Genomic DNA, 144,179 nt, shown 5'->3' on the forward strand with positions numbered 1-144,179 from the left:
TGGGAGTGCCATTGGCAGAAGAGCAGAGGCTGCATCATGTCAGGATGACTAGCATGGCGTCCGTGCTCGCAACTGTCCACGTGCATAGACATAACTTAAAGGGGTTGTGAAGCCAATGCATATTGATGACCTATCCCCAAGATAGGAAATCATTCTTTGATCAGTGGGGTTTCGACCCCTGTCTAGAGATGTCCCGAACTATTCGCCGGCGAATAGTTCCCGGCGAACATAGCTGGTTCGCGTTCGCCGCGGCGGGCGAACATATGCGATGTTCGGTCCGCCCCCTATTCATCATCATTGTGTAAACTTTGACCATGTACCTCACAGTCCAGCCAATCAGCATCATACCCTCCCTCCCAGACCCTCCCACCTCCTGGACAGCATCCATTTTAGATTCATTCGGAAGCTGCAGTGTCACAAATTTGACTAAGTTGTAATCGCAATGCGATTAATACAGGTTATATTAATCGCATTGCGACTTCAGCTTAGAGCTGGATTCCTAATGGTTGTTGTATTGCTAGAATATAAAGAAGATTGAGAATATGGTGCTATATTCGTTATATTCATCAATTCTAGCAATACAACCATTAGGAACTCAGATCTAAGTTGTAATCGCAATGCGATTAATACAGGTTATATTAATCGCATTGCGAATTCAACTTAGAGCTGGATTCCTAATGACCCTGTACCTCACAGTCAGCAGACACATTCCAGCCAATCAGCAGCAGACCCTCCCTCCCAGACCCTCCCACCTCCTGGACAGCATCCATTTTAGATTCATTCGGAAGCTGCATTCTTAGTGAGAGGAGGGACAGTGTAGCTGCTGCTGATTTAATAATTAAATCGATAGCTAGGCTAGTGTATTCAGTATCCACTACAGTCCTGAAGGACTCATCTGATCTCTGCTGTAAGAACAGCACCCCAGAAATCCCTTTTTAGGGCTAGAACATCAGTCTGCTTTTTTTTTTTTTCCTGTGTAATCTAATTGAAGTTGCCTGCCTGCCAGCGTGTGTGTCAGGCTCACAGCGTATACTGTGCCCACTGGCCCAGTGCCACCACTCATATCTGGTGTCACAATAGATTGCATTTAAAAAAAAAAAAAACTTTTTTGATTGTAATATAATAGCAGTCAGTTGCCTGCACGCGTGTGCATTTCAGGGCCTGCCAGGGCACAGTGTCACACCGGTGCAACTCATATCTGGTGTAACTGTGGTGTACATTAAAAAAAAAAAATAGAAATTTGACTGTGAAAGACTAGCAGTCAGTTGCCTTCACGCGTGTGCGTTTAAAGGCCTGCCAGGGCACAGTGTCACACCAGTGCAACTCATATCTGGTGTAACAGTAGTGTACATAAAAAAAATAACTAGAAATTTGACTGTGAAATAATAGCAGTCAGTTTCCTTCATGCCTGTGCGTTTCAGGCCCTGCCAGGGCACAGTGTCACACCAGTACAACTCATATCTGGTGTAACAGTAGTGTACATTAAAACAAAAAACTACAATTTTGACTGTGAAATAATAGCAGTCAGTTGCCTTCACGCGTGTGCGTTTCAGACCCATCCAGGGCACAGTGTCACACCAGTGCAACTCATATCTGGTGTAACAGCAGTGTACATAAAAAAAAAAAAATAGAAATTTGACTGTGAAAAAATAGCAATCAGTTGCCTTCACGCGTGTGTGTTTCAGGCCCTGCCAGGGCACAGTGTCACACCAGAGCAACTCATATCTGGTGTAACAGCAGTGTACATAAAAAAAAAAAACTAGAAATTTTACTGTGAAATAATAGCAGTCAGTTTCCTTCATGCGTGTGCATTTCAGGCCCTGCCAGGGCACAGTGTCACACCAGTGCAACTCATATCTGGTGTAACAGTAGTGTACATTTTTTTAAAAACTACAATTTTGACTGTAATAGATTGAATAGCAGTTAGTTGTCTGCAAGCGTGTGTGTCAGGCCTACAGCGTCTACTCTGCCAACTTCTGCCAGTGCACAGTACCACTCATATCTGGTGTCACAGTAGCTTGCACGCATAGTACCACTAATCAAAAAAAAAAATGACAGGCAGAGGCAGGCCACCCCGCAGGGGCCGTCGTGGTCGTGGTGCTGTGATTCCCTTTGGCCCTAGAATAATGCCCAGTGTTCAGAGGCCACGTACCCTGAACTCGAAAAGTTCTGAGGACATAGTTGACTGGCTAACACAGGACACCCAATCTTCTACAGCTTCCGCTCGGAACCTTGACGCACCATCCTCCTCCAGCTTAGCTTCGGGCACCTCTCAAGTTACCACTCGCCCGCCTGCCGCCACCACCAACACTAGCACCACAGCCGCTTCACTTGATCTGTCAGAGGAGTTATTTACACATCAGTTGGAAGAAATGAGTGATGCACAACCATTATTGCCAGAGGATGTAGATAACAGGGATATGTCTCAGTCAGACAGCATTACACACATGGACGTACGGTGTGATGATGATGATGTTGTACCCGCTGCTGCTTCCTTTGCTGAGTTGTCAGATACAAGTGAAGCGGTTGATGATGGCGATGTGTCCGTGGATGTCACGTGGGTGCCCGCTAGAAAAGAAGAACAGTGGGAAAGTTCAGATGATGAGACAGAGAGGAGGAGGAGACAAGTTGGAAGCAGGGGGAGGTCGTCGCAAGGAGCTAGTGGCACAGTCAGACAGCATGTATCGGCACCCGGGGTCAGCCAGACAGCACGCCAATCAACGCATGCTGTTGCCACCACCAGAATGCCGTCATTGCAGAGCTCAGCAGTGTGGCATTTTTTTTGTGTGTCTGCCCCAGACAACAGCAATGCCATTTGCAACCTGTGACTAAAGAAAGTGAGTCGTGGAAAGTCCAACACCCACCTAGGTACAACTGCTTTGCGAAGGCACATGATCGCACATCACAAACGCCTATGGGATCAACACATGAGTACAAGCAGCACACAAACTCAAAGCCGCCATCCTCCTCCTGGTCCAGCATCTTCAGCCACGTCAACCACTGCTGTCCTCCTTGCCCCCTATCAAACATCCGCCACTCCGTCTCTCGCCTTGAGCAGTTCCTGCTCATCTGCCCACAGTCAGGTGTCTGTCAAGGACATGTTTGAGCGTAAGAAGCCAATGTCACAAAGTCACCCCCTTGCCCAGTGTCTGACAGCTGGCTTGTCTGAACTCTTAGCCCGCCAGCTTTTACCATACAAGCTGGTGGAGTCTGAGGCGTTCCAAAAATTTGTAGCTATTGGGACACCGCAGTTGAAGGTACCCGGCCGGAATTTCTTTGCACAAAAGGCAATCCCCAACCTGTACTCGATTGTGCAAAAGAAGTAATGGCATGTTTGGCACACAGTGTTGGGTCAAGGGTCCATCTGACCACTGATACCTGGTCAGCAAAGCACGGTCAGGGCAGGTATATCACCTACACTGCGCAATGGTAAAACCTGCTGACGGCTGCCAAGCATGGAATGCGTGGCTCTGCAGAGGAGTTGGTGACACCGCCACGACTTGCAGGCAGGCCTGCTGCCACCTCCTCTACTCCTCCTACTCCATCCTCCTCCATAACCTCCTCGGCTGAGTCCTGTTCTGCTGCTGCGTCTTGCTCCACATCAATGGCAAACCCCAGCTCCTTAGGGGCTATTCCACATCCCGGATACGGCAGTGTCACGCCGTCTTGGGGTTGACTTGCCTAAAAAGAAGATAGTCACACCGGACCAGCACTCCTGTCCGCCCTGAATGCACAGGTGGATCAGTGGCTGACTCTGCACCAATTGGAGATCGGCAAAGTGGTGTGTGACAACGGAAGCAATTTGTTGGCGGCATTGAATTTGGGCAAGTTGACACATGTGCCGTGCATGGCACATGTGTGCAATCTGATCGTACAATGCTTTGTGCATAAGTACCCAGGCTTACAGGACGTCCTGAAGCAGACCAGGAAGGTGTGTGGCATTTCAGGCGTTAGATTTGCGACAGCCCGACACGTTGGGATTCAACACTCCTAATGTTCGACCACCTGCTCCAACAAGAAAAAGCCATCAACGAGTATTTGTATGACCGGGGTGCTAGGACAGCCTCTGTGGAGCTGTGAATTTTTTTGCCACGTTACTGGAAGCTCATGCGCAATGCCTGTAGGCTCATGCGTCCTTTTGAGGAGGTGACAAACCTAGTCAGTCGCACCGAAGGCACCATCAGCGACATCATACCATTTGTTTTCTTCCTGGAGCGTGCCCTGCGAATAGTGCTGGATCAGGCCGTACATGAGCGTGAAAAGAGTTGTGGTCACCATCACCACCAGAGGCTGGGGGGAAGAACATACCTTCAGTGAGATCACTGAGGACGAGGAACGGGACATGAGTAGCTCGGCATCCAACCTTGTGCAAATGGGTCTTTCATGCTGTTGTGCCTGTTGAGGGACCCTCGTATAAAAAGGCTGAACGAGAACGACCTGTACTGGGTGTCCTCGCTACTAGACCCCCGGTATAAGCAGAAAGTGCCTGAAATGTTACGGAATTACCGCAAGTCGGAAAGGATGCAGCAGTTCCAAAATAAATTAAAAAGTATGCTTTACACAGTGTATAAGGGTGATGTCACAGCACAACGGGAATCTAACAGGGGAAGAGGTGAAAGTAATCCTCCTCCTCCCACGACCACGCCGGCAAGGACAGGACGCTTTACAGACTTGTTGTTGATGGAGGACATGCAGAGCTTTTTAAGTCCTATGCATCTCCACAGCCCTTCGGGGTCCACCCTCAGAGAACGACTCGACCGACAGGTAGCAGACTACCTCGCCTTAACTGCAGATATCGACACTCTGAGGAGCGATGAACCCCTTGACTACTGGGTGTTCAGGCTTGACCTGTGGCATGAGCTATCCCAATTTGCGATAGAACTTCTGGCCTGCCCCGCTTCAAGTGTCCTGTCAGAAAGGATCTTCAGTGCAGCAGGAGGTATTGTCACTGAGAAGAGAAGTCGCCTAGGTCAAAAAAGTCTAGATTATATCACCTTTATTAAGATTAATGAGGGATGGATCCCGAAGGGACTGACAGTGGGCGATACATTCTACTAAAAAAGGCCTGAGGAGATGAGCTGCCTTGGGCTAAAAATGGTCCACACGCTGCTGTATTTTATCTCTGAATGCCGGATGACTTGCGTGACTTATCCGCCACCAACTAGGGTTCAAGCCGCAATGTTTTAGGGCACTTTCTGCCTGGGAAACAAACATCAATTTTTCTGTCCGCTGCTACAGTAGCGGCTGCAAGAATACCTAATTTTTCAGGCATGTGTACATGCCTAATTTTTTAGTACTACTTAACACACCACTCATATCTGGTGGCACATTAGATTGCACGCACAGTGCCCCATATTTGAAGTAGGAGGACCGACCAAGCATCTTTTTCCATCTCCCGATTCCTAAAATCGATTCCATATACACGTCCCCTGATAGGGGACGTAACAGGGATTAAACTGATAGGAATAGTACTTCTTAACACACCTTATAATAATAATAATACTAGTGAACGTAACAGGGATTAAACTGATAGGAATAGTACTACTTAACACACAGTACTGTGTTACTTTATGTTGTATTGCTAGAATTGCTAGAATTGATGAATATAGCACTATATTCTCAATCTTCGTTATATTCTAGCAATACAACCATTAGGAACTCAGATCTTAGTTGTAATCGCAATGCGATTAATACAGGTTATATTAATCGCATTGCGAATTTAACTTACCACACTCTGCGTCAACTACGTAATTTTCCATGGGAGTTTTGCCATGGATCCCCCTCCAGCATGCCACAGTCCAGGTGTTAGTCCCCTTGAAACAACTTTTCCATCACTATTGTGGCCAGAAAGAGTCCATGTGGATTTAAAAATTCGCCTGTCTATTAAAGTCTATGGCGGTTCGCCCGTTCGCGAACATTTGCGGAAATTCGCATTCGCCATTCGCGAACGGAAAATTTTATGTTCGCGACATCTCTACCCCTGTCTCCCCCTCCTAAGCTGAAGAGAAAGCAGCTGTCTGTGAGCGCTACTTCCTCTTCAAGATTACACTGCGCGTCATCTTGCTTGCAGGGGCAGCGCAGTGTAATTAAAAGTGCTCTTTTAATTCAAGTGAATGAAACAATCACTTGTAATTATACTGCACCAAAACTTCTAAGATGATGCACAAAGTGGAATTAGCGCTTGCACGAACAGCGCCTCCTCTTCAAACAGCTGATCATCAGGGGTGCCAGGTGTTGGACCCCAGATCAGATATTGATTACCTATCCTTAGCATAGATCGTCAATATGTACTGGCTGCCTAACTCATTTAACCCCCTTCTCCCCCGGGCAAGTTTTCGCCCTCCTACCCAGGAGGTTTTTTGAAAATTTGACATGTGTCCCTTTATATAGTAATAACTTTGGAACACTTTTACTTATCCAAGCCATTCTGAGATTGTTTTTGCATGACACATTGTACTTCAAGTCATAAATTTGAGTCAATATATTTCACCTTTATTTATGAAAAATCCTACATTTAACAAAAATCTGGAAAAATTTGCAATTTTAAAAATTTCTATTTCTCTGCTTTTAAAACAGAAAGTGATACCTCATAAAATAGTTATTACTTAACATTTCCCACATATAAATACTTTATGTTGGCATCATTTTGTAAATTAAATTTTATTTCTTTAGGACGTTAGAAGGCTTAGAATTTTTACGAAAATTTTCCAAAACTCACTTTTTAAGGACCAGTTCAGTTCTGAAGTCACTTTGTGGGGCTTGCATAGTAGAAGCCACCTATATATCATCCCATTTTAAAAACTACACCCCTCAAGTTATTCAAAACTGATTTTACAAAGTTTGTTAACCCATTAGGTTTTCCACAAGAAACAAAACTCAATATCTATTACCCTGATTTTTCAGTTTATAGAAACACCCCACATGTGGTGGTAAGCTGCTGTAAGGGCGCATGGCAGGGTGCAGAAGGAAAGAAGCGCTGTATGGTTTTTGGAAGTCAGATTTTGTTGGACTGGTTTTTAGACACTCTTGTCCCATTTGAAGCCCCCTGATGCACCCCTACAGTAGAAACTCCCAAAAAGTGACCCCATTTTGGAAACAATGGGATAGTTTGATTGGTATTATTTTGTGGTACATATGATTTTTGATCGCTCTATATTACAATTTTTGTGAGGGAAGGTAACAAAAAAATGGCAGTTCTGGCAGAGTTTACATTTTTTGTTTTTTACAATGTTCATCTGACAGGTTAAATCATGTGCTATTGTTTTAGAGCAGGTTGTTACAGAAGCGATGATATCAAATATGTCTACTTTCTTTGTTTGTTTTAGTTTTACATAATAAAGCATTGTCTATTAAAAATTTTGTTTTTGACTCTATATTTTGAACACCATATTTCTATATTTTTCTCCTGAGCGTCTTGTACAGGATATCAATTTTTGCAGAAAGAGTTGATATTTTTATTGGTACCATTTTTGGGTACATATGATTTTTTTTTATCATTCATTATTACATATTTGGCAAGTTGGTTGTTTTGGCACAGTTATTTATTTATTTTTACAGCGTTCTCCTGTTGGGGTGGGCCATGTGATATTTTTATAATGAAGGTCATTATGGATGTGGTAATACCTAATATGTCTACTTTTTCTTATTTATTTAAGTTTTACACATTAAAAGCATTTTTGAAACAAAAAAAGTCAGAGACACATTTTTTTTATTTTTTGGCCGATTGTCTTAGGTAGGGACTCATTTTTTGTGAGATGAGGTGACGGTTTCATTGGTAATATTTTGGGGGGCATATGCCTTTTTGATCGCTTGGTGTTGCACTTTATGTGATGTTAGGTGATAAAAAAAATAGCTTTTTTGGCAGTTTTTAAGAATTTTTTTTTTTATAGTGTTCACCTGAGGGGCTAGGTCATGTGATACTTTTATAGAGCAGGACAGGGCGACCTAATATGTCTACTTTTTTCATTTATTACATTTTTAGACAATAATAGTATTTTTGAAATGCTCCATAGTCTGAGAGTCATCGTTTTTCAAAAAAAATGTGGGCGATTGTCTTAGGTAGAGTCTTATTTTTGCAGGATGAGGTGATTGTTTGATTCAGACTATTTTGGAGGGCATATGGCTTTTTGATTACTTGGTGTTGCACTTTTTGTGATGTTAGGTGACAAAAATTGCTTTTTTTGGCACAGTTTTTATTTATTTATTTTTTACAGTGTTTATCTGACGGGGTATGTTATGTGATATATTTATAGAGCCGGTCATTATAGATATGGCCATACCTAATATGTGTGTTTTTCTTTTTTTTCTATTTTTTTATTCTAAAATCTGGGGAAAGTGGCATTTCTATACTTGAAACGTTCTTTTTTTATTATTAAAAACACTCTGAGACTTAAATTTTTGGGGGTCTGATCCCCTCTGCAATGCTTTTCAATGCATCTGCATTGTAATGCATTGCATGTTAGTGTATTACACTGAGTAATATATTAACAGGTTGCCTAGGAGACGCAGCTTGAGGCTGATCACCTCGGCTTCTGTAGACCCGATGGGATCCTTCATTGACCGCAAACACCTTTGGGATTAATCCACTGGCATCATATTTTACAGCGATGCCGGAGGATACAGCAGGAGCCCGGCTATCAGAGACTGCCGGGCCCCTGCAGTGATCAGGCGCACACCATTCTGGTGCCTACCCGATCACCGTAAATGTCACGGCGTGGTATGGGAACTAACTCCACACCGAACACAGAGGAAGAGGGGAAAGGTATTAGGCCGGGAAACTAGTGATAGGGCGATGGTCACACCTAGTGAGTCCCTAATCTGAGCCCTGACTACTGACAGTATGAACAGACCTTGATGGTAGGAAAGTTCATGCACAGGAACCTACGCCCTATCTCTTCCTAACAGGGCCCTGGAGATAGTGTCAGGACAGTGGATGACCTGTTCCTACCCAGCTGAAGGAACAGGAGACCCCTTAGGACCTAATACCAAAAGGTAGGGGAAATACAACAAACAAGAAATAAAGGAAAGAATCTTAACTCTGAAGTATTCGGATGAGCAGAATATCAGAGTAGAACCAAACCAGCACTTCCAACATCCAAAAGGAGCTATCAACTGCATAGCATGATGGGTGAGGCCGGACTAAATAGAGGAGAAAGAATGACCACTTAAGCTACACCTGAGACAAGACATGTGGTCATCCCCAGCAACAACACAGAAAGTTGAAACCAAATAGGCTGTCAATCACGTGCAGCCAGTCTCCTCGATCTTCTAGTCCCTGTCACAGACGGGACCTTGACAGTAATAGCAAGTCACCTGCCGCTATGACGTACTATTAAGTCATGTGCCAGGAAGGGGTTAAATATTTTTTATTAGAATTGCCTAAATGGGACCAAATCTTTAAAATGCACTAGTGTGGTAATGAATTTCAGTTCCACCTTTTATTCTAATTAAAGTAATAGATGTTTCCCCTAGATGTTTTATTTTTTATATTGCATTTTCCCATTCTTTTAGGAAGGACCTGGAGATTTGTAATATTTATGTAACCATGCTCTATAAAAATATATTATTGCCGTAATTCCTCATGACTTATGGGACTCAGTATTGGCAAAATTATGTATGTTTTAAATGTAGTTTTGTGCAGTATATATAAAATAAAGGGAAAAAGGGGAAAAAAAATCACGTTTTATTAAATGATTCCTATGCTAATTTTGCAAGAACATATAAAGAGAAGTTTAAACTGATAGAAATATTGTCACAAAAGTCACCCCAAAAAGTTGGAGTAACACCTCCAAAAAAAATTGCTATTTTTATCAAATATGCCAAACTTAGCAAATATGTAACATTTAATAAATTTGATGCATATTTGACTATAAGCAAAAGTGAAATTTAAACAAAATTGACTTGATAAATTTGCTCATTGACCACAGAAGAACAAGAGCTATAGTTCTGGTAAATTCTACAAAAGGAATTTATTGTAGACTAGAATTTTACGCCAGTCTATGATACCTTAGTGAATTGCCGGTGGCTATGTTTAATTTATTACAAGTTACATGTCTTATCATAAATCAGGTGGAGCTCCAGAAGTCTGCGAGTCTGAACGGAAATCTATACCAACCCCTAGCTGGCATAGAGTTCAGTCTTTTTTTATGCCAGAAAACTGGTGTAAAATACGATAAATATGCTGGGACCACTGGCCCTGCTCTCATCTTCACCACGCCCCTTTTCCAGAAAGTGGCGGGGGTGACAGAGAAACACCACTTGCGACAATATTAATAGCTTTTTGGGGAAAGATTCAGTATATGGCCTCATACATACATTTGAAACCAGAAGTTTACATACACTATATAAAAAGACACATATGCATGTTTTTCTCAATATCTGACATGAAATCAGAAAAAAAACTTTCCTGTTTTTAGTCAATTAAGATTACAATTAGAGATGAGGGAATCGAAGTTGATGAAGTGGAATTCGATCTGAATTTCAGGAAAAATTTGATTCGCACTGAAACCGAATCTCCTCGCAATTCGTGGTAACGAATTGAATTTTTTCCTAAAATGGCTGCTGCACGTGTCAAGACATGGAGCAAGGGACTCTGTGAAGGAGGGTTCACCCATATTGCCATGCATGCAGCCAATAAGCAGCCAGCCAGCCCTGTGATGTCACAGCTCTATAAATAGCCTCAGCCATCTTGGAGTCTGCAATTTTCCAGTGTACTTAGTGCAGGGAGAGACATCAGCGGGCGATAGGGACAGTGCTAGAAAAAACTACATTGTGCTAAAAAAACGATTTTCAAGTGCAGAGAATCGTTAATTTCTAAGGATAATTTGTTTTCCTATAGTCCTAACAGCTGCACAAATGGGGTTAACCACCCCATGGACTGGTAGCATCGGCAGAATGTTTAATGAGCCCAAGCATAATAACTCAATTTAACAATTAAGTATCCCCTTAAAATGAGGGAGTCAACCCCCAGCCCACTGTGTTTATAGCAAGAAAAACTAGACTTACTAGGGTGCTGTGTGCTGCTGTTAGGACTATATTTGTGTGCTGCTGTTAGGACTAAGGGAAAACTAATTATCGTTAGAAATTAATGATTCCCTTATGTCCTACCAGCAGCACCGATGGGGAGATAGCAAGAAGAAACCCCTAGGAAGGGCCTTCCTGCCTGGCAGAACTAAGAATAGTCTGCCCAAAGGCCGAAAACTCAGCTAGTCTGGCATCTAGTCTATAATGGGAGATGAATGTCGATTCAGAGCTCCAGGAGGCAGCTTTACAAATCATGTTGAGAGGCAGAAGACTCGTCTCGGCAAAAGAAGTAGCCACGGCTCTAGTAGAGTGGGCCTTCACAAACTCCAGAGGCTCCAGAAATTGGGAAACAAAGGCTTCCCTAATAGCCTCCTTAATCCACCAACTGATGGAAGGTTTGGATGCCTTACAGCCTTTAAACTTACCGGCAAACAGGATTAGAAGATTTCCATCTTTCCTGAACTCCTTTGATCTATCCATATAGATCCGGATACATCTTGAGACGTCCAGCAGATGTCTAGCAGGTTCCTCTGAGGAGGTGGAAAATGTTGACAGAACCGGGAGGGATATCACCTGGTTGATGTTCTGGAAGGAAGGAACTTTAGGCCTAAAATACATGAGGAATCTAAGAAGGACCCGGTCATGTAAAAAGATCGTATAGGGCTCATGTGCTGAGAGAGCTTGAAGCTCAGAGACCCTCTTAGCCGAAGTCACTGCAAGGAGAAACACAAGCTTCCAAGTGACAAACTTGAAATCCACCTCCTCTAATGGTTCAAAGGGGGGAGATGCTAACCCTCTGAGAACTACTGATAAATCCCATTGAGGAATGGGTCTCAGTACTGTAGGCTTTAATCTTTCAGCTCCTTTAAGGAACCGTTTGATGAGCGGGTCCTGAGAAAAAGGCCTGTTGAGGCAAGCTGAGATGGCTGAGGCTTGAACCCTCAGAGTAGAAGGGGCAAGGCCCCTATCAAGGCCGGATCTGAGGGGCGAAGTGAAGGAGGGATAGCCGGATTGCTCTAATCTCGCAGAGATTGGATGAGAGGAGCCGCTCCTGAGGAGACCAGGTTCCGTGAACTGGAGTGTCGTCTAGGTGAGCGCCCCAGCCTGCTTGGGACGCATCCGTAGTCAATATGATCCAGGTTGGCTGGGTAATAGACTTCCTGTCCAAAAGATGGCACCACCATCTGAGGGAATACCGAGTTCGCCAAGACAGGGAGCATAGGGAGTTTAGCCCGGCAGGGCTGCCATCCCATCTGGAGAGGACCTCCGACTGTAGAGGACGGATGTGCCATAGAGCCCAAGGGACTGCTTCCGTAGACACTGACATGAGCCCCAACATCTTCATGAGAGTCCGGATTTGGACTCGCCAGGGAACAGTAAGGAATTCTGCCGTGTTCTGAATCCGGGATCTTCTTTCTGGGGTCAACTGGAGAGACATCCCAGCGGAGTCGATTATGAAGCCTAGATATCTTACTGAAGTCGATGGGCTCCAGTTGACGATCCAACCTAGGCGGAACAGAAAGAAGATTGCTACTTGAAGATGTTAAGTTAGGACCATGCGAGAAGAGGCTTTCAAAAGCCAGACGTCCAGATAAGGAATGATGGTCAGTCCTTGAAGTCTCATAGCCGCCACCACAGAAACCACCACCTTGGTCAAATTGTGAGGGGCAGAAGAAATGCCAAAGGGAAGTGCAACAAACTGAAGATGCCTGACGACCCCGGAAACTTGGACCGCGATCCTGAAATACTTCCTGGAAGCAGGATGGATCGGGAAGTGCAGATATGCATCCTTGAGGTCCAGGGTTGCCATCACGTCCCCAGGATTGAGGACGTGAACTACTGACCTGACAGTTTCCATATGAAACTTCACCTTCCTTATGAACCGATTGAAATACCTCAGATCGATAATCATCCGGAGATCTCCTGAAGCTTTGGGAACCAGAAAAACTGGTGAATATATCCCTAGGCCCCGTTCTCCTCCAGAACCCCCGTGCAGATGTAGTCCTGAATGTAGGACTCCAGGATCGCCTGCCTGGTAGCTTGTAGAAGGTTGGTCTTGACAAACCTGTCCCGAGGAATAGAGGTGAGGTTGATTAAATATCCCTTGGAAATGATGTTCAGAACCCAGGGATCCGAGATCTGTCAGATCCACTCTTCCCTGAAGTGGGAGAGGTGACCCCCGACAGGTAGATGAGGCAGAGGAATGGGGAAGGTTTCTGGGAGGACGGCAGGAGTAAAGGGACTTATCCAAGAGCCTCGAAGATGCCCGTAGTCAGGAGGTGGATTTTCCATCTTTGGCTCCTCCACGAGAGCACCTCAAACCCCTTTGCTGCGCTCTCCAGTCCCTTCGAGACCTTGCTTGCAGGCCAGACCTACCCGGTCCTGTCTGCCCTGCCCTCGAAAGGACTGCTGGGGAAGGCTCTTCCCCTTCTTGTCTGAAGGCCCTCCATGATTTTATCCAGCTCTTAACCGAACAGACGGTTGGGCTCAAATGGGAGGCCACATAAACTATATTTTGAGGAATTGTCCCAATAGACCCAAGGCTTAAGCTGCAAAGGTATACGGGCTGCAGACACCAGGGCCATGGATTTGGCCGCTAGCTTCAACTGGAGTCTGAAGCCAGGTTGATGGTCTTGAAGGCAGCCAGTATGTCATCCCGGGAAACCCTCTGCTCCACATCGACTTGAATTTGATTCAGGCGAGACCGGAGGAAAGTAGAAACCTTTAGAAGCCGCTATGGCTGTGGAAGCGGAATCCGCAGCTGCCGTTTAACCCCTTCTTAGGGTGCACTCTGCTCTCCTGTCAAGAGGATCCTGCAGACTAGACCCATCATCTGCAGGGACCAGAGTGTGCTTGGACAACTTGGCAATAGCCATGTCCACCTTGGGAATGGACCCCCATGTATCCACCAAGGGTTTAGCCATCGGGAAAATGGATTTAAACTTTTTTGTTAAAACCGGACCTTTCTCCGGCTTTTTCCACTCTGTACGCATGACAGAGAGGAGGGTCCCATCCGTTTTGAAGACACAAGGTGCCCAACTAGCGGGATCGGAAGGCTCCCCAGGGTCAACATAATGGTCCCTCGACCTGATGGACTTGAGCAATTTCTGTATCTTTTCAGGGGGAAAAAAACACGAAGTCAGCTCCTCCTCATTCAAGGAGGAAGAACCTAAGGAAACCACAGAAGGTCTGTACACCGGGACAGAGGTCTCCATAGGGGCCTGGGCAGGCATACAAAGCCTCTCCTCCAGCAGGCCTATGACTCCCTTAATAGAGCCATCCACATAAGTCTTCACCCACTGATACATCTCCTGCATCGTAGGTTCACTAGAGGGCTGAACCCTCGAACGACAGCTGGAGTAGGGACAGCTGTCCTCCAGCAGGGCGCTACAATCGTAGCAGGCTAGATGTTTCCTCTTGGAACTCACTTTCCTGCCTTCCGAATCCCACGGAGACGACATTACTGAGGGGAAAAAAAGGACAAATAAGACATTTGTAAATTGCCTATCTCAAAGAGAAAGGTAGAAAAAAAACAGACTGGAGGCAGCTACGAAAAAAGACCAGAGGAAAAAAACACCACAAGTGGAGCAACACCAAGCTCCTGGTAGCTAGCTTGAAAAGCATGTGCAACCAGAGACTGAACTGGTGCACAATGATTCCTTAAATAGGGGAAGGGGAGGGCTCATCCAACCCCCTCCCCTGCCCCCAGAGGAAAAATCTATAGATTTAACTAAAAATCCCTCTAGAAGCAGAGGTTACTGAAAATCCTCCAACAGGAGGAAACATGCGAATAAAATTATTACGATTTTCATGAGAAAAACGCCCAAAAAATCGCATTAAACGAAATACCCGGAAGTGACGCGACGGAGAATCTCTGTGTCACTTCCAGAAGATGGCGGCGCCCAGGGACTGAAAATCTGGAACGAGGACGCCGCCAACCTACCTCAGCCAGGCGCAACAGTGCGGGGCCTGGCAGCAGATAAGCTGCCGGCCACTAATGAGGTACATAATAAAAAAGGGGGGCAACAGAATTACCCAATGGAAATAAGGATCCCCGCACTTTCAAGAGAAAGTGGGGGGATCAACCGCCTAGTCCACCTGTCCGGGAGGACAGAAAAAAACACAGTGGGCTGGGGGTTCACTCCTTCCTTTTAAGGGGATACTTAATTGTTAAATTGAGTTATTATGCTTGGGCTCATTAAACATTCCGCCGGTCCTACCAGTCCACGGGGGTGGTTAACCCCATCTGTGCTGCTGGTAAGACTTAAGGGAAAGATTATTTAAGGTGTAGGGAAAGGATAGGAAGGAATCATTCCACAGCATTTATGTTGAACAGGGTTCGGTAGGGGAGGTTACAGCCTGGGTAATAGGAACAATCCTATTACACCTTGCTGCACCGACTGGGCGGTACAGTTATATGTTCTAAAGCTTTTTGTGGCGCGTATAAGTAGAAAAATAAAAACTATATTTGCCGTTCAGTGGTGCAGTTATTTGTTCTAAGGCCTTTTGTGGTGCGTATTAGTGCAAAAAGAAAAAATATATTTGCCGTTCAGCGGTGCAGTTATATGTTCTAAAGCCTTTTATGGCATGTATTAGTGCAAAAAGAAAAAATACATTTGCCGTTCGGCAGTGCAGTTATATGTTCTAAAGCCTTTTGTGGCGTGTATTAGTGCAAAAAGAAAAAATATATTTGCTGTTCAGAGGTGCAGCTATATGTTCTAAAGCCTTTTTTGGAGTGTATTAGTGCAAAAAGAAAAAAATATTTTTGCCGTTCAGCAGTGCAGTTATATGTAGAAATGGCCTTGCAGTTCGCTCAGCGGTCATTTCGCAGCGAACTTTGCTCGTTTGCGGTTCGCTGAACGGGCGAACATATGGCGATGTACACCGGTGCCATATTCTTTTACATTATGAAGAACTTTGACCCAAGACACATCAGGTGGTACAGAGCAGCCAATTGAGACGTTTTAGCACATGGACATTCCCCCTACCTTATAAATAAACCCGATATGGCCGCCATTTTACATTCAGTCTTTTGCCAGTGTAGGGAGAGGTTGCTTTGTGGAACAGGGACAAACTGTTAGAGACACCAAACGCTAGCTAATAGGGCCACAAAATTACTATAGGTGTGCTATCGATAGGTGTGACTTACTGAGGGGTGTAATATACTTATAATATACTTTCTAACATAGAAAGTATATTATAGTGCATTTGTATTGTGCAGCAGTTGTGTGCGGTTCTGCTGCAATACTGCAGCTACACAGAGAGCCAAACGCTATTGGAACAAATAATTTCTACTGGTGTGATATACCAGTTGCCCCCCCAAAAAACTGATTGAAGCAGGGGTGTTATATACCAATAATATAATTTCTATATAATGCATTTGGGTAGTGCAGCATTTTTTTGCGGTTTTGCTGCGTTACCGCAGCTACACAGAGTGACAAACGCTAATGGAACAAATCATTTCTACTGGTGTGATACACCAGTTACCCCCCAAAATAAGTGATTGAAGCAGGGGTGTGAAATACCAATAATATACTTTCTATATAGTGCATTTGGGTAGTGCAGCATTTTTTTGTGGTTTTGCTGCGTTACCTCAGCTACACAGATTGACAAGCGCTATTCGAACAAATAATTTCAACTGGTGTGATATACCAGTTGCCCCCCAATTTTTTTTTTATTGAAGCAGGGGTGTTATATACCAATAATATACTTTCTATATAGTGCATTTAGGTAGTGCAGCATTTGTTTACGGTTTTGCTGTGTTTCCGCAGCTACACAGAGTGCCAAACGCTATTGGAACAAATAATTTTTACTGGTGTGATATACCAGATGCCCCCCAAAAAACTGATTGAAGCAGGGGTGTGATATATCAATAATATACTTTCTATATAGTGCAGTGATGCCCAACCTGCGGCCCTCCAGCTGTTGTAAAACTATTCCCACCATTCCCTGTTGTAGGCTGATAGCTGTAGGCTGTCAGAGCATGCTGGGAGTTGTAGTTTTGCAACAGCTGGAGGGCCACAGGTTGGGCACTAATGATATAGCGCATTTGGGTAGTGCAGCATTTGTTTCCAGTTTTGCTGCGTTACCGCAGCTACATAGAGTGACAAACCCTATTGAAACAAATAATTTCTACTTTTGTGATATACCAGTTGCCCCCCAAAAAAACTGATTCAGGCAGGGGTGTGATATACCTTCTTCCACAAATACTGCTCTTCTATAGGGACTTTTGTCACAGGGTAATTTTGAAAAATGACAGGCAGAGGAAGAGGCAGGCCATTCCGCAGGGGTGGTAGGGGTCAGGCAGGTGCACCAGGCCGGAGCCTAAGTGGGAAGTTGCAGAAGGTGCATGCAATTGGCTCACTCAGCCTTCCACTTCTGCACCCTCCTCATCCTCTCTATCTGCAACCTCTTCACTCTCTGCTGTGTGCACCCCCAAAGACACCACCACCATATCCCCGCCGCTCGAGTCAGAGGAATTATTTTCCAATCAATTCCAAGACCTTACCGATGCGCAGCCATTCTTGGCATCGGATCAGGAAGAGGAGGTTTCAACGGTCGCCAACCCAGCAGTCTGACGACAGTACCCAGGAGGGTGGTCCTCACTGTTGCTGCCTACTCTGAGATCTCTAATGTCAGTGGTGGTGAAGGTGACGATGATGACGTGTCAATGGATGTCACGTCGGTGCCCAAAAGAGAGGAAGAGGAGGGGGGTTCAGAGGGAGAGATGGAGCAGCAGATAGGGAGGAGAAGGAGGAGAAGCAGGCACAACTTACAGTGCACAGGAGGCAAAAAGCAGACTGCTAATGTATCTAGAATGAGCCATCCACCCTGCACGGTCACATCTGGCGCTCCCAGGACGCTGGCACATGGCTCCGCAGTGTGGGCTTTGTTTAACGTGTCCGCTGCTGACAATAGTGTTGCCATCTGCAGCCTGTGCTGTCAGCGCATAATTTGCGGTAAGCCCAACACTCACCTAAGGGCGAGAAGAAGGCACCTGTCCTCCCATCACCGAGCCCAGTGGGAGCAATACCGTCAGAACCCCCAAAGCCACACTCCCGGCGCTCCACGTCCTACCTCTACTCCTTCTCCTTTCTTCTCCCATTTTTCCTCCACTCCACCTTAAACCGTGCCGTTGTCGCGTTCATCTGGCAAAAGGCAGGCTTCCATGGCCCTAATGTTCGAGCGTAAAAAGATGATGCCGCCGGATAACCCTTTTGCCCAACGGCTGACTGCCGGCTTGTCGGAACTGCTAGCCTGCCAACTACTGCCATATAAACTGGTGGACTCAGAGGTCTTTAGAAAATTTGTGGCCATTGGCACAGCGCAATGGAAGGTCCCCGGAAGGAACTATTTGTCCCAGAAGGGCATCCCGAAGCTATATGGCCACATTCAGTGGCAAGTAAATTTATCTCTGGCACACAGTGTCGGTGCCAAGATACATCTGACCACAGACACGTGGTCTAGAAAACATGGGCAGGGAAGGTACATAACTTTTACTGCCCACTGGGTGAGCCTTCTGATGGCCGTTAAGCATGCAACCCGTGGTGTTATCGCCACAGACTGCATGCAGGCCTGCCTCTTCTCCTCCTCCTACTCCATCCTCCGTCTCCTCCTCTGCTGACTCCTCCATTTCCACTGCTACCGCCTCTTCCGCTGTGCCCCCTAAGATCCCCAGAAACTATTCGACGTGCCAGGTGAGACGTTGCCATGATGTGCTGCGGCTGTTGTGCCTGAAAGCCAAGAGCCACACCAGTCCTGCACTGCTTTCAGCTTTGCAGTCACTGGCCGATCAGTGGCTAATCCCTCTCAATTTGACAGTTGGTAAAGTGGTGTGCGACAACGGTGCCAATCTGCTGAGCTCACTGAAACAGGGCAAAATGACACATGTGCCATGCATGGCACATGTCCTGAACTTAGTCGTGCAGCGATTCGTTGCCAAATACCCCGGGGTGCAGGACGTCTTGTGGCAGGCCAGGAAAATCTCTGGCCATTTTAGAAGATCTTACACAGCCATGGCTCGCTTTGCTGACATCACTAGCCGCAAATAAATTCAGATTGAAGCAAATTTTTCCAAAAATTCGGCAAACCGGTCGAATCGAACCAAATCTCTAATTAACATAATTATTATTATTTGCCAAATGCCAGAATGATGAGTGAGAAAGAATGTTTTAAAGCATTTTTATTGCTTTCTGGAAAGTCAAAAGTTGACATACATTTCATTAATATTTGGCACCATTGATTGCCCTTAAACTGTATAGAAACATAGAATGTGTCGGCAGATAAGAACCATTCGGCCCATCTAGTCTGCCCAATATACTGAATACTATGAATAGCCACTGGCCCTATCTTATATGAAGGATGGCCTTATGCCTATCCCATGCATGCTTAAACTCCTTCACTGTATTTGCAGCTACCACTTCTGCAGGAAGGCTATTCCATGCATCCACTACTCTCTCAGTAAAGTAATACTTCCTTATATTACTTTTAAACCTTTGCCCCTCTAATTTAAAACTATTTCCTCTTATACCAGTTTTTTGGGGTCTTTTAAATATTCTCTCCTCTTTTACCATGTTGATTCCCTTTATGTATTTAAAAGTTTCTATCATATTCCCTTCAAAGCTATACATGTTAAGGTCCTTTAATCTTTCCTGGTAAGTTTTATCCTGCAATCCATGTACTAGTTTAGTAGCTCTTCTCTGAACTCTCTCCAAAGTATCAATATCCTTCTGGAGATATGGTCTCCAGTACTGTGCACAATACTCCAAATTAGGTCTCACTAGTGCTCTGTAGAGCGGCATGAGCACCTCCCTCTGTCTACTGGTAATTCCTCTCCCTATACACCCAAGCATTCTGCTAGCATTTCCTGCTGCTCTATGACATTGTCTGCCTACCTTTAAGTCTTCTGAAATAATGACCCTTAAATCCCTTTCCTCAGATGCTGAGGTTAGGACTCTATCACTGATTTTATATTGTGCTCTTGGGTTTTTACCCCCAGGTGCATTATCTTGCACTTATCAACATAAAATTTTAGTTGCCAGATTTTTGACTATTCCTCTAATTTTCCTTAATCCTTTTCCATTTGGTGTATCCCTCCAGGAACATCAACCCTGTTACCAATCTTTGTGTCATCAGCAAAAAGACACACCTTACCATCGAGGCCTGAAGATAAAGATATTAAACAATATGGGTCCCAGAACAGATCCCTAAGGTACCCCACTGGTAACAAGACCATGGTCTGAATATACTATATTGACTACAACCCTCTGTTGTCTGTCCCTCAGCTACTGCCTAATCCATTCAACAATATGGGAGTCCAAGCACAAAGACTGCAATTTATTGATAAGCCTTCTCACAATAGTTTGTTGAAATTTGGGTCCATTCCTCCGGACAAAACTGGTGTAGCTGAGCAATGTTGGTCGCCTTTCTCGCACATGCCTTTTCAGCTTTGTCCATAAATTTTCAATAGTACTAAGATCAGGGCTTTGTAATGGCCACTCCAAAACATTGACTTTGTTATCCTTAAAGGAAACCTGTCACCTGGATTTAGTGCATAGAGCTGGGGACATGGGCTGCTAGATGGCCGCTAGCACATCTGCAATACCCAGTCCCCACAGCTCTCTGCGCTTTTATTGTGTTAAAAAACCTTTTTGATCAATATGCAAATGACCTGATATGAGTCCTATGTCCGGAGATGAGTCAAGCGGAAAGGAGCCCAGCACAGCCCCGCGTCCTCCGAGTCTCCTCCTTGCTGGCTGACGTGACAGAGCTGGAGCGTCGAAATCTCGCGATGCGCAAGCTAGCGCATGCACAGTGTCGGCATCATGTTCATTCCCTGTGCTGGCATCAGCACAGGGAACGAACTACGCATCCGCTAGTTCGCGCATCGCAAGATTTCGGCGCTCCAGCTCTGTGACGTCAGCCAGCCAGCAAGGAGGAGATTCGGAGGACGCAGGGCGGTGCTGGGCTCCTTTCCGCTTGACTCATCTCCGGACACAGGACTCATATCAGGTCATTTGCATATTGATCAAAAAGGTTTTTTAACACAATAAAAGCTCACAGAGCTGTGGGGACTGGGTATTGCAGATGTGCTAGCGGCCATCTAGCAGCCCATGTCCCCAGCTCTATGCACAAAATCCTGGTGACAGGTTCCCTCTAAGCCACTTTGTAACCAGTTTGACAGTATGCTTCGGGTCATTGTCCATTTCCACCCAAGCTTTAACTTCCTGGCTGATGTCTTGAGATGTTGCTTCAGTATTTCCACATAATCTTCTTTCCTCATGATGACATCTATTTTGTGAAGTGCACCAGTCCCTCATGCAGAAAAAAACAACCCCACAACATGATGCTGCAACCCCCGTTTCACAGTTGGGATGGTGTTCTTATACTTCCAAGCTTCTCCCTTTTTCCTCCAAAAGTATCAATGGTCATTATGGCCTAAAAGTTCAATTTTAGTTTCGTCACACCACAGGACATGTCTTCAAAAATGTAGGTCTGTGTTCCTGTGTGCATTTGCAAACATTAATCTGGCTTTTTATGTTTCTTTTGGAGCAATGGCTTCTTCCTTTCAGCCCATGTTGATACAGTACTCGTTTTACTGTGGATATTGACACAATCTTACCAGCTTCCACATCATCTTCACAAGTTCTTTTGCTTTTGTACTTGGGTTGATATGCACATGTCGGACCAAAGCACATTAATCTCTGGGACACAGAACCCGTCTCCTTCCTGAGTGGTATGATGGCTGGACATTCCCATATTGTTTGTACAGATGAATGATGCACTTTTAGGTATCTTGAAATCTCGCCCAAGGTTGAGCCAGACTTTTGCAAGTAAATCACAGAAACAAGATAATAATGCACTTAGTAAAGTAGATGCAAGCATTATATATGGACAAAGTCCTCACTCTGATATGATAAAATCTGAGACACAGCCAATATATTTTGATCAAAACACATCTGAGCCCACCTACCAAGCGCCAAGGTGGTCTCAGGTCAGACGGGTCCTACGCTAAACCTACCTAAGCCATTGGGCTTCTATGTTCAGGAGTGCAGACGCCGCACAAATGGTGGCAACTAGGAGCAGAACACCACATGGTAGGTATATCATACCATGCAGGATGTTTTTATCTTAGTTTTATCTGTGTTTTTTGTTTTTTTTTAGACTTGTGCAAGTCCATAATTCTCTTCCTGATATCTTTGCTGATTTCTTTAGACTTTCCCATGATGCTACACAAAGAAGCAGTGTGATTCATGTGTGCATTTAAATACATCCGCAGGTGTGTCTCTAATTAACTCAGATGTTGCCAACAAACCTAACAGAAGCTTCCAAACACATGACATCATCATATGGGCAGTCCAGAATTGTTTAAAGGAATAGTTATCTTAGTGTATGTATAATTTTGACATTGAAGAAAATAATAAAAATCCCTTAAAACATTCTCTCTCTCTCATTATTCTAGCATTTGGCAAATAATAATAATTATGGTAATCCTAAATGACCCAAAACAGGAAAGGTTTATTCTGATTTCATGTCAGATATTGAGAAAAACATGCATATGTGTCTATTTATATAGAGTGTGTAAACCTTCAACTGTATGACCATTTGTATTTTGCAGTTTGCAAAATGTGGGTCTACAAAATATGTATAGTGTCCATATAACTTGAGTGTAGATAAAAAAAAAAGAAGGCGACACTCACCACTAGGATAGTAAATCTTCCATATTTTTCCATGCGAATACAGATAAAATCAGGCTGGGGCAGACTTGCTATCTCACAGAACGCCAAGTAGCAACGGCCGTTTTGCACTTCCGCGCTTCCTCGGGCCACTGACATCATCGCGCAAGTCTGTGCCTAATTTAAAGTGTCATTACATGCGGTTGTCGTAGACACCTATGACACAAAACTTTCTTTAAAGCCAAAGTACCAAATACACCATCATGTTAGGACTTTTAGTGCCTGCTATTATTGTATAAATTAAACACACTCAGGTCATTCCTCTCATTTAAACCCAGGGGGCCTGTAGCATCGGTACGGATGATCCATCTTGACTCTTTTTGAAGCAATAGGTGATGTTGTTCAAATACTTTTATTAGCAAGAACCAAAAAAGTCACGTTACATTAAGATCATCATACATGTATATGGACACAGTAAAGATATGAATATACCATGTAATCATGAATATGAGCAAAGAAATCACATATGATCCCAGCATGAAAATTAAAGCAACACAAAGACCCAGTTGCGGGAAAGAGGTATCAAGAGCTCCTGCATAGGACACATCACAAACTTATACAAACAAGACAGGACACAGGAGGGAAAACAGGGGGGGGGGGGAGATCCCTGAACTGTCAAGTCGAGGCAGAAAGGACTGCGTAAAATATAACTTGTTAAGGCGTGCCAAATATTTGTGGGCTAAGATCCAATGGGATGTGCAATCTCCCCAGGGACTGGCGACCCCCTATTCAGCCACGTGAGGTGATGCCTATCACCTCCCTGCGTCATTATGGGAATTAACTCGATGCCTGCGAAACTAAGGTAGCTGGAGTTACCCCTATGGACTTTATTCTGATTTCATATCAGATATTGAGAAAAACATGCATATGTGTCTTTTTATAGATTGTATGTAAACTTCTGGTTTCCACTGTATGACCATTTGTATTTCGCAGTTTGGAAAATGTGGTTCTACAAAATATGTATAGTGTCCATGTTGTATGCACATTTTTTGTAGACCCACTGGTGGATGTTTATCAATAATGGCCTAATTTGCACCAAAAAATACTAAGATTACAAATCAAAAGTGGTGATTAATTTTGTGTCACATATCAAAAGGCGCACACCACTTTTAAAATGTGATTTTTTTCAATATAAACCTGATTATCCGCCTATTTCTCTCTATTTGTGACATTTTAACACCAGTGGCACTAAAATGCAACTTTTTTGAACTAAAATGCACTATTTCAGCAACCCCCCTGCCAGACCACACTTGAGACATTTGAAACATATTTGCGACTTTTGAAACATATTTGTGACATTTACAGTGGTAAATTGTCACTATTGTCTCAGACTTGTGAAGTTTTCGTTACGCTTTCCTTAACTTTGAATCTATGAAAATGCTTGTACATGCTCTCATCATCTCCCGCCTAGACTACTGCAACACTCTCCTCTGTGGCCTTCCATCTAGCACTCTCGCAGCCCTTCAATCTTTCCTCAAATCTGCTTCCCGACTAATCCACCTCTAGTACTCCTCTGCCTCTCCCCTCTGCCAATCCCTTCACTGGCTCCCCATTGCCCAGCGAATTCACTTCAAAGTACTAACAAATACATACAAGGCCGTCCATAACCTGTCCCCTCCCTACATCTCTGAGCTACTTTCCCAATACACCCCCACACGCACTCTCCGATCCTCACAAGACCTCCTTCTCTCCTCTCCTCTTATCACCTCTTCCCACAATTAGAATATTAAAAGTAATATCAGGAAATATTACTTTACTGAGAGAGTAGTGGATGCATGGAATAGCCTTCCTGCAGAAGTGGTAGCTGCAAATACAGTGAAGGAGTACAAGCATGCATGGGATAGGCATAAGGCCATCCTTCATATAAGATAGGGCCAGGGGCTATTCATAGTATTCAGTATATTGGGCAGACTAGATGGGCCAAATGGTTCTTATCTGCCAACACATTCTATGTTTCTAATAATAATAATATTGTTTTTGTTGGATGTCAATTTACACTGCTGTTTAGCTCATTTCTATTAAATAAAAATAAATAAATCCTGTTTTAATATTTACCTATCATTTGGTCCCCTGACGAGTTTGTTTTCTTTTCATAAATGGGACTTTTTGACAAAAAGTTGCATCTTTATGCCATAAATGTGACCTTTTTACACAAAACACCACTACATAAGCTGGCTTAATTGTCAGCAACAATTTGAGCCATTTCTGCAGATAAGATGTTGATAAATGAGGTGTAATAAGTGCCAATTTGATAGTCTTTATGGTGAAAATTCTGGAGAAAACTGTTGGTATATTTGGCGCAAATCAAAATCTTTTTGGCGCATTTAACGCCATAATTCTGGTGCAACATGGGTCTTCAATTGACTTCAGTGGGTTTGTGGTCTTCAGTTGACTTCAGTGGGTCCGTGGTCTTCATTTTGCTTTCAAGTATAGGACATGTTTTAATATTTTGTTGAACAGTCATACAGATGCATAAAGTTTACAGATCATCTTCAGTAAATGGGTCCGCAAAAAAGAAAAAGAAAAAAAAAGCAGACAGCACACAGAACACATAGACAGCATCCAAATTTTGCTGATTCACTGTTTGCAGACTGCAAAACAGACATGGTTGTGTGCCTGAGGCCTAACTGTCAGGGTCCCTCCTGTGACAGGGGTCAGAACATCTAAGAGATTGGCTGAACATGATGTGATCTGACAGCCTTTCTGGTTTCACTCTTCTGTGTTGTTGCTGGGTATGACCACACCTCTTGTCTCCGATGTAGCTTAAGTGGTCATTCCTACTCCTCTTTTTAGTCTGGCCTCACCCATCATGCTATGCGGTTGATAGCTCCTTTTTGGTTGTGAAGAGATGGTGTCTGGTTTTCCTCTGAATTCCTGCTCGTCTGCATACCTTGGAGTTGTGTCTTTTCCCTATTTCTTGTTTGTGGTTTTCCCCTACCTTTTTGTATTAGGCCTGAGAGAGTCTCCTGTTTCTTCAGCTGAAAAGGAACAGGTTATCTCTTGTCCTGACAGTACACTGCGTGCAGAATTATTAGGCAAATGAATATTTTGACCACATCATCCTCTTTATGCATGTTGTCTTACTCCAAGCTGTATAGTCTCGAAAGCCTACTACCAATTAAGCATATTAGGTGATGTGCATCTCTGTAATGAAAAGGGATGTGGTTTAATGACATCAACACCCTATTTTAGGTGTGCATAATTATTAGGCAACTTCCTTTCCTTTGGCAAAATGGGTCAAAAGAAGGACTTGACATGCTCAGAAAAGTCAAAAATAGTGAGATATCTTGCAGAGGGATGCAGCACTCTTAAAATTGCAAAGCTTCTGAAGCGTGATCATCGAACAATCAAGCGTTTCATTCAAAATAGTCAACAGGGTCGCAAGAAGCGTGTGGAAAAACCAAGGCGCAAAATAACTGCCCATGAACTGAGAAAAGTCAAGCGTGCAGCTGCCAAGATGCCACTTGCCACCAGTTTGGCCATATTTCAGAGCTGCAACATCACTGGAGTGCCCAAAAGCACAAGGTGTGCAATACTCAGAGACATGGCCAAGGTAAGAATGTCACGGATGGTGTACAGGAAACAAGACAATACCATATAAACAATGTCTCTCTGGATCCACAACTAAGGAACAAAGGGAGACCCCTGCAATAGAGCTGCCGCTCTCCCTCACTGCTCAGCCTATGCGAACACCCCAAAGGTGGATGGCCTCATATCCACGTTCCTCGGCTATCTATTACCTGAAGACCCTACAATAGTGAAGGGACACGACCACCGGCTCCCTACACTGACACGGAGGGAGTCAGGGTCACCTGGATCCAGAAAAGACAAAAACATAAATACATAAACAGCACTTATCTGCAGACGACTGACGACTGGGAACTGGGAACTGGGAACTGGGAACAGCATGCACACACACTCCAGGAAGTTGTATCAGCCGCACACTACTGCATTATGGGGAGGAACTTAAAGGGTAGCGATCAGTCTGACTGCATGACAGCTGAGATAGACTAACGAGATGAGAAACTAAACCAAAACAAAGAAATTCAAGGAGGAGGATCTGAGAAGCTCCTGTGAGCGCTTCTCAGCTGTCTGGCTGTGACAGTACCCCTCCATCTAGGAGTGGACTCCGGACACTCAGGGCCCACCTTCTCAGGATGGGACCTATGGAAAGCCCTGATGAGACGAGAGGCTTTAATGTCCGTCACTGGGACCCACATCCTCTCCCCAGGACCATAACCCTCCCAATGAACGAGGTACTGGAGGGAACCGCGGACAAGACGAGAATCCACAATCCTAGAGACCTGAAATTCAAGATTTCCATCAACCATAATCGGAGGAGGAGGCAAAGGCGAGGGTACAATAGGTTGAACATAAGGTTTCAATAAGGACTTATGAAAAACATTATGGATCTTCCAAGTCTGAGGAGGATCAAGACGGTAGGCAACAGGATTGATGACAGACAGGATCTTGTAAGGCCCAATAAACCTAGGACCCAACTTCCAGGAGGGAACCTTCAATTTGATATTCTTGGTAGACAACCACACCAGATCACCAACATTCAGGTCCGGACCAGGCACACGTCTCTTATCCGCCACACGCTTATATCTCTCACTCATGCTCTTTAGATTATCCTGAATCTTTTGCCAAATAGATGACAAAGACGAGGAGAATCTGTCCTTATCAGGCAAACCAGAAGAGCCCTCTCCCGAGAAAGTCCCAAACTGCGGATGGAACCCATATGCACCAAAAAATGGTGACTTATCAGAGGACTCCTGACGACGGTTATTTAAAGCAAACTCAGCAAGGGACAAAAAAGAACACCAATCCTCCTGATTCTCCGCCACAAAACAGCGCAGATATGTCTCCAGATTCTGATTGACGCGCTCTGTCTGGCCATTCGACTGCGGATGGAAAGCAGAAGAGAATGACAACCGAACCCCCAAGCGAGAACAGAAAGCCTTCCAGAATCTGGAAACAAACTGCGTGCCCCTATCAGAGACTATGTCTGAAGGAATCCCATGCAATTTGACAATGTGGTCAATAAATGCCTGCGCCAGCGTCTTAGCATTGGGCAAACCAGGGAAAGGGATAAAATGCACCATTTTGCTAAAACGGTCCACCACCACCAGAATCACAGACTTCCCCGAGGAACGAGGCAAGTCCGTTATGAAGTCCATGGACAGATGTGTCCAAGGACGGGAAGGAATGGGCAAAGGAAGGAGAGGACCTGATGGCCGTGAATGAGGGACCTTGGCACGAGCGCAAGTCTCGCAAGCTGCCACAAAACCCTCAACCGACTTACGAAGCGCAGGCCACCAGAATCTCCGAGCGATGAGATCCAGTGTGGCTCTTGCCCCCGGGTGCCCAGCAAGGACCGTGTCGTGGTGTTCTTTAAAAATCTTGTGTCTCAAAGCGAGAGGCACAAACAACCTCCCAGGAGGACAAAGATCAGGAGCTTCTGACTGGGCTGCCTGCACCTCTGCCTCCAATTCAGGAAAAAGAGCAGAGACCACCACACCTTCAGCCAAAATGGGACCCGGGTCTTCAAAATTCCCACCTCCTGGAAAACAACGTGACAGGGCATCTGCCTTCACATTCTTAACCCCAGGGCGGAACGTAACAACAAAATTAAACCTTGAAAAGAACAAAGACCATCTGGTCAAAAGCCAACTTGATGGCCAACAATTCCCTATCTCCCACATCATAATTTCTCTCTGCGGAGGAGAGTTTCTTTGAGAAAAAGGCACACGGTTGCCATTTGGCAGGAGAGGAACCCTGAGACAAGACCGCACCCACCCCTACCTCAGAAGCATCAACCTCAACTATGAAGGGTAACGAAATATCAGGTTGTACTAGGATGGGAGCGGAAGCAAAACTCTCCTTGATATTAGAAAAGGCCTTACGCGCCTCTACCGACCAGGAAGAAAAATCTACCCCCTTTCTGGTCATATCAGTGAGTGGTTTAACAACAGAGGAATAATTCAAAATAAATTTCCTGTAATAATTGGCAAAGCCCAAAAAACGCATCAGCGCCTTCTGGTTCTCAGGAAGCTCCCACTCAAGCACAGCGCGGACCTTCTCGGGGTCCATGCGAAAACCAGAAGCGGAGACAAGAAACCCCAGAAATTGGATTTCTGGAACCGCAAACACACATTTTTCCAGTTTCGCATATAATTTATTCTCCCGCAGAATGAGCAAGACCTGACGTAAGTGTTCCTTATGAGTCTTGAAATCAGGAGAAAAAATCAAAATGTCATCCAAATACACTAATACAAATTTTCCCATTAAATGATAAAAAATGCTGTTGACGAAATGCTGAAAAACGGCTGGGGCATTCATCAAACCAAAAGGCATAACCAAATTCTCAAAATGGCCCTCAGGGGTATTGAAAGCCGTCTTCCATTCGTCTCCTTCTCTGACCCTAACCAGGTTGTATGCCCCTCTTAGGTCTAATTTGGAAAAGACTTTAGCGCCAACAACCTGGGTAAACAGGTCCGGGATCAGAGGAAGCGGATAAGGATCACGAATAGTGATACTGTTCAGCTCCCTGAAATCCAGACAAGGTCTTAAAGAACCATCTTTTTTCTTAACAAAGAAAAAAACAGCGGCAACAGGTGACTTCGAGGGTCGTATGTGTCCTTTTCTCAGACTCTCAGAGATATAAGCACGCATAGCGACCCTCTCAGGTTGGGAGAGATTGTATAAACGAGATTTAGGCAGCTTGGCGCCTGGGATGAGATTAATAGGGCAATCATACTCCCTGTGCGGAGGCAAACCCTGAACTCCACTCTCAGAGAAGACATCCAAAAATTCAGAGAGGAAAGGTGGTACAGTCTTAGTAGAAACCTCAGAAACAGATGTTATGAGGCAATTCTCTCTGCAAAAGTTACTCCAACCATTTATTTGCCTCGCTTGCCAATCAATGGTGGGGTTATGTTTAGTGAGCCAGGGTAGCCCCAACACTAAAAGAGTAGGCAAACCGCTAAGGACGAAACATGACACATCCTCAACATGAGCATCACTCACAATTAAACGGATATTGTGAACTATGCCCTTTAATGATTTATGAGAAAGTGGAGCTGAATCAATAGCAAAAACAGGAATATCCCTTCCCAAAGTGCATACCTGGAAACCATGAGTTATTGCAAATTGATTATCAATGAGGTTGACAGCTGCTCCACTATCCACAAAAATCTCACAAAAAATGCTCTTGCTCTCTAGCGCCACCCTAGCAGGCAGGACAAAACGGGAACTACAAGCAAACGGAAAACCTTCAATTTCCGCCTCAACACTGCCAATAGTAACAGACGGAACATTTTTAAAAGATTTTTTCCTTTTTGTCTCTTTATTACTCCCAGAAAACTGCCTGAATCTCCTAGAGGGACAAACATTTGCCAAATGATTTATACCTCCACAACAAAAACAAACCCTCCCATGCGGGCTGAATCTTCTATTGTCAGAGGCAATCAACCCCAGCTGCATGGGCTCCTGCTCAGAAGGGGCTGACAGCGACTGAGACTCCTGCGCACAGAATGAGACCGCTGCACTGTTCCGAGACTGAGTAGGACAGGAAGGAGAGATCTCTCGTCTCTCTCTAAGACGCCTGTCAATACGAACGGCCTGAGACATAGCAGAGTCCAAGGAGATAGGCCTCTCATGAAAGGAAAATGCATCTTTCAATCCCTCTGAAAGACCATGGCAAAATTGACTTCGGAGTGCAGCATCATTCCAACCAGTATCAGCTGCCCATCTCCGAAATTCGGAGCAGTATATCTCTGCGGATTGTTTACCCTGGCATAACAGACGTAGTCTAGACTCAGCCAGAGCAATACGATCCGGATCATCATATATCTGACCCAGGGCTAAAAATAATTCATCCACTGAGCGGAGGGGCCGTGCCCCCTCCGGTAGCGAAAAGGCCCAAGACTGAGCGTTACCCCATAGCAGCGATACAATGATCCCCACCCTCCGTTCTTCATCACCAGAAGAATGGGGAAGAAGGCGAAAATGGAGTTTGCAAGCCTCTTTAAAACGCACAAAATTCTCACTACCCCCAGAGAACGTATCCGGGAGTGAGACCATGGGCTCAGCACAAACTCCATGAACGCAAGCTGAACCGGTCACTTGAAACTGAGAAAAAATCCTACGGAGATCAGCTACCTCCAATGAAAGACCCTGGAGGCGTTCAGCCAAAAGTGAAACCGGATCCATGCTTGAGACGGTTTTGGCGGCTGATAATGTCACGGATGGTGTACAGGAAACAAGACAATACCATATAAACAATGTCTCTCTGGATCCACAACTAAGGAACAAAGGGAGACCCCTGCAATAGAGCTGCCGCTCTCCCTCACTGCTCAGCCTATGCGAACACCCCAAAGGTGGATGGCCGCATATCCACGTTCCTCGGCTATCTATTACCTGAAGACCCTACAATAGTGAAGGGACACGACCACCGGCTCCCTACACTGACACGGAGGGAGTCAGGGTCACCTGGATCCAGAAAAGACAAAAACATAAATACATAAACAGCACTTATCTGCAGACGACTGACGACTGGGAACTGGGAACTGGGAACAGCATGCACACACACTCCAGGAAGTTGTATCAGCCGCACACTACTGCATTATGGGGAGGAACTTAAAGGGTAGCGATCAGTCTGACTGCATGACAGCTGAGATAGACTAACGAGATGAGAAACTAAACCAAAACAAAGAAAATCAAGGAGGAGGATCTGAGAAGCTCCTGTGAGCGCTTCTCAGCTGTCTGGCTGTGACAAAGAAAGGCTGAAAGACGACCACCACTGAACAAGACACACAAGCTGAAACGTCAAGACTGGGCCAAGAAATATCTCAAGACTGATTTTTCTAAGGTTTTATGGACTGATGAAATGAGAGTGAGTCTTGATGGGCCAGATGGATGGGCCCGTGGCTGGTCTGGTAAAGGGCAGAGAGCTCCAGTCCGACTCAGACGCCAGCAAGGTGGAGGTGGAGTACTGGTTTGGGCTGGTATCATCAAAGATGAGCTTGTGGGGCCTTTTCGGGTTGAGGATGGAGTCAAGCTCAACTCCCAGTCCTACTGCCAGTTTCTGGAAGACACCTTCTTCAAGCAGTGGTACAGGAAGAAGTCTGCATCCTTCAAGAAAAACATCATTTTCATGCAGGACAATGCTCCATCACACGCGTCCAAGTACTCCACAGCGTGGCTGGCAAGAAAGGGTATAAAAGAAGAAAATCTAATGACATGGCCTCCTTGTTCACCTGATCTGAACCCCATTGAGAACCTGTGGTCCATCATCAAATGTGATATTTACAAGGAGGGAAAACAGTACACCTCTCTGAACAGTGTCTGGGAGGCTGTGGTTGCTGCTGCACGCAATGTTGATGGTGAACAGATCAAAACACTGACAGAATCCATGGATGGCAGGCTTTTGAGTGTCCTTGCAAAGAAAGGTGGCTATATTGGTCACTGATTTGTTTTTGTTTTGTTTTTGAATGTCAGAAATGTATATTTGTGAATGTTGAGATGTTATATTGGTTTCACTGGTAAAAATAAATAATTGAAATGGGTATATATTTGTTTTTTGTTAAGTTGCCTAATAATTATGCACAGTAATAGTCACCTGCACACACAGATATCCCCCTAAAATAGCTAAAACTAAAAACAAACTAAAAACTACTTCCAAAAATATTCAGCTTTGATATTAATGAGTTTTTGGGGTTCATTGAGAACATGGTTGTTGTTCAATAATAAAATTAATCCTCAAAAATACAACTTGCCTAATAATTCTGCACTCCCTGTATTTCCAGGGGCTTTTAGGGTCAGATAGGTCCCTAGATTCCAGCGTATGAACATTCCTACCATCAAGGTCTGTTCTTACTGTGACACAGTGAGGGGTTGTGTCTGGCAAGGCAGGCATTTTCCTCCCAGAATGTGTGGCTGGGCTGGTTTCCAGCCAGGTGAGGTCAAATACCAGACCGGAGTTAAAGTGCCGGTCCGAGTTTTGACAGCACCTGGCTGTCCTTAAATAGGCAGCTAGGCTCAGCACAGATTTCTCTGTTTTTAGGATCTGAGGCTTTGTGCTGTGCTGGAGGGCTGGGAGACGCATGCTGGGGAAACAGGCCCCTAAAGCCTGCTGTGGACTACTGTGTTATATGAACTTTCCATTGTATGTGAATTAACAACAAGACTGCAAAGTTACGTGCTGTTTTGTGCAATTGCCTCAAGTGTGAATAAACACTGAAGTTTTGAGTTCAGAACTTGTATTTTGCCTCTGTACTGTGCCCGCTTACCCTATCTACCACAGCGAAACCCCACAATTGGTGGAGGATGCGGGCAAGAGCAGTGAGGCTGGCGTGAATGCTAATATTTTTGGTTTCTGCATTTTTTTAGGCACAGTTGTATTTCGTACATTAAACCAGCTGTATAACAAGTGCCCCAGGACAAAATGTAGGCTGCTGTGAAGGCCCTCATGGAGGCTAATCTGCATCAGCAAGAGACAAACCTGCAGCAACGCGAGGCTAATAACCAGCATCAGGAGACTAATCAGTTGCTGCTACAACAAGTGATGGCTTTGCAGACAGCAGGAGCAACCCCGAGTGTCCACAATGCTCGGAAAGCAGTCCGTGCCGTGATTCCTAAGATGACCCCTGCAGACGACATGGAAACCTAACTGGCGATGTACGAGAAAGTAGCCATCAGGGAATAGCTACCTCGTGACCAGTGGGCTGAGGTCATCGCTCTATTGCTGGAATCCAATTCCCAGCGGATGTATTTTGACTTGCCGGACGATCAAGCGGCCGACTACCAAAAAGTAAAGGGTGATATTTTGGCAAGACTGGGGGTGAATGTGTTGGTCCAGGCCCAATGGTACATCAGTGGGTGTTTAAGCTGGCTGAGCCTGCGAGGACCCTGTATTATGAATTACTCCACCTCTTGCAAAAGTGGCTACACCCTGATGTATGAGTCCCATGGCTATGCTGAATAGACTATTGGCTGATATGTTCTGAAGGGCTCTGCCACCCCCTCTCCAGCACTGGATCGGCCAGGTGTCGCCTGGCAACGCCCTAGAAATGGTGTACATGGTTGAGCACTACGAGGCTACTAAGACTGTTACAGGGGGTTCTTTTGGGAGGGGGGCAGTTAAACCCCATAAATCTCCATCCCAGACCCATTGACTTGTACCAACCAAACCCACCTGGGGTGTACCCTCTACGGACCTGGCTCCGATAGTCTGATGGCGGTGTCAGGAGCCGGGCCATGTAAAAGCTGACTGTCCCCATCAGTCTGGTGTCCCTAGTAAGGGCTCCCCTGGTAGGGTCAGTATACTGTCCGGAAAGTCGGGGTCATGTGCATCCATGGAGACTTAAAAGACTATCCCACTGCCCTGGTGTCTCTAACCACAGGGGCTGGCAGATGGACTCACGAAGTGGTAGTTGCCCCAAATTTACACTACAAATATACACTACAGACTCAGCAGAATTGTCTTTGTTTTTGGGAGGCTTTGTGTCGTACTGGAGGGCTGGGAGCCGCACGCTGAGGAAACAGGGCCCCTAAAGCCTGCTTTGGACTACTGGAGGCAGAAATGCCAGCAAGGTGACTTGTGTTAAATGAACTTTCCATTGTATGTGAATTAACAACAAGACTGCAAAGTTATGTGCTGTTTTGTGAAATTGCCTCAAGTGTGAATAAACACTGACGTTTTGAGTTAAGAACTTGAATTTTACCTCTGTACTGCGCCCGCTTACCCTAACTACCAGAGCGAAACCCCACAATACTTATAGTAGTCAGGGCTTGGGTTATGGATTTACTAGGTGGTGACCTTTCCCTAGTTTCCAGGCCTAGTGCCTTTTCCCTTCCCTCTTGTGGTCGGTGTGAAGTTATTTACCCAAACAGCGCCGTGACACTAACATAAATTATTGGTTGAAATTCCTGCTTGATTGACAGTCATCTCTTTATTGATACTCCTAAGCACAAAACGAGAATGGATTTTAGTTAATTAGTTACCAGCTACTGTATTCTGAATCTTTTACCATAACACTATACAATCTGCTTAGCTCCTCGTATTCTGTAACACTATTGTATGCCAGTAGATGAAGCAGCATTTTCATGTTGACAGATTCCCTTTGAATAGGACGGAAAAGGCCCTTAACCCCTCATGATACAGCTTTAATTTTTGTGTTTTAATTTTTCACTTATTGCCTTCTCAGTGCCTAAACTTTTTTATTTTTTCATTCACATAGCTACCGTATATGGGGCTTGCTTTTCGTGAGATCTCTAGTTGTAATTTCTAATGGCATTATTTAAAATTGCAATCAATATTGTGGGAGGCTGGAAACTCCAAATAGGGCAAAATAAAATAAAAATTATGCAATCTCAATCTCTTAAAATTCAGAGGAATCTCTCAAAAACGACACCAACATTTTTTAAATATTTTTTAATAATTTGTGGACTGTGGCTTAATTGAAAACAAAAATTAGTGCAGTGTGCTACTAAACAGTTACTAGTAGCTACCGGAGGGGCATTTATCAAGCCGGCGTCTTCTAGTCTTGATTCTCCCTGATTAGTGCAGAGAATGCCGCAAATTTATGGATTCACCTGGCGTAACTAATGATAAATGAATCAGGCCTGCTGCACCACCTATCCCCGTCATAGTCACTAGTAATGAGCGGGAGGTGCCATATTCGATTTTGCGATATTTTGCGAATATTCGATTGAATATTCAGCTTATATTCGTCGAAATCGAATACTTGTCATTATTCTATTTATCGCAAATAATATACAATTTAATTATTCGTGTATTGCGAGTTTAACTGTATAAGGCAACTTTCCTATTGGTTGGCTATCTAGAATTAACGAAGATAACAAATATAGCGCTATATTCTCTATATTCGTTAATTCTAGCAAGCAAATAGGAAAGTTGCCTGTGGACAGCTCTAAGTTGGATTTGCATTTCGAGAATATTACTTTGCCTATTTTTTTCAATAAATAGAATACAGAGTCATTATTCTATTTATTGCAAAAAATAGGCAAAGTAATATTCTCGCATTGCGAATCCAACTTAGAGCAGGGTATAGCCAACTTTCCTATTGGTTGGCTTGCTAGAATTAACAAATATAGAGAATATAGCGCTATATTCGTTATCTTCGTTAATTCTAGCAAGCCAACCCATAGGAAAGTTGGCTATACCCTGCTCTAAGTTGGATTCGCAATGCGAGAATATTACTTTGCCTATTTTTTGCAATAAATAGAAAACCTAGTCATTTTATTTATTGCAAAAAATAGGCAAAGTAATATTCTCGCATTGCGAATCCAACTTAGAGCGGTCAACAGGCAACTTTCCTATTGGCTTCTTGCTTGATTTAACGAATATAGAGAATATAGCGCTATATTCGTATTTGTCATATTCGTTAATTCTAGATAGCCAAACAATAGAGAAGTAAGTTGCATATACCCCACTCTAAGATGGATGCGCAATGCGAGTAAAATTACTCCATCTTCTCGCATTGCGCATTCAACTTAGAGCGGAGTATAGACAACTTTCCTAATGGTTGGCTTGCTGGAATTAACAAAGATAACGAATATAGCGCTATATTCTCTATATTCGTTAATTCTAGCAAGCCAAAAGGAAAGTTGCCTATGGACAGCTCTAAGTTGGATTCACAATGCGAGAATATTACTTTGCCTATTTTTTGCAATAAATAGATTCATGACTCAGTATTCTATTTATTGCAAAAAATAGGCAAAGTAATATTCTCACATTGCGAATCCAACCCAAGCTCGGGTTCGGTGTTTGGCGAGTTAATGGCGCTTTTGAAAGGCTGCAGAGCAGCCAATCAACAAGCATTTAAATCTGTGCCCTTAGAAGCCATCACAGCCATGCCTACTAATGGCATGGCTGTGATTGGCCAGTGCAGCATGTGACTCAGCCTCTATATAAGGCTTTGTCACGTAGCGCTGCACGCCACATCAGCTCTTATTAGCGCAGGGAAAGGATGCTGCTGGTGCTGTTAGGGACAGAGTAGGAAAGATTCTCTATTCTGAATTCAGAACAGTGCTTGTTGAACTCAGCGATCTCCAGCGATTTTCTTTTGTGGGTGCAGTGCACCATTTTTTTTTTACCCTGCCCTGAGCCCAGTGACAAATAAAAATCCATTCACTGGCGTCGGCGGCCATTTTATTTTTGCCAATCCACTAAATATTGTCCTTTCTCAGCATATTACATATGTGACGTAGATACTATAGTTATATTGTCTGAGTAACATTACAGCTTTTTTTTTTTCAAAACACTAAATTTTGGCATTTTTCAGCATATTACAGTGTGACAGAAAGGCCGCAGATACTCCAGTTACATTGTCTGAGTAAAATTACATCTTTTTTTGCCCAAACACACAATTTTGGCATTTATCAGCATATTACAGTGTGACAGAAAGGCGTTAGATGCCGTACTCCAGTTACATTGTCTGAGTTAAATTAAAGCATTATTTGCTAAAACACTAAAATGTAGCATTCTTCAGCATATTACAGTGTGACAGAAAGGCTGTAGATACTCCAGTTACATTGTCTAAGTAAAATTACAGCATTATTTGCTAAAAAAAACTCAAATTTGGCATTTTTCAGCATATTACAGTGTTACAGAAAGGCGGTAGATACTTCAGTTCTATTTTCTTAGTAAAATTACAGCTTTTATTTGTCAAAGCACTCAATTTTGGCATTTATCAGCATATTACAATGTGACAGAAAGGCGTTAGGTACTCATAACATAGTAACATAGTACATAAGGCCGAAAAAAGATATTTGTCCATCCAGTTCGGCCTGTCATCCTGCAAGTTGATCCAGAGGAAGGCAAAAAAAAAAACTGTGAGGTAGAAGCCAATTTTTCCCACTTTAGGGGAATAAAAAATTCCTTCCCGACTCCAATCAGGCAATCAGAATAACTCCCTGGATCAACGACTCCTCTCTTGTAGCTATAGCCTGTAATATTATTACACTCCAGAAATACATCCAGGCCCCTCTTGAATTCCTTTATTGTACTCACCATCACCACCTCCTCAGGCAGAGAGTTCCATAGTCTCATGCTCTTACCGTAAAGAATCCTCTATTATGTTTGTGTACAAACCTTCTTTCCTCCAGACTCAGAGGATGTCCCCTCGTCACAATCACAGTCCTGGGGATAAATATATGATGGGATAGATCTCTATACTGACCCCTGATATATTTATACATAGTAATTAGATCTCCCCTCAGTCGTCTTTTTTCTAAAGTGAATAATGCTAAGTTTGATAATCTTTCAGGGTACTGTAGTTGCCCCTGGTTATTACTTTAGTTGCCCTCCTCTGGACCCTCTCCAGCTCTGCTATGTCTGCCTTGTTCACAGGAGCCCAGAACTTTTTTCAGCATATTACAGTGTGACAGAAAGGCCGTAGATACTCAAGTTCTATTCTCTTATTAAAATTACAGCTTTTTTTGCCCAATTTTTTTTTTCTGCCTTTGTTAGGGTAAAATAGAAGCTTTACGTACTACTCTTATATTCTGTTACCAACAAAAACGATCCTAAATTTGGGGAGAATGAGGAGAGCGTCAAATAAGGGACGTGGCACCGGTCGTGGTGCTGCTGGCTCCTGTTACAGGGAGAGGACATGATCGATCTGTGCCAGCTACACGTACAAGTGAAACACCTTCCTCAGGTAGGAGTAGGCAACAGAACCTTCAGCGGTATTTGTTGAGGCCAAATGCTGCTCTACGAATGGTGAGGCCAGAACAAGTAGGCGATAGTAGATTGGGTTGCTGACAGTGCCTCCAGTTCCTTTATATTGTCTCCAACCCAGTCTCCTGCTGAAAGATCAGAGTTGGCACTTGCAGCCGATGTCCATCAGTCTTTCACCTCACCCCCTTGCAAATCAGCCAAGCAGTCTGAGCCCCAAGTCATGCAGCAGTCTCTTCTGCTTTTTGATGACTCTGCTAGCAAGGTTTCCCAGGGCCATCCACCTAGCCCTGCCCCAGAAGTGGAAGAGATTGAGTGCATCGATGCCCAACCACTAATGTATTAAGATGAGTACATGGGAGGACCACCGCAGCACATCTCGGATGATGACGAAACACAGGTGCCAACTGCTGTGGCTTTCGAAAGTGTGCAGACCGACAAGGAGGGCAGGGGTGAAGACTGGGTGGAAGATGATGTAGAGGACGATGAGGTCCTCGACCCCACATGGAATCAAGGTCATGCGAGTGACCTTTGTAATTTGGAGGAAGAGGCGGTGGTCGCACAGAGCCACCAGCACAGCAGAAGAGAAAGCAGGGTGCAAAAGCGGAGCCGCTGTCCCCTAGACAGTAAGCCTGCTACTGCCCACTGCAGCAAGGGACCGAGCACAACAAAGTCAGCTCCAAAGAGTTCCCTGGTGTGGCAGTTCTTCAGACAAAGTGCTGACGACAAGACATGAGTGGTTTGCATGCTCTGCAATCAGAGCCTGAAGCGAGGCATAAACGTTCTCAACCTGAGCACAACCTGCATGACCAGGCATCTAAATGCAAAGAGCGAGCTGCAGTGGAGTAGACACCTCAAAAACCAAGAAAGGTCTCTGACTCCTCCTGCTTCCTCTTCTGCTGGAGTCTCGGCCTCTTCATCAACCTCTGGAGTGACAGTGGCACATACCACCCCGCAAACAGAGGATCTGCCAGCAACACCACCACCTGGGTCACTAAGCATTTCCACAATGTCCCACGGAAGCGTTCAGCTCTCCATCTCCCAAACACTGGAGCGGAAGAGGAAATACCCCGCTACCCACCCACGAACCCTGTCCCTGAATGCCAGCATTTCAAAATTACTGTCCTTTGAAATGCTGTCATTCTGTCTGGTGGAGACAAAGAGTTTTAAATGCCTTATGGTGGTGGCTGTCCCACAGTACATCGTGCCCAGCCGCCACTACTTTTCGAGGCGTGCCATCCCTTCCCTGCACAACCAAGTGGGGGACAAAATCAGGTGTGCACTACGCAACCCCATATGTGGCAAAGTCCACCTAACTACGGATACGTGGACCAGTAAGCACAGTCAGGGAAGTTATATCTTCATAACAGCACACTGGGTAAATGCAGTGGCGGCTGGGTCTGAGGCGGATAGCAGTTTGGCGCTTGTCCTTCCACCACCGATGATTGCAGGGCGCTTCATTTTGCCTCCTGTTGCTTCCTCCTCCTACTCCGTTTCCTCATCCTCTACCGGCTCCTCATCCGGTCAGCGTAACACCTTCACCACCAACTTCAGCACAGCCAGGGGTAAACGACAGCATGTGTTTTAAAACTTATCTGTTTGGGGACAAACCCCACACTGCACAGGAGTGGACGGGCCTTGAACAACAGACTGATGAGTGGTTGGTGCCAGTGAGCCTCAAGCCCGGCCTGGTGGTGTGTGATAATGGGCGAAATCTCGTAGCAGCTCTGGGACTAGCCGGTTTGACGTACATCTTTTGCCTGGCACATGTGCTGAATTTGGTGGTGCAAAAATTACCCCGATATGACAGAGCTGCTGCATAAATTGCAGGCCGTCTGTGCGCGCTTTCTGCATTCTCACCCTGCTGCTGCTCGCCTGTCAGCGCTGCAGCGTAACTTCGACCTTCCCGCTCACCGCCTCATATGCAACGTACCCACAAGGTGGAACTTCACCTTGCACATACTGGCCAGAATGTGCGAGCAGCAGCAGGCGATAGTGAAGTTTCAGCTGCAGCACGCACGGGTGAGTCGCTCTGCGAAACAGCACCACTTCACTACCAATGACTGGGCTTCCATGCGAGACCTGTGTTGTGTTCCTTGTTGCGCTGTTTCTAGTACTCCACCAATATGGCAAGTGCCGATAACGCCGTTCTTAGCATTCCGATCCCACTCTATGCCTCTTTGAAAAAACGCTGCTGGCGATGATGGAAGAGGATGTGGCACAGGAGGAGGAGGAGGCAGTGGGATTATTTTATAGGGTTTCCGGCCAGTCATTCACAAGTGGATCCGAGGGTGGGTTCCTGCACCCACAAATGCCAGGTACACAATTGTCCAGCCAGGGCACAGTTCTGAAGGATGACGAGGTGGAGGAGGAGGAACCGTGTTCACAGCAGGGTGGCACCCAAACCAGCACATGGCCACCACTGGTGCGTGGCTGGGGGGATGCATGGGATATTGAGGACACAGACGATACACCTCCCACAGAGGACAGATTTTCGTTGCCTCTGGGCAGCCTGGCACATATGAGCGATTACATGCTGCAGTGTCTCCGCAATGAGTTGCACACATTCTAACTTGTGCTGATTACTGGGTGGCCATGCTGCTGGATCCCCGTTGCAAGGACAACGTACCGTCCTTAATTTCATTACTGGAGCGTGATCGTAAGATGTGCAAGTACAAGCGCACGCTGGTAGATGCTCTGCTGGTGGCATTACCACCTGACAGTGGGGGCACAGTGGAAGCACAAGGCGAAGGAGGAAGAGGTCGCCAACGCAGCTGGGGAACCACCAGCACCTCAGAAGGCAGGGTTAGCCTGGCTGACATGTGGAAAAGCTTTGTCAGCATGCCACAACAACCAGCACCACCAGCTGATATGGAACGTCTTAGCAGGAGGCAGCATTTCAGCAACATGGTGGAGCAGTATGTGTACACACGCCTACACGTACTGAATGACGGGTCTGCCCCCTTCAACTTATGGGTCTCCAAATTGGGCACATGGCCTGAGCTTGCCCCTTACGCCTTGAAGGTGCTTGCCTGCCCCGCAGCCAGTGTATTATCTTAACGTGTCCACAGCCAATGTGGACAAGCTCACATTTATTAAAATGAACCAGGCATGGATCCCACAGGACTTGTCTGTACCTTGTGCAGAATAGACATGCATACCGCCCTTAACCAGACATTGTTATACTAGAGCGTAATTGTTCATGGGTGTATCTTGGATATTTTACATTCTTTTGGAGTGTACCCTAATAAAAAAAAAAAAAAAAAATGTAACCACTGTAACCAGCTACCCCGTCCTCCTCCACTGCCGCTTCCACCTACACCGCTAGTCCACCGCCTCCTCAACCTCCGGGACGTGCGATCAGGCAGGAGTTATCTACAGTCAACAAAGCGGCAGCAGGGCCTCTCCTGTCTAACGTTTCCAGATCCCAAATGCCCCAGTGACATTCCCAATAATTTTTTATTAATTATTCCAATAACAGGGCATCTTAAGAGTCCTGTATTGTTATTTATAGTCACTACCTCTCCGAGTCGGGAGTGGGTAATTGCCGCACGCCCCCTCCTTCCATTTTAATAGCTTCTCCCTCATTTCCGCTCGATGTGCTATCCCTTTCTCATGCTCCCTCTCCGGCATGGAACCCTGATTCGCCGCTAACCGTGATCAACATGGTAGGCGCAGAAAAGAACATCGAAAGTTGATAGAGAAGATATCCAATTGGATCGTGAACATCACGGGGATGTGCGACATGGTGGGGCAGTATGTTTTCACACGCCTACACGAACTGACTGATGGGTCAGCCCCTGCAACATCTGGGTCTCCAAATTGGGCACATGGCCTGAGCTTGCCCTTTATGCCTTGGAGGTGCTGGCCTGTCCTGCAGCCAGTGTGTTGTCTGAACGTCTGTTTAGCACTACTAAAGGGGGTTATCACAGGTTATATTTCCCAATGTTTTGGGGTGTACCCTAATTTAAAAAAATAAAAATACATTTAAAACCAAAAAGCAGTGTAGGCTACCTCCTCCTCCTCCACCGCCGCTTCTACCTACACCACCACATCTACTGCCTCCTCAACCTCCTACTCCATATGGATCTCGTCCTCCTAGATCAAGATTATTATTTTTTAATTCTTACATATTTTATGTTATTTAAAGTCATTTCCCTATCCACATTTGTTTGCAGAGCACTTGCCATGCTCTTAACCACATTTTGCTGGCATTTGCAGCCCTCTAGCCCTTTCCATGGCATTTTTAGAGTCATTTTAGTGCTCAAAAGTTCAGGTCCCCATTGACTTCAATGGGGTTCAGGTTCGGGGTCAAGTTCGGGGTCAAGTTTGAGTCCCGAACTCAAACTTTTTTGTGAAGTTCGGCAGAACCCGTCGAACCCGAACATCCAGGTGTCTGCTCAACTCTACTCACATTGCGTATCCAACTTAGAGCGTGGCATATGCAACTTACTTCTGTATTGTTTGGCTATCTAGAATTGACAAATACGAATATAGCGCTAGATTCTCTATATTCATTAAATCAAGCAAGAAGCCAATAGGATAGTTGCCTGTAGACAGCTCTAAGTTGGATTCGCAATGCGAGAATATTACTTTGTCTATTTTTTGCAATAAATAGAATACTGAGTCATTTTTCTATTTATTGCAAACAATAGGCAAAGTACTATTCTCGCATTGCGAATCCAACTTAGTTCTGTGTATAGGCAACGTTCCTACAGGTTGGCTTGCTAGAATTAACGAATATAACGAATACAAATATAGTGCTATATTCTCTATATTCGCTAATTCTGGCAAGCCAACCATTATGAACGTTGCCTATACACAAAATTAAGTCGGATGCTCAATGCGTAATTTTACTCGCTTTGCGCATCCAACTTTGAGCGTGTTCTGGATGACAGGTGTTCTCATGGTGATGGGGACGCTCCATGCGCACGGGAAGTCGGCCCTCGGCAGAATCGCCAACAGGCACTGACTGGAGCGGGCAAGGAGCACGGAGTCCCCCGGACATGTAAGAAGAACTGCTTTTAGGAAGTGGGAACAACTTTAAAAAAACACAAAAAAAAATATATGAATATTCGAATTAGTGAATATATAGTACTATATTCAAAATATTCGCAAATTAGCAAAGTGATGATATTCGAGATTAAAATTTGCTAATCGAATATTAGCGCTCAACACTAATAGTCACACCATTTTTTCACCACTTCAGAAAAGTGTTGAGAACAGGAAAAAGTTACAGATTTTGCCCCCAAAAAGCATGTGACTTTTTGATTCCACAATTTTGGCATATACACTTTGCTAAATGTCCCCCATTGCTTTTACCCATAGGCATAATGTCACTGTTACTTTGACTTTACTAATGTCATCTTGGCATTAAAGAGCTTCAAAGGAGTTGCATACAGTTCTAGGAGACCTCAGAGTGTCATACATGACTTTTATGGCAATCTGAGCACTTTCGATTCAGGTTGAATGGATTTGTACCTGATTCAAATCTTGAGACCAATTCATTAGAATTAATTGAAATGGATTTCAAGAACTTCACACATCAATGTTTCTTATCATCTTCAAGATTTTATTCTGGTAAAGGAGGAAGATATTGCTTACAGTACACCCAGAAGCTGAAAACACAGATACCTAACACTTTTCACAGCTAATTAGGGAAATCCTTGTATCCAATCTAGGCAATGCTAGTAGCCACACCATTACTATGGATCTTTTTAAGTAGTGTTACACTTTCATACAAGGTATTGGACCTTAGGCCTCTTTTACACAAGTGAGTTTTCCATCCAAATGCGATTCGTGTTGTGAACAGATAGCATCCAGACTAAACCTGACCCATCCTGAAATTCAGTGTACATGAGCGTCATTCTTCACACATCATCTTTTCATGAAAAATTACTGTATATTTTATGCTGTGCGCTTCTCAAGCAGCCCTGTCCCAACAGAAATTATTGGGGCTTGCAAGGAAATTTTCACTGAAGGTTGCTAGGAGATGTTGAGAGTTATTCTTTATAGAATATGGGTAATATGCAAGGTCAAACACAGGGATCAACAGCATAGTAAGCCTTAAGAAAAAAAGGTCCCAAGAGGTCTTTTTGTTCAGGCACTGCCACAATGCACTGAGATTCTCAATAATTGAAAGTCTCAAGGAGGCTTAGGTGTGTGATTAGATGACAATGCATTGAAGAAGTTGATCTACCTGAAGGCCAGTATACACCTGCCATTACCATCTGGAGCATGCAATTAATATTAACCTTATGAGACTTTGAGAGATGTTTCACAAGGTTCCTTGGATTTCTGAACCTTTATAATTAGAAGTCACAAAGCCTGTTGGATATGAGATTTAATTTTAGATACATATATTGCTCCTTTATACAGTCATGCGTTTTTATTTTTATTTTCTCGTTGCTGCTTTCTCTATATATCATTTGTTTCTATGTAGTGCCCTAAAGTGTATAACCGATTGAGCTTTTTAAGTGATGACGGTGCAAATTGCTTGGTTAGGATTCATAAGGTGGGATCTTTACATTTTGAGAGTGGAACCAGTTTCTACAGAAAGTCAGATATTCACTCCAAGGCAAACAAATATGGGAGAATTACCTTCAGTTACATTATTTTTTAATGAATAAAAAGGAACCATGCTTTTAGTGTGCAGACTGTGTGTAACGGTCACGTCCACACACACACAGGGGGAAGGATAGTGACCACTGCGCTCCACCCTCACCCCTGGCCCTGCCTACTTGCCTCACAAGTCCTGATGACAGGGGACAACTGGACGACAGTCCCTAACTTAGGATGCGTGCAGGGAAGACAGACAAGACAAAATACGGAACATGAACGGACCGGGTCAGAACCAAGAGAGCTACGCAGTACAAAGGGTTAAGCAAAGAATGGTCAGGAGAAGCCGGAGTCAAATACCAGGAGAGTAGAGAAGTACAAGAGGAGTCCTAAGAGAGTAGTCAGGTGGGAGCCGAGGTCACAATACCAGGACGGATGCGCGGTACAGGAGGAGCAGGCAAAAGGATCGTCAGGGAACGGAATCAGGTGAGTATTCAGTAGTCCAACAAATAGCCAGGAACCTAGAAATTAACAGGCAACCTGTGGCTAGCAGGCTGCCTGTATTTATAGTGGGGATCCGTGGCCAGCGTCACATGACCGACAGACCAACCAGTTGAGCACCGAGTGATCAGCTCGGCGCTCAAGGCAGACTTAGGAGCAGGGAGCCACCCAGCAGTAAAGCCGCCCTGGGAATGAGGTCAAACACAGATCCTCTTTCCCAAAGCTAAGCAACAGTTCTGCGGGCAATGGGGGACTGAGTGCACCTTCGGAACCCCGTTACACTGTGCACTTGATCAGGTTTGCCTGACAAAGTATGTGGTCCACACACAAAGAGTTACCTCTTTGTATTTTTTAATTTATTTTTTGACAAGGAGCAACACTTGATTATGAAGATCATACTTTCTGTATAAACTGTTTGCATCTATCCCTACTTGGACCCATTGTGAAACCTGTTTGTTTAAGACAGGTATGTCAGTGTGTCTACTCTTCTTCGCATTATATTTTACATATTCACATTAATGCTGTTCACATCCAAAGCTCCTAGTAATTTTATGCACAGCTGATTTATGGGTCTTTTGGGGATCTGCTTTTGTAATATTAGGAGTTTTATTCTCAGTGATGGATGTCCAGGAAAACTGCCTACTCCTTAATTAAGTCAATGCCAATGCAATTTTGTAATTTTTCCTACATAAGACATTCTACACCAGATGTGGAGTGAAATTTTCCTGTGCTGATGCCAGAACTTTTTTTTACCTGTTTGAAATGTATGAGTTACAGGGACATTTATGAATTTCTTTCAGCCTGTTTTAGGCATTAGCTTCAGGGTTGGTAGCAGCAAAAATTAGCTAACAACATATTCTTTCCTTTGTAATCTTAACATTTGGATTTACATTTGGTAGGATTACAATGAAAACAAATAAACTTAAACACGATTCTAATTAGGGACTGGAGAAAGTTTGTAGGTTTAGCAAGCTGAGATTTTTCTAAGAGTCTTATAAAATGTTCTACAAAGGAATTAATTCCTTTAACTTCAGTAGATTTTTTTTAAAAGTGGAGTTTGGATCTTACAGAGTTGAATATTTCCTGTATAAAATTAAACAAGAATGATCTGAAATACATTTCAGCTAACAAGATAAATGAACTTTTGTTTTAATGGATATGAACTATGCAATTAAGGTATTGACAATTCTAAACCACTTTGAATGAGTGCTGGTAGTCTGTAGACCAGTGTCCCCAACCAGTGGATCTGGAGAAAAACATGACTCTATGGTCCCCTGCATGTCTGGATCCCCAGCTTTAGACAACTGCAGAACCTACTGTGTATTAGTGGCATCAAATATAAAATTACTAGAACTTTGTAATAGGTGAAGAGTCATATTACTGACAGCGAATACCATGGTAAGCTCACCACTGGTGACCAACAAAGTGTTGAGGACTTCTGCCATAGAATGCTGTAGCGTATCATCTAATATATAAAGCTGAGTGTATGTGTGTGTATGTCTGCTAAAAGAATCCGCACCGTAGCATTTACAATCTCAAAATTTGACACACAGGTACATCAGGTGTCCAGGAAGGTTTTAGACCAGGTCTTGGCTCTCTAGGACGTACCGTTCCTGAGATTTTCCAAAAACATGCATTAGCCAATAGAAGCTTGGTCACATGACCCTTATCAGCCAATAGAAGCTCGTAGGTCCTCCAGTCTCCACATACACAGTCTTACTCTAGGTTTCCAGAACAAGCCAGCCATTTATCTTCACTGCTGTAGGAGAGCTTTAAAGGAAATCTGTCACAAGGATAATTGCTATTGAAGTAAAGCCATGGCCTAATAGCACTTAGCACCTTATTTCAAGATATATCTTTGTTCCAGCAATAGATGTTTTTATCCACTGAAAATCCAGTTTATTTGGCATGCAAATGAGCCAGTAAGGTGCCCAGAGGTGCGTCACTCTTGCAGGAAGGAGCCCAGACACGCCCCCTGCCACAATGTATCCACCCTCAAAAGACTTAAAACTCTGCCCCCAGGACCCGCTAAGCCATGCCCCTGATATGGTTAGGCCACGCCCCCTCCCACTCCTGAGCCAATGGGGATTAAAAAAATGAAGGTAAAAATCAACTTCTGTCAGCTGCAGGGGTGGGAGGGAGGCTGAATTTCTCCCTGCAGCTTACACTCAGACAGCACAGTGCTGCTGTCTTAGAGTGAGCTGTTCAAAAGGACATGCCCCGATCTGGTTAGGCCACCCCTTCTCCCACTCCTCAGCCAACTGAGATTGAAAAAATGAAGTTGAAAATCAACTTCTAGGTACTGATAAGCTATGCACAGATCTGGTTAGACCACTCCCCCTCCCACTCCTGAGCCGACGGGGATTGAAAAAATGAAGGTAAAAATCAACTTCTGCCAGCTGCAGAGGTGGGAGGGAGGCTGACTTTCTCCCTGCAGCTCACACTCAGACAGCACAGTGCTGCTGTCTTAAAATGAGCTGTTCAAAAGGACACGCCCCCGATCTGGTTAGGTCACTGTTAAGGGAGCGGGCCTCTGTGGAGGTCACTGTCAAGGGGGTGGTATGCTGTGAAAGTCACTGTTAAAGGGGAAGGCTGCTGTAAAGGTCAAAGTTAAGGGGGTGGGCTGCTGTAGAGGTCCAATTTTAAGGGACAGGGCAATGTGGGGGGTCAGTGTTAAGGGGTGGGGGGTGTGGAGGTCACTGTTTTGGGGGCAGGGTGCTGCAGATGTCACTGTTATAGTGAATAGTGTTGATATTTTTTAACGACACACACAAACATTAAATGAAATAGATTAAATATACCCGAGCAAAGCCGGGTCCTTCAGCTAGTTTATAAATATAAAAAAGGTAATACCGTAGTTGGCTGCCACCATTTTAATCTTCCCATATCTCTATATACAATCTCACAAGGTCACTTTGGATGAAATTTCCCTGTAACATGCACAATGTACCCCTGTAAGACTGCCTTTCCAAGGAAAGTATTCTAAATAGCTTGCAATAAAGAACAAACCTTTGTTATTCCTTTTCATATAAAATATACAGTATTCCATCATTAGAAATTAGAACCAGGCATCCTGTAGGCAGTAAAAGACCATCTTAGAAGCACAGTAAGCTTCATGTCACGTTCAATATCCTTTGAATAGTAGAGAAAGTCAAATATGTCAGTGTGCATGATATTGTCCTATAAAACGTGGCCTGGAGTATTAAGAATAAAACAGTTTAATTTAGCTTCACTGTTAGGATGATATTTCTATTTGCATTGTATTATGGCAATGACAATGAAACAAGGGCAGATGCCACTGCACCCAGGTAGCTCAAACAGTCATTGATTGAAACAAGAATACATTAAAAGTTATAACTTGTTTTGTACATAGAAACCTATGCTGAAGAAACAAACATATATCTATCTATCAGTGAAGCTTATTACCTTGAGGGGCAGAAGTTACAAAATGAAGTAGACACATCTACAACAGTAATCACATTGTCACAAGGGAAAATATAATGTTCTATAACACCTCAAGGATTAATAAATACATTTACAGATTACTGCCTGGTTCATTTTACCACAATATAATGACATTGCTATCATTATACCAACACCAACTGTTTTTCAGCAGCCAGGTTTCATGGATCCAGTGACCTTTACATTTCTTAATACCTTTGCATATTCCATGTGAAAGGGGTTTTCTGATTTCATCAAGTACAACTTACATATTTGCATATTGTTCTATAATACTTTCTGTATCAAATCCTGCTTTCATTGTTTTGAGCTTAGTTTATGAACTTACTACACTTGGAAGGCAAGAATGTAGGCTTATATTAATCAATTTACATGAGTTTTGGGTGGAAACTGAGGGGGTAATTTATTAAAACTGGTGTTTTAAATGCCAGTCTTAATAGCCCCTATAGCTGGAGGAGGATCTGCCGAAGTTATGAAGAGGTGCCGGCCTCTAGATAATTTCGGCAGATCCACCGCCACTTCAACTGTAAGACAGCTTCCTAGCTGTCTTACATTTGAACATTTTCTACGCCATAGAATATGGTAAATGAGGCGGGACCGTCCCCTTCCGCCCCCATGCCACACCAAGTGTTTTATTTTGCTTTACAAAGACATCAAAAAGTTTTTGATCCAGACATGTGTCTAATTAATATTCCACAATATAAATCATTGAACGTTTCGGTCGGAGTGGACCTTCCTCAGCGGTGTAACCTATGATGTCATTATTGCTTCTGGGGAAGCTGGATCACCCAGAATCCATACAGATACCACAGGTCATACCGCTGAGGAAGGTCCACCTGGACAGAAACGTTCAGTGATTTATATTGTGGAATATTAATTACACACATGTCTGGATCAGAAACTTTTTGATGTAGAATAAATTATACCCTTACTTGCAACATATCAGTAGAGTGCAGCAATTTTCTTTTACTTGATGAACTGATTACCGGGTCATTTCGCTAGCACCAATGCAATTCTTTTTTTTTTTATTTATATTTTTATTGGTTTTTCCAACAATAAACAAGGGGTAACAAGGTACCAAGATAGAGACACGCAGGTCCATCTAGATACTAAAGTTAGTACAATACTTTTTGACAAGAGATACTGCATTTGGTCGAGTTACATATTCTATACACCCTGAACATTACATAGTCAGATATAGTGGAGTTGTGAGGGGGAGAAGAGCATGCTATTAGGTTAGAACAATACATCAAAGAGCGAAGTAGGACAATCATGTAGGCATAGGACGGTTACTATCCCCAATCAGGGCAATATCTTCAGGAGGTGGGAGGGTATATTATTTGTGTATGTACGACAGACCCACTGGGTATGTATCTGAACCAGTGACTGCAGAAATAGAAGGCTGTCTAGGGGGTGGACAGTTAAGGCAGAGGTTGAACCCCTGTGTCGACAATCAGGAGTCCTTGGATAGGAGACCAGTTTACTTATGGGGGTTTCTGAAAACCGACCAAGGGAGCCACTTTTTGAGAAAGATTCCATGGGATTGCATCTCCCATGAAGAAAGCTCCTCGAACCTATGTATTTGATCCATTTTTTGGATCCAGTCTTCCATGGTTGGAACGTGGGGTTGTAGCCAGTATTTGGGAAGCAAAAGGCGCGCAGCCATTAGCATTTGAGCAAATAGGTATGGCGGTTTTACCGCATGTTCAGTAAGAGGGATGGATAGGAGTGCTAGTTGCGGGGAGGTTGGAAAAGAGGTCCCACAGATCTCGTTAGCAAGAGCAAAAATCTCTGTCCACCATCTATGAATGGGAGGACAGGTCCACCATATATGGAAAAAAGTTCCCTTCTCCCCAAGGCACCTCCAGCAGACGTCTGAAGCTGATTCAGAGTACAATGATGTTTTATCCGGAGTATTATACCATCTAGTGAGAATCTTGTAGCTATTTTCCTGTATTCGTACGCAGCGGGAGGCGCCATGGGGAGAACCCAGGAGACTAGGTAGATTATTAAAAGGGATCACAATATTAAGGTCTCTTTCCCAACTACCAACAAATGATGGTTTAGCAAGCATAGGGGGTGAGCGAAGTTTGCTATAAATCAGCGATATGAGTTTCCTAGGAGCGGAGTGGAGACAGATAATCGACTCGTACCACACCATGGGGCGATACAAATCTCCTATATTTATATGTTGTTTCAAATAGGTTCTAAGGTATATGATAGTGAAAATATCACACGGATGGGGGTTTAAAAGAGCGTTTGTTGTTTGATGGTCCATCCACTCTCCAGAGGGGAGTGCCAAAGTGTTGATGTGTAGTGAGGAAGACCTAAGCCCCTGGGAGGTCGCAGATCTTATGGGGGAAGGAGCTGTATCAACAATGTCCTTAACTGTCAGGAGGGGAGAGGGAAATGGGACGGAGCAGTGCGAGGACGAGAACCATTTCCAGGCCCCTAATGTGGCTTTTATTATTGGATAATGGGAATATTGTCCTGGAAAAACCACTTGAGAACCAAGGAGCAGGGCCCTAGGTGGTTTCTTTAAGATATCTATTTCAATTTCCGCTGTAAGAGAATGTGGGGAGGGCCTCAACCAGGCCACCACTCGAGTAAGGAGGATAGCCCTACCATAAGTTTCGGGATTTGGCATTCCAATCCCTCCTTCATGTCTAGGCCTAGTGAGTAGGGAATACGACAGTCTCGCCTTTTTGCTGTTCCAAATAAAGGTTCTAAACTTTTTGGTAATTTGCTCGTAGTATTGTTTGGGGACTGGGATAGGTAATACCTGTTGTAGGTAAGTTAGTCGAGGGAGGATTAGTGATGCAAGGAGGTTCTTGCGGCCGAACCAAGAGAGAGTTGGATTGGATTGCGCTAATTTATCAATGGCTTCGAAAATGGAATTTCTAAGGGGGATATAGTTATGGGAGAAAAGGTCGTGAATAGAGTTGAGCGAACACCTGGATGTTCGGGTTCGACGAGTTCGGCCGAACTTTCGAAAAATGTTCGGGTTCGGGATCCGAACTCGACCCGAACTTCATCCCGAACCCGAACCCCATAGAAGTCAATGGGGACCCAAACTTTTGGGCACTAAAAAGGCTGTAAAACACACCCGGAAAGGGCTAGAGGGCTGCAAAAGGCAGCAAAATGTAGTTAAATCCCCTGCAAACAAATGTAGATAGGGAAATGATGAGTTAACATAAAATAAATAAAAATTAAACAATATTAATTGGAGTGAGGTCCCATAGCACAGAATCAGGCTTCAAGTCACCCACCAATGGAGAAGGTCACTTACTATTATTTTGACCACAGCACCCAGACAAAGGAGAGAGGTCCCACAGCAGAGAACCAGGCATCATATCACCCACCACAGGAGTAGGCCACCATTTAGTTACTTTGACCCCTACACCCAGACGGAGGAGAGAGGTTACACAGCAGAGAATCAGGCATTTAGATCACCCACCACAGGAGTAGGCCACCATTGAATCAGACCCCGGCAACCATGTCAGATGGCACAAGCATAAGCTTTATATCAATCAGCACAGGAGAAGGCGACTTTGACAGACTTTGACCCCTACACCCGGACGGAGGAGAGAGGTTTCAAAGCAGAGAATCAGGCATTTAGATCACCCACCACAGGAGTAGGCCCCAATTTAATGGGACCCCGGCAACCATGTCAGATGGCACAACCATCAGCTTCATATCAATCAGCACAGGAGAAGGCGACTTTGAAAGACTTTGACCCCTACACCCAGACGGAGGAGAAAGGTTTCACAGCAGAGAATCAGGCATTTAGATCACCCACCACAGGAGTAGGCCCCCATTGAATCAGACCCTGGCAACCATGTCAGATGGCACAACCATCAGCTTTATATCAATCAGCACAGGAGAAGGCGACTTTGAAAGACTTTGACCCCTACACCCAGATGGAGGAGAGAGGTTTCACAGCAGAGAATCAGGCATCATATCAACCACCACAGGAGAAGCCACCATTTAGTTACTTTGACCCCTGCACCCAGGAAGAGGAGAGAGGCACCACAGCACATATTCTGGCATCATATCAGCCACCACAGGAGAAGCCACCATTGAGTTACTTTGACCCCCGCACCCAGGAAGAGGAGAGAGGCACCACAGCACATATTCTGGCATCATATCAGCCACCACAGGAGAAGCCACCATTGAGTTACTTTGACCCCCGCACCCAGGAAGAGGAGAGAGGCACCACAGCACATATTCTGGCATCATATCAGCCACCACAGGAGAAGCCACCATTGAGTTACTTTGACCCCTGCACCCAGGAAGAGGAGAGAGGCCCCACAGCACATATTCTGGCATCATATCAGCCACCACAGGAGAAGCCACCATTTAGTTACTTTGACCCCTTCACCCAAACAGAGGAGAGAGGTTCCACATCAGAGAATCAGGCATCATATCAACCACCACAGGAGTAGGCCACAATTTAATGGGACCCCGGCAACCATGTCAGATGGCACAACCATCAGCTTCATATCAATCAGCACAGGAGAAGGCGACTTTGAAAGACTTTGACCCCTACACCCAGACGGAGGAGAGAGGTTTCACAGCAGAGAATCAGGCATTTAGATCACCCACCACAGGAGTAGGCCCCCATTGAATCAGACCCTGGCAACCATGTCAGATGGCACAACCATCAGCTTTATATCAATCAGCACAGGAGAAGGCGACTTTGAAAGACTTTGACCCCTACACCCAGATGGAGGAGAGAGGTTTCACAGCAGAGAATCAGGCATCATATCAACCACCACAGGAGAAGCCACCATTTAGTTACTTTGACCCCTGCACCCAGGAAGAGGAGAGAGGCACCACAGCACATATTCTGGCATCATATCAGCCACCACAGGAGAAGCCACCATTGAGTTACTTTGACCCCCGCACCCAGGAAGAGGAGAGAGGCACCACAGCACATATTCTGGCATCATATCAGCCACCACAGGAGAAGCCACCATTGAGTTACTTTGACACCCGCACCCAGGAAGAGGAGAGAGGCACCACAGCACATATTCTGGCATCATATCAGCCACCACAGGAGAAGCCACCATTGAGTTACTTTGACCCCTGCACCCAGGAAGAGGAGAGAGGCCCCACAGCACATATTCTGGCATCATATCAGCCACCACAGGAGAAGCCACCATTTAGTTACTTTGACCCCTTCACCCAAACAGAGGAGAGAGGTTCCACATCAGAGAATCAGGCATCATATCAACCACCACAGGAGTAGGCCACAATTTAATGGGACCCCGGCAACCATGTCAGATGGCACAACCATCAGCTTCATATCAATCAGCACAGGAGAAGGCGACTTTGAAAGACTTTGACCCCTACACCCAGACGGAGGAGAGAGGTTTCACAGCAGAGAATCAGGCATTTAGATCACCCACCACAGGAGTAGGCCCCCATTGAATCAGACCCTGGCAACCATGTCAGATGGCACAACCATCAGCTTTATATCAATCAGCACAGGAGAAGGCGACTTTGAAAGACTTTGACCCCTACACCCAGATGGAGGAGAGAGGTTTCACAGCAGAGAATCAGGCATCATATCAACCACCACAGGAGAAGCCACCATTTAGTTACTTTGACCCCTGCACCCAGGAAGAGGAGAGAGGCACCACAGCACATATTCTGGCATCATATCAGCCACCACAGGAGAAGCCACCATTGAGTTACTTTGACCCCCGCACCCAGGAAGAGGAGAGAGGCACCACAGCACATATTCTGGCATCATATCAGCCACCACAGGAGAAGCCACCATTGAGTTACTTTGACCCCCGCACCCAGGAAGAGGAGAGAGGCACCACAGCACATATTCTGGCATCATATCAGCCACCACAGGAGAAGCCACCATTGAGTTACTTTGACCCCTGCACCCAGGAAGAGGAGAGAGGCCCCACAGCACATATTCTGGCATCATATCAGCCACCACAGGAGAAGCCACCATTTAGTTACTTTGACCCCTGCACCCAGGAAGAGGAGAGAGGCACCACAGCACATATTCTGGCATCATATCAGCCACCACAGGAGAAGCCACCATTGAGTTACTTTGACCCCTGCACCCAGGAAGAGGAGAGAGGCCCCACAGCACATATTCTGGCATCATATCAGCCACCACAGGAGAAGCCACCATTGAGTTACTTTGACCCCTGCACCCAGGAAGAGGAGAGAGGCACCACAGCACATATTCTGGCATCATGTCAGCCACCACAGGAGAAGCCACCATTTAGTTACTTTGACCCCTTCACCCAAACAGAGGAGAGAGGTTCCACATCAGAGAATCAGGCATCATATCAACCACCACAGGAGTAGGCCACAATTTAGTTTATTTGACCCCTGCACCCAGGAAGAGGAGAGAGGCCCCACAGCACATATTCTGGCATCATATCACACACCACAGGAGAAGGCCTCTTTCAGTGATTTAGGCCTTTGGACCCAGACAGAGGAGAGAGGTCAGAGATTAGCTTCATATCCCCCAGCACAGCAGAAGACCGCTTTATTTGACTTAGGCCTCAGCACCAAGACAGAAGACAGAGGTAGCATGGCAGAGGTTATGGCTTCATGTCACCCGTTAGTTTAACCGGCCACTTTCATCTGGTTAGGCCCCGGCGCCCAGACAGAGAAGAGTTTCATTCAACTGTGGGTTTCATAAAATTTGTATCAAATAAAGAAGTGGCCCGTAGCACAACAAGACATGTTTTAGGCAGTTAATAAGGACTACTCTGCACAAGGGAGGGACAGGTCCTGTGGGATCCATGCCTGGTTCATCTTTATGAAGGTCAGCTTGTCCACGTTGGCTGTGGACAGGCGGCTGCGCTTGTCAGTAATGACGCCCCCTGCCGTGCTGAATACGCGTTCAGATAAAACGCTGGCCGCCGGGCAGGAACGCACCTCCAAGGCATAACATGCTAACTCTGGCCACGTGGACAATTTCGAAACCCAGTAGTTGAATGGGGCCGAACCATCCGTCAGGATGTGGAGGGGTGTGCAGACATACTGTTCAACCATGTTAGTGAAATGCTGCCTCCTGCTAACACGTTCCGTATCAGGTGTCGGTGCAGATAGCTGTGGCGTGGAGACAAAATTTTTCCACATTTCTGCCATGCTAACCCTGCCCTCAGATGAGCTGGCCGTGACACAGCTGCGTTGGCGACCTCTTGCCACTCCTCTGCCTTCACCTTCCACCTGTTCCCCTGTGACATGTGGGAATGCTCTCAAGAGCGCCTCTATCAGCGTGCGCTTGTACTCGCGCATCTTACGGTCGCGCTCCAGTTCAGGAATTAAAGTGGGCACATTGTCTTTATACCGGGGATCCAGCAGGGTGGCCACCCAGTAGTCTGCACACGTTAAAACGTGGGCAACTCTGCTGTCGTTGCGCAGGCATTGGAGCATATATTCGCTCATGTGGGCCAGGCTACCCATGGGTAAGGACAAGCTGTCCTCTGTGGGAGGCGTATCGTCATCGTCCACCGTATCCCCCCAGCCACGCACCAGTGATGGGCCTGGGCTGCCACCCCGCTGTGAACTTGCGTCATCCTCGTCCCCCTCCACCTCCTCCTCCTCATCCTCCTCGTCCTCCAGTACAGTGCCTTGGCTGGCGACTTGTGAACCTGTCCTCTGCTGCTTAAACAAACCTCCCTCTGAGCCACTTCGAACAGACTGGCCCGAAAGTGTTAGAAACGAGCCCTCATCCTCCTCCACCTGGGCCACCTCCTCTAACATCATTGCCCTAAGTGTTTTCTCAAGGAGACATAGAAGTGGTATTGTAACGCTGATAACAGTGTCATCGCCACTGGCCATGTTGGTGGAGTACTCGAAACAGCGCAGCAGGGCACACAGGTCTCGCATGGAGGCCCAATCATTGGTGGTGAAGTGGTGCTGTTCGGCAGTACGACTGACGCGAGCGTGCTGCAGCTGAAACTCCACTATGGCCTGCTGCTGCTCGCACAGTCTCTCCAGCATGTGCAAGGTGGAGTTCCACCGGGTGGGCACGTCGCATATGAGGCGGTGAGCGGGAAGGCCGAAGTTCCGCTGTAGCGCAGACAGGCGAGCAGCGGCAGGATGTGAACGGCGGAAGCGCGCACAGACGGCCCGCACTTTATGCAGCAGCTCTGACATGTTGGGGTAGTGGTGAATGAACCTCTGCACCACCAAGTTCAGCACATGCGCCAGGCAAGGGATGTGCGTCAAACCGGCTAGTCCCAGAGCTGCCACGAGATTTCGCCCATTATCGCATACCACCAGGCCTGGCTTGAGGCCCACCGGCAGAAACCACTCGTCGGTCTGTTGTTCAATACCCCGCCACAACTCCTGTGCGGTGTGGGGCCTGTCCCCCAAACATATGAGTTTCAGAATGGCCTGCTGACGTTTACCCCGGGATGTGCTGAAGTTGGTGGTGAAGGTGTGTGGCTGACCGGATGAGCTGGTGGAAGCAGTGGAGGAGGAAGCCGAGTAGGAGGAGGAGGCTACAGGAGGCAGAGAATGATGCCCTGCGATCCTAGGGGGCGGAAGGACGTGCGCCAAGGAACTGTCCGCCGGGGGCCCAGCCGCCACTACATTCATCCAGTGTGCAGTTAGTGAGATATAGCGTCCCTGGCCGTGCTTACTGGTCCACGTATCTGTGGTTAGGTGGACCTTGCCACAAATGGCGTTGCGCAGTGCACACTTGATTTTATCGGACACTTGCATGTGCAGGGAAGGCACGGCTGTCTTGGAGAAGTAGTGGCGGCTGGGAACCACATACTGCGGGACAGCCATGGCCATCAGCTTTTTGAAGCTGTCTGTGTCCACCAGCCGGAATGACAGCATTTCAAAGGCCAGCAGTTTAGAAATGCTGGCGTTCAGGCCAAGGGCTCGAGGGTGACTCGGGGGGAATTTGCGCTTCCTCTCTAAGGTTTGAGATATTGAGAGCTGAACGCTGCTGTGTGATATAGTGGAGACGCTAGTTGACGGTGGCGGTGGTGTCGGTGGCACATCCTCTGTTTGCTGCTCGGCAGGTGGCAACATTCCTCTCGAGGCGGAAGCCGAGGCAGCAGCGGTAGAGGGAGCAGGGGGAGCCTCAGCGAGTGCCTGGTTTTTAAGGTGTGTACCCCACTGCAGTTCATGCTTTGCATGTAGATGCCTGGTCATGCAGGTTGTGCTGAGGTTCAGAACGTTAATGCCTCGCCTCAGGCTCTGATGGCAGAGCGTGCAAGTCACTCGGGTCTTGTCGGTAGGACATTGTTTAAAGAAGTGCCATGCCAGGGAACTCTTTGAAGCTGCCTTTGTGGGGCTGGGTCCCTGTTGGCGATGTCCAGTAGCAGGCGAACTCTGGGGGCGGCGGCTCGTCTGCTTTGGCCCCCTGCTCCCTCTTTGGCTTCGCTGTTGTCTCGGTCTCACCACTACCTCTTCCTCTGAACTGTGAAAGTCATCGCCACGACCTTCAGTCCATGTGGGGTCTAAGACCTCATCGTCCTCTGCATCGTCTTCCACCCAGTCTCCCTCCCTGACCTCCTCCTGTTCAGTCTGCACACTGCAAAAAGACGCGGCAGTGGGCACCTGTGTTTCGTCATCATCAGAGAGTCGGTGACTCTGCTGTGGTGGTATTCCCATGTCCTTTTCATCTGGAGACATAAGTGGTTGTGCGTCAGTGCATGGTATGTCTTCCTCCACTGGGGAAGGGCTAGGTGGACGCCCCTGGGAAACCCTGGAAGCAGAGTCTTCAAACAGAAGAAGAGACTGCTGCATAACTTGTGGCTCAGACCGTTTCCCTGATATGCTTGGGGGTGATGTGACAGACTGATGGGCTTGGTTTTCAGGTGCCACCTGTGCGCTTTCCGCAGAAGACTGGGTGGAAGACCATGTGGTGAACGTGCTGGAAGCACTGTCGGCCACCCAATCGATTAATGCCTGTACCTGCTCAGGCCTTACCATCCTAAGAGCGGCATTGTGCCCCACGAGATATTGCGGTACATTCTGCCGGCTAGTTGAGGGAGTTCGTTCCCTACTGTGTGCGCCTGGGGCCGAACGGCCACGTCCTCTACCAGCAACAGAGGCTCCACGGACACCACCACGACCGCGTCCTCGTCCCTTAATAGTATTTTTCTTCATTGTTGCGATTCAACTCGCACCACAATGAAATATATTATTTTTTATAAGCAAAATCCCCTCACTGGAATACTTTCAGTCTTTTGACTGTATGGATTACAGATGGAATGACTGTTATATGTGAGTACCGCTTTCTTTGACAGATTCTAGTATGGGTACATATATGTTTTCCCAACCCCAGCACATTAGTTTGCTAATTCCAGATGTATGAAACGCAGGCCTAACTGTATCTAGTATATTGAACGCCAGATAAACTAACTTGGCCTTTTTTAAATAAAAAAAATTCCCTCACTGGAATACTTTCAGTCTTTTGACTGTATGGATTACAGATAGAATGACTGTTATATGTGAGTACCGCTTTCTTTGACAGATTCTAGTATGGGTACATATATGTTTTCCCAACCCCAGCACATTAGTTTGCTAATTCCAGATGTATGAAACGCAGGCCTAACTGTATCTAGTATATTGAACGCCAGATAAACTAACTTGACCTTTTTTAAATAAAAAAAATTCCCTCACTGGAATACTTTCAGTCTTTTGACTGTATGGATTACAGATGGAATGACTGTTATATGTGAGTACCGCTTTCTTTGACAGATTCTAGTATGGGTACATATATGTTTTCCCAACCCCAGCACATTAGTTTGCTAATTCCAGATGTATGAAACGCAGGCCTAACTGTATCTAGTATATTGAACGCCAGATAAACTAACTTGGCCTTTTTTAAATAAAAAAAATTCCCTCACTGGAATACTTTCAGTCTTTTGACTGTATGGATTACAGATGGAATGACTGTTATATGTGAGTACCGCTTTCTTTGACAGATTCTAGTATGGGTACATATATGTTTTCCCAACCCCAGCAAATTAGTTTGCTAATTCCAGATGTATGAAACGCAGGACTAACTGTATCTAGTATATTGAACGCCAGATAAACTAACTTGGCCTTTTTTAAATAAAAAAAATTCCCTCACTGGAATACTTTCAGTCTTTTGACTGTATGGATTACAGATGGAATGACTGTTATATGTGAGTACCGCTTTCTTTGACAGATTCTAGTATGGGTACATATATGTTTTCCCAACCCCAGCACATTAGTTTGCTAATTCCAGATGTATGAAACGCAGGCCTAACTGTATCTAGTATATTGAACGCCAGATAAACTAACTTGGCCTTTTTTAAATAAAAAAAATTCCCTCACTGGAATACTTTCAGTCTTTTGACTGTATGGATTACAGATGGAATGACTGTTATATGTGAGTACCGCTTTCTTTGACAGATTCTAGTATGGGTACATATATGTTTTCCCAACCCCAGCAAATTAGTTTGCTAATTCCAGATGTATGAAACGCAGGCCTAACTGTATCTAGTATATTGAACGCCAGATAAACTAACTTGGCCTTTTTTAAATAAAAAAAAAATTCCCTCACTGGAATACTTTCAGTCTTTTGACTGTATGGATTACAGATGGAATGACTGTTATATGTGAGTACCGCTTTCTTTGACAGATTCTAGTATGGGTACATATATGTTTTCCCAACCCCAGCACATTAGTTTGCTAATTCCAGATGTATGAAACGCAGGCCTAACTGTATCTAGTATATTGAACGCCAGATAAACTAACTTGGCCTTTTTTAAATAAAAAAAATTCCCTCACTGGAATACTTTCAGTCTTTTGACTGTATGGATTACAGATGGAATGACTGTTATATGTGAGTACCCGCTTTCTTTGACAGATTCTAGTATGGGTACATATATGTTTTCCCAACCCCAGCACATTAGTTTGCTAATTCCAGATGTATGAAACGCAGGCCTAACTGTATCTAGTATATTGAACGCCAGATAAACTAACTTGGCCTTTTTTAAATAAAAAAAAAATTCCCTCACTGGAATACTTTATGGCTTTTCACTGTATGGATTACAGGTGGACTGGTATTAGTAGGGGTGACACAAGCACACCCAAGTCCCTGATGTAGGATTTCTATGGCACAGACCACTATTACAAGTGATTAATGGACGTTGGGAGAGATTGTGCTGCAGCACTAGTCCCAAGATAGCCGCCGCCTATCAGCCCAGTAACATGTGCCACAAAATGGTCTGCACAACCTTTAAAAAAAATAGCCTTGGACTGTGCTGCTAAATCGCTATTGGTCTGAATCCCAGGTGTAGATGTCTGACTTGTTTGGAGCTTTGGAATGCACACTGTGGCAGCTTCTGCTGCAGCACTACAAGTCGCAAAATGGCGGCCGGCGGTCAGCCCGGGTACATGTGGATGGAAAAATCACTCTGGCCACTCTAAAAATAGCCAATCCCTATCAAAAAAGCAGCTCAGCTGCAGTTGTTCAGATGAATCACAGGTGGAGGAGAGAAATTTGCTTCCAGTTATTCAATTATCCCTGCCTATTCTCGCCCTAGCATCAGCTGCGTCTAACCCTGTTCTATTCACATCGGGAGTGAGCACGTCCCGACGTGCGCACAAGCTTATAAGAGGCTGAGTCACATGCTGCACTTGGCCAATCACAGCCTTGCCAATAGTAGGCATGGCTGCGATGGCATCTTAGGGCAAGTAGTATGATGCATGTTGATTGGCTGCTTTGCAGCCTTTCAAAATGCGCCAAAATACATGCCGAACGACGAACCCGAACCCGAACTTTTACGAAAAAGTTCGGGTTCGGGTCCGTGTCACGAACACCCCAAAATTCGGTACGGACCCGAACTATGCTCGAACTGTTCGCTCAACACTAGTCGTGAATGTTGGGACTGAGTTTGACCCCTAAGTATGTAATAGTAGGTGAAGACCAGTTAAAGGGTGAGTCTATCATCAACTGGCTCTTTGTGGATTGAGAGAGTCCCATGCATAGGACCAGGGATTTGCCAGCATTAATTTTGAAGTCTGAAGCTAAGCTGAAATTATTTAGGTGGGTTTGAATTCGTGGTAGGGAAGTTTTAGGGTTGGTTGTCATCATAAGAACGTCGCCCGCGAATGCTGCAACTTTTTGTTCCCTGCCTCCCAAACATAGACCTGAAATCTCCTCATCTCGCCTAATGTTAGCAAGGAGTGGCTCTAATGCCAAGATAAATAGGAGAGGTGAGAGGGGGCAACCTTGTCTTGTCCCATTACTTATCGAAAATGAGGCAGATAAGCTTCCGTTTACTTGTACTCTAGCTAACGCTTGCTCATACATAGCAAAAGTTGCCCGTAAAAAGGGATCAGGAAGGCCAAACCCAAGCAGAGTGTATTTTAGGTAATGCCAATTTACCCTATCGAATGCTTTCTCCGCGTTGGTACTAAGGAGAAGCAAGGGGGAAGAAAGTCTTTTGGCATGGCAGATGACATTGATCACTCTGGAGGTGTTGTCTTTGCTTTCTCTGGCCCGGATGAAGCCGACCTGATCTCCATGTATAAGGAGGGGGAGAAGGACGGCTAGCCTATTGGCTAACATCATGGCTAGGAGCTTGAGGTCTATGTTTAGGAGGGATATGGGCCTGTAGCTGGAGCATTGTTTAGGGTCTTTCCCTTCTTTTGGTATGAGGCAGATATGTGCTTCCGTCATGTCTCTGGATAGTGGGCAGCCTAGTAAAGACTGATTGCAGACCCTTAAGAGATGGGGGAGGAGGAGGTTCTGAAAGGATTTATAATATGAGAGTGGGAGCCCGTCTGGGCCTGGACTCTTTCCTACAGGCATTTGTAACATAGTGTTCTTGAGTTCCAAGATGGTGAAAGGGGTTTCTAGTTTTGTTTTCTGATCCAGGGAGAGGTGAGGCACTTCAGAAGATGCTAAGAAACTTCCTATAGTGGACGTTCTCTCGTCAGTAGGATCCGGGGGGGAAAGATTATATAGGTTATTATAGAATTCCCGGAATTGAGCAGCGATCTGGGCAGTTGAAAAGATCGGTTTCCCGTCGGGAGAAGATAACTGGTGGACATAGTTAGAGGACCTCCTACCCCTGATTCTGCTCATCAGAAATTTAGTGGCCTTGTCTCCGTGGGCAAAAAACTTATGTTGCATACTCATGAAATATTTGGCTGTTTTGGAAGATAGGAGGGATTTGAGTTTCGCTCTATATTCAGAGAGTTCTCTTAACTGGGAGTCCGTGGGGGAAGATTTGTGACCAGACTCAAGACTCTGTATTTTTTTAAGGACTTCATCTATGTCTTTCTCTTGTAATTTTTTCCTGTAGGACCCAATATTAATAAAGTGGCCCCTAATAACCGGTTTATGGGCGTCCCAGAGGGTGTTAAAGGAGATGTCAGTGCCTTCATTCAAAGAAAAGTAGTCCGCTAGATGTTTGGAGACCTGGTCTACTAAATCTGGGGAACCTAATAAGGTCTCATTCAATCGCCAATTAAAACATGAAGTATTTTTTGCGGGGGCTAGTATCTTAATAAATATAGGGGAGTGATCAGACAAGTGAATGGAACCTATCGAAGCTGCGCTACATAGATGGAGATGTTCCTTAGAAAGAAAAAAGTAGTCCAGACGGTGATATGTGCCGTGTGCTGGAGAGTAGAAGGTGTAGTCAAGGGTGTTGGGGTGGAGAGAGCGCCAGGAGTCAATCAAATGGAAATCCCAAAGGGTTTTCCTAACAAATTTGAGGGATTTGCCGGAGTGGGATGACTTGTGTGAAGATATGTCAAGTTCTGGGGACAGGGCAACGTTCAAATCTCCTCCCATTATCACAATCCCTTCTTTAAAAGGGTTGATAATCGGGACTAAACTTGCTATCCATTGGGACTGATTGGAATTGGGACCGTAGATATTAATAAAGGAGTAAATTTGTTGGCCGATGGAACCTTTAATCAGCATATACCTTCCCTCTGGGTCTAGTACTTGATCAGTAAGCTTAAATGGGATCTTTTTATGAAACCCTATGCTAATCCCACTTGATGCAGAGGAGTTGCCCCCACAGTGATACCAATCTGAATAATAGGAGAACTGCATGTTGGGGTAACGATTAAAGCGAAAGTGCGTCTCCTGGAGGAACACCACTTCGGAGGGCAACAGGGTATCTTGTGTTCTCCTCTCTAGATGTGCAAGCAGGGTCAAGATGCAGCAAAGATTGCATGTTACATATAGGAGTGTCTCGTACCTTGGGGAAAGAACAGGGTAAAAAAATAGAACAGAACATAATAAAATAGACAAAAAAGAACTAAGCATAGTAGCAAGTGCTACATACATATGGGGGGAGTGTGGTCTTGTGACCATGAAAGAGGTCGTATAACACTCAGAAATCGAATGAAGTATCAGGGAGAATGGATCTACACAGACGGCAGAGCAGGTATATATATTTTAGCGGTGTAACCATTAATAGAAGGTTAGTAGAAAAGGCGTGTATAGACCTACTCAGGAAGGAATAGGAAAACGGTAAGACAATAGTCCCATTCATGTTGAGAGGAATTACTACAGATTAGACTGGTGATCCCGGGAAAGGCTTCTAGGAGTAAACTGCAGCCCTCTTTTCCTGGATCTGGATGATTTCGGGGTACGTGGAGACTCAAAAGGGATTATTTTAGGAAGATCTGGGAGGTCACTCAGATCCTGGTAAAGCTCCCAGTTCTCAATTGGCAAAGGGTCGATGTTCAAGATGTCGTAGGTAGCTTGCAGATCTGTGAAGGATGAGATGAAAACTTTTTTCCCTGCACAAGAGAACGAAAGTCCAAAAGGATAGGACCAGCGATATATGATTTTATTAGAACGAAGCCAGTCTGTCAGAGGCTTCAGTGCTCTCCGTTTCTTCAGAGTAGAGGGGGCCAAATCTTGATATATTTCAAGTTTAGAGTCCTCATAGGATAGATCTGTACTGTTGCGTGCTGCTTCTAGGATGGCAGACTTGACCGGAAAGTTCAGGAACTTGCAGATAACATCCCTGGGTGGATCAGAGGGCTTAGGTTTCGGGCGCAGGGCCCTGTGTGCCCGTTCGATGACTACTTCTTGCGGGAAGTCGGACCCCAGTAGTGAGCCACAGATAGCTAGAACAGTCGCTGGTATGTCCCCCGGTAAAACCGCCTCTGGGATCCCACGGAACCTTAAGTTGTTGCGGCGCCCTCTGTTTTCCTGGTCCTCGCGTTGTGAAGCCCATTCAGGTAGGTAGAGCATCGACGTAAGGCGTCTGACACTGCAGTGTGGTGATTTAGGGACGCTATCTGGTGTACTTCTAAGGCCTCCACCCGGTCCCCGATATGTCTTACCTCCTGTCTAAACGCCGAGATTTCTGTGAGGATGGGTTCCATAACCCTGCTCAGGGCCCGATCCAGATATTTCCTGGTTAGGGGAAGGTCAGAACTGACCTGTGGATCCTCAGCTTCGCTTTCCCCCTCCGAGAGGACTGGAGCGCGCTTTTGCGCTTTAGGTTGTGGTGTCGGCGCCATCTTGGTTTCTCTCTGTGCTACCGTTGCTGCCGCCTTTTTAAGAAATTTCTCCATATCACCAGGAGGAACTTGACCTTTGGAGGTGGTGGAGTGATCCCCTTGCTTCGGGTTACCGATTTTGACCATTCTCGCCCAAAAGTGCTATTGATAGCTTGTGTTATACACGGTCCTCTTAGGAGAGCAGTGAACTACGCGACCATCTCTGTCCGGCGCTAGCTCCGCCCCCCACCAATGCAATTCTGATTGAGTAGTGCAGACCCAACTTTGTTTACACATCCACTTTTTTAGACTTGGTGTGCGTAGAAAAGTTGCTGATAGCGGCTCAAAAGAATTTTGCACCACAATCTGCTTATTAGTAAATGAACCCCCCCCCCCCCCCCCCCCCCGAGTCTACAGAAGTAAAACAATTTTAGCAAACTGCACAAAAGATTTCATTTTTTGTGGCAGGCTTGCCAAAAATTGGAAAAGTGATTATGTTTCATCAGTATGCAGGTGTGGACTCTCTTGTTGCAAATCTACAGTGCCTTGCAAAAGTATTCACCCCCCTTGACTTTTTTCTATTTTGTTGCCTCACAACCTGGAATTAACATGGATTGTTTGAGGATTTGCATCATTTAAATTAAAGAACATGCCCACAACTTTGAAGATGTTTTTTTTATTTTTATTGTGAAGCAAACAACAAATAGGACAAAATAACAGAAAAAGTCAATGTGCATAACTATTCACCCCCCTAAAGTCAATACTTTGTATAGCCAGCTTTTGCGGCAATCACAGCTCCAAGTCACTTTGGATAAGTCTCTATGAGCTTGCCACATCTTACCACTGGGATTTTTGCCCATTATTCCTTGCAAAACTGCTCCAGCTCCTTCAAGTTGGATGGTTTGCGCTTGTGAACAGCAATCTTTAAGTCTGACCACAGATTTTTTATTGGAATGAGATCTGGGCTTTGACTAGGCCATTCCAACACATTTACATGTTTCCCATTAAACCACTCAAGTGTTGCTTTAGCAGTGTGTTTTTTGGGTCATTATCCTGCTGGAAGGTGAACTTCCGTCCTAGCTTCAAATCACGCACAGAGTGGTACATGTTTTGCTCAAGAATATCCCTGTATTTAGCACCATCCATCTTTCCCTCAACTCGGACCAATTTCCCAGTCCTGGCTGCTGAAAAACATCCCCATAGCATAATGCTGCCACTACCATGTTTCACTGTGGGGATAGTGTTCTTTGGGTGATGTGATGTGTTGGGTTTGCATTTTCTTTGATGGCCGAAAAGTTCAATTTTACTCTCATCAGACCAGAGCACCTTCCTCCATACATTTTGGGAGTCCCCCACATGCCTTTTCGCAAACTCACAACGTGCCTTTTTGTTTTTTGCGGAAAGTAATGGCTTTCTTCTGGCCGCTCTGCCATAAAGCCCAACTCTATGGAGCGTACGGCTTATTGTCGTCCTATGCACAGATACTCCAGTCTCTGCTTTGGAACTCTGCAGCTTCTCCAGGGTTACCTTAGGTCTCTGTGCTGCCTCTCTGATTAATGCCCTCCTTCCCCGGTCTATGAGCAGGTTTGCTGTTGTGCCATGTTCTTTCCATTTGGTTATGATAGATTTGATGGTGTTCCTGGGCATCATCAAAAATTTGGATATTTTTTTATAAACTAACCCTGACTTTTACTTCTCAACAACATTGTCCCTTACTTGTTTGGAGAGTTCCTTGGTGTTCATGGCAGTGTTTGGTTAGTGGTGTCTCTTGCTTAGGTGTTGCAGCCTCTGGAGCCTTTCAAAAAAAGGTGTGTATATGTAATGACAGATCATGTGACACTTAGATTGCACACAGGTGGATATAATTTCACTAACTATGTGAATTCTGAATGTAATTGGTCGCACCAGAGCTTTTTATGGGCTTCCTATCAAAGGGCGTGAATACATACGCACATGACAATTTTCTGTTTTCTATTTCTAAACAATAGTTTTTAGTGATGAGCGAGCATGCTCGGCCGAACTGCTGTTCGGCTCGAGCATCGCTATGCTCGGCAGATTCGAGTGCTCGGCCGAATAATTCGGGTGCTCGAATACAATTTAAAACAATGGAACCCCAGGCACCCCCTGCTTGGAAGAGAAGAGGGTGTCTGGTTCATAAAAAAAGGTTAGAAATTGATAGAAACCCCATCAAAAAGGTTTGGCAACAGCTTTAAGAGGATAGCTGGATGCATCTTAGACTCCTATCATGTACGACATACAATAGACAACCACACAAAGGCTATATTCCAAAAGCCAGGTATGTACAAGACATCCATCTATCCATGAGACAAATAACAGCCAGCATACCTTACAATGGCAGCCTTGTGCACTATTAGATATTCCAAACCAGCTCTCATCTGACTGAGAACCAGAAAACCTCAAAGTTATTTTGCATCTGTTGGATGGCTTGGGTGGACCTGCACACCTAGATCAATATCATTAGGGCGACAAAAAGTTTTCCGATTGTCCTAACATAATATTCAATAACCTTTCTATACAGTTTTGTCATGTAAAAACGAATTTGCATAAACATGGGGATATGGGAAAGACATGCAAATGAGCAGAATCTGCCTTGTTTTTCAGCTGTCATAAGACTATGAAAACCAATAGAGAGTGCAATTGAGTTTTGAACAGCGCCCTCTATTGGTTTCACAGTCTTATGACAAGACAAATATTCTTGTCAGAAGATTATGAAACCAATAGAGGGCGCTATTGAGTTATAATTATGAACAGCGCGCTCTATTGGTTTCACAGTCTCTGACAAGACAAATAATCTTGTCAGAAGACTATGAAACCAATAGAGGGTGCTGTTCATAACTCAATAGCGCCCACTATTTCATAGTCTTCTGATAAGAATATTAGACTGAGTCTTATGAAAAGTTTATTAGTTCAGCATTTTGCATGGAAATGGAAAATTTGCGATTAGAATATTTGCGATTAGAATATTCGCGAGCTACACTAGGATGATATCTGACACTGGGAAAGCTGGGTAATAACTCAGTGATAAAATCTGACAATGGAAAATCTGGGTAATAACTTGCGATCTACACCGAGTTATTACCCAGCTTTTTCAGTGTCAGATATTATCACTGACTTAGTACATAATTATTACATAATATTCGCTATATTGCTATATATTAGTTTTTTAGAATATTCGTCATTTTTTTCCATCTGAAGTGAACACTTCAGCGCCCTGATTCACCTTTTATGTTGCATTACTGAAATAAATGAACTTTGCATGATATTCTAATTTTTCGAGTTTCACCTGTATATACAGATATAGAAATCCATTACACATTTTAGTGAAATCCAAAGAAAAAAAGTTGGCCCACCCACTTTTGGGTATAAAAGACAGAACATGGGGAATGCGAATAAAAGCCACTGAGGAAGGAGCTTGTTGCTCCGAAACGCGTTTAGTACTATAAGCAACCCCAAGAAAAGACCCCTGACCAAGCTGATGCAGAATATAGTGAATATAGTGCTATATATTCGTTTTTTTAGAATATTCAGCATTTTTTTTCCATCTGAAGTCATGATTCCTCACTGCTTAAGTTGCTTGTGGGCCGATGACTCATTGGCCCACAAGCAATAAGCAGGGAGGAATCATGACTTCAGATGGAAAAAATAACGAATATTCTAAAAACAAATATTGTATAGTGCTATGCGTATGTTCGTTTTTGACCCACACCTGTATTGAGCGCACATTATTCGCATCACAAAAAATTTTCACCGATTTGCCGATTTTGACATAAAAAAGAATGTAGAATATAACGAATATACGAATTCGCGAATATTCTACAAAACATTTGCAAAATATCACTAATTCGAATATGACCCCTGCCGCTCATCACTAATCATCATTAAAAGTCTCAATTACATTACATGTACAAGAGATTTTATGACATTTCAATCTAAATTTATTGCTATTAATGGGATTTGATCTCCCATTGCAACTAAAACAGACTTCTACACTTCTGGGAAGGCTTTCAACAACATTTTGGAGTGTGCCTGTGGGACGTTCTGCACATTACTTTAGAAGAGCAATTGTAAGGTCAAACACTTATGTTGGACAAGAGGACCGAGCTCACAATCTCCATCCTAGTTCATCGCAAAGTTGATTGATGGGGTTGAGGTCAGACATTGTGTGGGCCTGTCACAGGTCCACCCAACTATGCTTTTATGGACCCTTATTTGTGCACTGGGCCACAGTCATGCTGGAACACAAAAGGGCCTTCCACAAATGGTTTCCACAAATTTGGAAGCATGTAATTCTCTTGGAATGCTGAAACATTAAGATTTCTCTTTCACTGGAACTAAGGGGCCTAGACCACTTCCTGAAACACAACCCCATAGCATTATTCCTCTTCTACCACTATTTACAGTTGGAACAAAGCTGTCAGACAGGTAACATTCTTCTGCCTTTCACCAAACCGAGCCTCATCTATCAGACTGCGGAGAGAGAAGCATGAATACATTTCCACTGCTCCAGATTCCAGTGTATGGTTTAAAACGCTCCATGCTTCATATATGTTTATAAAGGCAGACTGCACGGCTAGGTGATTAATTTTACACACTTGTGGTAATGGGACTGTAGAGGGAAGAGCCCATGTTGTGTGTATATATATATATATATATATATATATTTAAATATATTGTAGGAAGGTGCAAGGGTCCGTCATTAACGGAAGGTATGTGTCACCGAGGTTCCTGGCCTCGGTGGAGTAAGAGCCAGTTTTCATGTGTCAGCAGCAGTTACTGTTTGACACCTAGCTATTTAGTATAGCTGTATAGCTCATCCGGGATGGCTCTTACTGGGAGTACTCAAAGTGCTGGGTTGGTAACTACTCCCCACGTTCCAGGCCGGGTCTTGACTGGCCTATAAAAAACCCAGCCAGCAGTGTCAGCTGGGTGTGATTACCTCTCTCTGACAGAGGAGCTCTGGCAATCGCTGGATTGGAATCTGAGCCATGTGCTAGGCTGGAGGCCTGAGTCTGAGAGGTCTGCTCTGTCCTGAGTAATGCCGATCGGGTGTGAACTAAAAACCTAGGATAACAGGTGACTGTGTTGCTATATGAACTGTCTAGGTGTGAACGAACACCAAAATTGCAAATGGACTGTCATACTGTTTTGTTGCCATAAGTGTGAATAAAACACTGAAGTTTTTTTAATTACAAACTGGTGTTTACCTCTATACTGCGTCCGCTTGTCCTGTCTACCAGAGCGAATCTCCGCAATATATATAGCAATGGTAAGTGACCAGGCAGCACTCCGGACTTTGAAGAAAACAGTGGATTCTTTTATTAGACCAAATGCAACGTTTCAGCTCATCTCAATGGAGCCTTTGTAAAGCAGTAATAGTGCTCAATGTAAGTTTAAATAAGTGAACAGCAATGTGTACATGATTATCAATCCAATCAAACAATAAACATGATTAAGTAAAGAATACATTATGACTTCCATATAAACATTTTATATACAGTCAGGTCCATAAATATTGGGACACCAACACAATTCTAACATTTTTGGCTCTATACACCACCACAATGGATTTGAAATGAAACAAACACAATGTTGTTTAACTGCAGACTGTCGGCTTTAATTTGAGGGCATTTACATCCAAATCAGGTGAACGGTTTAGGAATTACAACAGTTTGCATATGTGCCTCCCACTTGTTAAGGAACCAAAAGTAATGGGACAGAATAATAATCATAAATCAAACTTTCACTTTTTAATACTTGGTTGCAAATCCTTTGCAGTCAATTACAGCCTGAAGTCTGGATCGCATAGACATCACCAGACGCTGGGTTTCATCCCTGGTGATGCTGTGCCAGGCCTCTACTGCAACTGTCTTCAGTTCCTGGTTGTTCTTGGGGCATTTCCCTTCAGTTTTGTCTTCAGCAAGTGAAATGCATGCTCAATCGGATTCAGGTCAGGTGATTGACTTGGCCATTGCATAAAATTTCACTTCTTTCCCTTAAAAAACTCTTTGGTTGCTTTTGCAGTATGCTTTGGGTCATTGTCTATCTGCACTGTGAAGCGCCGTCCAATAAGTTCTGAAGCATTTGGCTTAATATGAGCAGATAATATTGCCCGAAACACTTCAGAATTCATCCTGCTGCTTTTGTCAGCAGTCACATAATCAATAAATACAAGAGAACCAGTTCCATTGGCAGCCATACATGCCCACACCATGACACTACCACCACCATGCTTTACTGATGAGGTGGTATGCTTAGGATCATGAGCAGTTCCTTCCCTTCTCCATACTCTTCTCCTCCCATTACTCTGGTACAAGTTGATCTTAGTCTCATCTGTCCATAGGATGTTGTTCTAGAACTGTTAAGGCTTTTTTAGATGTTGTTTGGCAAACTCTAATCTGGCCTTTCTGTTCTTGAGGCTCACCTATGGTTTACATCTTGTGGTAAACGCTCTGTATTCACTCTGGTGAAGTCTTCTCTTGATTGTTGACTTTGACACACATACACCTACCTCCTGGAGAGTGTTCTTGATCTGGCCAACTGTTGTGAAGGGTGTTTTCTTCACCAGGGAAAGAATTCTTCGGTCATCCAGCACAGTTGTTTTCCGTGTTTTTCTTTTTTTTTTTTTATGTTGCTGAGCTCACCAGTGCATTCCTTCCTTTTTTAAGAATGTTCCAAATTGTTGTTTTGGCCATGCCTAATCTTTTTGCTATCTCTCTGATGGGTTTGTTTTGTTTTTTCAGCCTAATGATGGCTTGCTTCACTGATAGTGACAGCTCTTTGGATCTCATCTTAAGAGTTGACAGCAACAGATTCCAAATGCAAATAGCACACTTGAAATGAACTCTGGACCTTTTATCTGCTCATTGTAATTGGAATAATGAGAGAATAACACAAACCTGGCCATGGAACAGCTGAGAAGACAATTGTCCCATTACTTTTGGTTCATTAACAAGTGGGAGGCACATATGCAAACTGTTGTAATTCCTACACGTTCACCTGATTTGGATGTAAATACCCTCAAATTAAAGCTGCCAGTCTGCAGTTAAACAACATTGTGTTTGTTTCATTTCAAATCCATTGTGGTGGTGTATAGAGCCAAAAATGTTACAATTGTGTCGGTGTCCCAATATTTATGGACCTGACTGTACATGTTTCCAAAATCCAAAATTCATCAATCGGTGATAGATAGTAAATCAGCGATAGATAGTAAAGTGATCATGATATGTGAAGTAAATAAAAATTCATGTGAATGTCCCTAATAGTGTTGAGTGCAAATACTCGAATTACGAATATTTATCTCGAATATCGCAAGTTCGAGAATTTGCGAATGTTTCTAATATAGGGATATATATTTGCTATATCGAATATTCGTCATTTTTTTCATCTGAAAACATGATTCCCCCCTACTTCTTGCTTGTGGGCCAATGAGTCATTGGCCCACAAGCAACCTAAGCAGGGAGGAATCATGATTTTAGCACTATATCGAATATATTAGTTTTTTAGAATATTCTTTTTTTTTCCAATAATCTAAAACAAGAATATATAGCAATTTAGCGAATATTTGAAAAAAACAAATGTAGAGCAATTTAGCTAATATAGTGCTATAATCTTCTTTGTCTAATAGTTGTAATTTTTTTCTCATCTGAAGCTCAGATTGGAAAAAAATTCCAACTATAAAAAAAAATTATACTAGCTAAATTTCTCTATATTAGTTTTTTTTCTGAATATTCGCTATATTGATAAATATTCTTGTTTTAGAATATTACGAATATTCTGAAAAACGAATATAGCACTATATTAGCTATATTGCTCTATATATTAGTTTTTTTGAATATTCGTCATTTTTTTCCATCTGAAGTAACTTAAGCAGGGAGGAATCATGACTTCAGATGGAAAAAAATGACGAATATTCTAAAAAACAAATATATAGCACTAAATTCTATAGTGCTATATATTCGTTTTGACCCACGCCTGTATTGATAGTGTAATATTCGCATATTACGTGATCATTACCTTGCCGATTTTTCAATGTAAAAAAAAAGTAGACTATAACGAATATTCGAATTTGCAAATATTCGACGAATATATTGCAAATTCAAATATGACCCCTGCCGCTCATCACTAGTTTCTAAGTATCATATTGAGTACACCTGTGGGAGTGTAATTAATCAAAGAGAAATAAAATCGAGTAATTATAACCGTGGGGCGCTCACCCTTCATTTAGAATTCCATGTGTCTCGAAATCGGCGTCCTGGGGATTGTGTCACATTACATAACGTTGAGTACCAAAATAAGCAATGTTCTTAGGAAACATTGGCCTATTTTGAGCAGTAATTTTAAACATATAGCATAATTTAATCTGCCACCCCTTATGTCTTATTGCCGTACCCAAAATCTTAAAGACCGCTTGGTCCGAGCAGATATAGGGCCCACCAAGTGCACCTTTCAATCTTACTTTGGTTCCACCAAGACAGGATGTTTCCCCTGCCACAATTGTTTCAATTGTCCACTAATGTTAAAAGGTTCCACCTTTCAACATCCTGAGACTAATACAGATATTAAGATTAGACACTATCTCACATGTGATTCTTCATATGTCTTTTACCTACTTGAATGTCCTTGTCACCTCTTGTATGTTGGGGAAACTACATGGAATGTCAAGACCAGACTTAACCAGCACCGCTACAGTATTCGGGAGAAAAAACTCTACCGGTCTCTAAACACTTTACAGAGGCAAAACACTGTGAGAGGGACCTTCGTTTTAGAATTATAGACCATGTAACCATCAGGTGGGGGTGATAGAGTAGCTCTACTTAAGAAGCAGGAACTCTACTGGATTTAGTATTTACAAACACCGAAACCTAAGGCTCTTAATGTGGAGTTTAGGGTGATATGACCTCAAGTGTTCTCGTATATAACTTGCTCATCCAGTGTGTTATAAGAAAAGACCAGTGCTCTTACCATATTAATTCGTCTAATACCCCCTTTTTCTCTTTTTTTGAATTTTAGAAAATTCGGAAAATCATTAAGACAATGTTGGACAAATCCATCATAACGACAAGATATCTTCCATGTGTTTTTTTTTCTTTATATTATTTTTATATTAATTATAATGGATTGCCTTCCCCTCATAACACTGTGTGAACAATTGTAAATCATTGTTCTTCATATAAGATCCACTTATATGTACCGCTGACCTCCTACTCTGGTATAGGGGGAGGGGCCCCCCGCCAACACCGGGAGTTCCTTCCCCCCCCCCCCCCCGGGTTTATGTTTTGGGTAAATATCATTTGTTACACTCTGATGAGACTTAAGGATGTTTTGGATTGGAGATGGTGACACAAAACGTGCCCCTGTCTCTAGTTCTGCAGTGGAGAGGGAAGTAGATTTCTGGTTTATATATACAAACCGGATTCCAAAAAAGTTGGGACACTAAACAAATTGTGAATAAAAACTGAATGCAATGATGTGGAGATGGCAAATGTCAATATTTTATTTGTAATAGAACGTAGATGACAGATCAAACCTTTAATCTGAGTAAATGTATCATTTTAAAGGAAAAATACGTTGATTCCAATTTTCACGGTGTCAACAAATCCCAAAAAAGGTGGGACAAGTAGCAATAAGAGGCTGGAAAATGTAAATTTGAGCATAACGAAGAGCTGGAAGACCAATTAACACTAATTAGGTCAATTGGCAACATGATTGGGTATAAAAAGAGCTTCTCAGAGTGGCAGTGTCTCTCAGAAGCCAAGATGGGTAGAGGATCACCAATTCCCACAATGTTGCGCAGAAAGATAGTGGAGCAATATCAGAAAGGTGTTACCCAGCGAAAAATTGCAAAGACTTTGCATCTATCATCATCAACTGTGCATAACATCATCCGAAGATTCAGAGAATCTGGAACAATCTCTGTACGTAAGGGTCAAGGCCGTAAAACCATACTGGATGCCCGTGATCTCCGGGCCCTTAAACAACACTGCACCACAAACAGGAATGCTACTGTAAAGGAAATCACAGAATGGGCTCAGGAATACTTCCAGAAACCATTGTCAGTGAACACAATCCACCGTGCCATCCGCCGTTGCCAGCTGAAACTCTACAGTGCAAAGAAGAAGCCATTTCTAAGCAAGATCCACAAGCTCAGGCGTTTTCACTGGGCCAGGGATCATTTAAAATGGAGTGTGGCAAAATGGAAGACTGTTCTGTGGTCAGACGAGTCACGATTCAAAGTTATTTTTGGAAATCTGGGACGCCATGTCATCCGGACCAAAGAGGACAAGGACAACCCAAGTTGTTATCAACGCTCAGTTCAGAAGCCTGCATCTCTGATGGTATGGGGTTGCATGAGTGCGTGTGGCATGGGCAGCTTGCATGTCTGGAAAGGCACCATCAATGCAGAAAAATATATTCAGGTTCTAGAACAACATATGCTCCCATCCAGACGTCATCTCTTTCAGGGAAGACCCTGCATTTTCAACAAGATAATGCCAGACCACATTCTGCATCAATCACAACATCATGGCTGCGTAGGAGAAGGATCCGGGTACTGAAATGGCCAGTCTGCAGTCCAGATCTTTCACCTATAGAGAACATTTGGCGCATCATAAAGAGGAAGGTGCAACAAAGAAGGCCCAAGATGATTGAACAGTTAGAGGCCTGTATTAGACAAGAATGGGAGAGCATTCCTATTTCTAAACTTGAGAAACTGGTCTCCTCGGTCCCCAGACGTCTGTTGAGTGTTGTAAGAAGAAGGGGAGATGCCACACAGTGGTGAAAATGGCCTTGTCCCAACTTTTTGGGGATTTGTTGACACCATGAAATTCTGATTCAACATATTTTTCCCTTAAAATGGTACATTTTCTCAGTTTAAACTTTTGTTCCGTGATTTATGTTCTATTCTGAATAAAATATTAGAAGTTGGCACCTCCACATCATTGTATTCAGTTTTTATTCACGATTTGTATAGTGTCCCGACTTTTTTGGAACCGGTTTGTATATATATATATAGAGAGAGCCAGAGATGTGTGGTACTGCAAAGGCAGAGGTTCTGTCACGGACATTCCCGCGACAGGTGGAAGGAGATCGGTGAGACTGGCAACACGTGGTTTGATCTCACATGTTTTCCGTGTTGTTTCTGGTGTTTGCCACACCTTCTTTTCCCAGGTGTGGCTATTATGTTCATTTAACCTTCTCTGTTTATTGTTGTTTCTCCCACTATGCTATGTGGTTTATAGCTTAAGTTTGAATTGTGGATAACTGGTGTGTGGATCTTGGCTGAGTTCCTGGTGCTGCCATAGCCACTTGAAGTTAAGTGTTCTCTTTCCCTTTTGTATTTTGTTTGGGTTATTTTGTGTTGCATTTCCTGGTCATTTGTATTAAGGCCTGAGGGAGACTCCTGTTCATCCTTCCTTTAGGAGGAAGAGGTTGTCTCAGTCCCGACATTAGTGCCAGGGTCCTATAGGGAGAGTTAGGACATAAGGTATTCCTGTATATGAACTCACCTACCTCTGGGGTCTGTTCATACTGGTAGTTAGTAGAGTTGAGCGGACACCTGGATCTTCGGGTTCGACAGGTTTGGCCGAACTTCACAAAAAAGTTTGAGTTCGGGACCCGAACGTGACCCGAACTTGAACCCGAACCCGAACCCCATTGAAGTCAATGGGGACCCGAACTTTTGAACACTAAAATGGCTGTAAAAATGTCATGGAAAGGGCTAGAGGTCTGCAAATGTCGTCAAAATGTGGTTAAGAGCATGGCAAACAAATATGGATAGGGAAATGACTTTAAATAACATAAAATACGTAAAAATAAAAAATAATAATCTTGATCTAAGATGACCAGGTCCATATGGAGTAGGAGGTTGAGGAGGCCGTGGATGTGGCGGTGTAGGTGGAAGTGGCGGTGGAGTAGGAGGAGGTAGCCTACACTGCTTTTTGGTTTAAAATTTATTTTTATTTTTTTAAACATAACCCTCCAGTCGTGCTAAACACACGTTCAGACAATACACCGGCTGCAGGGCAGGCCAGCAACTCCAAGGCGTAAAGGGCAAGCTCAGGCCATGTGCCCAATTTGGAGACCCAGAAGTTGCAGGGGCTCACCCCTGTCAGTTAGTTCGTGTAGGCGTGTGCATACTTACTGCCCCACCATGTCGCACGTCCCCGTGATGTTCATGATCCAATTTGATATCTGCACTATCAACTTTCGATGTTCTTTTATGCGCCTACCATGGTGATGACAAGTGGCGGGGAATCAGGGTTCCAGGCCGGAGAGAAAGCGTGAGAAAAAGAGCCCAAATTTGAACCACTTCAGCCCCCAGTGCTTAAACACCCTGAAAGACCAGGCCACTTTTTACACTTCTGACCTACACTACTTTCACCGTTTATTGCTCGGTCATGCAACTTACCACCCAAATGAATTTTACCTCCTTTTCTTCTCACTAATAGAGCTTTCATTTGGTGGTATTTCTTTGCTGCTGACATTTTTACTTTTTTTGTTATTAATCGAAATTTAACGATTTTTTTGCAAAAAAATGACATTTTTCACTTTCAGTTGTCAAATTTTGCAAAAAAAACTACATCCATATATAAATTTTGCTCTAAATTTATTGTTCTACATGTCTTTGATAAAAAAAAAATGTTTGGGTAAAAAAAAAATGGTTTGGGTAAAAGTTATAGCGTTTACAAACTATGGTACAAAAATGTGAATTTCCGCTTTTTGAAGCAGCTCTGACTTTCTGAGCACCTGTCATGTTTCCTGAGGTTCTACAATGGCCAGACAGTACAAACACCCCACAAATGACCCCATTTCGGAAAGTACACACCCTAAGGTATTCGCTGATGGGCATAGTGAGTTCATAGAACTTTTTATTTTTTGTCACAAGTTAGCGGAAAATGATGATTTTTTTTTTTTTTTTTCTTACAAAGTCTCATATTCCACTAACTTGTGACAAAAAATAAAAACTTCCATGAACTCACTATGCCCATCAGCGAATACCTTGGGGTCTCTTCTTTCCAAAATGGGGTCACTTGTGGGGTAGTTATACTGCCCTGGCATTCTAGGGGCCCAAATGTGTGGTAAGGAGTTTGAAATCAAATTCAGTAAAAAATGACCTGTGAAATCCGAAAGGTGCTCTTTGAAATGTGGGCCCCTTTGCCCACCTAGGCTGCAAAAAAGTGTCACACATCTGGTATCCCCGTACTCAGGAGAAGTTGAGGAATGTGTTTTGGGGTGTCTTTTTACATATACCCATGCTGGGTGAGATAAATATCTTGGTCAAATGCCAACTTTGTATAAAAAAATGGGAAAAGTTGTCTTTTGCCAAGATATTTCTCTCACCCAGTATGGGTATATATAAAATGACACCCCAAAACACATTCCCCACCTTCTCCTGAGTACGGAGATACCAGATGTGTGACACTTTTTTGCAGCCTAGGTGGGCAAAGGGGCCCATATTCCAAAGAGCACCTTTCGGATTTCACAGGTCATTTTTTACAGAATTTGATTTCAAACTCCTTACCACACATTTGGGCCCCTAGAATGCCAGGGCAGTATAACTACCCCACAAGTGACCCCATTTTGGAAAGAAGACACCCCAAGGTATTCCGTGAGGGGCATGGCGAGTTCCTAGAATTTTTTATTTTTTGTCACAAGTTAGTGGAAAATGATGTTTTTTTTTTTTGTTTTTTTTTTCATACAAAGTCTCATATTCCACTAACTTGTGACAAAAAATAAAAACTTCCATGAACTCACTATGCCCATCAGCGAATACCTTGGGGTCTCTTCTTTCCAAAATGGGATCACTTGTGGGGTAGTTATACTGCCCTGGCATTCTAGGGGCCCAAATGTGTGGTAAGGAGTTTGAAATCAAATTCAGTAAAAAATGACCTGTGAAATCCGAAAGGTGCTCTTTGGAATGTGGGCCCCTTTGCCCACCTAGGCTGCAAAAAAGTGTCACACATCTGGCATCCCCGTACTCAGGAGAAGTTGAGGAATGTGTTTTGGGGTGTCTTTTTACATATACCCATGCTGGGTGAGAGAAATATCTTGGTCAAATGCCAACTTTGTATAAAGAAATGGGAAAAGTTGTCTTTTGCCAAGATATTTCTCTCACCCAGCATGGGTATATGTAAAATGACACCCCAAAACACATTACCCACCTTCTCCTGAGTACGGAGATACCAGATGTGTGACACTTTTTTGCAGCCTAGGTGGGCAAAGGGGCCCATATTCCAAAGAGCACCTTTCGGATTTCACAGGTCATTTTTTACAGAATTTGATTTCAAACTCCTTACCACACATTTGGGCCCCTAGAATGCCAGGGCAGTATAACTACCCCACAAGTGACCCCATTTTGGAAAGAAGAGACCCCAAGGTATTCGCTGATGGGCATAGTGAGTTCATGGAAATTTTTATTTTTTGTCACAAGTTAGTGGAATATGAGACTTTGTATGAAAAAAAAAAAAAAAAAAAAAATCATCATTTTCCACTAACTTGTGACAAAAAATAAAAAATTCGAGGAACTCGCTATGCCCCTCACGGAATACCTTGGGGTGTCTTCTTTCCAAAATGGGGTCACTTGTGGGGTAGTTATACTGCCCTGGCATTTTCCAGGGGCCCTAATGTCTGGTAAGTAGGTAAATGACCTGTGAAATCCGAAAGGTGCTCTTTGGAATGTGGGCCCCTTTGCCCACCTAGGCTGCAAAAAAGTGTCACACATCTGGTATCTCCGTACTCAGGAGAAGGTGGGGAATGTGTTTTGGGGTGTCATTTTACATATACCCATGCTGGGTGAGAGAAATATCTTGGCAAAAGACAACTTTTCCCATTTTTTTTATACTAAGTTGGCATTTGACCAAGATATTTATCTCACCCAGCATGGGTATATGTAAAATGACACCCCAAAACATATTCCCCAACTTCTGCTGAATACGGAGATACCACATGTGTGACACTTTTTTGCAGCCTAGGTGGGCAAAGGTGCCCAAATTCCTTTTAGGAGGGCATTTTTAGACATTTGGATACCAGACTTCTTCTCACGCTTTGGGGCCCCTAAAATGCCAGGGCAGTATAAATACCCCACATGTGACCCCATTTTGGAAAGAAGACACCCCAAGGTATTCAATGAGGGGCATGGCGAGTTCATTGAAAAAAAAAAAATTTGGCACAAGTTAGCGGAAATTGATTTTTTTGATTTTGTTCTCACAAAGTCTCCCTTTCCGCTAACTTGGGACAAAAATTTCAATCTTTCATGGACTCAATAAGCCCCTCAGCGAATACCTTGGGGTGTCTTCTTTCCAAAATGGTGTTATTTGTGGGGTGTTTGTACTGCCCTGGCATTTATGGGTCTCCGCAATCATTACATGTATGCCCAGCATTAGGAGTTTCTGCTATTCTCCTTATATTGAGCATACGGGTAATGAGATTTTTTTTTTTTCCGTTCAGCCTCTGGGCTGAAAGAAAAAAATGAACGGCACAGATTTCTTCATTCGCATCGATCAATGTGGATGAAAAAATCTCTGCCAAAAAAAGAAAAAGGAGGGGAAAGGCGTCTGCCAGGACATAGGAGCTCCGCCCAACATCCATACCCACTTAGCTCGTATGCCCTGGCAAACCAGATTTCTCCATTCACATCAATCGATGTGGATGAATAAATCATTGCCGGGATTTTTTTTTTTATATATACAAAGTGTTTGCCAAAGTATATGAACACCGCCACCTCCTCAGCTCATATGCCTCGGCAAACATATCTTTTACTGCAGAGGAGAAATCTCGTCTTGCAGCGCCGCATACACCGACTTGCGTGTAATCTGACAGCAGCGCAATGCTTCTGTCCGAATGCACATCAGTGCTGCAGCTAGTCGATCGGTTGGTCCACCTGAAAGGTAAAAAAAACAAAACAAAAAAGAAAAAACCAGGCCGCAAAGCAATAACTTTATTAACTGTTGAACAGAACATAGAAACTTTTTTTAAACTTTTTTAACTGAACGTTTAACTTTTTTACTTACCGGAATTTTTTTTTTTGTTTAGTTTTTTTTACCTTTATAGAACAAACCTCTCCTTCCCCATGGGACAATGTGCAAAGCGCAAATCGCCCAAAGATGTGGCGAAGTACGTTATGCACTTTATCCCAGGTGAAAGGAGAGGTTTGCAGCAGCTGTGAGTGAATGGGCCCTAATAGCCCTGTGTGCCTGTCCTGGTGAGATGTGATCCCTATGCTAGGTGTACCTGTGTGTGGTACTTCCGGAAACACTCTCCATAGCATAGGGCAGGGTGGTCAGCACAGACAGGACAGAAATAGCGGGTGTCACGCCTTATTCCACTCCTGCTACAGACACGACATCTTTTTCGGGGTGACGGTTGGGTTGAGGTACCAGGAACGACACTGGGGAAATGTCGCTCGTGTAGACGGCTAACTACACTGGTGGATGGGGCCACGGAACCTCCTGGGTAAAGGAGGTTCTCGATGATCTCTTCCTGGAATTTGAGGAAGGATCCTGTTCTCCCAGCCTTACTGTAGAGAACAAAACTATTGTAGAGCGCCAATTGAATTAAATATACAGACACCTTCTTATACCAGCGTCTGGTTCTGCGGGAAACTAAATACGGAGACAACATCTGGTCATTGAAGTCCACCACTCCCATGAGCGCATTATAGTTGTGGACACAGAGGGGCTTTTCAATGACACGGGTTGCTCGCTCAATTTGGATTGTCGTGTCTGCGTGAATGGAGGAGAGCATGTAAACGTCACGCTTGTCTCTCCATTTCACCGCGAGCAGTTCTTCGTTACACAAGGCAGCCCTCTGCCCCCTTGCAAGACGGGTGGTTACAAGCCGTTGGGGGAAGCCCACGCGACTAGTTCGCGCGGTGCCACAGGCGCAAATCCGTTCTAGAAACAAATGCCTAAAGAGGGCCACACTTGTGTAGAAATTGTCCACATAAAGATGGTACCCCTTGCCGAATAAGGGTGACACCAAGTCCCAGACTGTCTTCCCACTGCTCCTCAGGTAGTCAGGGCAACCGACCGGCTCCAGGGTCTGATCTTTTCCCTCATTGATCCGAAATTTGTGGGTATAGCCTGTGGCCCTTTCACAGAGCTTATACAATTTGACCCCATACCGGGCACGCTTGCTTGGGATGTATTGTTTGAAGCCAAGGCGCCCAGTAAAATGTATTAGGGACTCGTCTACGCAGATGTTTTGCTCAGGGGTATACAAATCTGCAAATTTCAGGTTGAAATGGTCTATGAGGGGCCGAATTTTGTGGAGCCGGTCAAAAGCAGGGTGGCCTCTGGGACGGGAGGTGGTGTTGTCGCTAAAGTGCAGGAAACGCAGGATGGTCTCAAATCGTGTCCTGGACATAGCAGCAGAGAACATGGGCATGTGATGAATTGGGTGCGTTGACCAATATGACCGCAATTCATGCTTTTTTGTCAGGCCCATGTTGAGGAGAAGGCCCAAAAAAATTTTAAGTTCGGAAACTTGGACTGGTTTCCACCGGAAAGGCTGGGCATAATAGCTTCCCGGGTTAGCAGTTATAAATTGTGTGGCATACTGGTTGGTCTCTGCCACGACTAAGTCCAAGAGCTCCGCAGTCAAGAACAGCTCAAAAAATCCCAGGGCCGAACCGATTTGAGCCGTCTCAACCCGAACTCCAGACTGGGCGGTGAAAGGGGGAACTACTGGTGCGGCTGAAGTTGGTGACTGCCAATCAGGATTTGCCAGCACCTCAGGGACTCTAGGGGCTCTACAGGCCTGTCTGTGCGGTGGCTGCGACGGGGTAACTATTGCACGTGCCACCGTACCAGCTTCAACTGCCCTTCTGGTGCTCGCTACTTCACCAGGTTGTACGGCAGTGCTGGTACTAGGTCCAGGAAGGGCTGCGCTGCTGGTGTATGCCTCAACACGTGATCCGGCAGCGACAGCCCCACTCTGCTGCTCTTGAAGCGGATCCTGCGTAACCTGTGGTCTAGCGACATGGGGCCGGGTACGCCTGGTGCTGCCAGGGACCTCCACCTCCTCGTCCGAACTTTGGGTCAGAGAGCCACTGCTTTCCACAGGTTCATATTCTGACCCGCTAGATTCGTCAGATGAGGGTTCCCACTCCTCATCCGACTGGGTCAGAATCCTGTAGGCCTCTTCAGAAGAATACCCCCTGTTTGACATTTTGGACTACTAAATTTAGGGGTATTCCCTGAGACTACCCAAGAAAAAAAGCAAACCTGTCTTACAAAGGGGAGGCTAGCGAAGTACCGGAGGCCGCTGCGGTTGATAAAAAATATCAAAACTGATTTTTTTATCGCCGCAGTGCGTGTAAAATGAATGTGCAGTGATCAAAAAATATATATTTTTTGTCACTGCGGTGGGGCGGGCGTGGGTGAACGCACGTGTGGGCGACCGATCAGGCCTGATCGGGCAAACACTGCGTTTTGGGTGGAGGGAAAGCTAAGGTGACACTAATACAATTATAGATCTGACCGTGATCAGTTTTGATCACTTACAGATACTATAAAAGTACAAATGCTGATTAGCGATACGCTAAACAGCGAATAAAAGTGACTGCGGTGCGGTGGGGTGGGCGCTAACTGACGCTAACTACCTAACCAAGGGGCCTAAACTATCCCTAAAACCTAACAGCCAATACCAGTGAAAAAAAAAAAGTGACAGTTTACACTGATCACTTTTTTTCCTTTCATTAGTGATTGACAGGGGCGATCAAAGGGGTGATCAAAGGGTTAATTGGGGTGCAGGTGGGTGATCTGGGGCTAAGGTGTAGTGTTGGTGCTACTCACAGTTCAGTCTGCTCCTGTGCTGGATCCAACCGACGAAAAGGACCAGCACAGGAGCAGACAAGCCATATAACAGATCATATTTACTAATATGATCTGTTATATGACTTTGGATTGGATTTTTTGAAAATCGCCAGCCTGCCATCCAATGATCGTTGCTGGCAGGCTGGTGACGAAATACTTCTTTTAATTTTGCCGGCCCGCGATGCGCATGCGCGGGCCGGCTTTGAGCGAAATCTCGCGTCTCGCGAGATGACGCGTATATGCGTGACTCTGCGCAGCGCTGCCACCTCCGGAACGCAATCCTGCGTTAGGCGGTCCGGAGGTGGTTAAGGGAGATAAACTTATAAAAAAAATTTGGGATCGAGCAGAAATGTGGGAAAAGCTATTGAGGCACAAATGTGGGACAAATTACAGAAGCCCAAATGTGGGCCAAAAGAGTCAAGCGGAATTGTGGGAAAAGTTATTGAGGCAAAAATGTTGGCCAAAAGAGTAAAGCGGAATTGTGGGACAAATTATTGAAGCGCAAATGTGGTACAACTTGTTTAAGTTTAAGCATTGAATCAAAGGAGGTGGCGCACATCAATTAAAGAAGCATTTCAGAAATTTTATTTCCTGTCACCTATGCAGAGCAGGGGTTTATTCACTTCTAAAATTGTATAATGTCAACCCAAGAATGTAACAGAAAAATTACAGTAATGTATTAACCTGTCTACTTGGTAGAGCAGGGGTCTATGACAGAAAACAATTGTTTATTGTCACCCAAAAATTTAAAATAAAAATTATTGAAATGTATTAAGCTGTCAACTAGGTAGAGGAAGAGTATATTACACCCAAAAATTTGTGAATTTGACCCTAAAATGTAACTGACAAATGTTATATTTATTTTTTTACCGGTCTAATAGGTATAGCAGTGGTACTATACACCCAAAAATTGGTTAATTTCACCAGAAAATGTAACAGATTATTTTTTTTATTTATTTTACCGGTCTACTAGGAATAGCAGTGGTACTATACACCCAAAAATTGGTGAATTTCACCCAAAAATGTTAATGAAAAAGTTGTGAAATTATATAAAATAAAACACGTACAAAAAAATAATAATTGATTTATGAGGTGGAGTTCCATATGGAGTAGGAGTTTGAGGAGGCGGTGGATGTAGCGGAGTAGGTGGAAGCGGAGGTGGAGGAGGACGAGATAGCCAAAACAGGTTTTTGGTTTTAATGTAATTTTTTAAAATTAAGGTACACTCCAAAAGAGTGTGAAATATCCAAAATACAAACATGAGCAATTGCGCTGCAGTATAACAATGGCTGCTTAGTGCCGGTATACATGTCTATTTCGTCACAAGGTACGGACAAGTCCTGAGGGATCCATGCTTGGTTCATTTTAATGAACGCGAGCTTGTCCATATTGGCTGTGGACAGGCAGCTGCGCTTGTCTGTAATGACGCCCCCTGCCGTGCTAAACACACGTTCAGATAATACACTGGCTGCAGGGCAGGCCAGCACTCCCAAGGCGTAAAGGGCAAACTCAGGCCATGTCCCCAATTTGGAGACCCTGAAGATGAAGGGGGCAGACTCGTCATTCAATACGTGTAGGCGTGTGCACACATACTGCTCCACCATGTTGGTGAAATGCTGCCATCTGCTAAGACGTTCCATATCAGCTAGTGGTGCTGGTTATTGTGGCGTGCTGACAAAGCTTTTCCACATTTTGGCCATGCTAACCCTGCCTTCTGAGGTGCTGGCGGTGCCCCAGCTGCGTTGGCGACCTCTTCCTCTGCCTTCGCCTTGTGCTTCCACTGTGCCCCTGCTGGCAGGTGGGAATGCCACCAGCAGCGTGTCTACCAGTGTGCGCTTGTACTCGCGCATCTTCCGATCACGCTTCAGTGAGGGAATTAAGGACGGTACGTTGTCCTTGTAACGGGGATCCAGCAGCGTGGCCACCCAGTAATCAGCACAAGTTAGTATGTGGGCAACTCGGCGGTCGTTGCGGAGACACTGCAGCATGTAATCGCTCATGTGTGCCAGTCTGCCCAGAGGCAACGAAAAGCTGTCCTCTATGGGAGGTGTATCGTCTGTGTCCTCTGTATCCCCCCATCCATGCACCAGTGATGGCCATGAGCTGGTCTGGGTGCCACCCTGTTGTGAACACGGTTCCTCCTCCTGCATCTCCTCCTCATCCTCCACCTCGTCATCCTCCAGAACTGTGCCCTGGCTGGACAATTGTGTACCTTGGGTTTGTGGGTGCAGGAACCCACCCTCGGAGCCACTTGGGAATGACTGGCCGGAAACCCTACGAAATGATCCCTCTTCCTCCTCCTCCTCCTGTGCCACATCCTCTTCCATCATCGCCAGGAGCGTTATTTCAAGGAGGCATAGAAATGGGATAGTAATGCTGAGAAAGGCGTTATCAGCACTGGCCATGTTGGAGGAGTACTCGAAACAGCGCAACAAGGAACACAGGTCTCGCATGGAGCCCCAGTCATTGGTGTTTAAGTGGTGCTGTTCCGTCGAGCGACTCACCATTGCGTGCTGCAGCTGAAACTCCACTATTGCCTGCTGCTGCTCGCACAGTCTGGCCAGCATGTGCAAAGTGGAGTTCCAACTTGTGGGCAGGTCGCATATGAGGCGGTGAGCGGGAAGGCCGAAGTTACGCTGCAGCGCTGACAGGCGAGAAGCAGCAGGGTGAGAAAGCTGAAAGCGCGCACAGACGGCCCGCACTTTATTCAGCAGCTCTGACATGTCGGGGTAATTTTTAAGGAATCTCTGCACCACCAAATTCAGCACATGCGCCAGTCAAGGGATGTGCGTCAAACCGGCTAGTCCCAGAGCTGCTACGAGATTTCGCTCATTATCGCACACCACCAGGCCGGGCTTGAGGCTGACTGGCACAAACCACTCATCGGTCTGTTGTTCAAGGCCTGTCCACAGCTCCTGCACGGTGTGGGGTTTGTCCCCCAAACAGATACGTTTTAAAACTGCCTGCTGTCGTTTACCCCTGGCTGTGCTGAAGTTGGTGGTGAAGGTATTACGCTGACCGGATGAGAAGCTGGTAGAGGATGAGGAAGCAGAGTAGGAGGAGGAAGCAACAGGAGGCAAACTGAAGCACCCTGCAATTCTCGGTGGTGGAAAGACATGCGCCAAACTGCTATCTGCCTCAGGCCCACCCGCCACTGCATTTACCCAGGGTGCTGTTATGGAGATATAACGGCCCTGACCGTGCTTACTGGTCCACGTATCCATAGTCAGTTGCACCTTGCCACAGATGGCATTGCGCAGTGCACACCTGATTTTGTCCCTTACTTGGTTGTGCAGGGAAGGGATGGCTCGCCTTAAAAAATAGTGGCGGCTGGGCACGATGTATTGTGGGACAGCCACCGAAATAAGGCCTTTAAAACTATCCGTCTCCACCAGATGGAATGACAGCATTTCAAAGGCCAGTAATTTAGAAATGCTGGCATTCAGGGCTAGAGATCGCGGGTGGATAGGGGGGTACTTCCTCTTCCCCTAAGGCGTTTGGGAGATGGAGAAATGAACGCTTCCTTGGGACATTGTGGAGATGCTTGGTGACCCAGGTGGTGGTGTTGCTGGCAGATCCTCTGTTTGCGGGGTGGCAGGTGGCACTGTCACTCCAGAGGTGGATGAAGAGGCCGAGACTGCAGCAGAAGAGGAAGCAGGAGGAGCCAGAGACTGTCACCGCCAGCTCTCTCAGAAGGTCTGGTAGACGTTCTTCTGTACCTCTTGCATGATGTTCTTTGTTTTGGTTTCACTTTGTCATCTCCTTTCCTGCTCCCAGCTGTCACCTATTTACACTGATTGCCTCCCTTTATATTCCCTTCCATACTGCCTCACTTTGCGGTTTATACTTTTTCCTGGATAGTTGTTCACTGCTGGATGCTGCTTCTCCTGATTCCTCAGATAAGTCTGTTTCCTTTATTTGTGTTTCCAGGCTGGCTTGATTGTAGGTGACCCTGACTCCGTCTATTAAGTGCAGGAAGCCGGTGGTCGTGTCCCCTCACTATTATAGGGTTTTCAGGTGTCACACAGTCTAGGTACGAGGGCATGCAATTGTCTACCTCTGAGACCCTTGTATGTGCTTAGCAGTCAGGGTGAGCTCTTAGGGTTTTATAGGGGTCACTTTTATGCTCCTTAGTTTGGGATCAAGCCAGTCGGATGTTTATCCATAACTTCCAGCTATCTGTAACACCATCCGTGACATTATAAACCGCCGTTACCGTCTTAAGCATGGATCCAGTTTGAGCCTTGATTGACCGCTTGCAAGGTCTTTCACTGGAGGCAGCAGATCTCCGTTAAACTGTGTCTCAGTTTCAGGTGACCGGTTCTGCTTGCGTTCATGGAGTTTGTTCCGAGCCTAAGATCTCGCTTCCGGATACATTCTCCGGGGGTAGTGAGAATTTTGTTTGCTTTAGAGAGGCTTGCAAACTCCATTTTCGCCTACTTACCCATTCCTCTGGTGATGAGGAGCAGAGGGTGGGGATCATCATCTCGCTGCTCAGGGATAACGCTCAGTCTTGGGCCCTTTCGCTGCCAGTGGGGGCACGGCCCCTCCGATCGGTGGATGAATTTTTTGTAGGCCTGGGGCAGATATATGATGACCCGGATCATATTGCTCTGGCTAAATCTAAACTGCGTTTTTTATGCCAGGGTAAACAGTTCGCAGAGATATATTGTTCAGAATTTCGGAGATGGGCCGCTGATTCTGGTTGGAATGATGCTGCATTTCGAAGTCAATTTTGCCATGGTCTTTCAGAGGGATTGAAAGATGCATTTGCGTTGGACTCTACCATATCTCTAGCTGTCCGTATTGACAGGCGTCTTAGAGAGAGAGGAGAGACCACTCCTTCATGTCATATTCAGTCCAAGGACAGTGGGGCTGTCTCATTCAGTGCGCAGGGGCCTCAGTCTCTCTCAATCCCCTCTGAGGAGGAGGCCATGCAGCTGGGTTTGCTTTCCTCTGATAGTAGAGGATTCAGCTCTCAGAGGAGGGTTTGTTTCTGTTGTGGGGGTATAAATCATTTGGCAAATGTTTGCCCCTCTAGGAGATTCAGGGAGTTTTCTGAGGGTGATAAAGAAACAAAAAGAAAAAAAACCTCTAAAAACTTTCCATCTGTTACTATTGGCAAGGTTGATGCGGAAATTGAAGGTTTGCCGTTTGCTTGTAGTTCCCGTTTTGTCATACCTGCCAGGATGGCGCTAGATAGCAAGACCATTGTTTGTGAGATTTTTGTAGATAGTGGAGCAGCTGTCAATCTCATTGATAATCAATTTGCTATAACACATGGTTTCCAGGTATGCATTTTGGGAAAGATATGCCTATTTTTGCTATCGATTCCGCTCCACTTTCTCAAAAATCATTAAAGGGCATAGTTCACAATATCCGTTTGACTGTGGGTGATGCTCATGTTGAGGATATGTCATGTTTCGTCCTAAGCGGATTACCTACTCCTCTAGTGTTGGGGCTACCCTGGCTCACTAAACATAACCCCACCATTGATTGGCAAGCAAGGCAAATAAATGGTTGGAGTGACTTTTGCAAAGAGAATTGCCTCACGGCATCTCTTTCAGAGGTTTCTACCAAGACTGTACCATCTTTTCTCTCTGAATTTTCGGATGTGTTTTCCGAGAGTGGTGTCCAGGAGCTGTCCCCTCACCAGGAGTATGATTGCCCTATTAATCTCATCCCAGGCGCCAAGCTGCCAAAATCACGTTTATACAATCTCTCCCAACCTGAAAGAGTCGCTATGTGTACTTATATCTCTGAGAGCCTGAGAAAGGGACACATCGGACCCTCGAAGTCACCTGTTGCCGCTGTTTTTTTTTTTGTTAAGAAAAAAGATGGTTCTTTAAAACCATGTCTGGATTTCAGGGAGCTGAACTGTATCACAATTCGTGACCCATATCCGCTTCCTCTTATCCCGGACCTGCTTAACCAGATTGTTGGGGCTAAAGTTTTTTCTAAGTTCGATTTAAGAGGGGCATACAACCTAGTCAGGGTCAGGGAAGGGGACGAATGGAAGACGGCCTTCAATACCCCTGAGGGCCATTTCGAGAATTTGGTTATGCCCTTTGGTTTGATGAATGCTCCAGCCGCCTTCCAACATTTTGTGAACAGCATTTTTTATAATTTAATGGGGAAATTTGTACTGGTGTATCTAGATGATATTTAGATTTTTCCTCCTGATTTCAAAACTCATAGGGACCACCTACATCAGGTCTTGCTCATTCTGCGGGAGAATAAATTGTACGCTAAACTGGAAAAATGTGTGTTTGCGGTTCCGGAGATTCAATTTCTAGGTTTTCGTCTCTCCGCTTCTGGTTTTCGCATGGACACTGAGAAGGTCCGCGTTGTGCTTGATTGGGAGCTTCCTGAGAATCAGAAGGCGCTGATGCGGTTTTTGGGTTTTGACAATTATTACAGAAAGTTCATTTTGAATTATTCCTCTGTTGTTAAGCCACTCACTGATATGACTAAAAAGGGGGTAGATTTTTCCTCCTGGTCAGTAGATGCGCTTAAGGCCTTTTCTAGTATCAAAGAGAGTTTTGCTTGCACTCCCATTTTGGTACAACCTGATGTCTCTCTACCTTTCATTGTTGAGGTGGACGCTTCTGAGGTGGGTGTGGGTGCGTTCTTGTCTCAGGGTCCCTCTCTTGTCAATTGGCGACCGTGTGCCTTTTTCTCAAGGAAACTCTCCTTCGCAGAGAGAAATTACGATGTGAGAGATAGGGAGTTGTTGGCCATCAAATTAGCTTTTGAGGAATGGCGCCATTGGCTAGAGGGAGCCAGACACCCTATTACCGTGTTTACCGAATCTGGTCTACTTGGAATCAGCCAAGCGTCTGAACCCGAGACAGGCCAGATGGTCTTTATTCTTTTCTAGGTTTAATTTTGTTGTCACGTTCCGCCCTGGGGTTAAAAATGTGAAGGCTAATGCCCTGTCACGTTGTTTTCCGGGAGGACGGAACTTTGAAGACCCGGGTCCCATTTTGGCTGAAGGGGTAGTTGTCTCTGCTTTTTATCCTGATTTGGAGGCAGAGGTTCAGGCAGCCCAGGCAGAGGCTCCTGATCTTTGTCCTCCTGGGAGGTTGTTTGTGCCTCTCGCTTTACGACACAAGGTTTTTAAGGAGCACCACGATACTGTCCTTGTTGGGCACCCAGGAGTAGAGCCACAGTGGATCTCATTGCTCAGAGATTCTGGTGGCCGGCTCTTCGTAAGACGGTTGAGGGTTTTGTGGCAGCCTGCGAGACCTGCGCTCGTGCCAAGGTCCCTCATTCACGGCCATCGGGTTCTCTCCTCCCGTTACCCATTCCTTCCCTTCCTTGGACGCATCTGTCCATGGACTTCATTACGGACCTGCCTCATTCCTCGGGGAAGACTGTGATTCTGGTAGTAGTGGACCGTTTTAGCAAAATGGCGCATTTCATTCCCTTTCCTGGGTTACCCAATGCTAAGACACTGGCGCAAGCATTTGTTGATCACATTGTCAAATTGCATGGCATTCCTTCAGACATCGTTTCTGATAGGGGCACGCAATTTGTTTCCAGATTCTGGAAGGCTTTCTGTTCTCGCTTGGGGATTCGGTTGTAGTTCTCTTCTGCTTTTCACCCGCAGTCGAATGGTCAGACCGAACGTGTCAATCAGAATCTGGAGACATATCTGCGCTGTTTTGTGGCAGAGAATCAGGAGGATTGGTGTTATTTTTTGTCCCTTGCTGAGTTTGCTTTAAAAAACCGTCGCCAGGAGTCCTCTGATAAGTCACCATTTTTTGGTGCATATGGGTTTCATCTGCTGTTTGGGACATTCTCTGGAGTGGGGTCTTCTGGTTTACCTGATGAGGAGAGATTTTCCCCGTCTTTGTCATTTATTTGGCAAAAGATTCAGGGTAATCTGAAGAGGATGAGTGAGAGATATAAGCGTGTGGCGGATAAGAGACGTGTGCCTGGTCCGGACCTGAATGTGGGTGATCTGGTGTGGTTGTCTACAAAGAATATCAAACTAAAGGTTCCCTCCTGGAAGTTGGGTCCTAAGTTTATTGGGCCTTACAAGATCTTGTCCATCATCAATCCCGTTGCCTTCCGTCTTGATCTTCCTCAGACTTGGAAGATCCATAATGTTTTTCACAGGTTCCTATTAAAACCTTATGTCCAACCCACAGTACCCTCCTCTTTGCCTCCTTCTCCGATTGTTTTTGATGGTAATCTTGAATTTCAGGTCTCCAGTACCTCGTTCATTGGGAGGGTTATGGTCCTGAGGAGAGGATGTGGGTCCCAGTGGCGGACATTAAGGCCACTCGTCTCATCAGGGCTTTCCATAGGTCCCATCCTGAGAAGGTGGGCTCTGAGTGTCCGGAGTCCACTCGTAGAGAGAGGGGTACTGTCACTGCCAGCTCTCTCAGAAGGTCTGGTAGACGTTCTTCTGTACCTCTTGCATGATGTTCTTTGTTTTGGTTTCACTTTGTCATCTCCTTTCCTGCTCCCAGATGTCACCTATTTACACTGATTGCCTCCCTTTATATTCCCTCCCATACTGCCTCACTTTGCGGTTTATACTTCTTCCTGGATAGTTGTTCACTGCTGGATGCTGCTTCTCCTGATTCCTCAGATAAGTCTGTTTCCTTTATTTGTGTTTCCTGGCTGGCTTGATTGTAGGTGACCCTGACTCCGTCCGTATTAAGTGCAGGGAACCGGTGGTCGTGTCCCCTCACTATTATAGGGCTTTCAGGTGTCACATAGTAAGTTACGGGGGCATGCCATCGTCTACCATAAAGACCTTTGCATGGGTATAGCAGTCAGGGTGAGCTCTTAGGGTTTGATAGGGGTCACCTTTATGCTCCTTAGTTTGGGATCAAGCCAGTCAGATGTTTATCCATAACTTCCATCTATCTGTAACACCATACGTGACAGAGACCTTTCTTGGTTTTTGAGGTGTCTACTCCACTGCAGCTCATGCTTTGCACTTAAATGCCTGGTCATGCAGGTTGTGCTCAGGTTGAGAACGTTTATGCCTCGCTTCAGGCTCTGATTGCACAGCGTGCAAACCACTCGTGTCTTGTCGTCAGCACATTGTCTGAAGAACTGCCACGCCAGGGAACTCCTTGGAGCTGGCTTTGGTGTGCTCGGTCCCTTGCTGCGGTGGGCAGTAGGAGGCGTAATGTCTAGAGGACGGCCGCTCCGCTTTTGCACCCTGCTCCCTCTTCTGCTGTGCTGGTGGCTCTGTGTGACCACCACATATTCCTCCGAACTACACAGGTCACTCGCATAACCTTGATTCTATGTGGGGTTGAGGACCTCATCGTCCTCCACATCATCTTCCACCCAGTCTTCACACTTTTGAAAGCCCCAGCAGTTGGCACCTGTGTTTCGTCATCATCCAAGACTTGCTGCGATGGTCCTCCCATGTACTCATCTTGAAAGATAAGTGGTTGGGCATCGGTGCACTCAATCTCTTCCACTTCTGTGGATGGCCCTGGGAAACCCTGCTAACAGAGTCATCAAAAAGCAGAAGAGACTGCTGCATGACTTGGGGCTCAGAATGCTTGGCTGATTTGCAAGGGGGTGAGGGGAAAGACTGATGGACATTAGCTGCAGGTGCCAACTGTGGTCTTTCAGCAGGAGACTGGGTGGGAGACAATGTGAAGGAACTGGATCCACTGTCAGCAACCCAATCTACTATCGCCTGTACTTGTTCAGGCCTCACCATTCGTAGAGCAGCATTAGGCCTGACCAAATACCTCTACAGGTTTTGTCGCCTACTCGCACCTGAGGAAGGGGTTTCACTTGTACGTGTAGCTGGCACAGATCAACCACGTCCTCTCCCAGCAACAGGAACTCCACCAGCAGCACCACGACCTGGGCCACGTCCCTTATTTGACGCTCTCCTCATATTTTTCGAATTTAGGATCTTGCCCTAAATGGGTGTTTAATTAATAGTAGAGTAGAACGATAGAATTTACAGGGTGTATCTTACACGGCCTGAACCAGACTAGGCCTGAATTAAATATTTCTTTGCCCAAAATGGCTGTATTTCAAATGGCTGTATTTCAAATGCCTGAATCAAACCCTTGTATGTAGAGGGTGTATCTCACACGGCCTGAACCAGTGTAGGCCTAAATTAAATATTTATTTCCCCAAAATGGCTGTATTTCAAATGCCTGAATCAAACCGCTGTATGTACAGGGTGTATCTCACACGGTCTGTAGCAGTGTAGGCCTGAATTAAATATTTCTTTGCCCAAAATGGCTGTATTTCAAATGGCTGTATTTCAAATGCCTGAATCAAACCCCTGTATGTAGAGAGTGTGTCTCACACGGCCTGAACCAGTGTAGGCCTGAATTAAATATTTCTTTGCCCAAAATGGCTGTATTTCAAATGGCTGTATTTCAAATGCCTGAATCAAACCCTTGTATGTAGAGGGTGTATCTCACACGGCCTGAACCAGTGTAGGCCTAAATTAAATATTTCTTTGCCCAAAATGGCTGTATTTTAAATGCCTGAATCAAACCCCTGTATGTATAGGGTGTATCTCACACGGTCTGTACCAGTGTAGGCCTGAATTAAATATTTCTTTGCCCAAAATGGCTGTATTTCAAATGGCTGTATTTCAAATGCCTGAATCAAACCCATGTATGTAGAGGGTGTATCTCACATGGTCTGAACCAGTGTAGGCCTGAATTAAATATTTCTTTGCCCAAAATGGCTGTATTTCAAATGCCTGTATTTCAAATGCCTGAATCAAACCCCTGTATGTAGAGGGTGTATCTCACACGGCCTGAACCAGTGTAGGCCTAAATTAAATATTTCTTTGCCCAAAATGGCTGTATTTCTAATGCCTTAATCAAACCCCTGTATGTAGAGGGTGTATCTCACACGGTCTGAATCAGTGTAGGCCTGAATTCAATATTGGTGCACCAAATGGCGGTATTTCAAATGCCTAAATCAAACCCCTGTATGTAGAGGGTGTATCTCACACGGACTGAACCGGTGTAGGCATGAATTAAATATTTCTTTGCCCAAAATGGCTGTATTTCAAATGGCTGTATTTCAAATGCCTGAATAAAACCCCTGTATGTAGAGGGTGTATCTCACACGGCCTGAACCAGTGTAGGCCTAAATTAATTATTTATTTGCCCAAAATGGCTGTATTTGAAATGGCTGTATTTCAAATGCCTGAATCAAACCCCTGTAATTTAGAGGGTGTATCTCACACAGCCTGAACCAGTGAAGGCCTAAATTAAATATTTCTCTACCCAAAATAGCTGTATTTCAAATTGCTGTATTTCAAATGCCTGAATCAAACCCCAGCACCGCCTATGTCTCCTCCTTTCATCAACGCTAGATAGCCGCTATCTCGCGATGCGCGAGCTCGCGCATGCGCAGTGCCGGTATAGTGTTCCTTCCCTGTGCTGGCAGATTACGGCTATCTAGCGTTGATGAAAAGAGGAGACATAAGCGGTGCTGGGCTCCTTCACAGGCGGGCGTGGCTGGGCACGGCTGGGCACAAGTAAGGTTAGTCACTTGAGGTAGGCGGATCGAATGAAAAGGAGGGCGGTGATTTCAGCTCAGAAGGCGGCGCTGGGCACCTAAACAAGATAGATAGGCGGCACGCCAAACTGTACTGCCGCTCTTCATGGTAGAGGCCACACGCGCTCCATGACATAAACAGTATCTGGGCTGATTTGGACCACACTGGTCCATCTAGGTCTGCGCAACCTTTATGGTTCCCCCCCCTCCCTCCATCTGAGATAACTATCCAACTGTGTTAGGAGCTGAGATATTTCCTCTACTTATGACCCCTGTCCCCTGACGAGTTAGGGGGTCCTTTTTGAAGTGGAGGTACCCTTTCCATTTAAAGTCTGATATATTCCAAAAAACGAAACGCGTAGGGACTTTGAATATATCTATTATACTAGTTCCCCCTACCATGGTAGCTCTCATCACTAATAGGGCCAATTCCCTTGTCCCCACAGGGCTATTTAGGGTTCATTTATTAGGGTCAGGTTCCAGACGGGGCCACCCCTTGCGGGGAGAGGACCCCGTGTTAGGAGGTTACCTTAGGGATTCATAGGCCAAGTAGGGCATCAACAGGGACAGATTTTCCCTGTAGCCCTTTGGCACCAAGGTACAACCGACTAGAGGATGTTTTCAAGCACGAGAATCTCCTCCACCTCCTGTGTATTGGACTACCAGGTCCTCATATGTACCACCGGTAAGATCTACCCTTTTTCTCGCCTTTTGGCATATTTACAGATCTATGGCACACTGCCGTAGACTCAATACAGTGTCTGTTTGTTGGTCGGTTCCACTTCCATATATTGTTTGATAGTGGACTTGACCTATCGTTGTTTGTTTAGTTTGTCTGGTAGGGGCTTTCTCCTCCCTGTTTGGGATCTTAATTGTCCTAATAAACTCTAGGTTTTAACACGTTACTGCCCCCTATTTTTTCTTACATTCTCTCGTCACAGAGCAGTACATCCCGGGAGAGTGCTTCCGCACCTTCTCCCCTTAGGGACCACCTTCTTTATTCTTTCATCACCTAAACGAGATGGCTGCAGCCGGGCACCTTCCACCATGAGACGTCCCCTTGGACACATTTTGAAGTGATTGACAGGTGATATAAACCGCTTTTTTTATTAATATAGAGCCACAGGGGCATTTGATAAACTCACTTTAGGATTCAGTGTTTTACAAGGGACATCGCCATATGTTTAGCTTATAGGGCTCATTTCTGATGACAGAATCCCTTTAAGGGTGTATCTCACAATAACATCTGCATCAAAGGCTGCCAACTAAAAAAATTTTGACCAAGCAAGTGTTTGTTTAACAACTGAATTTGACAGCAATATATAAGCCTGTAATTTCACACATGCTGATGCTGCAAGCCCTGAAAATAGTGTTTTTTGTCAAAAAAGTGTGTTTTTAAAACCCCAGAAAATGATGGGTGTATTTCTAGCTTAAATTGCACACTGACTAATCCAGATGTTTTAGATTGCCAAAAAAGTGTTTTTTTTTATGGTAACAGAATATGAAAGCTGTATATATTAAACTTGAATTTAACACTTGCAGATCAGGAAAATACAGTTTTTTGACAAAAAAGTGTGCTTTTAAAACCCCAGAAAATGATGGGTGTATTTCTAGCTTAAATTGCACACTGATTAATCCAGATGTCGTAGATTGCCAAAAAAGTGTTTTTTTGGTAACAGAATATGAAAGTTGTATATATTAAACTTGAATTTAACACTAGCAGATCAGGAAAATACAGTTTTTTGGCAAAAAAAAGTGTGTTTTTAAAACCCCACAAAATGATGGGTGTATCTCTACCTTAAATTGCACACTGACTAAAAATGGTGATCTGCAATGTCCCAAAAGCTCAGATGGTTACTTATAATCCCTATACTGCGATTTATGCATACATACTGTAATTAATCATTTTGGTTCAGCAGATTCTGTTAAAAACGTACTTTTAAAATATGCAAATTACCTTGCTACCAGCAAGTAGGGCGGCTACTTGCTGGTAGCAGCCGCATCCTCCTATCCTAAAGACGCCCCCTCCGCATGTTGATTGACAGGGCCAGCAAACGGGATCTTTCTCTGGCTGGCCCTGTTTGCATTCAAAATCTGGCGCCTGCGCCGTACCTGTCTTCATTTGGCGCAGGCGCACTGAGAGGAGGACGCTCGCTCAGCCGCTCCTTCCTCAATGCACCTGCGCCGGGTGTAGATGTGACGTCATCGGCGCAGGTGCATTGAGGATGGAGCGGTCGAGCGAGCGTCCTCCTCTCAGTGCGCCTGCGCCGACTGAAGACAGGTACGGCGCAGGCGCGAGATCTTGATAGCAGACAGGACCAGCCAGAGGACGATCCCGTCCGCTGGCCCTGTCAATCAACATGCAGAGGGGGCGTCTTTAGGATAGGAGGATGCGGCTGCTACCAGCAAGTAGCCGCCCTACTTGCTGGTAGCAAGGTAATTTGCATATTTTAAAAGTACGTTTTTAACAGAATCTGCTGAACCAAAATGATTAATTACAGTATGTATGCATAAATCGCAGTATAGGGGTTATAAGTAACAAAAAAAATAAAAAAAACTGTTTAGTCGGGTGACAGAAGCCCTTTAAACTTGAATTTAACATTTGCAGATCAGGAAAATACTGTTTTCTGGCAAAAAAGTGTGTTTTTAAGAACCCAGAAAATGATGGGTGTATATCTAGTTTAAATTGCACACTGACTAATCCAGATGTTGTAGATTTCCAAAAAAGTGTTTTTTTGGTAACAGAATATGAAAGTTGTATATATTAAACTTGAATTTAACACTTGCAGATCAGGAAAATACAGTTTTTTGGCAAAAAAAAGTGTGTTTTTAAAACCCCACAAAATGATGGGTGTATCTCTACCTTAAATTGCACACTGACTAAAAATGGTGATCTGCAATGTCCCAAAAGCTCAGATGCCTTTATTTTTTATTTTTTGGTCAATGGCCTCAGGGCAGGGTAAAACGATTGTGTCCTGCACCCACACAACTATTTCGCGCTGAGTTAGATTCTCTCCTAGTCTCTCCCTGAAATCACAAGTCCAGCAGCATCCTCTCCCTACACTTGTAACAGCAGAGTGACGTGCAGCGCTATGTGACTCCAGCTTATATAGTGGCTGGGTCACATGCTGTTCTGGCCAATCCCAGCCATGCCATTATTAGGCATGGCTGTGATAGCTTCTAAGGTCAGACAGTTAAGCGCTTGTTAATTGGCTGCTCTGCAGCCTTTCAAAAAGCGCTGAGAAAACGCAGAACACCGAACCCGAACCCAAACTTTTACTGAAATGCTCGGGTTCGGGTCCGGGGTCTAAAAATCCTAAAGTTCGGTACGAACCCGGACTTTACAGTTCGGGTTCGCTCAACCCTAGTAGTTAGTCAAGACTTTGATTAGGGTTTTACTAGGAAGTGTGCATCTCCTTTCCCTAGTTTCCAGGCCTTATTCCCTCAACCCTTTTACTCCTATGTTCGGTGTGGTGTTTCCCTCCAACACTCGAAAATGACAGGATCAAAGAAATCCTCTGTGTGGCAGCAGGTACGCTGGCTGGTGTGACATCATATCAACCCGCCAGCCCTCGTGCACTGCGTGCACACCTGCAGAGAGGAGCGCTCAGTAGTGCACCCACTGTGTTTAAATAACCTTTCAGTAGAGCGCTCATGAGTTTATCTGAGCGACCCCACTGAGAATCATTCCCCGGGCAACGAGCATATGCGAGAATCATCCCCTGGATACAAGCAATAAGCACCTGTAATAGCCCTGCATTATTAACCTTTTCCCTGATAAGAAGGATAATTGGAATTAACCCTTTTCCAGCCTTGTTGAATCCAGCCCTGCAGCGGTCTCCTCCACCAACGATCAACAGATTTTCAGGAAGGTACTATGCAGGGAGCATGTGTTATTTCCCTGAAATGCAACACGGCCAAGATGTTCCTGTCATTGTCTCTGGCCACTGTACCCTGTTGGATTTGGCAGGTAGACAGCCGGAAGGATGTTTGCTACCTGATACTCTTTAGCAACTTATTTACAATGTGTATATTCTCGCCCTGTCTGATCAGCTTAATACGGCATAACAGCGCTTCACCTTAAACACGTGATAGGCGGGGGGTCTGTCCTGCTTATCTTGGGGATGGGAGGATTTTCATGGAGGGGACATAGAGGAAGCAGATAAGTTCCTGGTGTGGGAACCAGATCGATGCAAAGGTTGAGGCCTTAATAGGACCTGGCCTTGTTATTGTAGTGCTACTTCACCATTGCTATAAAAAAAATGATTGACCCAGTGGGTTGTAAAACACATGTACTGTCCCTGCAAGTAACAGCTACTCCAGCTGTCCACAGTGTCATCCACCTTTCCCCACAGTAACAACTGCAAGGAGCGGTGCACATTTTCTGCCACGTGACAGTAGAAAGCAGGAATGTTTTTTTTTTTTTTTTTTTTAAATACTGGTGACTAGGTATATCGCAAAGAGGCTGACCGCATGCCATCAGCAACCTAAAGGCAGCAGAATCCACTAATTGATATGGCAGAAAATGCACTGTCTGCAACTTAGCCAGGTTGGAGTTAAGTTTGCACATCATTGGACTGCTGGGCGCATAGAATTGTTTCCTGGCCACACATTCTGTTATTGATGGCTGATGATAGTAGGAGTTGTCGTCTGAGTGATGGAAGCAGTAACTGATCATGACCATGACAAGGAAAATCTACTGGACGTAAATGAGGCCTGACTAGTACAAAGGAGTGTGTGAGAAGGAGTATTGTCCTGTTGTGCTAGCTGGGCGCTACTTCTATTTTCCTATGGTTCCTATGTTTCTGTTTGAATGCTAATGGCTTATTTTAACTATGTTGATCTTGAAATGCTCCTTCCAGCATAAAATGCCAGATGGGAGATACTTTCACACTCCATACAGAGATAGCAGCAGCCGAGCTTGGCACATTTTGAGCTTGCGCCCACAATAACAGCAGCATTACAAGTTCCCAAGCTTACCATCATAGAAGCAGATCTGGCCCAGGCAGTTTTTGGGAGGTTCTTGCTGTACATTGCCTCAGCTTTTTTTTTATTGATACTGTGGTCAGTATCAATAAAATGATTTGGCTGCGTCTCTGAACTTCGACAAGAAATTCAATTTGTTGCAAAGTACTTTGTCACGAATCGCACTCAATTGTATGTAGCAGGAGCAATGACAGGGAACACCGCCCAAGTCATTGTACACCTCAGATGCCACATTCAACATCTGAAAGTTATATTGAGGCCTTTCAAGGGTTAATCAGGGGTTAAAAAAAAGCGCATACCTCATCCATTTGATCGCGGAGAGGCCGCAGTGGCCATCTTGATTGAAGAAAACGTACCAAATCTCATGTGCACTGATGTGATGACGCCACCACGTCATCGCGTTGGGCGAACGCAGTGATCAGGTAAGTCTTGCCAGACTTCGTTGAATAACTTCAGTATTTGATTTTTAAAGTGGAAAACCACTTTGAAACTTGGATCTGAACTTGGCCGAGTTAGGATCCAAGTTTCAAAGTGGTTTTCCACTTTAAAAATCAAATACCAAAGTTATTCAATGAAGTCTTGCAAGACTTCACAAATAACCCACTCCTCCTCTTCTCCGTTTTGAAGGAAGCGACTTCGGATTTATGATCCAAAGCTTGCTTCAATCGTCGCTAGTAATAATGCTGTTTTTGCAGTAAAATGTGTATGAACTACACAGTATATTGGAGTAATAAAATCTGCTCAGTAACCTGGGTATACCAATGCAATTTCTGTTTTTTATTAAAAAGTCCGTTGCAGAAAATTGTTTGCGAACATGAGTATAGGAATGCAATTTTTGCAGTAAAATATTTTTGAACTATTTGGTATGATGTAGTAGAAAAACATGTTTTTAGCAGTAAAAATAAAATATGTTTAATAATATGGGTATTAAAAGTGTGTTATTGCAGTATTGCTTTTGTTTAAACTACCTATAATATGTAATGAGTTTAATAACATCGGTATAAAGATGTCGTCATTGGAGTATTGCTTTAGTTTTAACTACCTGTAATATGTAACAAGTTTAATAACATGGGTATAAAGATGTCATTATTGCAGTATTGTTTTTGCTGTAACCACTCAGTATCTTACACTAATATGCAACACATTTAGTAAAATGTGTATAATGCACTTAAATGCCCAATTACAAACGGTAAATGTTTGCTATTGGGTGCTGGCAATTAGTGTTGATCGCGAATATTTTAATCTCAAATTTTTATCGCGAATATTGGCAATTTGAGAATTCGTAAATATCTAGAATATAGTGCTATATCTTCGAAATCGCGAATATTCTAGATTTTTTTTCATCAGTACCCATGATCCCTCACTGCTTCTTGCTTGTGGGCTAATGAGAAGGCTGCAATATCTTTGACTTTAGGAATAGTGTTGATCACAAAATTTCATATCGTGAATTTTCGCATTGCAAATTTCTATAGCAAATTTTCCGGTTGCTGATTTTCGCAATGAAGAAAATAATGACTCGAGATCACGAATTCTCAAATTTGCAAATATATGATGAATATTCACCCAAATATTCATGATATATCGCAAATTCAAATATTGCCCCTGACACACATTACTGCTGGCAATAAGCATATGAACTGAAAATAAAAACTGCCTGAAAAAAGTATCTCTTTTGCAGGTACATAATGCAGAACTAGCTGGCAGCAAGCTATAATAAACGCACAACTCCCTCACTCCTTTACTCTCTCTATATGCTTTTCCTGACCAAATTACAAAACAGTCTACCCAATTATATCTTCTTATTCTCTCACTTGCGTCTGTAATACTGTAGCTTTTTGTCAGACGCTGACACAAAACATCCTTCCAGGTCACAAGCTAAACACAGAATGGCGATTCTCCTTTCGCAGTAGACGGACCAGACTGCCTCCGGCCCCCTGATTGGCTGATCAGCCAATCCCTAGCTGACATGTCCCACCAGTGTCATGTGATACCCCATCTTCTTCTTCCTCATTGTTTTCCCCGCCAATATTCACAGTAAAATAGTGCTAGGTCCCATTAGTTCAAAGCGAATTGGTAAAACTCCCTTTTTTGTTAGTATCCAGGAAATTACCTAAAATTGCATATTTAATGCAGGCATCGTATTTCAGGGTGGAGCAGTTCTGTATTTTCCCAAAGACCTTGGACCAATATTCCCTTATACCTAAACATTCCCATAGTAGATGTTTATAGTCCCCCCTGTCCATATAGCATTTGTAGTGCTTCGGTTCTTTATCTCTGTAGATCATGGATATTAATAATGGTGTGTAATATAAACGATGTATCATTTTAAGAAGAATCCACATATGTGCATGAGAGATTGTAGCCTTTTTAATATTCCCATAAATAGTGTCCCATGGAATGTGCTCATTACATTGTAGGTCTATTTCCCATTGCTTCACTTTTAAATGTGATCTGTTTAGTACATTCGTGCTTCAGCTTTGCATAGATGTGTGATGTAACAGGACTGTTTAGTGACATATCATAACAAAAATCTAAAAAAGTATGATGTGCAATTTTAAGGTAATTCTTGTTCTCTGTGTATTTTACAGCGTGGAGTAGCTGTTCATATCGAAATGTGTCAGTAAACCTTAGTGTTGTGTCCGGGTGGATTTCAGTTAGTGCTCTAATCTGCCCCTTAAAGAAGACCTGTGAAATTAATGAAACCCCCCGTTTTTCCCAGTATTCAATATCTACTAACTTCATAATATGCGGTAGATTAACATTCCTCCAGATTGGAGTGAACCGAACAGCTTGTGTTAGTCCTACAATACGCCTAACCTGGTTCCAAACTCCCCTAAGCATTTTACTAAACGGGCATTCTCCCCCTTTTTTCTCCGTAATCCCAGTTTCAAGAATGTGGAAAATGTCCTCCCGGGGCCGTTATAATTCCCAAATAGTAACCTGATGCACTCACTTTTCCGGTTTTTAATGCACCATTTCAGTTGTGCGGCTACATAATATCCTTTGTGGAAGGGGAGGGAAAGTCCTCCCTCTTCTTCATTATTATATAAATGCTGTAATTTAATACTAACCCTCTTTCGGCCCCATATTAGCTCATTAAAGAGGCTCTCAAATTTATTAAAGAACATATCTTCAATCATTATTGGGCTTGCATTCAATACGTATAGTAACATTGGGAGTAGCGTCATTTTTATAAGGGCTATACGGTTAATTTGTGACAGGGGGAATTTTAGCCAAGTTTTGATTTTCTCTTTTACTTTATTTATCATTGGGGAAATGTTCAACTTCGTATAGTGTTCCAATCTGGTCCCGATATGAATACCCAAATACAACAAGGAGTCCGCTGGGTCCAGTATACAGACTTTGAACTTAAGGCCAGGAGGAACCGGACGTTTTAATGGGAGGAATTTAGATTTCTCCCAATTTACTTCATAACCTGAGAAACGTCCAAAGTCGTTTATGTTTTCCATGACTTTGGGCAAGCTACAGTAGCATATCCCCCTTTCAAAAACAACAAAATATCGTTTGCGTATAGGCTTATTTTATCAGCGTTGCCCTCACACCCAAAACCCATTATATCCTCGTCTGCTGTAATTTTACATGCCAAAGGTTCAAGAAAAAGTGCAAAGAGCATTGGAGAGAGAGGGCATCCCTGTCGTGTTCCTCGTGTCAGGGAGAGGGGCACCGAATATTCCCCGTTCATTTGAATTTCTGGAGATGGGGCTCCGATATAAAATCTGAATCCACCTAGAGAAATAGCTGCCGATTTTTATTCGGTTCATCACTCTCCATAGAAAGGGTCACTCCACCCTGTCAAAGGCCTTGGCTGCATCCAGAGACAGGATGGAGCGGTCCTCTCCCTCCCCCACCTGGATGTTCAGGAATGTTCTCCTTATATTATCCTGTATGTTCATTTTGGGGATGAAACCAGTTTGATCAACATGGATAATTTTATGAATTACCGATTTTAATCTATTGGCCAGGAGTTTAGCAAGAATTTTATAGTCTGTGTTCAACAGCGAAATCGGTCGATATGATGATGTTAATTGTGGGAACTTCCCCTTTTTAGGAATTAGGGTAATAATTGCATCCATCCAGGAGGGGGGCAGCGAACCCACAATCCAGGACTGGCCTAAGACCTCCAGCAATCGAGGAAGCAACACTCTCTCATGCTTACGGTATAGCTCGAACGGAAAACCGTCTGCCCCTGGAGATGTATTGCCTTTAATTGATTTCAACGTGGACTGTAGCTCTGTTAATTGAATTGGTCTATTCAACCATTCAATATCTTTTTCATCAAACTCAGGGATTGCAATGTTGTTAAGGTATTTATCAATTTCCTCTCCAAGAACGGTGGATCCTGCCTGATATAGCCCAGAGAAGTATCTGGTAAACTCTTTTAAAATAGTCTCCGGGGCCCGCAGGACCATCCCTGAGCCGGCCTTAATGCTGTTAATTTTATTACTCCCTCTTTGGTTTTTTATTAATGTGGCCAGTAATCTACTTGGTTTCCCAGATTCACAAAAATTTCTCTGACCTAGAAAAAAGATTTTATTTTGGGATTTTTAAAATAAATATTGTTTATATTCATCCCTCACATTTTTTTAATTGTTGTTGTTTTTCTAACGTATGTACATACATAATTTCTGATTCTAATTGACTTATCTTCCCCTCTAGATTTTTTTGTGTTTGCGCAAAGCTCTTCTTTTGCTTCTTAATTTGATAGGAATATAGGCCGCGAAGGAAAGCCTTCAACGAATCCCAGACCATATGAATATGTGTGGAGTCAGTATTACTAATCCAAAAATATTCAATCTCGGAATCAATCATGTCAGTATCGCCTAATAATGTTATCCAGTGGGGATTGAGCTTAAAGCTCTTGTTTTTTTTTATATTTTAATCCGAGCGTCGATTAATACTAAAACCAGAGAGTGGTCAGAAATACCATGGTTTTCATATTTCATTTTCTTAACCCTGTCTATCAGCCCGGTGTCGGAGAGGGCGAGATCAATTTGAGACATGGACCTATATGTATTGCTAAAACAGGAATACACCTGTTTATCGCCATACAGAGAACGCCATACATCAACTAATGCCATCTCCTTGCATATTTTATACAATGCAGTAGTTGAACTGGGATTTTGTTCATAGTTGGTGATGGCGGACTTCCTATCCATTCTTACGTCCATGACCGAATTGAAATCGCCCATCACCAGCACCGGGCACTCATCTCTTGTGGAAACAAAGTCCATCAATTTGCCCCAACACAGCAGATGAAAAAGGTGGAGGAATATACATAAATGCAAGGATACTCTTTTGACCTTGCCAATAACAGTGGAGAAATATATAACGTCCCTCTTGATCAATTAGTTGTTCTATTGGATCGTGGTCTACTTGATTATGGACATAAACACTGATGCCCCAAGCATATGTAGAATAGTAAGAATGATATTCATATGCGGCCCATTTCTTTCTTCCTAAAGCTATGGCTATGGCTTTTTCGTTTGTTAAGTGTGTTTCTAACAGAGCCACTATTGCTGGTAAATGTCTAGAGATTAAGTCAAAAATCGCACACCTTTTGACTCTATCTACGAACCCCCGGATATTCCAGGTTAATATTTTTGACATGTTGTTCCTTTATAACAGATCGAAGCACGGAATAAGGGTGAAAGAGGAGGAAAAATTCCTCCGGTGATTCCAGTGGCCCCTGGAGAAATAGCACTCCCAATACCCCCCCCCCATACCCTTCCCAGCACCCCCCCCATCCTACCATCCATACTGACCCATGAGCGAAGAGACACAACTCATAAGGTCTCTAACCATAAGCCTCCCCCCCCACCTCCAGCCCCCCAAGTGCCCCCTAACGTCCCGCATATCGGCGAATCCCTGCGTCTTTTATTTAAATTTTTTTCATTTAAACTCCCTTAGAGTCCATTCTAATGCGTCAGTTGGGTTAGAAAAGAATTGGACTGTGTCCTTGTAAATAACACATAATTTCGCTGGATACATCATGGAGTATTTTATATTTGCTTGTATTAGTCTCCTCTTTATTTCTTTATATTCTCTTCTTTTATCCTGCGTGGCTTTAGAGAAATCAGGGTATATTTCATATTATGATCGTTATATTTCACCGTTCGCATCTCTCTTTTCCGTCTTAAAATATAGTCCCGATCTTTGGAGCTTAGCATCTTAATTAACAATGGCCTGTGGACCGACCCTAATGGTGGTTTTCTGATAGGGATACGGTGTGCTCGTTCCACTATGGATCCTAAAGATGTCTCTCCAGTTCCTATATTATCAAGTAGCCATTTTTGCACAAAACTTGTGGGATCGTCTCTTTCTACCCCCTCAGGAAAACCAACCAGTTTGAGATTATGTCTCCTGGATCTGACCTCCAAATCCACCATTTTATCCTTCAGGGCTTTATTGTCCACTTCTACCTCCTCGATCTTTTTTTTAATGCGTTTTGTCTCTTTCTGCAACTCCGCCGTTAAAGTTTCAGTCTCTTTTATACGCTGCCTCACTTGTATCACTGAGATGTCAATCTGTACCGCTGCTACCGTGACCGTCAAGGTGTTTAATGACTGATTGGTAATTTTAACTGCGTCCAGTATTCCAGCCAGTTTCGCATCGATATTGCTCATTTGGTTATCGACCTCCGGGACATTGCCTGCGCCTGCCCTATTTAGCTGAGATTCATTTTCATCCCGCCCCTCCAATTGTGTTAACTGTTTTTGATTACTCCTAGTTTTGCTGAGGGGGGGGGCGGAGATTTAAGATATTTATCAAGCTGGGTCATAGGGCTGCGGACTGTACCACCTTTTGGCGATGTAGCTCCCAATGATTTTCTATTTTGTGCTTTTGGGGGCATTTTCAAATATTTTTTTTTCTCACCGTGTCCAAGAGTGCTTTAAACTTAATTCAGCCCGTATACGGAGAGACAGTGACGTATTTAATAGATCCACCGCCAAAAGTTCCAATATAAACGGAGCTGACGCTCCCAACTCACATGTACATTGAGGTATTGAAAGTTCTCATCATCTAAATATACACAATTCCAATACACGGAACGAATAATAATCATGCCTGATACACATATAGCGGTTTATCTCACGTGTCTTGAAGTGTAGTGCTTTAACAGATCTCACGTCCCAAATTGTCGCCAGACATCGAGGTCACCAGAAGCGGCACATTTGACAGTGGTCCAGGACACGGATGTATGGACAGAGGCACACCGTGGGCAGATCGCTCCCCTCGGAGAAGAACGCCACCAGGGGTCCAGTACAGCAGGAGGTCCCCACACACACTCGCCCCCCGCCGCCAACAGGGAGAGCCAGGCAGCGTGGCGCAGCGCAGGCAGGCGCCCCGCGAGTCCCACCCGCCGAACACCTCGATCCACAGCCACCGGATCTGCAGATGTCCAGGAGGGGGGACCTGGCTGGGAGACACCAAGGCAAAGGGGTCCACAAACGCACCCAAAAACGAGGGAGGCAGGAAGAGGTCTTTACCAAACACGGGGAGTCACATGCAGCATGGAGGCAGAGAGGCGATCAGACGCCAATATTCGCGCAGAGGCGCATGGAGGCAGTAGAGCTGTGATGGAGGGGGCGAGGCCACGGCACGTCCATGATTACGTCATGCTGCCACGGCTCCGCTACCTGCCAAATGCTCCGGTTTAGCTGAAAGCTGTTAGTTCTCTGAATTTGTAAAACTTAAGATACGCTTGGAAGAAAATTTTTTGTGAAAGTCGCAATGAATGTAATTAGTTTAGAATTGATTGACTAATCTCTGGGCTGGCGGGCTAATCAAACACCTTTCAGATAATATTAATACTATTTTCATTTTCCACACTATTTTTATTCACCAACAGCTTAATTTCTTTCACACTGTCATATTTTCTTTTCTATAAGATGTCAAGTCAGGTACTTTTCTCAAAAATTAAATACTACATTTTCCAGTCATTAAGAAAAGGTAATAACTACCTGCCAGTCCCAACCAAATCCTACAGGCCAACAATGTACCGTAATGACTTCCACATTCATACAAAATGAGTTGGCTGGTGACCAATTTATCGGAAATCTATTTTCTGAATTATCACAAAAGAAAGAAAGTACTGTATGTGGTACATTTAAATGCACTACCCATGTTAATCAACAATGGGGCCATTTCATTATAATAGCAAAGTATGGTTGTCATGCTTCCATTACAAAAGGTGTTCATTATCATATGACTTTAACCCTTTAATGACTGGTGGGAAATTTTCCATTTTTATTTTTATTTTTTCGTTTTTTTTTACTCCTAACCCTTCCAAAGCCATAAGTTATTGTTTTTTTCCATTCACATAGCCTTATGAGGACTTGTGTTTGACATCATATACGGTTTCATAAAATGTGGTGGAAAGCTGCAAAAAAGTTCTAAATGGAGTGGAATTATAAAAAAAACACCATTCCGCCACAGTTTTAGTTTTTTTTTTTTTACACCTTTTCTTATGTGGTAAAACTGACCTGTTACGTTTATTCTGTAGGTCAGTTACAGTGATACCACATACTGTATGTATAGTTTTTCTTATGTTTTAATACTGAAAATAAAAACTTTAAAAAAAAAATTTCATCGCCATATCCAGACGAAGCTGCGTGAGGGCTCTTTTTTTCACGGGGCGATTTGTACTTTTCAGTGATAACATTTTTGGGTGTGTAAGATTTTTTGATCACTTTTTATTTAATGTTTTGTGGGAGGTGAAGCAACCAAAAAATGCCAAATCTGCCATTATGACTTTTTTCCCGTTTTGCCCTATGGGAAAAAAAAGTATGGGCGTTTTTGCACTCAGTGACGCCCAGGGTGTCTGTTTGTTTGTTTTTACATATTTTTATTTACATTTTGGGGAATGTGGGATGATTTGAAATTTTAGAATTTTTTTTTAATTTCTTTTAATTTTAAAAACTTTTTTTTTTAAATTGTTTATAGTCCCTTTTTTTTTTTATAGAAAACTACAACAAACAATCAGATTGCTTGATTATAGATTCCAATGCATTAGCATTGGAGTCAATGAGAATTTTACTATGTTCCTATGGAGCCCTGCCATTTATGTATATTAAGGATGAGCGAACCAGTTTGGTCTTAACTTTGCTATTTTTAAGATGATAGGTGAACCTGAATCTTTCTAGGTTTGTTCATAGTTTTTTTTTTTTTCATGGGGGGGATTAATTTAATTAAGCTGCATATATTCTGTATGTGATTACTGCATCAATACTGATATTTTCTCAATTCTCTGGCTGATTCTGATGAATAGACCTCACCTTGCTGGCAGTGCCCCATCTTGCCACTGTCGCTGTCTGTCTGCCTACCATCACATTCTTTAAGGCTGCTACTGTGGCCTGCATCATGCCACTGCTGTCTGTCTATTTACTTTGACTTTCAATCATACCACTAATGCCACTTTCCAACCATCACGTTCTGTACGGCCTTACCCTTTCCACATCCACACTGCAGTGCTTCTGTTCTCAATAAGGGTGCATTCACACGACCATATTTTTGGCTCCGCATCCTTTCTGCAATTTTGCGGAACGGGTGTGGACCCATTCATTTCAATGGGGCCGCAAAAAGGGAGATTTTTAAAGGCTCTTTCACAAAGAAACACTTTTTCTTCTGACAATTAGCACATGTGCTTGTCATATGGGCAGGCATTTTGACTCTGTCAAGGCATATTTTTTTTCAACCCTTGGCTTATCCCAGAACACCATGTGTATTTAAATATTATCTGCCCCTAATAAGGGAGAATTTTTAGAAGCTTTGGAATAGGAAAAAACATGTGCTGCAGTGTTTTGTTTTTTTAAACACACTGTATGTTAACACTGTCAAATGTGTGTTTACCCATAGCTATGTATGTCAGTGTCCCTCAGAAATAATTTAATATTGCTGACATTGGGTTCCAGAGCTTCCGGAGGAGTTTAAAAAAACACATTAAAAATAAACGAAAACTAGTTTTCCTAAAAAAGATGAGTGCTAGTAGGCTAGAGGGTGTATATAACAACTTTCAGGGCAATAGGAACCACTTCAGTTTGTATTGGTACAAACCAAAGGTTTAAAAAAAATTGGCGAACCGGACCCAAAACGAATCTCAACAGGTTTGCTCATTGCTAATATACACTCACCTAAAGAATTATTAGGAACACCTGTTATATTTCTCATTAATGCAATTATCTAGTCTACCAATCACATGGCAGTTGCTTCAATACATTTAGGGGTGTGGTCCTGGTCAAGACAATCTCCTGAACTCCAAACTGAATGTCAGAATGGGAAAGAAAGGTGATTTAAGCAATTTTGAGCGTGGCATGGTTGTTGGTGCCAGACGGGCCGGTCTGAGGATTTCCCAATCTGCTCAGTTACTGGGATTTTCACGCACAACCATTGCTAGGGTTTACAGAGAATGGTGTGAAAAGGGAAAAAACATCCAGTATGCGGCAGTCCTGTGGGCAAAAATGCCTTGTGGATGCTAGAGGTCAGAGGAGAATGGGCCGACTGATTCAAGCTGATAGAAGAGCAACGTTGACTGAAATAACCACTCGTTACAACCGAGGTATGCAGCAAAGCATTTGTGAAGCCACAACACGCACAACCTTGAGGCGGATGGGCTACAACAGCAGAAGACCCCACCGGGTACCACTCATCTCCACTACAAATAGGAAAAAGAGGCTACAATTTGCACGAGCTCACCAAAATTGGACTGTTCAAGACTGGAAAAATGTTGCCTGGTCTGATGAGTCTCGATTTCTGTTGAGACATTCAAATGGTAGAGTCCAAATTTGGCATAAACAGAATGAGAACATGTATCCATCCTCTGATGGCTACTTCCAGCAGGATAATGCACCATGTCACAAAGCTCGAATCATTTCAAATTAGTTTCTTGAACATGACAATGAGTTCACTGTACTAAAATTGCCCCCACAGTCACCAGATCTCAACCCAATAGAGCATCTTTGGGATGTGGTGGAACGGGAGCTTCGTGCCCTGGATGTGCATCCCTCAAATCTCCATCAACTGCAAGATGCTATCCTATCAATATGGGCCAACATTTCTAAAGAATGCTATCAGCACCTTGTTCAATGCCACGTAGAATTAAGGCAGTTCTGAAGGCAAAAGGGGGTCCAACACCGTATTAGTATGGTGTTCCTAATAATTCTTTAGGTGAGTGTAGATACATAGATAGATAGACACATGGTAGTGCTTGAAAGTTTTCTATATTTCTGCATAAATTTGACCTTTTAGGGCTCATGCACACGACAGTATGTATTTTGCGTTCTGTGTGCATTTTGTATTTTGCAGCTGGCCGCTAAAGAACAGTACTATCCTTGTCCATAAAGCAGACAATAATAGGACTTGTTCTATTTTTGTGTTCAAAGGACATACGGACTGTAGCTTAGTTTTTTTTTCGAACCCATTGAAATGAATGGTTCCGCATACGGTTCGTAAAAAAAAAACGGAAAGACACGGGAAGAAAATACATTTGTGTGCAGGAGCCCTTAGGCCTCTCGCATACAAACGTGTGCTGGCCGTGACTGTGCTACGGACCGCAAATTGCGGTCCGCAATGCACGGGCACCGACCGCAGGGATGCCGCATGTGGATCGCGACCCCATTTACTTGGGTTGGGTCCGCGATCCGTCCGTCCTGCAAAAAGATAGGACAACTTCTATCTTTTTGCGGAACAGAAGCACAGAACGGAACCCTACAAAAGCACTTCCGTAGGGTTCCGTTCCGTGCTTCCGTTCCGCATCTCCGGATTTGCGGACCTATTTAAGTGATATGGTCACGGCGGGCACACAGTCGAGTGCAAGAGGCCTTACCTTGATGTATATCAACAACTCTTTTTCAGAGGTCCTCAGAAAACTTATTTTGTTGATGCCATGGCACACGTCCACAAATGTTGTGAAAATAGATCACTGTTTAAATAAAACATAAAATTACTGGTACCTGCTTGTCATCTCATTGATTGAAGACCATTTTTGATCGAGTCGAAGTTTATGTAGTGGAATTCAATACTAATTTCAGGAAAAAGTAGATTCACCATGAATCCGAATTTGTTGACGCTTCGTGGTAATGAATCACTTTTTGGCAGATAAAAACGAAAAAATAAAATAAAAACATAAACCCCTCATCCATTCGATAGCGGGGCCATCTTGATTAAATAAAATGTACCAATTGCAAATCGTCACGCAAGCTGGCGTGTGACACTGCATCTGCCCAGAGTCGTGACGTCACATGTCAGCATGCACAAGAATTGACTCGTTTTCCCAACGGCCTCTCTATTATCGAACAGATGACATGAGTGTATATATATTTTTCTATTAACCCCTGATAGGCTGAATGTGACTCTCAGATGCTGCAATCTACATCCAAATCAGGTGAACGGTGTAGGAATTACAACAGTTTGCATATGTGCCTCCCACTTGTTAAGGGACCAAAAGTAATGGGACAGAATAATAATCATAAATCAAACTTTCACTTTTTAATACTTGGTTGCAAATCCTTTGCAGTTAATTACAGCCTAAAGTCTGGAATGCATAGACATCACTAGACGTTGGATTTCATCCCTGTTGATGCTCTGCCAGGCCTCTACTGCAACTGTCTTCAGTTCTTGCTTGTTCTTGGGGCATTTTTCCTTCAGTTTTGTCTTCAGCAAAAGAAATGCATGCTCAATCGGATTCAGGTCAGGTGATTGACTTGGCCATTACATAACATTCCACTTCTTTCCATTAAAAAACTCTTTGGTTGCTTTTGCAGTATGCTTTGGGTCATTGTCAATCTGCACTGTGAAGCGCCGTCCAATAAGTTCTGAAGCATTTAGCTAAATATGAGCAGATAATATTGCCCGAAACACTTCAGAATTCATCCTGCTGCTTTTGTCAGCAGTCAAATCATTAATAAATACAAGAGAACCAGTTCCATTGGCAGCCATACATGCCCACGCCATGACACTACCACCACCATGCTTCACTGATGAGGGGGTATGAGGATCATGAGCAGTTCCTTTCCTTCTCCATACTCTTCCCATCACTCCGGTACAAGTTGATCTTGGTCTCATCTGTCCATAGGATGTTGTTCCAGAACTGTGAAGGCTTTTTTTAGGTGTCATTTGGCAAACTCTAATCCGGCCTTCCTGTTTTTGAGGCTCACCAATGGTTTAAATCTTGTGGTGAACCCTCTGTATTCTCTCTGGTGAAGTCGTCTCTTGATTGTTGACTTTGACACACATACACCTACCGCTTGGAGAGTGTTCTTGATCTGGCCAACTGTTGTAAAGGGTGTTTTCTTCACCAGGGAAAGAATTCTTCGGTCATCCACCATAGTTGTATTCCGTGGTCTTCCAGGTCTTTTGGTGTTGCTGAGCTCACCAATGTATTCCTTCTTTTTAAGAATGTTCCAAGCAGTTGTTTTGGCCACACCTAATGTTTTTGCTATCTCTCTGATGGGTTTGTTTAGTTTTTTTTCAGCCTAATGATGGCTTGCTTCACTAATAGTGACAGCACTTTGGATCTCATCTTGAGAGTTGACAGCAACAGATTCCAAATGCAAATGTCACACTTAAATTCTGGGCCTTTTATCTGCTCATTGTAATTGAGCCCTGGAACAGCTGAGAAGCCAATTGTCCCACTACTTTTGGTCCCCTAACAAGTGGGAGGCACATATTCAAACTGTTGCAATTCCTACACCATTCACCTGATTTGGATGTAAATACCCTCAAATTAAACCTGACAGTCTGCAGTTAAAGCACATCTTGTTTGTTTCATTTCAAATCAATTATGGTGGTGTTCATGTCCCAATATTTATGTACCTGACTGTATCAAAGGTATCTAGAAAATAGGCATAAATATATTCAGAAATCTGTCCATTTTTGCTTCCTATTTCTAAGAAATGTAACTCTTTAAAAGATTACTCAATTGTTCAATATTAAGTATGTACTATAACGGTGAAACTGTGACTGCTGCCAGAGCACAATAAAAACAATCATCCACAATATGTAGCTTCATGTCCCAGTTTGCAGGGCAGCGCAAGACACCACTCTTGAAGTCAGACCAGTGCAATCAGGTGGTCGGTTGAATTGCAGCAGATAATGCTTGCAGTCGCTTAAGTATCACCCTGTCTTCCATCAAGTCCAGTCTCAGTAGTCAAGAGTCTGCTCAACACAATCCTCACCCTAATACTCCTTCCTCCCACCATGGAAAGCCTTTCCAAACAAGTGATCCTACACTCGGAAATTCCGAGGAGCTCTTTTTAGCGCCATTCCTTGATTTGTCCTTTTCGCCCAGCACGCTTGAAGAGAGACAGATCTTGTGCCCTGATTCTTAAACTCTTGAACATCCACAGTCACAAGAAGATGACGGTGGGGAACTGCAATTACTGTTTACTGAGGTGGATGATGATGAGATACAGTTGCCAATAAGTCAACGCCAATTACTGTCTCAAGAGGTTGATGAAGAGGATGAGACACAGTTGTCAATCACTGAGGTTGTGGTTAGGTCAACAAGTCAGGAGAATGAGCAGAGTGAGGAAGTGGAAGAGGAGGTGGTGGTTAATAAAGTCAGTGACCCAACCTGGGAAGGTGGAAAGCCGAGCGAGACAGCAGTACTGAGGGGGAGGGATCTGCTGCACCGCAACAGGCTGGAAGAGGCAGTGGGGTGGCAAAAGGGAGAAGGCGGGCCACATCAAACAGGCCCGCAACTGTTTCACGGAGCACCCCCTTGCGGAAATGTCCCTTGCCAAGGGGTAGGCAGTATGCCGCTCTTTTGAGGAAAGTGCAGACGATAAAAGAATTTTCATTTGCAACCTGTGCCATACCAAAATGAGCAGGGGTGTGAACACTGGAAACCAAGCACCGTAATAAGTGGGAAGACCGCCTTGGTCCACAATCTGTTTCTGCGTGTCACACCGCTGCCTCCTCTTCCCCATATTACATGCTGGCCAATCCCCTGTCAAAGGTGCAGGCCCGGATGCCTTTCTCGCTGCACATGGACCATCGCAAGCACCATCAGCGACCACATCCGCTTCCGTGTCCCAGCGCATACTCACCTCATCCATTTGATAGCGGGGAGGCCAGCACTGCTATCTTGATTGAAGAAAACGTACCAATTGTCAAGCAAGCTGACGTGTGACACTGCATCTGCCCAGAGTGGTGACGTCACATGTCAGCATGCACAAGAATTGACTTGTTTTCCCAACGGCCTCTCCGTGATCGAACGGATGACATGAGTGTATATATATATTTTTTATTAACCCCTGATAGGCTGAATGTGACTCTCAGATGCTGCAATCAGTGTTGAATGCAGAATCTGAGGGGTTAAATGATAGGGGGGGGCATGCTTGCCGTTCCCTGTCATTGTGTACACTCCATACAATGGAAGTCCATTTGTTATGAAGTCATTTGTGACTAATCAAATTTCTTGTTGAAGTTCGGCGAAACACCCTACTCTAATTTCATCTTCAGATTATATGCCAATTCTAAAGTTTTACATATTTTATCCACTCACAGACATGTGATATTAGATAATTTTCCACAATAAATGACCAAGTCTAATATTTTTGACTCATTTGATTTGGTTATCTGTATCTACATTTACAACTTCAGTGAAAATCTAATGTAATTTTCGGTCAAATTTATGCAGAATGTAGAAAACTCAGAAGGGTTCACAAACTTTCCAGCACCACTGTATATGTATACAAGTTATAGTACATACTTAATATTAAACAATTCAGTAATCTTTTAAAGAGTTACATTTCTTAGAAATAGGAAGCAAAAATGGACAGATTTCTGAATATAGTTATGCCTATTTTCTAGATACCATTGATATATTACTGCAGCATAGACTGGGAATGAGCCTGCTACTATGTCTGTCGATAAATTTTCCCTAAAAAATTTTTATTGGCTAAATTAATTTCATGCAAGAACTGGGAATGGAAAAGTCGAAAAATTTAATTTATTGTAGCAAAAAAAAAGAAATTTGTTATTTTCTATGATGTATGATCCAATACACAAAAAATGTAATCTGAAAATGAATGAAATGCATGCAAGAGTCCATAAAAACTTATCTGAAAGGCAACATACAGTAAAAGCTTCGTATGGCCCCAGGTAGTGAACCATGCTCAATCATTCATTACCACCACAATCAGAAATCATTGATCCATCAGCTCTACATTGTGAGAAAGACACAGTGTGACAAACATCTTTCCGTCTTCAGTGAGGGGCTTTTTATGAAAGAACTGCTTTCATCAGCAAGGTCATGTGGTATGTCTAACATCTAGTGACAGGCTGAGGAGCCCAGGCAAGTGTACATGTGTCATCTATTATAGTACTTTTAATGGACCAGCAAGATATTTATTTCAGAGATGCTATAGCATGTTGAGGGAGAGTGTTACATAAATGAATGGTGCAAATTGTCAGTCAGTCTGAGCATTGACCGAAGGGTGAACAACCTACATGAATGAACAAATCACAAATGTATTTTCTTAAGTTCCAAGGGTCATACGGACAACAGAACATACAGAGACGGATACCAGGCCAGAGACAAAACAAAATACTTTATTAAACAGGATATGACCAAGCATGACAGTAAGACCTGGACTAACAGGCAAGGGTACCATGGCAGATGAAACACCATTAGACCAAGTGCAACAGTTTGACTTGGTGCCAAACCCAGAAAGTGGCGTCTAAGTGAGCCCCGTTCTTCACATTACCCCTAATAGTGGGGACAGGCATTAACTAGGGCTCACCAGCTCGCACCTCTGGAATGGTTCTTGTGCACTTGGCCACTTATTTGTAAGAAACAAACGCTGGTGCAAGCATCAGCGATCCAGGCAAATACAAACAAGGACTGGAATGGCAACGAACCACAACCCAAACATACTAGAACACTATTCCGACCAGAAATAACCAAAAACACACAAAGCACTGATATGGAACTAACAGATGTCTGGACCCCATGTGAACATTGCTACATGTCGGCCCCAGACAGAGCTGCACAAAAAGACATGCAGATGGCTGGACCCCATGCGTACTCCACTAAAAGGCATTCACAGGCAGAGCTGCACACAAAGACAAGCAGATGTCTGGACCCCTTCCATATTCCACTACATGGCATTTGCAGGCAGTGCTGCAGACAAAGACTAGGCAAAGACAAGGATACCGAACAACCAGGACATAGACAGAGTTGCAAAGCACAAACAGAACAAGACCAAAATAACAGAGATCAAGGTAACATGGATCCAGAAAGACATCGCCCAGGGAGACATAGCTACAAGGTGACATTGAAGAGACATCATGGTGAGATCATTACAGGGTGGCAATGAGGTTTTACCGGGTGACCACACAGATAGGGGAGATGGCAAAATCACAGGTGAGAAGCCAGAATTCTATACCCAGCAAAGCTGAAAACAGCAAGCCTCAGCCACACAACTTGCAAGTATTAAATAGCTGAGTACTGAGATAACCTGATCACCTGGTAAACCACACCCAGACCAGGGAACATTAACACCACATGAACCAAGAGAAACAAGAACATAGAGCATCCAGATACACTGGCCCACGTTCACACACATAAGGCCGCAGCCAGCACACAAACCAGCATGCATGAGAACCACCCACAGCCAGTATGCAGAGTGCATGCAGCCAGCCTGCATGGCACAAGTGACAGGAACTACACAGTCATATGGACACGGGGGGCATGCATACACAGACCACAGTTCACACACAAAAGGCCACCAACTGCACGTAGCCCAAAACAACCAGCCTACACAGGAAGAACCTGCAGACAGTACCCCAGAGCGACTAAAGCAAGTACACACGGCAACCCGTGTCACAGTGAACTGCACTGTGACAAGTTTATTGAAAGGTCACTTTTGAGGGTAAATTAGCTTAAGTCAGGACATTGCCAAGTCAGGAAGATGGGTTAAGTCATAACATTGCCAAGAATTCAAATTGTATAGTGACATCAGGGATTGAGGCTATCTGAAATATTAGGGGCAAACTAAAACCGACTAAAAGAAAAACCCAGAGCAACCAATCACAGTGCAGCTTTCATTTAACCAAAGTTGCTATGGGAAACAAAGACACTTTTTTCTTTTAGTTGTAAGCAGAATTACAGTGTGAAAGTGGAAAGGGTAAGCTCTAAGGTATGTGGGAATAATAGGGACATATGGCAGGAATAGCAGCGGCAGCAGGAGGACAGAATGGGGCACATAAGGCAGTACATGTGTATGTGGCAAAGTTGGGGTAATAATAATAATAGTAGTAGAGGCAGCTGGGTAGGGGCAATGGTAGTGAATATACAGGAGCAGCAGCAGTGGAGGTGGCAGCAGCAGCCGTACAGTATGGAAGATGATGGCAGGCAGGTAGCAATGGTAGATCTATTCACTGGCCTCAGCATGTGTGCATTATTCAAAAGTAATGTTTTTTTTTATTCTTGTGGAGGACAAGTTTATCCCTTTGCGTATGACAATGCCATCTGCTGTGCTAAAAACCCTTTATGAGATTACACTGGAGGCTGGACAGGCCAATACAGCAAGAATAAACGGGGCCACTTCCTGCCATTGTACTAATCTGTCTACCCAGAAGTCCATAGAGTAAGGGGATGGAGTATGTGCCCGGGAAAGGCCATTGGTACTTACAGTTTGAAAAATGAATGTATGAATATCATACATTAGAATTCAATTTTGGTGAAGACATGGAACTGGGCGACATTACCTTAAGAACAAGAAAATTTTAGCTGACCAGTACTAGTAATGCCTGTTGAACTACAGAACTGTGCCTGCAAAACTGTGCCACATTACCAGAATGATGAGACAAGTTTGAGGATAGCCGGCCAGAGCTAGCAAAGCCTGCTGGATTGAAATTTTGGTTTAGACTCAGAAATAGTGTTGATAGAACATGCTTGGCCGAACACCAGTTTGGCTCGAACATCTCGATGCTCGGCACATGGCGGTATTCGGCCGAATACCGCATGTGCTTGAGCGCAATGCTCGATTCTCATCCCTGCATGTTTCTTGGCTGCTACGCAGCCAATAAACGTGCAGGTAAGTAATGCCCTCACTGTAATACCGTAGCCATGTTAATTACTGCCATTACAGTGATTGGCTGGCCAGAACCCATCATCTAGCACCCGATGACGCGTGTTCAGCTCAGTCTTAATCACGGAGAGCTGTGCTGAGGAAGTGACAGACAGTGTAGGGAGTGATATAGGAATAATTTTATTAGAAAAGCTTTTCAGAGACCGAAAAGTCCTTTTAACCGCCTCCGGACCGCCTAACGCAGGATCGCGTTCCGGAGGCGGCAGCCCTGCTCACAGTCACGCATATATGCATTTCCTGTGAACGCGCGCACACAGGCACGCGCGTTCACAGGATTGGAAGGTAAGCGAGTGGATCTCCAGCCTGCCAGCGGCGATCGTTCGCTAGCAGGCTGGAGATGCGATTTTTTTTAACCCCTAACAGGTATATTAGACGCTGTTTTGATAACAGCGTCTAATATACCTTCTACCTGGTCCTATGGTGGTCCCTTTAGTTTGGATCGACCACCAGAGGACACAGGCAGCTCAGTAATAAGTAGCACCAAACACCACTACACTACACCCCCCCTGTCACTTATTAACCCCTTATTAACCCCTGATCACCCCATATAGACTCCCTGATCACCCCCCTGTCATTGATCACCCCGCTGTCATTGATCACCCCCTTGTAAGGCTCATTTCAGACGTCCGTATGTTTTTTACGGATCCACGGATACATGGATTGGATCCGCAAAACACATACAGACGTCTAAATGGAGCCTTACAGGGGGGTGATCAATGACAGGGGGTGATCACCCCATATAGACTCCCTAATCACCCCCCTGTCATTGATCAACACCCTGTCATTGATCACCCCCCTGTAAGGTGCCATTCAGATGTCCGTATGTTTTTTACGGATCCACGGATACATGGATCGAATCCGCAAAACACATACAGACGTCTGAATGGAGCCTTACAGGGGGGTGATCACCCCATATAGACTCCCTGATCACCCCCCTGTCATTGATCACCCCCCTGTAAGGCTCCATTCAGACGTCCGTATGTTTTTTACGGATCCACGGATACATGGATCGGATCTGCAAAACACATACGGACATCTGAATGGAGCCTTATAGGGGGGTGATCAATGACAGGGGGGTGATCACCCCATATAGACTCCCTGATCACCCCCCTGTCATTGATCACCCCCCTGTAAGGCTCCAATCAGACGTCCGTATGTTTTTTACGGATCCACGGATACATGGATCGGATCCGCAAAACACATATGGACATCTGAATGGAGCCTTATAGGGGGGTGATCAATGACAGGGGGGTGATCACCCCATATAGACTCCCTGATCACCCCCCTGTCATTGATCACCCCCCTGTCATTGATCACCCCCCTGTAAGGCTCCATTCAAACGTCCGTATGTTTTTTACGGATCCACGGATACATGGATCGGATCCGCAAAACACATACAGACGTTTGAATGGAGCCTTACAGGGGGGTGATCAATGACAGGGGGTGATCACCCCATATAGACTCCCTGATCACCCCTCTGTAATTGATCACCCCCCTGTAAGGCTCCATTCAGACGTCCGTATGTTTTTTACGGATCCACGAAAACATGGATCGGATCCGCAAAACACATACAGACGTCTGAATGGAGCCTTACAGGGGGGTGATCAATGACAGGGGGTGATCACCTCATATAGACTCCCTGATCACCCCCCTGTCATTGATCAACACCCTGTCATTGATCACCCCCCTGTAAGGTGCCATTCAGATGTCCGTATGTTTTTTACGGATCCACGGATACATGGATCGGATCCGCAAAACACATACAGACGTCTGAATGGAGCCTTACAGGGGGGTGATCACTCCATATAGACTCCCTGATCACCCCCCTGTCATTGATCACCCCCCTGTAAGGCTCCATTCAGACGTCCGTATGTTTTTTACGGATCCACGGATACATGGATCGGATCCGCAAAACACATACGGACATCTGAATGGAGCCTTATAGGGGGGTGATCAATGACAGGGGGGTGATCACCCCATATAGACTCCCTGATCACCCCCCTGTCATTGATCACCCCCCTGTCATTGATCACCCCCCTGTAAGGCTCCAATCAGACGTCCGTATGTTTTTTACGGATCCACGGATACATGGATCGGATCCGCAAAACACATATGGACATCTGAATGGAGCCTTATAGGGGGGTGATCAATGACAGGGGGGTGATCACCCCATATAGACTCCCTGATCACCCCCCTGTCATTGATCACCCCCCTGTCATTGATCACCCCCCTGTAAGGCTCCATTCAAACGTCCGTATATTTTTTACGGATCCACGGATACATGGATCGGATCCGCAAAACACATACAGACGTCTGAATGGAGCCTTACAGGGGGGTGATCAATGACAGGGGGTGATCACCCTAAATAGACTCCCTGATCACCCCCCTGTAATTGATCACCCCCCTGTAAGGCTCCATTCAGACGTCTGTATGTTTTTTACAGATCCACGGATACATGGATCGGATCCGCAAAACACATACAGACGTCTAAATGGAGCCTTACAGGGGGGTGATCACCCCATATAGACTCCCTGATCACCCCCCTGTAATTGATCACCCCCCTGTAAGGCTTCATTCAGATGTCTGTATGTTTTTTACGGATCCACGGATACATGGATCGGATCCGCAAAACACATACGGACATCTGAATGGAGCCTTACAGGAAGGTGATCAATGACAGGGGGGTGATCACCCCATATAGACTCCCTGATCACCCCCCTGTCATTGATCACCCCCCTGTCATTGATCACCCCCCTGTAAGGCTCCATTCAGACATTTTTTTGGCCCAAGTTAGCAGAATTTTTTTTGTTTTCTTACAAAGTCTCATATTCCACTAACTTGTGTCAAAAAATAAAATCTCACATGAACTCACCATACCCCTCACGGAATACAAATGCGTAAATTTTTTTAGACATTTATATTCCAGACTTCTTCTCACGCTTTAGGACCCCTAGAATGCCAGGGCAGTATAAATACCCCACATGTGACCCCATTTAGGAAAGAAGACACCCCTAGGTATTCCGTGAGGGGCATATTGAGTCCATGAAAGATTGAAATTTTTGTCCCAAGTTAGCGGAAAGGGAGACTTTGTGAGAAAAAACAAAAAAAATATCAATTTCCGCTAACTTGTGCCAAAAAAAAAAAAATTTCTATGAACTCGCTATGCCCCTCATTGAATACCTTGGGGTGTCTTCTTTCCAAAATGGGGTCACATGTGGGGTATTTATACTGCCCTGGCATTTTAGGGGCCCTAAAGCGTGAAAAGAAGTCTGGGATCCAAATGTCTAAAAATGCCCTAATAAAAGGAATGTGGGCCCCTTTGCGCATCTAGGCTGCAAAAAAGTGTCACACATTTGGTATCGCCGTACTCAGGAGAAGTTGGGCAATGTGTTTTGGGGTGTCTTTTTACATATACCCATGCTGGGTGAGATAAATACCTTGGTCAAATGCCAACTTTGTATAAAAAATGGGAAAAGTTGTCTTTTTCCAAGATATTTCTCTCGATACCACATGTGTGACACTTTTTTGCAGCCTAGGTGGGCAAAGGGGCCCACATTTCAAAGAGGACCTTTAGGATTTCACAGGTCATTTTTTACACATTTTGATTTTAAACTACTTACCACACATTAGGGCCCCTAGAATGCCAGGGCAGTATAACTACCCCACAAATGACCCCATTTTGGAAAGAAGACACCCCAAGGTATTCTGTGAGGGGCATGGCGAGTTCCTAGAATTTTTTATTTTTTGTCACAAATTAGCGGAAAATGATGATTTTTTTCTTTTTTTTTCCTTACAAAGTCGCATATTCCACTAACTTGTGACAAAAAATAAAAACTTCCATGAACTCACTATGCCCATCACGAAATACCTTGGGGTGTCTTATTTCCAAAATGGGGTCACTTGTGGGGTAGTTATACTGCTCTGGCATTTTAGGGGCCCAAATGAGTGAGAAGTGGTTTGAAATCAAAATCTGTAAAAAATGGCCGGTGAAATCCGAAAGGTGCTCTTTGGAATGTGGGCCCCTTTGCCCACCTAGGCTGCAAAAAAGTGTCACACATCTGGTATCACCGTACTCAGGAGAAGTTGGGCAATGTGTTTTGGGGTGTCTTTTTACATATACCAATGCTGGGTGAGAGAAATATCTTGGCAAAAGACAACTTTTCCCATTTTTTTATACATTTGACCGAGATATTTATCTCACCCAGCATGGGTATATGTAAAATGACACCACAAAACACATTGCCCAACTTCTCCTGAGTACGGCAATACCAGATGTGTGACACTTTTTTGCAGCCTAGGTGGGCAAAGGGGCCCACATTCCAAAGAGCACCTTTCGGATATTACCGGCCATTTTTTTTACAGATTTTGATTTCAAACTACTTCTCACGCATTAGGGCCCCTAAAATGCCAGGGCAGTATAACTACCCCACAAGTGACCCCATTTTGTAAAGAAGACACCCCCAGGTATTTCGTGATGGACATAGTGAGTTCATGGAAGTTTTTATTTTTTGTCACAAGTTAGTGGAATATGAGACTTTGTAAGAAAAAAAAAAATCATCATTTTCTGCTAACTTGTGACAAAAAATAAAAAATTCTAGGAACTCGCCATGCCCCTCACGGAATACCTTGGGGTGTCTTCTTTCCAAAATGGGGTCATTTGTGTGGTAGTTATACTGCCCTGGCATTCTAGGGACCCTAATGTGTGGTAAGTAGTTTGAAATCAAAATGTGTAAAAAATGACCTTTGAAATCCTAAAGGTGCTCTTTGGAATGTGGGCCCCTTTGCCCACCTAGGCTGCAAAAAAGTGTCACACATGTGGTATTGACGTTCTCAGGAGAAGTTGTGCAATGTGTTTTGGGGTGTCATTTTACCTATACCCATGCTGGGTGAGATAAATATCTTGGTCAAATGCCAACTTTGTATAAAAAAATGGGAAAAGTTGTCTTTTGCCAAGATATTTATCTCACCCAGCATGGGAATATGTAAAATGACACCCCAAAAAACATTGCCCAACTTCTCCTGAGTACGGCAATACCAGATGTGTGACACTTTTTTGCAGCCTAGGTGGGCAAAGGGGCCCACATTCCAAAGAGCACCTTTCGGATTTCACCGGCCATTTTTTACACATTTTGTTTTCAAACTACTTCGCACGCATTTGGGCCCCTAAAATGCCAGGGCAGTATAACTACCCCACAAGTGACCCCATTTTTGAAATAAGACACCCCACGGTATTTCGTGATGGGCATAGTGAGTTCATGGAAGTTTTTATTTTTTGTCACAAGTTAGTGGAATATGAGACTTTGTAAGAAAAAAAAAAAAATCATCATTTTCCGCTAACTTGTGACAAAAAATAAAAAGTTCTATGAACTCACTATGCCCATCAGCGAATACCTTAGGGTGTCTACTTTCCAAAATGGGGTCATTTGTGAGGTGTTTGTACTGTCTGGCCATTGTAGAACCTCAGGAAACATGACAGCTGCTCAGAAAGTCAGAGCTGCTTCAAAAAGCGGAAATTCACATTTTTGTACCATAGTTTGTAAACGCTATAACTTTTACCCAAACCATTTTTTTTTACCCAAACATTTTTTTTTATCAAAGACATGTAGAACAATAAATTTAGAGAAAAATTTATATATGGATGTCGTTTTTTCTTTTTGCAAAATTTTAAAACTGAAAGTGAAAAATGTCATTTTTTTGCAAAAAAATCGTTAAATTTCGATTAATAACAAAAAATGTAAAAATGTCAGCAGCAATGAAATACCACCAAATGAAAGCTCTATTAGTGAGAAGAAAAGGAGGTAAAATTCATTTGGGTGGTAAGTTGCATGACCGAGCAATAAACGGTGAAAGTAGTGTAGTGCAGAAGTGTAAAAAGTGGCCTGGTCATTAAGGGTGTTTAAGCTATGGGGGCTGAGGTGGTTAAGGAGTATTGTTGTGAGTGGCAGCAGCAATATATATTTTTAACGCAACCTGTGCTAAATTGCTAAAACTTAACACAACCAAAAGTCCTTTTAAGGACTGTATTTGTTTGCAGTTCTGCTGCGTTACCACAGCTACACAGAGTGACAAACGCTATTGGAACAAATAATTTCAACTGGTGTGATATACCAGTTGCCCCCCCAAAAAAACTGATTGAGGCAGGGGTGTGATATAGCAATAATATACTTTCTATATATTGCATTTGGGTAGTGCAGCATTTGTGTGCGAATCTGCTGCGTTACTGCAGCTACACAGAGTGACAAACGCTATTGGAACTAATAATTTCAACTCTTCTGATATACGAGTTGCCCCCCAAAAAAACTGATTGAGGCAGGGGTGTGATATACCAATAATATACTTTTTATATAGTGCATTTGGGTAGTTTCTACATCTTGTATGTTAAAGTTTTAATCCATATAATGGTCATTAACGATGTAGAATGAACTGTGATCAATATCGGTCACCATGGAGAAGAAACCTTTATCGTTGTTTTATCAAAAAAATTATATTGGCCACATAAAAAATCTTGTCCAAACAAAAATATTGAAATAAGGTCCCATAGAATTGTGTTCAATTGATATACCTTGTATATTATGTTATTTGAAAATCCAATACCCTAATATTTTTTATTTTTTAGGTTTCTGGCAAGTGGAGAAAGTTTCAGCTCACTCCATTTTCAATTTCGCCTTGGCATATCAACTGTTTCCATAATTGTGAAGGAGACATGCCTTGTTTTTGGGATCAACTGCATTATGAATTTATTCTACATCCAACTAGACAGCATTGGACAGAAATAGCTGAAAAATTTTGGGACGTTTGTCAGTTTCCCAACTGCATAGGTGCGGTAGACGGGAAACATATTCGGATTATCAAGCCCCAAGGAACCAGATCAGAGTATTTCAACTACAAGAAATATTTTTTGATTATACTAATGGCCATCGCAGATGCCCAATATTGTTTTGTTGCCGTCGATGTAGGGGCCTATGGACGCATCAACGATTCAATGGTATTTAAAAATTCTTATATGGGCCGTAGTCTATATAACAGACAATTTGATTTTCCTCTGCCTCAACCACTGCCAAGTACTGATGCCCCACCCATGCTGTTTGTATTGGTTGGTGATGAGGCCTTTCCAAATGTGTGGAAATCTTCTGAAACCGCATTCAAGCCGCGGATTAGATTTAGAAAAACGCACATACAACTACCGCTTGACCAGGGCTCGAAGAATGGTTGAATGCACATTTGGAATTTTGGTCGCAAAATGGAGGATTTTCACTAAACCAATTCATATGAAGGTTGAATCGGTCGACAAGGTTGTAAAGTCTGCTGTGGTGTTACACAACTACCTCCTTAAAAGAACCACTCAATTTGGAACAGATACCGGAGGACAGCGAGATGGCAAGCATTCAAAGTTTTGGACCTCGGTCAAGTGTAGCGGTTTCACGTATGAGAGACTGTTTTGCGGATTAATTCTGCTCTGAAGCAGGAAGGGTGGACTGGCAGGACCGATTTGTATAAACATTTTGCCATTAATTTTCAAATAACCGTTAATTTCTGTTTTTTTGCCTGTTTGTTGGTGGTTACAGTTTGTTATATTTGTTTTCAATTTGATTTGTGGTTCAATAAATATTGTTTTTCAACGTACTTGAAATTTTCATTCAATATATTTATTTGCCCACGATAGAGGAGAAACACATTCTTGCGTTGCTCCACTGGCGATGGTATATTATGTGAGGCATGTTTATAGAGACTCATTTTCAATCTCCCCACGAGAGAAGCGACACATACTTGTGTCGCTCTACTGGCGCTGGTAGATTTTATCAGGCCTGTTATGTAGTGAGGTTAAATCTGCCCACGCTAGAGGAGCGACACATACTTGTGTCGCTCCACTGGCGTTGGTAGATTTTATCAGGCCTGTTAGGTACAGTGAGATTAAATATGCCCACGCTAAAGGAGCGACACATACTTGTGCTGCATCCAGCGCCCCAGAAACACCGCTACCCACTACTCAGATAACATGACCACTGATGAAGGTCCACCGTGACCGAAACGTCTGGTCAGAAATATTTTGTTGTTGATTTATACAGTTGCAAGAAAAAGTATGTGAACCCCTTGGAATGATATGGATTTCTGCACAAATTGGTCATAAAATGTGATCTGATCTTCATCTAAGTCACAACAATAGACAATCACAGTCTGCTTAAACTAATAACACACAAAGAATTAAATGTTACCATGTTTTTATTGAACACACCATATAAATATTCACAGTGCAGGTGGAAAAAGTATGTGAACCCTTGGATTTAATAACTGGTTGAACCTCCTTTGGAAGCAATAACTTCTTACAAACGTTTCCTGTAGTTGCAGATCAGACGTGCACAACGGTCAGGAGTAATTCTTGACCATTCCTCTTTACAGAACTGTTTCAGTTCAGCAATATTCTTGGGATGTCTGGTGTGAATCGCTTTCTTGAGGTCATGCCACAGCATCTCAATCGGGTTGAGGTCAGGACTCTGACTGGGCCACTCCAGAAGGCGTATTTTCTTCTGTTTAAGCCATTCTGTTGTTGATTTACTTCTATGCTTTGGGTCGTTGTCCTGTTGCAACACCCATCTTCTGTTGAGCTTCAGCTGGTGGACAGATGGCCTTAAAGGGACTCTGTCACCACTTTCTAACCCCCCCTTTTAAAAGTATTGTTATCTCCATGGCGCCCCTGTGATTACAAAGGTGTTGTTAGAAGATAAATTCGCCGTCTCCTTTTGATAAAAAGAGCTTTTATCTAACCTGTCAATCTTCTTGATAAGGTGCCCAGGGCGTTTCAGTGCCCCCTCCTCCTTTTCAAAGATCCCGCGCGTGCGCACAGGCCTGTGCCTGATGCGCCCGTGCGGACATTTACAATCAGCCTCATTGAGCGAAGTGCGCATGCGCGCACTTCGCTCAATCTCCTCATCAGACGAGCACTGCAGCCAGCCGGCTGCAGTGCTCGTCTGATGAGGAGGTTGAGCGAAGTGCGCGCAAGCGCACTTCGCTCAATGAGGCTGATTGTAAATGTCCGCACGGGCGCATCAGGCACAGGCCTGTGCGCACGCGCGGGATCTTTGAAAAGGAGGAGGGGGCACTGAGCGAGAGCCGGAGGCGTATTTCATTACATTCAGGCGGCGCTGAAAGCATCAGGGGAGGAGCTGGGCACCAACGGCGGCGGCGGCGGGCGGCAGCTTGAGACCAACAGAAACGCCCTGGGCACCTTATCAAGAAGATTGACAGGTTAGATAAAAGCTCTTTTTATCAAAAGGAGACGGCGAATTTATCTTCTAACAACACCTTTGTAATCACAGGGGCGCCATGGAGATAACAATACTTTTAAAAGGGGGGGTTAGAAAGTGGTGACAGAGTCCCTTTAAGTTCTCCTGCTAAATATCTTGCTAAACTTGGGAATACATTTTTCCTTCGATGATAGCAATCCGTCCAGGCCCTGACGCAGCAAAGCAGCCCCAAACCATGATGCCCCCACCACCATACTTCACAGTTGGGCTGAGGTTTTGATGTTGGTGTGCTGTGCCTCTTTTTCTCCACACATACTGTTGTGTGTTTCTTACAAACAACTCAACTTTGGTTTCATCTGTCCACAGAATATTTTGCCAGTACTGCTGTGGAACATCCAGGTGCTCTTGTGCAAACTGTAAACGTGCAGCAATGTTTTTTTTGGAGAGCAGTGGCTTCCTCTGTGGTATCCTCCCATGAAATCCATTCTTGTTTAGTGTTTTATGTATCGTAGATTCGCTAACAGGGATGTTAGCATATGCCAGAGACTTTTGTAAGTCTTTAGCTGACACTCTAGGATTCTTCTTCACCTCATTGAGCAGTCTGTGCTGTGCTCTTGCAGTCATCTTTACAGGACGGCCACTCCTAGGGAGAGTAGCAGCAGTGCTGAACTTTCTCCATTTATAGACAATTTGTCTTACCGTGAACTGATGAACAGCAAGGCTTTTGGAAATACTTTTATAACCCTTTCCAGCTTCATGCAAGTCAACAATTCTTAATCGTAGGTCTTCTGAGAGGTCTTTTGTGCGAGGCATCATTCACATCAGGCAATGCTTCTTGTGAAAAGCAAACCCAGAACTGGTGTGTGTTTTTTATAGGGCAAGGCAGCTGTAACCAACACCTCCAATCTCATCTCATTGATTGGACTCCAGTTGGCTGACACCTCACTCCAATTAGCTCTTGGAGATGTCATTAGTCTAGGGGTTCACATACTTTTTCCACCTGCACTGTGAATGTTTACATGTTGTGTTCAATAAAAACATGGTAACATTTAATTCTTTTTGTGTTATTAGTTTAAGCCGACTGTGATTGTCTATTGTTGTGATTCAGATGAAGATCAGATCACATTTTATGACCAATTTGTGCAGGAATCCATATCATTCCAAAGGGTTCACATACTTTTCCTTGCAACTGTATATACCACGGGCAAATGGATGATGCAGAGATTATGAAATAAACCTCACTTGAATTGCAAATCTTTCAACCTGAGTGCCTCAATATTTTATTACTTTGATAAATGGCATAACAGCCCTTGATTGGCACCGGTGACACCTTCTTGAACTGAGTGCGGTTCCTCACTTTACTACAGGTAGATTTTTATCAGGCCTGTTATTTAGTGAGGTTAAATCTGCCCACGCTAGAGGAGCGACACATACTTGTGTCGCTCCACTTGCGATTGGACATTCTTAAAGACCTGTTCTACATACCCTAAAGTTATCTCCCATCGCTGGTGGAGCAAACCGAGTATAGGTCGCTTCAAAAGCGATGTGAGATGTTAACTTTTATTAAAACTTTTGTTAAAACTTAAAAAAAAAAAATACAAAACAAATAAAATTTTTAAACAAAAAATATTTTATTTGATACATAAATATATTTAAATAATAAAAAAAATAAAAATAAAAAAAGGCTACAAATGCCTGTAGGTAGGACCGGTGGGAGTAGAAGGTTGGGTGGTGGAGGGGTGAACACTGGTTGGTCCCCCTCGTTTCATGTTCCTGTGCCCCTTTGGACATATAAGTGTGTGTTGGGGCAAGTGCAATAGAGGGAGTATGCAATCTGGATGGGGGAGCAGGAGAAGGAGTTGACCGAGCAAGCGTAGAAGTAGTGGTGAAACTGGTAGAAGGAAAGTAATGAGGAGGAGAAGGAGAAAAGTGTTGAGAAAAGTGCTTGGTGGATTGGGAATGGGGATGGGGAGGCTGGGATGGGGGTTGAGGAGGTTGGAAAGGGGGGTAGGTAGTTTGGGAAGGATGTTGTTGAGGTTATGATGGGGGATAGGGCATGGATGGGGATAAGGCATGGATGGGGGATAGGGCATGGATGGGGGATAGGGCATGGATGGGGGATAGGGCATGGACGGGGGATAGGATGTGGGGTGGTGCTGAACTTGCCACAAGACACTGTCCACCTGTCTTCAGGCCTCAAACAGCTGGTCAGGCGTAAATCGTTCCATCAGGTGGAGCAACGATAACCAATAGTGATGCACAGGACCCAACTGCGACGTATGTACTGCCCCCTCCTGCAGACGCCGCACTGTTTCCTCCAAAGTGGCAACTCTATTGGTGAATCCTATCAAGGACTCGTAAACGAGCCTTGTGAGATCCTCGTAGTCTGCCTGACGGCTCCTACCGGTCCTCTGGCGACGCATCAATGTCTCAAAAAGTGATGCCATTGTGGCCATTGTTGAGTCGCCAGAGGGCACAGGTAGGGGAACATTGAGGTCCCGCCTCTGGTGCTCCAGCCTCTGGAAGGACTTCACGAGGAGGTTCGTGTGCCCGAGTACTGCTAGATGTGCTGTAAAGGAAACAAAAAATAATAATTAATGAAAAAATAGAGAACTATATGTGATGTCCCGGACAGAGTGTCAAATGACAGTCTGCCTGGGCCACACACATAGATTGGAGATTAACATTCATAATTATTATAAACATTAGAGCTTACCTTCGCAGCTGTAGGGTTCGACGGAGAAAACCTAATGCGGTCGCATACCGGTTTTGGCTCGCTCTTGAACCACTCGGGCGCTTGACCTCCTCGTTATAGACCTTCTTATAGCGGTCCCTCATTGACCGCCACTGCACCAGGATCGTCGTCCTTGTCCACAAGAAAAAATAAATAAAAATGAATATTATATATATATTTTTTCATACATTTGATTGAACCTGCTACAACAACAATAAATAAATTATTGATGTTCACTAAAGGTAGCAGTGACCAACTTCAACCAGACACAAAATCAATTTTGAATGAAAAGTAGACATGTGCATTATACAAAGTTATACTGTATACTTACAGCACTCCTCCCGCTGACTTTCATTGAGGTCGTCCCAATTTGGCACTATGACTTTGCATATCTCAAGCCAGAGGAGCCGGGTAGCATGATGGTCTGCGTGGCAGCGGTCGGTGTGGTCCCACAGTGGTGGTCTGTCCTCCGCCTTCTGGATGAGGAGTTCATTGTCGATAATCAAACCGCCAAATTCCTCTTCATCCGTTCTGGAGGAGCCTCTGGAACCCTAAAAATAGAAAATAAATAAATAAATTAGAACCTCATGTTTGACAGATTTGAAATTAAAAACACTCATTGAGGAAATACTCACACGAACACGACCGCCGCATGCTCTCCGACTTTCTCTGGCTTTTGATTGACGACCTCTATTGGAGTCAATGGGATGAGCTGCCTGTAATAGAAATAACAATAATTAAAAAATGTCAAATATAAAAAATCTTATTATTGAGCCTAAAAAAAAAAAAAATCTTAAAAAAATTTACCGCTTGCTGTCCTCCACTGCCGACTTCCTCCTCTCCTGTGATCTCTGGGCCAGGAGGCCTCTCCTTCAAAGATGATGACTGTGAAATAAAAAAATGAAATATTTAAAATGCGTTCATAATATTATAATGCTGAAGCTTCCAAAATTTTCTTACCGCTTTTTCTTGCGAGCAGGTCACAAGTGGAATTTTTTTGGTTATACAAATAATTTTTGTAATATTTTTTTGACTACCATGAGTTACCATGTTGTAGGAGTACTACCCCTAGCATCCCCTATGTACTTCACCACATGCATTGCCTATGCAAAACTACATAGGCACTGCATGTGGTGCAAGTACATAGTGGATGCTAGGGGTGGTAGTCATCAGGACTACTACCCCAGGCATCCACTTTGAACTTGCACCACATGCATTGCCTATGCAAAACTACATAGGCACTGCATGTGGAGCAAGTGCATAGTGGATGCTAGGGGTAGTAGTCATCAGGACTACTACCCCTAGCATCCACTATGTACTTGCACCACATGTAGTCCCTATGCAAAAGTACATAGGCACTGCATGTGGTGAAAGTACATAGTGGATGCTAGGGGTAGTAGTCCTGAAGACTACCACCCCTAGCATCCACTATGTACTTGCACCACATGCATTGCCTATGCAAAACTACATAGGCACTGCATGTGGTGCAAGTACATAGTGGATGCTAGGGGTAGTAGTCCTGATGACTACAACCCCTAGAATCCACTATGTACTTGCATCACATGCATTGACTATGCAAAACTACATAGGCACTGCATGTGAAGCAAGTGCATAGTGGATGCTAGGGGTAGTAGTCATCAGGACTACTACCCCTAGCATCCACTATGTACTTGCACCACATGCAGTCCCTATGCAAAAGTACATAGGCACTGCATGTGGTGCAAGTACATAGTGGATGCTAGGGGTGGTAGTCATCAGTTTTGCATAGGCAATGCATGTGGTGCAAGTTCAAAGTGGATGCCTGGGGTAGTAACAGGAGTCGTCCCGGAAGATTGGAAATTGGCAAATGTCGTGCCCATTCACAAGAAAGGTAGTAGGGAGGAATCGAGCAACTATAGACCAGTGAGTCTGACATCAATAGTAGGCAAATTAATGGAAACCCTATTAAAGGATAGGATTGTGGAACATCTAAAATCCCATGGATTGCAAGATGAAAAACAACATGGGTTTACTTCAGGGAGATCATGTCAAACAAATCTTATAGATTTTTTTGACTGGGTGACTAAAATAATAGACGGTGGAGGTGCAGTAGACATCGCATATCTAGATTTTAGTAAGGCTTTTGACACTGTCCCACATAGAAGACTTATCAATAAACTGCAGTCATTGAGCATGGACTCCCATATTGTTGAGTGGATTAGGCAGTGGCAGAGTGACAGACAACAGAGGGTGGTAGTCAATGGAGAACATTCAAAACAAGGTCATGTTACCAGTGGGGTTCCACAGGGATCTGTACTGGGACCAATTTTGTTTAATATCTTCATAAGTGATATTGCAAAAGGCCTCGATGGTAAGGTTTGTCTTTTTGCTGATGACACAAAGATAGGTAACAGGGTTGATGTTCCTGGAGGGAAACGCCAAATGGAAAAGGATTTAGGAAAACTAGAAGAATGGTCAGAACTCTGGCAACTGAAATTTAATGTGGATAAGTGCAAGATAATGCACCTGGGGCGTAAAAACCCAAGGGCAGAATATAGAATATTTGACACAGTCCTGACCTCAGTATCTGAGGAAAGGGATTTAGGAGTAATTATTTCAGAAGACTTAAAGGTGGGAAGACAATGTAATAGAGCAGCACGAAATGCCAGCAGAATGCTTGGATGTATAGGGAGAGGTATAAGCAGTAGAAAGAGGGAGGTGCTTATGCCGCTGTACAGAACACTGGTGAGACCTCACTTGGAGTATTGTGCGCAGTACTGGAGACCATATCTCCAGAAGGATATAGATACTCTAGATAGAGTTCAGAGAAGAGCTACTAAACTAGTACATGGATTGCAGGATAAAACTTACCAGGAAAGGTTAAAGGACCTTAACATGTATAGCTTGGAAGAAAGACGAGACAGAGGGGATATGATAGAAACTTTTAAATACATAAAGGGAATCAACTCGGTAAAGGAGGAGAGCATATTTAAAAGAAGAAAAACTACCACAAGAGGACACAGTTTTAAATTAGAGGGGCAAAGGTTTAAAAGTAATATAAGGAAGTATTACTTTACTGAGAGAGTAGTGGATGCATGGAATAGCCTTCCTGCAGAAGTGGTAGCTGCAAATACAGTGAAGGGGTTTAAGCATGCATGGGATAGGCATAAGGCCATCCTTCATATAAGATAGGGCCAGGGACTATTCATAGGATTCAGATATATTGGGCAGACTAGATGGGCCAAATGGTTCTTATCTGCCGACAGATTCTATGTTTCTATGTTTCTATGTAGTAGTCCTGATGACTACCACCCCTAGCATCCACTATGTACTTGCACCACATGCATTGCCTATGCAAAACTACATAGGCACTGCATGTGGAGCAAGTGCATAGTGGATGCTAGGGGTAGTAGTCATCAGGACTACTACCCCTAGCATCCACTATGTACTTGCACCACATGTAGTCCCTATGCAAAAGTACATAGGCACTGCATGTGGTGCAAGTACATAGTGGATGCTAGGGGTAGTAGTCCTGATGACTACAACCCCTAGAATCCACTATGTACTTGCACCACATGCATTGCCTATGCAAAACTACATAGGCACTGCATGTGGTGCAAGTACATAGTGGATGTTATGGGTAGTAGTCCTAATGACTACTACCCCTAGCATCCACTATGTACTTGCACCACATGCATTGCCTATGCAAAACTACATACGGTATTCTTTTTTGCCTGATCAGTCAAAACGACTGAACTGAAGACATCCTGATGCATCCTGAACGGATTACTCTCCATTCAGAATGCATGGGGATATGACGGATCAGTTGTTTTCCGGCATAGAGCCCTTTTGACGGAACTCTATGCTGGAAAACAAAAACGCAAGTGTGAAGGTACCCTTACACTAGCGTCAATATTTTCCAGTATTGAGATCCGTCATAGGGTCTTAATACCCGTAAAAAAAAACGCTTCCGTTTTGTCCCCATTCATTGTCAACGGGGACAAAATGTAACTGAACAGAACGGAATGCTCCAAAATGCATTCTATTCCGTTCCCATACCGGAAAGCAAACTGCAGCATGCTGCGGTTTGCTTTTCGTCTTGGGATGCGGAGCAAGATTTCATGACCCACAATGCAAGTCAATGTAGACGGATCCGTTTTCTCTGTCACAATCTGACACAATAGAAAACAGATCCGTCCCCCATTAACTTTCAATGGAGTTTATGACGGATCTGTCTTGGGTATGTTAAAGATAATACAAGCGAATCCGTCCAGATGGTTGTATTATCAGTAACAGAAGCGTTTTTGCTGAACCCTGCCGGATCCAGCAAAAACGCTAGTGTGAAAGTATCGTTAAATAGTCTCACAGTTTATGTTATTTAGGAGTTCAATTATGATCTAAAAATAAAAGTTAAATTTTAAACATTAAAGCACTTGTAAAGGGACATTCTATAGTCAGATGACTAAGGCCCCTTTCACACGGGCGAGTATTCCACGCGGATGCGATGCGTGAGGTGAACGCATTGCACCCGCACTGAATACCGACCCATTTATTTCTATGGGGCTGTTCAGATGAGCGGTGATTTTCACGCATCACTTATGCGTTGCGTGAAAATCGCAGCATGCTCTATATTCTGCGTTTTTCACGCAACGCAGGCCCCATAGAAGTGAATGGGGTTGTGTGAAAATCGCAAGCATCCGCAAGCAAGTGCGGATGCGGTGCGATTTTCACGCACGGTTGCTAGGAGACGATCGGGATGGAGACCCGATCATTATTATTTTCCCTTATAACATGGTTATAAGGGAAAATAATAGCATTCTGAATACAGAATGCAAAGTAAGATAGGGCTGGAGGGGTTAAAATAATAATAATTTAACTCACCTTAGTCCACTTGATCGCGTAGCCGGCATCTCCTTCTGTCTCCTTTGTTGAATAGGACCTGTGGTGAGCATTAAATACAGTTACAGGACCTTTGATGACGTCACTCCGGTCATCACATGGTACGTCACATGATCTTTTACCATGGTGATGGATCATGTGATGACCGGAATGACGTCATCAAAGGTCCTGTAACTGTATTTAATGCTCACCACAGGTCCTATTCAACAAAGGAGACAGAAGGAGATGCCGGGCCGTGATCAAGTGGACTAAGGTGAGTTAAATTATTATTATTTTTTTTTTTAACTCCTCCAGCGCTGTTTTACTTTGCATTCTGTATTCAGAATGCTATTATTTTCCCTTATAACCATGTTATAAGGGAAAATAATACAATCTACAGAACACCGATCCCAAGTCCGAACTTCTGTAAAGAAGTTCGTGTTTGGGTACCAAACATGCGCGATTTTTCTCACCCGAGTGCAAAACGCATTACAATGTTTTGCACTCGCGCGGAAAAATCGCGGGTGTTCCCGCAACGCACCCGCACATTTTCCTGCAACGCCCGTGTGAAACCAGCCTAAGTGTAATGAATTACTAATACTGTAAACGTCATACACGAGCTGAGAGGTCTCTTTTGGAATTATGTATGTTCCTCACAGGTAGTCTCCCAAGTAGTAGATGGTGTACTCCTCCAGCAACTCTTTGCATTCTTCTACACCCCAGCCTCATGCCACCCTCTACCCCGATGTTGACGATGCTCCCTCTTTTACCGACTCCCACGTGATCGGCTGCATCATCATCTATATATCTTTCCAAGTCATTTGTGTAACACTCACCTGTCTTTTCGCAACATGTCCTCCCATCATCAGTAGTTGCACGCCTAAAGCAGTCTGCAGCAGATCTCTTCTCCAAGTCTGTGTTAGCCTGTAACTGCTGACTGTCTCCACAAAGGCCATCGTCGCTGAAAAGCAGAGCAGAGCCGGCAGCAAACATTAATTGGCTAACAGATGGAGCAGCAAATGCAAGATGCAGGTCCAGGAGACATTGAGTGCATAGAGGTAGTTCAAGCATTCCAGCTGGATTGTTGGTCAAAACAAGACTGCTAAATGACAGTGACACCTCTGGCCTGTTGCTGCGGCTGCTGCTACCACCAAACATTCTTCTGCTGCTACTTGTGCTGGTTACAACATAATTTTTGCCACTGCTAGTTACTTTGGAGAGCCCAGTCTCTACAGTCTATTGGCTGTAGTGTATAACAACTCTATCACTAATGGAAGGCATTCGCTATGATAAATTTTGCTCCACTTCACACATGTACAGGGTGAAATATTTAACCGTGGCATCATACTGATGCTATGTAACACAACAGCTAACAGAAGGCATTCGCTAAAATCTATTTAGTTCCATTGAACACATGTACTGGATGAAGTATTTAACCGTGGCATCATACTGAACACAACAGCTAACAGAAGGCATTTGCTGTAATTAGTGTTGAGCACGGATATTTGAAAAGCAATTTTTTATCTCGAATATCGCCACTTCGATAATTTGCGAATATTTAGAATATAGTGTTATATATTCGTTATATCGAATATTTGTCATTTTTACCATCTGAACACATGATTCCTCCCTGCTTCTTGCTTGTGGGCCAATGAGTCAAGCAACTTAAGCAGGGAGGAATTATGGCTTCAGATGGAAAAAAATTACGAATATTCTAAAATACGAATATATAGCACTATATTCTATAGTGCTATATATTCGTTTTTGACCCATGCCTGTATTGATTGCGTAATATTTGCATATTATGTGATCATTACCTTGCCGATTTTCGAGTAAAAAAAAGAATGTAGAATATAACGAATATTCAATTTGCGAATATTCGACGAAAATGCTACAAAATATTAGCTAAATATCACAAATTTGAATATATGACCCCTGCTGCTCATTACTAGCTGTAATCAGTTTCACTCCATTGCACACATGTGCAGGACAAAAAATTGCACCCTCTTGGAATACGGACACAACGTAACCGTATCAATAAAATAAGGGATGAACTCTGAATGTGGATGCACTAGAACATGATGCACACGGCGATTACACCTACCTTTTATACTCAGGCACGCTAACTGTATCGCTAAAATAAGGGATTAACTCTGAATGTGGGTGCACTAGAAAGTGATGCACACAGCGTTTACACTCAACCTGCAGTCTCCCTGCTGTCTGCCTATGCTCTCAAAAATCTCTCCCTATGATCTCCCTGCACTCTCCCTCTCCAATATAGTTTTCAGCAACACTGTCCCTAGTGCTTGAATGCTTGCCACGTCTCTACCTTTGCTCAACTCACAGTGAAATGTCAGCGATGGCGGGATCAGGGTTTTATAAGGCCGTGACATCACAGGGGGTGGCTATCTGCAAATTGGCTGGCTGCATGGCATTATGGGTGATCTCACATTCCAGGGCTTCTTATTTTTGCTTTGTAACATGTGCAGCCGCCATTTTAGGAAAACCACAAAGCACAAGTAACTTCGTCTTTGTTGTGAATCAAATTTTTCCTAAAGTTTGGACCGTATTCTGCTCCGAATGCTTCGTTTCACTCAACACTAGTTATATTAATGCAGAACAATGCTTTAATTAAAATTGAACGGTATATTGAGATACATTAATACAATGTATTGATTGAAACTGGTATATCAATGCAGTACAATGCTTTAAATGAAGCTGCACAGTACATTTCCGCAATATAATGTGTTAGCCAAAACTGCACAGTATATTGACGCAATACGTTGAATGACACAGGTAGTTCAGTGCATTTCAGTGCATAAATATACCAGATTAGAAATGGTAGCTAAATGAAAACCGCTTTTTCTTACAATGAATTTACTACTTGCTGCCATCACCTGCCCTCAGTATGAAACACCCACACAGAACTCTGGGTGAACACCCTATTCTTTGCCTGATGAAACCCTGACATTTCTACCTATTGATTCAATCTATTGAACTATGTAAATATGTCCCTGCACTGACCCTACACCACTCTGAAATTGCTGGTTTGTGTCTGTACTGTAACCACTTATTGACAGACTTATGCAAGACAAATCTCAGATTGCAAGTTGTGAATAGAATGGCATCTCTAAATCCCATAGACTGAAGAACCTGCCAAAATCCTGCCCCCTGATTGGCTCACAGGTCATCCTCTGAGCCAATCAGGGCAAGCCCCCTCCCTCCCAAGTGCATGTGATCCTCCATCCTAATTTTCCAGGCCATTTCCCCTGCCTTCACAGTTAAATGAATGTAGAAAATCAGCAAAACTTTGGATTCATTTGACAGCAAAATGTTTCTGAAATTTGTAACAAATCCGATTTAGGCTACATGCACACATTTTAAGACCAATGGTAGTCTATGGGGTTATTCACACTGCATTTTGATGATCAGTGAAAACCAGACGCCAAAAAATAGAACATGTTTAGGGTTGAGCAAACCTGAACTGTAAAGTTTGGGTTTATACCGAACTTTTGGATTTTTGGACCCCAGATCTGTACCCGAACTTTTCAGTAAAAGTTGGGTTCGGGTTCGGCGAGTTAATAGCGCTTTTTGAAAGGCTGCAGAGCAGCCAATCAACAAGCGTTTAACTCTTGCGCCCTTAGAAACCATCACAGCCATGCCTACTAATGGCATGGCTGTGATTGGCCAGTGCAGCATGTGACCCAGCCTCTATATATGCTGGAGTCATGTAGCGCTGCACGTCACTCTGCTGTTACTAGTGTAGGGATAGGATGCTGCTTCTGTGAGGGAGAGAATAGGAAAGAATCTTTAATCTGAAGTGCTTGTTAACTCAGCAATCTATATAGATTTAGTTTTGTGGGTGCAGTGCACAATCTTTTTACCCTGCCCTGAGCCCAGTGACACAGAAAAATAACTTTTATCCGTCTGCTTGTAAGGTGGGCGGCAGCGGCCATTTTATGCAAGCTCAGTGCACCAGAACAGCATATGTGCATTTGTGACATTCAAATCCAAGCTTGAAATACTGCAATAATAATCTGGGTTTAAAAAAACACCCATATTTGGCAATATCCTACATCTGGTGCCTTTGCAGCATTTGTCAGTGTGAAATACAAGCTTGCAATACTTCAATAATTTTCTGGGTTTAAAAAAATCACACATTTTTTGCAAGACACTACATCTGGGGCCTTTGCAGCATTTTTCAATGTGAAATACAAGCTTGAAATACTGCAATAATTTTCTGGGTTTAAAAAACACCCATTTTTTGCAATACCATACATCTGGGGCCTATGCTGCATTTTTTTATGTGAAAAACAAGTTTGAAATACTGCAATAATAATATGGGTTTAAAAAAAAAAAAACATTTTTGGCAATATCCTACATCTGCAGCCTTTGCAGTATTTGTCAGTGTGAAATACAAGCTTGCAATACTTCAATAATTTTCTAGGTTTAAAAAAAACACCCATTTTGGCCAAAATACTTTATTTGCAGCCTTTGCTGCATCTGTCAGTGTTACATACAAGCTAGAAATACTGCAATAATATTCTGGGTTTAAAAAAACATCAATTTTGGGCAAAATACTTAATTTGCAGCCTTTGCTGCATCTGTCAGTGTTTGATACAAGCTAGAAATACGGCAATAATATTCTATGTTTAAAAAAACACCCATTTTGGGCAAAAAACTAAATTTGCAGCCTTTGCTGCATCTGTCAGTGTGAGATATACACGTTTGATACTGCTGTTCTATTCTGTTATTAAAAAAACACCCATTCTGGGAAAAATACTTAATTTGCTGCCTTTGCTGCATCTGTTAGAGTGAGATACACACGTTAGATAATGGTGTTCTATTCTGTTATTATAAAAACACCCATTTTGGGCCAAATAGTAAATTTGCGGCCTTGGCTGCATCTATCAGTGTGAGATACAAGCTTGAAATACTGCATTAATATTCAGGGTTTAAAAAAACACCAATTTTTGGCAATACCCTACATCTGGGGCCTTTGCAGCATTTGTCAGTGTGAAATACAAGCTTGCAATACTTCAATAATTTTCTGGGTTTAAAAAAATCACACATTTTTTGCAAGACACTACATCTGGGGCCTTTGCAGCATTTTTCAATGTGAAATACAAGCTTGAAATACTGCAATAATTTTCTGGGTTTAAAAAACACCCATTTTTTGCAATACCATACATCTGGGGCCTATGCTGCATTTTTTTATGTGAAAAACAAGTTTGAAATACTGCAATAATAATATGGGTTTAAAAAAAAAAAACATTTTTGGCAATATCCTACATCTGCAGCCTTTGCAGTATTTGTCAGTGTGAAATACAAGCTTGCAATACTTCAATAATTTTCTTGGTTTAAAAAAAACACCCATTTTGGCCAAAATACTTTATTTGCAGCCTTTGCTGCATCTGTCAGTATTACATACAAGCTAGAAATACTGCAATAATATTCTGGGTTTAAAAAAACATCAATTTTGGGCAAAATACTTAATTTGCAGCCTTTGCTGCATCTGTCAGTGTTTGATACAAGCTAGAAATACGGCAATAATATTCTATGTTTAAAAAAACACCCATTTTGGGCAAAAAACTAAATTTGCAGCCTTTGCTGCATCTGTCAGTGTGAGATATACACGTTTGATACTGCTGTTCTATTCTGTTATTAAAAAAACACCCATTCTGGGAAAAATACTTAATTTGCTGCCTTTGCTGCATCTGTTAGAGTGAGATACACACGTTAGATAATGGTGTTCTATTCTGTTATTATAAAAACACCCATTTTGGGCCAAATAGTAAATTTGCGGCCTTGGCTGCATCTATCAGTGTGAGATACAAGCTTGAAATACTGCAATAATATTCAGGGTTTAAAAAAACACCAATTTTTGGCAATACCCTACATCTGGGGCCTATGCTGAATTTGTTAGTGTGACATACAAGCTACAAATACTGCAATAATATTCTTAAAAAAAACACCCATTTTGTCCCAAAAACTTAATTTGCAGCCTTTGCTGTACCTGTCTGTGTGAGATACACGCATTAGATACTGCTGTTCTATTGAGTTATTAAAAAAAACACCCATTTTGTGCCATATAATAAATTTGCGGCCTTGTCTGCATCTGTCAGTGTGATATACAAGCTTGAAATACTGCAATAATATTCAGGGTTTAAAAAACACCCATTTTGGGCAAAAAACTAAATTTGCAGCCTTTGCTGCATCTGTCAGTGTGAGATGCACGCGTTAGATACTGCTGTTCTAGTCTGTTATTTAAATAAAACACCCATTTTGGGCCAAATAGTACATTTGCTGCCTTTTCTGCATCTGTCAGTGTGAGATACACGCGTTAGATACTGCTGTTCTATTCTGTTATTTAAAAAAAACACCCATTTTGGGCCAAATAGTTAATTTAAGGCTTTGGCTGCATTTGTCAGTGTGAGATACACACGTTAGATACTGCTGTTCTATTCTGTTATTAAAAAAAACACCAATTTTGGTCCAAAAAATAATTTTGCAGCATTTGCTGCATCTGTCAGTGTGAGATACATGCGTTAGATACTGGTGTTATATTCTGTTCAGCTCTCCATCCCCCAAACACTGGAGCGGAAGAGGAAGTACCCCCCTACCCTCCCGCGATCCCTGTCCCTGAATGCCAGCATTTAAAAATTACTGGCCTTTGAAATGCTGTCATTCCGTCTGGTGGAGACGGAGAGCTTTAAAAGCCTTATGGCAGTGGCTGTCCCACAGTACGTCATGCCCAGTCACCACTATTTTTCCAGGCATGCATCCCTTCCCTGCACAACCAAGTGGGGGACAAAATCAGGTGTGAACTGCACAACGCCATCTGTGGCAATGTCCACCTAACTACGGATACGTGGACCAGTAAGCACGGTCAGGGAAGTTATATCACCATAACAGCACACTGGGTAAATGCAGTGGCGGCTGGGCCTGAGGCGGATAGCAGTTTGGCGCATGTCCTTCCACCACCGACGATTCCAGGGCGCATCAGTTTGCGTCCTGTTGCTTCCTCCTCCTACTCTGCTTCCTCATCCTCTACCGGCTACACATCCAGTCAGCGTAACACCTTCACCACCAACTTCAGCACAGCCAGGGGTAAACGACAGCAGGCAGTTTTAAAACGTATCTGTTTGGGGGACAAACCCCACACCGCGCAGGAGCTGTGGAAGGGCATGGAACAACAGACCGATGAGTGGTTGGTGCCAGTGATCCTCAAGCCCGGCCTGGTGGTGTGCGATAATGGGCGAAATCTCGCAGCAGCTCTGGGACTAGCCGGTTTGACGCACATCCCTTGCCTGGCGCATGTGCTGAATTTGGTGGTGCAGAGGTTCCTTAAAAATTACCCCTATATGTCAGAGCTGCTGCATAAAGTGCGGGCCGTCTGTGCGCGCTTTCAGCTTTCTCACCCTGCTGCTGCTTGCCTGTCAGTGCTGCAGCGTAA

This window comes from Bufo bufo, chromosome 1 (assembly GCF_905171765.1).
Source record: "Bufo bufo chromosome 1, aBufBuf1.1, whole genome shotgun sequence".
NCBI lineage: Eukaryota > Metazoa > Chordata > Amphibia > Anura > Bufonidae > Bufo > Bufo bufo.